General features: G+C 41.6%; 1 protein-coding gene across 1 annotated transcript; it reads right to left on the bottom strand.

The window, feature by feature from the left end:
• Nucleotides 1-38,280: 38,280 nt before the first annotated feature.
• Nucleotides 38,281-103,575, bottom strand: tmtopsa (teleost multiple tissue opsin a). The gene is made up of 4 exons (XM_070974362.1): nt 103,203-103,575; nt 94,655-94,983; nt 58,331-58,564; nt 38,281-40,336 (listed from the first exon to the last, which is right to left on the bottom strand). The coding sequence occupies exons 1-4, from the start codon at nt 103,573-103,575 to the stop codon at nt 40,052-40,054; spliced, it is 1,221 nt and encodes a 406-aa protein (XP_070830463.1). The 3' UTR covers nt 38,281-40,051.
• Between the last annotated feature and the right edge of the window lie 31,954 nt (nt 103,576-135,529).

Below are 135,529 nucleotides of genomic sequence, written 5' to 3'. Positions count from 1 at the left end.
TCAATATTGATTCATTTATAAATGCATTGAAATTACATTGATTCTACATTGCAACAATGTTATTAATTAAAGGACCATTACAGCACTTTTCAGCCTTCATCTGTAGGTTTTAAATATGCTTCATGCAAGGCAAATTGCATGAAGCATATGCGATTTGAAGCGTCATTTTGCCGGGCGACGCAATGGACGCGATGCGCAGCGCGATGGACGCGTTGGCCGCGAAAATTGCTCTCATCGCGTCGCCCCATCGCGTTATCGCTTCATCGCTCGAGTTGAAATAATTGAACTTTTGCGGCGGATTCACGTGAAGACACGCCGCGACAGCCTATCAGTGTTGAGATCGTCATCGACGTGCTGACGTACGGACGTAGTCGACGAGAGAATGAAATGGTGGAAGAAATGTTGTTGTTGGGCGGGCTTGTCGCGCAACGCGATAACGCTGCAAGGGGTTTTTGTACCAGCGTCAAAATTGGAGCGTCTGGCGCGACGCGATTTCATTTGGAGCGCGATTAAATAATTTTCATCGCATTTGGTGGGAACGTAGCGTTAGCCTGGCAGGGGGCAAGTAAAGCCTGGTGGCCTGCCAGGCTTATAATACACTGGGGGAAACCCTGAACCCTCAGCGTAGCCTCTGCACACGGACACACTAGCGTTAGCTAGCGTTATCTAGAATGCTAGCGCTAGCTAATGCTAACGACGCTAATAAGCTACAACCTCACGGTAATAATTCACAAAGTTGACATGCTGGTGAAAATACATTGTGTTCTCATTAGGACTTACCAGTTTGTCTTCTTTTGTCACTCGAAGATAATAAAAGCTGCTAAAAGCTGCCAACCGCTGCCAACTGTTGACTGGTTTGAACTGGTTTGGTCTCAGGAGAGAGCAAGTCTCGTGGGCGGGGGCACAGGTGCACAGCCACAGCATGCCATACATTGAAACCATGTCTATTTAATGTTGACATTTCAACATTGAAAACCCAGCATCTATACAATGCTGATTCAACAACATTTTTTCAAATGTTGAAATGGTAGCTCTAATTAAATATTGAATAAACATAGATTTTTCAACTTCAACCAAAAATAACCAATTTCACCAAAATTCAACGTTGAATCACTGTATTTTGCTATCTGGGAAATTATTGTGGGAGGAAGTAACATGTACTTACTTTCTCTACAGCTGATAGGAAGACATTGGTGTTACTGCCACCACCCACTTGCACACTGTCCCATACAGAGGTAACAGGGAAAGCAAGCTGTCGCATACAGTGACCTCTCACCTGCGGTTGCTGAGCATGGATTAAATAGACCATTTACATGTCTTCTTTTCTCATGTGGAGGCCATAGATGATGAGATGGTGTCTGCATGCTCAGACAGAGTTTTGGGGATATGCTTTAGTCCTTTTTTAACCAATTTTATGCAGTGAACGTGAAGTGAACACTTTGCTGTAATTGATTTAGATTTAATTACTTGCTAATGGTGGTGGTCTGCACATGGGGCTAATAACTGCTTCAGTGCTCGCTGTCCCACAATGAATCAATTTCTTCTGTTGCTGTGATGTTCATTTTGCAGGGAGAAGGAAACCTCCCAGCTGATTCTGTGGCTTCCACCTTCGGGCCAAGACTCTCACAAGCTGAGATTTTAACAGGATGTCAGTGTGACATTTACACCTTTCTTCAGTTGAGCCTTGCAAATGACAAAGCCTACATGTTAAAGCAGCTGTATTATATGTTTTATTTGTTTTAGGTTGAAGCAGTCAATGTGTGGTCTCTCTTCAAGAGGACATTAGCACTTGATATTGAGTATAAGAATTTGATATCGAAAATAAAAAACATTTAATCAAAAAAGTGAAGGCATGGGAAACAGTTTGACAAATATGTATTTTCCTTTGCTCCCAGGAATGGGATTACAAAAGATAAGCGAGAGAAAAAAGGCATGTTCTTTGTGTGTGTTATTTAGGCACAAAATTGTGGGTAGGATGGTCTCTTGGTTGATCGGATCCACAACATCGGGAGATGGGGCCCCCTTTTGTATGGTGGCCATATGGTGGCCAACAGCACACGCTGAGGTGATTCTGCAAAGCCGGTCTGGGGCTCTGATGTCATGTACGCAGGTGAAGCTGTCATTCCTATTCGACCCTAGCTTGATAAGGACCACTTTGAATCTTTTTGGTGGCCCTGCATCAGGGTCAGGATACAGGGTCATTGCAAAGGGCTGGCAGGTATCTCCCCTGTCACCAGCGGCACTCCACTGAAGATAAAAAGGGAATATTGCCATGATCGTTATCACAAAATGCAGTTTAAAGAACACAACAAAAATTAATATGCAGTGTCCAGCTGCCATGTACTGCTCATCCTCACTCCTTGAAGATCCAGGAGTCATGGACTGACCCAGTGCAGGCGAACATGCAGTGATGGTCACAAGTCTTTGCTTGTGCTTGACTGAGCCTTTCCAAGATGCCCCTTTCATACCCAATCATGATACTATCACCTGTTACCAATCAACCTGTTTACCTGTGGAATGATCCAAACAGGTGTTTTTGGAACATTCTACCACTTTCCCAGTCCGCAGTTGCTTCTGTCCCAACATGGTTGAGATGTGTTGCTGCATCAAGTTCAGTATAAGCAAATGTTTACAAAAATCAATTAAGTTGATGAGGTACAACGTTAAATATGTTGTCTTTGTGCTGTTTTCAATTGAGTTTGTGTCAGAAGCAAATGATCACATTCCGTGTTATTTATGTTTTACCAGCGTCCCAACTTCTTTGAAATCGGGCTTGTAGATAGATAGTGTACTTTATATTCCCACTGTGTTACAGTGGCTGTCATGTGTATCACATGCATCTTACAAAAAAACACACAATGAGGTATGTGTGTGTGTGTGTGTGTGTGTGTGTGTGTGTGTGTGTGTGTGTGTGTGTGAATGACCGATATATGAACTATACTAAATGAAAATTAGCATTAATAAAAAATTCAAACTCAAGGCAAGATATTTCTGTCAAGAAGAAGAATTCTTTCTTTAATACCCCTCAGGTGAAATTCATCTTTACACTCTGATTGGTGCTGCACATGCAGGTATACAGAGAAACGTATACATGCAATTAAAATGTGAATTAAATGTAAAATTGGATTGTGAATCACCTGAACACTGAGGCTGTAGAATCAGCTTCATTGTGACCAAGACGTATGAAGATGTGAATGTGAGTGCAATCTATGTCACCAATGACTCTGGGAATCCCTATGAAAGGAGTAAACTGTATACATCATAGGGTCTACATTATTTATAGATCAAGTAGTCACACAGGTTAATGTCTCCCTGCTATCTCATCAAAGCCCTCATTTACGGAACGTGAGGCCGAGCGGCCAGGGACCATGACAAAGGCATCCAGAAACTCTGTTCGCGCTTGTGCCACCTTGTGACCTGCATTGCTGATTGGGTTTTTGCTCAGGTTCTCTGCATCACCCACAGCATCCATAAAAGAACTTGTACCCAAGTAATTTATGCAGTCTGTGGGACTGTGAGTGTCCGACACACATTGGCACATTGGCAACATGTGGCTCAAGGAATTGACACAGATAAGACATTTGGTTGAATGACAATTTATTTTTCTCGTCTTGCCCCCCTAAGGAGCACCGTGCTCCACGGGATCCTCTACGGAAGGTGATGCCATTTTGCAAGATAATTAATTGGTCAGAAGACAGTGCTTTTTTATGTATTGATCTGTCATCTCAAATATAACCTCCTGTCCAGCTGATGAGTCGTGCACCATAAGTTACCATGGTGCTGTGCACTTGTAAGACGTGAACCACTGTAACCCTGAAACCCAGGGTTAAACCTGAAGTGACCTCACTAACCACAACCCTGCTCCATAGTACAGATTCCAGACCTCCCTGGAAAGCAGTAATCAATACTGAGTATATATTGAGTGGTTTATCCTGATGAAACTAACAGAGTTAAAATTGAATTGCAGAGTCCTGGGGTCAATCATGGACAGGCAAGCGCCTTCACATACTAATCATGGTGTGATAACAGCCTCTAAATTATGACATCTTCGGAGTAAAGACAGGGTTCAACTTGGGGGCCCTCCATCAGTTTCCCTGAGCCTTTGGGGCCTCGCACTGAGGACTTGCCCAGATGTGTTTTGTCCTGCAAGAGCAGAAGAGACAGGCTATTGTTTAATTATTATTGTACCTTGATAATAATCATTTTCTTACCTTATCAAGCTGCTTCATTTGCATTGCCATGTGAAATTTGATGCAGATCAATAATCCATCACAGCTTGATCAATAGTTTGCTCAAGCGTAGCATGACAAATGGTCAGGATGGTCAGGACTCAGGAAATAACATGTGAAGAGATGCATGCAGTGAGCTAGTTAGACTGTAAAGTTAAAGTTAAAAGGTTTGCTGTTACAAAGTTCAAGATCCAGCACAATTTGGCCTTAAAAGCACAGTATCAGCTCTAATTTCAGGTTGTCGCTGACAGGTTCTCTTTGTGCCACAGCAGAAATGAAGGCCATGTACCAAATTCAAGCTGTGAAAATGTTTGAGCCCTGATTATAAGATGATACATGCTAGTATTGCTGGCTGTATTTGAAAGGCGGGGGACTCTAAGAAATCTGTAGGTACAGTCTATCCGCAGAAAAAGCTCTGAAGACTGAAAATGAAAATACTTTGTGAGAATATTGGAAGCTTAAATCCGAGGAATGAATATCAGAAAGGAGTTGCCAGCCAGTGCTGTCATTCAGTACAGTGGGAGGTGGAGTGACGCTCTTAACTGCCCAACTGCAAGTACTAAAACATGAAACCATTACATCTGTATCCATATGAAAGTCATTTCTTCGTAGAAAAATAGACAAACACAGCACACCAAAGGCTAAAATGACTGATGTTGCAGTATGTTTTTAAAGTATCATTTAAATGAAACTGGATTCTTGAACTGACCTGAGAACGGAGTTGGAGATTGACACCAAAAATCAAGCTAATTGGTTGAGCTTGAAAGAACAAAATCTTGGCTCTTGCTAAAAATAGCTCCTAACCAAAAACAAGGAGAAACAAGAGGACCAAGTATACTGACAGAGGGAAAGGGCGATCACAGCTATACATCAACATGTGGACACAAAGTTGGTCAGTTGATATCATCTGCTGGTCTATTTCATCTCTGCCAGCGCTCTCTCATAGTTTTCCTGAAGCTGGTTGTGTAAGATTTACAATGTAATAATAACTGAGAATGTAAGACAAAAGAAGCGAAACTCACAGGTTTCTACTATAATGAAACAAAAACAATTGTAGCAATGAAATCACTGTATGAATGCAGGCGGAAATTATTCTCAATCTGTTCAAAATAACAGAGACAGAAGTGTGCAGTGTTTGGTTTGACTGGTGAAAGATCCTCTTGTGTGTTGGTGGCTTAGTGATTACTTCCTTGGATTGTTGCATATTTAATCCCAAATATTTAATGTTATGAGCAGTATTTAAAATATGAAAATTTCTTTCACTTTCCTCCCCTCGGCTGGTGTAAGCTACATCACGGAGCGTACTGGCAGGTGCCTTTTGAGCATGCAAGGTGGGCTCTGATTCGCACTGACAGCCCTGTTTGCTGCACAATTGGAAAACTGACACATAAATGAAGTGCATTTATGTAGTGCTTTAATCAAAAGCACTCTCTAATGTGTCTCTGTTTCCCTCATTCACACACACACACACACGCTCGCACGCACGCACGCACGCACGCACGCACACACACACACACACACACACACACACACACACACACACACAGATGTCAGCTAGCCAACATGCCTGTTCTTTGACTTTTAGAAACTAAGCTGTAGATGTCTATATGTTTTACCAGAGTTAATTAACAAGTAAAACTTTCTAACAAAATATTTCAATTTTCATTTAATACTTTAGAGATTACTAACCTTTCTCTGTTATGCTGTTATGTATTTTTCATTATAAGGTGTAGAAGGTTATACCAGAAAAAAGTAAGTTCACATTTAATGATAACATTAACAAAAGTCTCCTGCAAGTCTTAATCTCACTCCGAGACTGTTTTAATAACTCTGCTGCAAGAATAGATGACTACAGGACCAGCTGGGGAGTGGCGGCCATCTTTCTTTCAGTGGGCTAAGTGAGTAATCTCTTCACTGAGACTTCAAAAGTAGCAGTGGTGACACAAGTGCTGATAAGATACAGTTAACTTTGCATATCTGTACAATGCTTATTATGGGAAGCTTCAATTTTATTCCATTCTTTGTAATATCTATACAAGTTAAACAATATAACTGCCAACAATGCAAAGGTTGTATGTCCACAATTTGTTGAGTTGTTTTCTGTTTCATAGGGCAGTCAGACTGTTTTTGGCATTCAAAGTTCAGCATTGCTTTATGCTGAACTTTGAAGTCCCAGGCCCTGACCCTCCATCCCGACCCTCAACACCACCCTCTTCAGCCACCAGGGTGAGGATGAAGAGGAAAGGGAGCCAGGCCTGTTCCCTGTGGATCCCCTGTGCTGCAGACAGCCATGTCAGACTCACAGCCCTGTATCCTCACATAATGTGGGCAAACTTGTCCCTCAGAAGCGTTGGCTGTATGGTATTGTGCTCGCAGCCTTTTCCAGACGACGGAGGGATCTATGCAGGAGGTAGATGATAACATCATCCACCTCTATTGCCACGTTGATGGGTGAACTGTCGCTATTCTATTGATGATCTCACCTGGAGGTGAAGATGGACAAGGTCTAGCCTCTCCTGGGTCTTCATCAGGTGTGATGTCAGAACCACCAGCCTGTAGCTGGTGAGGCTGAGGTACTTGGGATGCCAAGTCTTTGACACTGGTACTGGTACAGTACCATGCAGGATGTTGCATAAGGGGGAATATACACAATGCAAGAATTCTCTTCATACATAATATGGCCTCATGGTTATGGTTAACAGCTCACTGTCCTTACTACAGAGTTGTTCTTTAATCATGATGTGCTCAGAGTTACAGTGCACCATCTTTCCTCTCTCCTTTGTCCTGTTCACCTGCATCATTAGTGAGAGTGGTTAGCCATGTCTCAGTCATGTCAGTGAACAGCATAATGCTAGTATTTCCTCTGGTGCAGAGCCAAACTTTGAATTGGCAAATTTATAATACGTATTATTATAATACTCAGATTCTAAAGTAATCCTTATTTATAATATGCACTGTTGTATTTTTTGCCTACACTCACCACACCATTATTTGACTGCTTTAGTGTTTAAGGTTTACAGTAGTTCTCAGTTGTTAGACACAATGCACGGTGGGTGCTCTTAATTATGCCAAGGTGTGCGTTATTTCCTGTAACCCTATTTTACAGATGTTCCCCAAACGCCTCGCAAACAGGCCATTGGCGGGCACTTCCGGTCCTACTGCACATAGGGAAGCCTGTAAGTCCCTCCCTTCACCCACCGTGCCGCGCGGCTGCTAGACGACGCGAAACCCAGACAGGTGGGCGATGCAGCAGCTTGGCTACGTTGACAAAGTTGAATAACACATATCTAAGATTTCCCTCGAATTTTAATGGAGTGGAGCTGGGGTTTTGGCAGAGATAACACCTTCTAAACTGTAGAGGGACTGTGAGGAAGAAGTTATGGTCGGTACGAACTCCGTCGAGCGTTTTCTGCAATTAAGCGGATCATTCTGGTGAGTTAGCTACCAAGAGTTCGCTGGTTAGCATTATGACGTCATTACAATAGAGTTGAAATATGTTATTTTACTTTTGTTACTTTACTTTGAGAGCCACAGTAATGCAAAACCAGTGAAGATATGACATTTTGTGTGATATGTAGTGAGTATGGTTATTATGGGCTGTTTAGCCACCTGTGTCTGTATTAATTGTATTGGTGTGTTAATTGCAGCCTAGAAGTAAGTGCTGAACTAAGTAACTGGCTGATCCAGCTCGAGTAAAGCACATCAGGGAACTTGTGTGTGCGTTTGAATTGCTGCTGCAGTGAATGTGTGTGTTCTGTGAATGTGTAAACAGCCACATGGTTATTATTTCTAACCTGAGTGAACAAAGAGACAATTTTTTTAAAAAATGTAAAAAGTTGGTTGTGTTAATTCTAATTTGACAGACAACGAAACAGGAAATTTAGATCATATGATAACTAGTTTGCACATTTTATTTTAGGAGGATCCCTTCAGTCGAAAGGGAGTCAGGATCATCATTTCGGCTCATCGATGCTTTCACCTCGCCTGGGCACTGATGTCTGGATGCTGCGTCATACCCAAAGAGCGGTAGGGACCAATCCAAAGCAAATGTACCTTGTTTTCCCTGAGATCTCAGATCAAACTGAGTGAAAGTGGTATTTCAAAGGCAACCTTAGAGGAACCTTCAATTCTCAGAGTTAGACAAGGGGTATGATTAGGCATCTTAACAGCATTTATTAGGCAGAAAACCCAAAGTATATTATATAAGTGCAACAGTCAATGTATCACAGGCCGCATCTATCAAGTTCATTTTCATACGGCAGCACATAACGATGCGACGATGACGCAGCAGACGGGGCTTTGCTGCAACAGCAAAACCAGCTGAGCTTGTGTTGCAGTATGAAGTGTGGAGATAATATTAGGTCTGGCTAACAAGCTGACCAGCAAAATAAACAGTAAAACTCAGAGGTTCTAAGTTTGAAGTTGGTATTGATCCATCCTCAAAACCTCAAAACCCTCAATGCTTCAAAACAGTCCAAAGCAAAATGATTGATACACATATAACCTAAGAATTTCCATTTCCATCAAGTTAATCCACTGAGTCTTCACTTCCTTGGATGGCAGGAGTAGGTGACGACTTTTGTGTTGGTTCTTGCAGCCAACAACAGAGAAGTTGGTGTGTTTCTTGTCATGTTACCTTCCACATCCTTGTTTCATTGGAGTCTGTGGTAAGGGAGGAAAATCATAATTACGGATGTATGTCCTATGACTGTGTGTAGCGCTCTACTTACATGTTATTGCAGCAACAGCAAAGCTCATATTTTATATGCTAAAACATTTGTCAAGGTGATAATGATATTGCAAAATCCATGTTGTATCAGAGCATGACACCTGTGATGAAACCGACGTACCACCCACCAGCAAGACAGAGCAAGACAAAGAGTCACTAACTTTCAAACACCTAAAGGCCGTTTGAAGAGACACCTCACAGTCATTCAGAGCTTCATTCATTCTGTCTCACCCTCTGCTTTGCTTGATGGATTTAGTATATTTTTAGTCAACCCAAAGGAAGCCTGGCCAGACACGGCACCATTTACCATTTTTACACCATGACAAAATGGTGACATAGTTTGACACATCAACTCAGTCTCTTTGTCCATGTTAAGGTATGTGTGTGAACATTATACACACTCTTCAATCAAACCTCAGTTGTGTAACACCCACAGTGTCCTTTAAGTCCTTTTCCCACTGGCATGATGTGCAGTGTGCAGATATTATCTGCACACTTTAGCTGTGGCGAGAGAAGGTTAGAAACAGGGAGTCCAACATGGAGGTGTTGTGTTAACTGTATAAACTTATTCAGTCTGTGAGCTAACTAGCTAGCTGTGAAAATTCACCTCCTTCACCTGAATGTTCAAACTAGCCCCACAAAAGTTTCACCACGTTTTTTCCCTTTTGGTCAAGTTCATTGTTACAGTAAGTTTTCAGTTTTTGTTCTTAAATGCAGTGTCTCACAATATTTGCAGTTTTAGCATCACTGTACACAATGATGTGCTTCATATACTGAGAGCTGCTCCTACTCTAATCATAATAAGAAGGCTGTATAACAAAAAGTATGTCAGCATGTAGTCGGCTAGTGATGTAACTTACTTTACCATACAGGAATTGTTGTGTCATTGCACTGATCATTATGCCAGAACCAGACTTGTGGAGTTTCTGTTAACCATAAATTCAGCTAATAAAAATATTGTCTGCCATTGTCAGCATCCTGCATCTGAGGTGGACGTATTGTTGTGTTTAGGGACTGCATGCAGCTTCACGGAGGTGAGTTGCTTACAGTAATGAAAAACAACCCCCCAAAGTTGTTTTTACTGGACCGAATCAGGAATCAGAATTGGACGTGTACTGCGGAACAGCGTAATATCAGAAGAAAAGAAGGGACTAGGTTGACAAGAAGTACCTCACTAAAATATCAACTCTGTGTGTGTGTGTGTGTGTGTGTGTGTGTGTGTGTGTGTGTGTGTGTGTGTGTGTGTGTGTGTGTGTGTGTGTGTGTGTGTGTGTGTGTGTGTGTGTGTGTGTGTGTGTGTGTGTGTGTGTGTGTGTTTTGTGATATATTGCTCTAATGTGCCCTCTTTGCCTGAACTAAGCTGTTTGTGTAATTTAAGTAACTTGTGTGGTTTTAACAAATAAGCACTTTGCTCCATGGACAGAGCCCACCAGGACAGAGAAGTCTGTAATTTCCTAAATATTTCATTGTTAGTTGTCAGCTAATAAGTAACAATAAGTAAGAGTTTTCTGCGTGTTTGTTTGTAGCCTTTGTAAAAAAATGTCTGCTTGTTGCTTCTTGGATGTCAGAGTTTTCTGAATAATGAGAACTTGAATATAGAAAAGACTATGAAGAATATTTTTGTGTCCTATAAATGAAGGATCATGTATTTGATAGATACGTTTGAGGAAATGCCAGCTGTAATCTTTTTGTCGCACTTCCATACATGTTGCCATAAGTCTGTCCGACACTCAAATACCTAATTGGCTTTGCTGTGTGTGTTAGGATGAGACATTATGCAGTTTAAAAAGAGAATATTGAGAATAATTATATCTGGTTTGTTGTATTCCAGTACTGTGAAAAACAAATAGGCTAGCCTTTTTATACCAGCAGAGGTATGTATCACACTCATTTTTTTCTTTTTGGAAAATATGTCTTAATTGGTTTCATCGCCAGCTTTCTGACACCATGCCACTGTTAACAGAGCCTCCTTTTGTTTGCACCCACGGCAAGACAAAAGTGAGAGTTAAAAACAGTAGGGAATGTAGTACAAGAACAACTGAGTATTTCACATTTGGAGAGGAAAAAAAGAATAAATATACAACTAAGACAATAATAAAAAGTAACTCTCTCATCACACTCAAAGAGGTCATTACAGCTGAGTAAACCTCTGAAAGTGAGCTTTGATGAGGTATTGAGGTAACCAGGGTGTATGTATTAGCATGGTGAAGTTTTAATTTGCCAGTCAGGTGCCAGTCAGGCACAGTTTGTGCACACGAACACAGTCCAGAGAAGAGATGCAGTTTAGGATAATTAAAGTCATCTGTGTAGGTTCATCCAGACTGTGCACAGCCTTAAACACTGTGTATACGCCATACCTTTAAATGTACTATTAGGGAATGTAATTGTACTTAGAAATGCATAAACTATGAGGGTGTGGTGCCATAGTGCACCTGTATAGTGTCAGCAACCCTTCACAAATGCAGTTTCTAGACTTCAGGTAAGACCCAGAGCAGGACACTGGGCAAAAGAGCAGGAAAAAGTGAACAGTGTCTCAGTTTTCTGTGTGTAGAATGTTGAATGATGATTTTTGATGTCCTGTTCTGCTCTGACATGCTGCCCTACCACGCAGTTATTCAAGGTTAGGACACTCCCAATACTCCCACTAGCATCATACCTTTTCTGTGATTCATCTGTCCTAAAAAAGATCTTTGCTGAGCTTTCTTCCTTCGTATATAAGCACTGTGTAGATTACAGAGGCAGGTGAGACCCTGATCTTTTCAAAACAGTCCTACCATTGTTTCATATGATGGAAGAGGAGGAGGAGGAGGAAGAGGAGGAGGAGGGGGAGAATGAATGGAATGGAATGCTCCCCTTCCATCTTCCCACTCATATTGCACATCTTACTCAATCTCCAGTATTTCATTAATGCTGTACCAGCTGGTGTCATCCCCACATGCTTTTTCACTGACCTCCATTCTTACATGCAGGAAACACCCAATAATGTTGCTTCTGATGCATAGAGACATGTTGCATATTCAGCAAATGCTCCTCGATAACGAACGTAATAAATGAGATGCCACATATCTGCCGCCTTTTCATGCTTTCGCTGAGCTGACATTCTACCGCCTTAAGGTGAGAGCTGGTGAAAAGCATCTCCTCCATGCTGCTCTCTACACCTCCATTTATCCCTTTATCTTGAGTCCAGTCCCTCCGCACACTGGATGAAAAATGTGAAAGAGTGCATCGGCTGCAGAGGAGGCGAGGGGTGTCCTCCCTCAGTCTGTCACTAATGCTTCATTAGATACTTGGCGGGGCCATTCATCGCCGTTATCGCCTGGCCACAGCATGCCCCTCGGCCACCTACTCCTCACACACACACGCACTCATACATGCATAGATTTTTACACCCTCACGTAGCTGACACGGTCATGTACTGTACACCACACGAACACAGATTGTGCTTTTGTTTCATTATTGGCCATTCAGCACTGCTAATAACTCAACCTGCACCGTGAAGTGTTGCTTCCTCCAAGTCACATTTCTGATTTTCAACAGCCTCTGCAATTCTTCATAAGAGTAATTGTTCAACCTGCAAGCGTGTGGGCTAGTAGGCAGTGAAGCATATGGATACTCACACTATATCATGTAGCTAGGCAGCTCCACCACCCATACACACAAACACTGTGCTATCATGGACTCATTGGACCTCAGTGTTGATTAATCCCTGTGCTGGTTGCACTGTGGAGGACTGTTTCATTACCTGATTTCAGTGGTTCGATACATCGATTAAGCCATTACTCTCATCAGAAGATGAATTAAGCACACTTAAGGTGCCCAGCTCAGCTCCCTTCCAGGCACCGGCTTGTGCTATAAACCATCAGCTCAGCATGCTAAACTTGAAAATATGTTTCATTATGTGTGTGACGCATGACCCTAACCTGTAGCTTGTCGTTGACCACTGCTGCTGCCCTCTGCCTGGTTGTTGCTTAAAAATTTAAACCTGTAAAAAAAAAAAAAAATCACATTTTGTCTCGTGCAGTCAGCCAGCCAAGGTTTAGCTGCTAAATCAGAATAACTGAATTAATTTATTTTTAGAAAAAGCCATGCAAACTCTCAGGCTTAAATAATACCTTTGGAAACAATCTAGCTTCAATATCTGATATTTTTTACCATTTAATTTGGTATTTTACTTAACTGAGGATTTGTATTTGGCTGGCAATGCTGTATATGCCCCTTAACTGGCTAAATTTAAGCATGTAAGTATACACATCTTAAATGAACTACAAGCCTGTGAAAAATTAAGCAGCATTTTGGGAATTGCGCTTATTTATTTCCACCCAAGTTTATGAGATGTTAAATGAGCGATATGCCGGACTTTTCCTTTGCTTGGCGCAGTAAGTTCCTGGAGCTCTGCTGGTTGCCTTGCGTTCTCCTGGAGACAACGAGACTCCAGGAAGTAGAGAAGAAAGACAATAGTCTGGCTCATGAATCCCATACAACCATGTGCCTTTTTTGCTTTTTTCCAGATGAAACAAACAAGGTCTAACATGTGGATTGGTTAGCTTTAGAGGTGCTGGTTGCTGTTTTGCAAGCAAGCTGTCTCTCTCAGTTTCCAGCCTTCATACTAAGCTAACTGGCTGCTGCCTGTAGTTTCATATAAAATGTACAGTACACATGTGAGAGTGGTATTGATCTCCTCAGCTAATCCTCGGCGCAAAAGTGAAGAAGCGTATTTCCCAAAATGTCAAACAATTCCTTTAAAATGAACATGAAAATTACCATCAAAAGGAATACATGATACCAAAATTAAAACACAAGCAATCTACAGCATTTCATCTTCAGTCTTGCATGTGTTTTGTTCTTTTGGTCCCAATTTACAATATTACTGCTTCATTCTGCATAATTAATTTTAGGACAATTCAAGTGCAGTTGTGAAAATATCTCATTACCTCTATCCAGATATTTTTAGGCATTTGCCACCTTGTGTCTGAGTATCAGCGCACAGTGAAGTTTGAGAACAGGGGAAAGTTGAATATGAGGACATATAGTCACAGTGCATAATTGACAGGTTCAACTTAAGGTTTATTCGCTTCTCAAGCGAATAAGTTCACTTCTCAATTAAAAAGTGTGGGTACTCAGACTTCTTTTCTTGGGTCTCCTGTCGATGGAGTTTCTGCACTGTTGGTCCTGCCTGTGTTCAACCATGGGGGCTGTTTATTCCAGAAAATGATCAAGATGCTGTTTAATTCAGGGATAGGGGTGCAGGGATAGAAGCACAGAGATATTAGGCAAAAGACAGTCTAAAGCAATATAGCCACATCTCCACCACACTCCCTGGCTGGGTCACAGTGTCCTCTGTCTGCTGCTTTGTGCCTTTCCCTGACAGCTCCATATTTCAGCTCCACGGGCATCCAACCTCCACTGCAGGGTTACAGAACAGAGGTATAGCATGCACACAGCTTTTATTTACTTCCAATTTCTCAGTCCATTCATAACACTCACAGTGCCAGTCATTCAGCCTCCTGGAGGAGAATGAGGCAGCGCTCCATAAAGGTAGATTAGATAGCTAAAACAATTAACCTACTTCTGCAACACGGATTAAAAAGTCAAGTCAAACAAAATGCAAGACTTAATCATGTCCCTAAACATGCTAGTGATCCATTATAATAAACATTTCAGAATATGTAAAACACGTTTTATAGCACTTTTTACAGTGTGTGTGAGTGTGTAGCAGAGGAGTGCTGTGCACTAACAAGATTATACCGCCTTTCTGTGGCAGCATAATGATGGGGGGATTGATTTACAGTGCTGTGGAAGGGAGAAATATGGCCATGCTTATTGCTGTACTTTGATCTATATGTAGATGTATTATTGATCCACATCCACACAGCATGGCTGAATTTTACAGTAGGTGTTCCCTTCAGACTGCTACATACTCAATTAGCACACTTGCCTTCAGTGTCTAATCAAAAAGAATTAGTGGACAGCAGCTTCAATTTCGTCATTATGTGCAACACAATGGGATGTCTAGTGAAGTGAGGCTGATGTTTGTTCAATGCAAGGTGCACGTGTAAGCTACATATTTCCAATTCATGACAGATTAAAGGCAGAATGAGTAGGATTTGTCAGTTGTGGTTTGTAAACTCGACATTCAAAGTTGGTCCGTTGAGAGGAATGCTGACAGCTGGTTAACTCATAACTGAGGAAGGTTCAGATGACCTGGATGTCTTGCAGAGAAGCGTTTATTGAAGTTCAATGGAGGAGAATAGAGATGAGCTGTACAAGACAATCTGTGCAATGCCCCCCAGTTGTAAAGGTACTACCTGGTGGGGATTATTTAACTCTTGGCCGACCCACAAGATTTGCTACATGTGCACATAAGTTTAAACAGGAGACTATACCCACCTTAGCCATGTTGTGTGGTGCGCTCACATTGCAGGCAATACATTGTGAGGGGAGACAGTCAGTCAGTCTGTCAGTCTGTTGAGCTGAGTACAGCCTGTCTGCTGCAATAGGAGACAGAGAGGTTGTCATATTGCCTTTTAGGCCTAAAGAGTTGGGCCTAATGTGCTTACGATCTGCCACTTGGCCCATGCTCACATCCTGCATGCTGTTATTGGCTATTGGTTGACGCCTGAACACAGCAAAATAAGAAAACACAGGCAGGGGACAGGGTCTGTGCAGATGAAAACTGCACTGGCAGTGGGTCCTAAGTGATGATTGAAAGGGATTTCCTTTGTATGAGTCTGCATTGTTTTTTAAGGAAAATCTTACTCATTCTGCCTTCAAAGTTTCACACTCTTTTAGGGGAAAGGCATGAAAAATAATATATTTAAAAATGTAATTAACTAAACAAATTGAGTAAATTAGGATTGATTGTTTTAGGCTATCCTTTATTTAAGCAGAAGGCGTCATAGATTAAATGGCCAGTTCACCTAAAAACATTTTCTCATTTGTCTTTTTGCCGTTTATAAAAGATCAACAGAGGTGGTCCAGAGTAAATATCTGACAGCTGGTCGATGGTGAGCATTAAGTGTAATGTCACAGTTTTAAGCACATCTTGTTGTTTTAAGCTATAGAAGCTAATCTCAAAACCTTGTGAGATGAAATGGGAATTCTCTATTGAAAACCTGCTATTTTTGCTATTAAGCTGACCTTTTTTTGACGAGGAGAAGGAAAAATGTTGCAATGAATTGACCGCACAGCAACGCACCCCTGCCCTGTCCTGCAGGTTTTGGTCATCTAACACAGATGAGAAGCATCATACAAACCTCGCCAGGGCACTTGTTCACTGCCATTCATCCCATTCCTCCCTCACTGCTGCCCTTCCTCTAAATTCTGCAACCTTCAGCCTTAGGGACCTGGGAAATCAATTAAATGTCTGAAAAATGACAAGATCTCTTTCTCCCACTTGCAACAGCCACATCCCCCTTTTTCCCAGGACCTCAGGGACAGCACATTGATTTCCCCACCGTCTAATTCTCTCAAGCCATGTCTTCCTTGATTTTTTTTTTTTTTTTTTTTTGTGAACAGACAGAAAAAAATGGAAAAAATGAATGATATGGCAGGGCACTAGGGGGTGCAGAAACACCAGTGGTGATGCTGTGAGTTAGTGATGCATGGATCAGGGTTTTCAACACCTGCACTGACCTGACACGTTATGAGAGTCAGTCCGCACACTGCCCAACCAGCAGAGAATATGTTAGTCAGCCACCCTAAACTGACCCGACCCGCAAACTGCATTATAAGACTGAGTGCTGCGGTGCTCTCCAAGGTGCTGATCCTGCTGCTGGGAGCTGCAAGGGAACTGTCCAGAGTGCTTTATTTCTCTGCCGCCTATAGCAGTGGGAAGATTTAGGCTAAATAAACAGATAGTGTTCTTTATTTTTGAATAGCAGCGGAAGAAGTAATCCTTCAAGACATGAACTCTCTCTCTCTCTCTCTCTCTCTCTCTCTCTCTCTCTCTCTCTCTCTCTCTCTCTCACACACATGCACATGCACAAACACAAACACACACACACATGCGCATGCACAAACACAAACACAAACACACACACACACACACACACACACACACACACACACACACACACTCACACACTCACAGTCATCATTCTTAGGGACATTACAAAGGCTTACATTCATTTCCTGGAGAGCTACCTTCACCATAACCCAAGTCTTCACCCTAAAATGTAATCATTTACATCATGGGAAATCATGCGTTTTGTCCCCATAAGGAAGGCAAGTCCACACAATCTGACTGTGTTAACACATTTGTGTCCCCATAACATGAGTAATACATGGCCACACACAAACCACGCATCCTTCACATTTTAATGGAGGTGAAAGCAGGTTGTAAGTCATAGCTGAAGCATCAGGAATGTAAAACACATGCAATGACTAAAAAAACCACAATCCAAATTGATGCTAAAGCTGCGTGTGTGTGTGTTTGAGAGAGAAACGGAGAGAGGACAAGGGTCGGCAGAGGATGGACTGTTGCATACTGTGTCTGTAAGTCATTAATAATTTATTGGAAATGCTGCTTTGTCACTTTTTAACCCGCCTGCCCAAACCTGTGATGTTTTCCAATGAGCTTACCTGCACCGCACGACTCATCACTGCTGTATCACTACTGTGGGTGCATTCGCGTGGATGTGTTGTGCATCTGTTAGCAGCCACAGGCATGACTGTGCATCCATCCATTTGCAGTTTGTGCATGTGTCCACTTCTACAAACAGTCCCTGTCAGTTGTGAAGGCTGTTCATTAACTTTCTGCTCTATTCCCTCGGTGTCCCCTCCCCTTCCTGTTCTGGGGTTTGTTGGATGTGTCCATTTCAGAGAGGAAGGTCACGCAGTGGAGGGAAGCATCCTACAGAGACCTCATTAGCATACCATCATGATGTGTTGACTAGTTTGGCTGTCATTCTCTGGAACCATGCTTGTATCGAACACTAGATGTGGCAAATTATATTAATAGCCAACAGCCAGAAATAAATAAATTAGTGAGGCAATATATTTATAAGAAATCAAGTGATTAAATTAATTTAATTCACAGAAATTAAATTACTTCATCCTGATAAATCTCATCAACATTTCTCAACAGCAGAGAGCATGTAGTGCCTTTGACCTTGGTTACAGAGTAACTTAACACCAGGCTGAATAACAGTGTTTTGCTGCCTGGTCTCTGGTCTCACATCTGACCACAGCCGGCACCACTACTGCTGGATTTGAAGTTACTCTTTAATGAGAGAAATCATATTTACTTCTTAAGGGCAACACACAGCAGTGTTGTATTTTGCATGTATTTTTGCACACGCGCTGACACATGTCAAGTTGTTGGGATAAGCAGCTATCCCATTTCCCATTCCAGAAAAGCTTTATCACATTTACTCTGGCACGACTGTCAAGTACAAATATCTTGATGCTGGTTGGATCCAAAAGGAATGTTTAAACTTCACATTGACAGCAAGCTTTGATGAAGAACTGGATCTGGAGTGAATTTTCCTCAGCACACAAGGAAGCAGATAATTGAGGCCATGTTCTTGTCTGTTTTGGATTCTGGTGATGTTATCGATAGACACGCCTCTGCCTCCACTCTTAAACCCCAAGATTCAGCTCATCAGTCTGCCCTAAGATTCATTACTGGTAACGGTTATTTTACTCATCATTGCATCTTATGTGAAAAGGTTGGGTGGGCATCTCTAACAGTTAGACGTGACAGGCATTAGTTTCTGTTTATTTATAAAGCCCCAAATGGCAACATGGTGTTATACATCACTTCCTTGTTAAACTGGCCATTTAGTCGTTATTTGACGCATTGTCATGACCCAAGTGATTGGCTGGTAGTGTGATACACTACAATGCAATATACAGTCATCCAGTATGAAGGTAAATCTTGGGGGGAGACTGATGACTGTAACATTTCACTTCTTAAGTAATGTGGGATTGTCAAGCAGATCATTTTGTGTAATGTTGTTGCCGACCTTCTACCAAATGCAATAACAAAGGGAACTTTATGAAGTTTGAACATCCAATCCTGCTACAGTTAATGCTGCGATACAGATCAGAGAGAAAAGGAAAGATAGCTCAGTCACTCAACAAGCTGTCTTTCTTTTCTGACAGAAATCCCACTAACAGCGTGGGCAGTAGGTTTGGTTCCCTCAGCAGACAGGACAAAATTATAACTCTCCACCCATTCACATCAACAGCTGATGCCTAGTTTCTCTCTGTAAATGGCCTTGACTGGAGTGCCTGTAATCACAGCACTGAATACTTAGCAGGTCTGTCTCAGCTGAAGAAGATTTCAACTGGCAGACAGTTGCAGGCTGTGGTTATATGGACAGAATTCACGATGGAGCTTTAAAGACATGTTGATTGAATGGATTTAGGGGCAAAAGTTATTTCAAAGCAGTTGTTTCCAGACTTCAGAAGCATGTAATCTTTTTAAATCTGTGTTTCACAGCTCAAAAATATGCCACATTCCCTTCAAGAATCCGTCTAGTGGGCCAAACTGTTATCTAATGGTCTGACACATACATTTGATTGGACAGACAGACAGATGAGCAGGAACAGTCAGGCGTTGCGATGTAGGAGCATCCAAGTATTACTCTGAGTAATCACGCTAGCGCGCACACACACACACACACACACACACACACACACACACACACACACACACACACACACACACACACACACACACACACACACACACACACACACACACACACACACACACACACACACACGCGCGCTCAACCTTGCCCAGCACCAAGCTCACATGTACCAAAGGTTTACATTTCCAGGGCACCTTTCTGAGCAACAGCTAGTGGAGACAAATTGAATTTAGGCTCTGAGAAAATAAGTCAGAATCCAAAACATTGCTAGACGTGAGGTTTGTACTGGATTTATTTCTCCATCGGTCATTTCGTTGATTGAAAGAAAGTAAATTGTTAGCAGTTTTTTCATTGAAACTGTTTAAGGGTGAAAGCTAAACATTTGAAGGCATCACCTCGGGCCCTTGGGGGATTTTTCTCTGTGTCCTGACATCTATCAAGTAAACTTTTAACTGATGAATATAAAAAGACTATACATGAAAATGCCAGCTGCATCTCTCTATAAAATTCACATGCATGCACAGACTCTTTCCAGTTTAAATCAGTTTAATTACATTGAAATTAATTTGCCATTTTGTGCTGTTTTGAGCTTTTCACGCTGAAATCAAAATGGCACGTTCATCAGAAACATTTTAAACAACTCACTGAAGCCCTTTATCAACACATCCCCATTCCCGTGGTAAACAGACCATATAATTAACCATTTGTTTTCTTAATTAACTCACAGTGACCCCAGAAAGACCTTGGAATAATGGCACATCGCGTGCTTCTGTCATCCAATATCAGGTTGTAGAGAACATGTCAGTGGGCAATTCATACACTAGGGGATCATTACGAAATCTGTGACCCCATGTTCTGAGCTCCACGCTTCCCCCTCCTCTGCCGAGTGGCTTTTGGAGCTTGATGAAACCTTTTCTGTCAAGTGACACAAGAACAGACATGAATATAATCGGTAGCTCGTCACAAGTGCATGTCAGATCAAAGAAAAAGCAGACGATGTAAGAAATGGAAATTTGGCCATGTAAAATGAACGATCAAATATATTAATATAGTAGATAACATGAAAATAGCTTTTGTTGTTTTGGCTTCACTTTCTGAGAACTGTCACATTGTCCATCTTTATATACTGTCAATGGTGAATATATGTTTTTGGGGAGATTTTTTTGTTTTTCCAGACCTCTCTGCGGTGGCCAGTCCAGAGGTGCAGTCGTCTGTTTGATCACGGCCTTACTCATAGTTTCTCTCCACCTGCGCCTAATGACATCGTGTTCATTATGCTGTTGCTCTGATTGGCTCTAGAGCTGGACTCCCACTCTACTTCAAGTCAAGCTTTCATTCCACTAGCCTCTGTTCAGCAGTATGATTTTTGCCACCTTTTTCCTCAACATCAACTGTCAACATCAGCAACAACACAACTATGACCACCACTAACTACACCTGGGTGATGCAGTTTCCTGGGTCTCTTCAAGAGTAATGATCTCTGGATGATGAAGGAGCTCAGGTTCAAGGGTCTCCCCAAAGCCCTGTCTTAATCCATCAAACAGCTGGCACATGTGTATGCTGGAGGTCTTTGCATCTTTGTTACAGACGAGGGTCAAAAGTGGAGATAGCACAGGGGGGAAGAGAGTGTGCTCCATGTGTCAAAGTTAGAATGATAATCTGGAGCAGTTTAGCAGAAAAGTGCTGGTTTTCAAAAGTCAGCACTGGTGTTTTCAAAAGTCCAAAAGCACTCACACACTCTTCTGTCCAACATCAACTTCATGAATGACATTAAAATATGAAAATCTGCAGCATGTTTTTATGTACTCTATAGGTAAAGAAGTGTGCATTTTGCCACATGATCTTTGATAGACCCCATCCAGGATTGCCATTTCCTGTAACTCCGACATGTCAGTCACTGAGTGGTCCTTAAAATTTATTACAGTCAGAAACCCTCACCTGAAGCTGTGCACTTTTTTTTAGCAACTTCAAAGGAGGGTTACCATTTACCATTTACTTCATCCAAGAAAATGATTTTCCACTTAGTCAATACAAACCATGTACAGTAAAATCAAAGAGGGTTCTTAGCAGCGAAACTGTAAACTGTCACATGACGGTCATCAAATATGTCTTTCATACAGATAATACAGTAGTTGCTCCACCTTTGCATGGTATATTAAAACATTTACATTTGTAGAAAAAACATGCATATTTACTTTATTTGATTATACACAATTCACTTCACTGCCGTCAACTGCAGAATGAAACAGTAAAAAATTAGAGTTCAGACAATTGCTCATCAATTTTACATTTTGTTTTGACCTTAGTTTTTGTTTAATGGCCTCACACCTACTAAATTGTCATATCCTGTACAGCTATGCATCCAGTGGTCAGCAGGGGCGAGGTGACCCTTAAGATTTTTCTTCTAATGAGAAATTTGTGACAGCATTTGATAGTTGATGGGTGGTAACACCAGCAAATAGGTAACACACTAATTGTCTTATGATCTCAGTGCCCAAAGAGCTGCATATTACTGGAGATAGTAGGAAATATAATGCCAGTTGTAATTGACTGGTGCCACTTTGGGGAAAAAATCTTAAGGAGCTCAGGTGGGGGCAAGGTGTTGTTGTTGAAGGTAAAGACAAGCAATGACAAAGTGGGTGTGGGAGGGGACAAAGAAAATGGAGAGATGTGGGATTGAGATGGGGAAAGGTACAACTGATGAAGACAGAGGAAGGTGTATAAAAGAAAAAGAGGAGAATAAAGGAGGGGGGAGGCTGATGGAGACCGAATCAGGGTCCCTGCCTTTGCAATTTAGTCTGGCTGTCATCCTGGCTGGTGATTAATGAAGAGTGGAATTCCATCTGTTATCCTTGGGAATTTCTCCTCTCCGGGCTCAGAGATTGCCCTTTCTGAACTTCCACTGAATCTGTGTTTCCAGGCAGCTACAGTAATTTGGGATGGTCCAATTCATAGCTGATTGCAGAGCATGTGGTGGTTAATGAGAACCTGGAGACAGTTAACAGAGCAGAAAAAGGGTTGGAGGAGTGGAGAAGATATTAAGGTATAGGGACAGTTGATGAAATGTTGTCACACAAGGTTGAGGAGCACGAGTCACGAGGGAGATGCTGGAAAGATTGGTATCTGTTGTAAACATTACTGCCATCACCATCCAGAGGGATTACTGAGGCAGTGAACTGTAATGAACAATATGAAAACAGTTTTTTTTTTTTCCCACAATCAAGGCCATTTGGGGAATTTATCTTGTGGTTTAGAAAGCAAAATGATTTTGGTTCTTTCTGTTTTTCTTTTTCTTTTAGGGAAGATAACTACAAAAGAAACATAGTATTTACATCAAGGGATATGAAAATGGAAAAAAGCTACTATTAAATTAAGAGACCATATTACGCCTTCCAAGTCATTAAACTGACAATGTTGGTTTAATTCTTTTCACAGTAACTACATCCATTACAGGGCATGTACAGATTTGTACCCTGGGCTTCACATAACCTTTTTAGTCGGGTACTCGGGTGAGTGCCCGTGTGTCTTTGGTACTCACCCCACACATAGCGTGGTCTTAACAAACACAGTCTTCCTCCCTGTCCTCTGCTTCATCTTCCTGCACGGTTGATGATAAGAATGCACCTCCCAGTCCCTGGTTGAGATTCCAGTTAGCTGCCTCCATTGACAGGTCAACAACTGGCTTTGGGTCAAAAGTCTCCGATTATCTTTGACCAGTGAATGCCAAATGCTTTCCTGCTTGCTTTAAGCACATCCATTTTCTCTCAGTGGCCTCATATTTCTGAAGAATGGCGCACATTGTTGTGTTGCCACAACAGGGGAGATCTTGCATTTCCTGAGGCCAAGCTGAAGTATCAAATTTTTAAAAAAATTGATCATATCGCTTGAGGGAGTCAAATCAGATTTCAAACTCTTCATTTAAACCACTTGGTAATTTGTCTTGTCCCTGTCAGCATCAGCATGATGCTGCGTTCAAGCATGTTGGCCAGAAAACACTGAAAATGCCCAGTGCAGATATGCTGCAGGTCAATATCCATGTTTTGTTTTGAAATAGCGCATTCGAAAAGCTGGATAGAAACAGAAAAATTCTAAAAACTTCCTCAACTCCACAAAAAAGTCACTTTGCTCACTTGAGGTGGTTTTTGCCTTTTTTGAAGTGCTAATGTGCTAAATAGGAGGTGGAAACACCTTTGCTGAAGAAGCTCTGACATAGCAAACGTAACTCATGTGACTGATCAGCTGTTTCAGCTACAAAACCCGAAGAAGAAGAAGAAGCTGTTTCTGCTGTTGTCGTCTTGCCAGATATTCCGTAATGCTCTTTGTCTTTGTCTTCATTATCTTTGTCTCTGGACAGCATGAAACATAGCCAATATAAGCTGACATGAGAGAACAATTACAACTTGCCAAAACAAAGCCAAATGTCTTCAGTTCCAAGAGTGAGTGACTTGCACTTTCATAATTAAGGCAACAGGGATAAATATTCATGTACGTCATTCTTGTGCACCATTGGAGTGTTTGTTTTGCACCTGGCTTTTCCTCAGACCTCTGACTGGACTAATGTTTATTATTATGAAGCTCTTGTAGCTCTGGGTTACTGGAGATACGTCAGAGAGTGTAAAGGTCCTTATTTTTTAGATTATTTCCATGCATACCCATCTCCCGCTTTCCTACAGCATGACTACGTTTTCAAAACACAATATCCACTTGAGAGCATTAGTTGTGATATAACGTGCTGAGGGCGGCCCTGCGAGTGTGTTCTTTCTTTTTCAAAAACCAAATACTTACCTTTTTCTCGTGAAGATATGTGTAATTTCACAGTATTTAGCGGCACTTTCCTCCCAGCCTTTCCAACTTTTCGTATGCTCCCTCTCAGCTCTTTTCATTTCTCTCACTTCTTTTTCTTCTGTGCCGTTCTTTTTTTTTCCCCCACACTGCACTCCATGAATGCTGTGTTGATGTTTGTGTGTGTGTGTGTGTGTGTGTGTGCGTGCGTGTGCGCGCGCGCGCGCGCATGTGATGACCATCAGGATAAAAGCAGCTGGTGGGAGGGAGGCTGATGGTCTGCTGTCCTGAGGGACTGTACATAGCTGTCTTGTGTTGCTTTCTCATTGATTTACCCATTTCATTTAGCATTTTTAACACTGGCCTGACACTCCTGGCCAATCATCTAACCAGGCCAATGGGAATTCTCCCTGTGCTGCTTGTTGCCAGTGCGGGCCAGGACCAATGAATTATATTTAGTCCTTTATGATTCAGCATAGCTACAGAGCCTATGCGTGCAGCCACTGAAGACATGTTACAAGTTGAAAAAGGCTCAGTAAACTTCTTCAGTAATATGCATCTAGCAAAGCCATTTCCTCTGCAAGCCTCTTGCTCACCAAAGTCACATCTATCACATTTAATGAAAGAACATAAATATGGCAGTTTGACAAAATAGTTACTAAACCAAACTACCTTGACCACCTACATGGCTATTGCAAGATTTCCTTCACCCCTTGGGCCAATTATTGCTGCAGAACATGATAATTGCGGGACAAATTACGTAAAATATTAATGCATCCTGGGCATTTCCCATGAAAAGGTAATTGCTGTGTACAGTGTTTCTAGCCTTGACCCTTCTTTCACTTCATGCGGAGCCACCTTGTATTGATTTGCACAGACAATGTGTCAGTGGTGTCTGACGCATGTAGTTGGGGGAGCATGCACACCTGCCAGCTTCACTGATTTTTTTGTGAAGCATCGTGAAGGGGACCTATTATGCTCAATTCCATCTCCGTATTTTTATTCTGGAACTCCATTAGAGTAGCTTTGCATGATTCACAGCTAAAAAAAAAAAATCCTTATTAATCTTATAGAGTACTTGATTGATCTCACACCAGGGAAATTAGGTCGTTAAAGCCAGCAAGTAATAAAAAAGCAAAACCAGTGTCACAGAAGGGTCAGAATAAAGACCATACAGGATACAGAATAAGAAAATCGTCTATGTATATGTACATTATGTACAGATCATAAAAATACTAAATACCATAAAAATACCCATAAAAACTCTATTCCCAATATTTTTGAGAAAACTACCAATTTCATATGTTCAAAAATCAATAAATATCGCGTTATTAATGCGTTAACGCAAATCAATTTTAACAGCGTCATTTTTTTATCACAAGATTAACGCTCTTAGTGACCTAGTGAACTTGTAGTTTTTTATAAGCTGTGGCCACTGCTAGTAACTTTTGATGGAGGCATATGGATGCTTTTTCAAAGGAAAGTTTAAGCCATGGTTTAACTGCACTATAGGCTCAGTCCTAGTTTACAATGATGTGCACTTTGTAACTTTATTTTGGATCACCCTGTTTTGATCCCATAGTAAGGGTGGTTGAAGGGGCTTTTTTGTAACCAAGTATGTATGTTTTTGTCATCTGTTTATTGACAGTGTTAAATTGTGTGAGATTTGATTCATTCAAATGTAAATGACTGCTCAAAATGGGAATGTTAATGTGAAATAAAACGCTACACGTTGTTTAAAAAGAAAAAAAACATTTGCACAAAGCAAGCCTATCCACTTTTCCATGATGATAACAGTATTAAAATGATAATTAAAGGGACATTTAGAATAGATAAAAATGTGTGATTAATTTGCGATTAATCGCGGTTAAGTATTTTAATCAATTGACAGCACTAGTTCAAATTAAACTTGAGAAATACTGTTGCATTAAAAGAACATTGAATTGCAAGGTTCTATGTGAATGTACAATATGTACAGTTTCTGAGAATACTGTTGCCAATATGAATGACAGTGTTATTGCACAATTGAAAAAAAATAAAACAAATTAATCAAAAATTGCGCAAGATGTAATGTATGTACTCGATGGCATTGCAATATTAGGTGCTGAATTTGATGAGGCTGCACTGATTACTACACAAAAACGAATTCTGTCATTATTCAGTTTCATCAGCCAATGAAACACCATTAACTGAATTTGATAAAACTGCATCATATTTTATGGACGAAATAACTTGATTTAATGAGCTTCTTGATGGACAGGTAGCTTTATTTGTTGCTTTGCTAGTTAGCTCAGTTAGCAGTGTAGCTAGTTAGCCATCCTGTTAACTGTGCTTGGAGTGGGAGCTCGGAGCAGCAGGGGATTGTTGATGTTTACACCTCTAGCGCAGGAGCTTGGGATTGCCAGGAGGAAGAAGTTTTCCTGCCTGGGGTGAGTGGAGAGTCAGGTATTAGGACCACTAACTGCACGGCTAACTGAGCTAATTAGCTAATGACAGGTAACTTTCCTCAGAAGCAGTTAGTGGTGACACTCGCACAGTTCAGGCAGAGCAGCTGGAGCAAATCAGAGAGAAAACCAGAAAATATCTTTTACACAAATCCTGAGTCCTGCTCAGAGTGGCTATAAATCACCTCGGTATGATTAAATAGACTGAGTGCATATGGGTGTGTCCCTGTGCTTGATGGCGTGCTGTGCCTGGAGCAGATGACCAATAAATGAGCTGAAGATAAGTCGACGATAGTTTGTCCCAAAAGTAGAAAAAGGGAATGTTGTAAATCTAGTACTCGGAGCAGTCTGAAGCCTCTCACAGGGATTACTTTCACATACATTTGGCTCATTATGCCGTTGAATAATTCGTTGTAACATTACATTGTAACTTTTTCGAACACCTTGACATTATTTTAGAGGGTATGAAAGAAGAGCAGCTTTCCTTTATTTTGATAGTCCCTGGTTTACTGCAGGGATAGCTCTTAGATATAATCAAAGTCCTACACCACAGGGACACAGAACCTGTCTCCTTTAAATTGAACACTGGTTCATGTAAGTGACATGCAATTTGACCATGTATGACAGCGAGAATTTTATAAACTAGTTCAATTTGTGCCCTAAAGTCAGGTACATTAGATGTTTGGTATAGAGTGAAAGACCTCATTTCATTTAAAGTTGAAAGAGATGACTTTTCAACCCCTCTAGGGTTTCCAAGTGGTATTACTGTCGCTGTTTTTCAGTTTGCCTCATAGGATATCATGATGTCACAGTGTGGGCACATAATGTGGACCACTTCTGCTGGACTATTCCATGAAGTTAGGCTCTCTGATGTCTTGTTAGAATTACTACAGGAAATGGAGAACGCTACTGCTCGCTCTCACATTGGACGAGCACGTGCACTGAACTAAATGCACTTTCAGTTCATCCTTCCTGTAGAAACTCTGCAAAAGTTGTTACTGCCTCCCTTCCGTTTTCTTTTGTTTCTGCAAAACAATGAATGGTAAAACTTTTACAGCGAGAACAGTGTACAGGAGAGAAGAAACAGAAACGCACTGTCAAAGTGACGTGCTGTTTGTGCACTTTGCAAACCAAGCGAGTGGTGAGCTGGAAGACATCAATGTCCGGGACAAATGGGAGAAATTCCAGTCCCTTATCTGATTATGTTCTCATGTGTTTATGTCCAAGTGACTTTTTGAAGATTTTCCAGTATGTAGCAAGAGCACTGCAGCCGGCACCCACGTAACTGGCTGCAATGTACCTCTGTGTTTGTTTTTGTCACAGACAGACTCCGATTGCTGTAATAAGTGTCCAGCAACATTATGGAAAGGATCCATTTCCATTTTTTGAAGAGTAAGATCCTTTTTGTTTAACCAGAAATGGCTGCCAAAGCCACAGGACATTTACAGAAACAGCGATTTTATTAACACCAGACACACTCAGAAACAGAAAAAAAAAAAACTCAACAAGTTTCTTCGTTGGTCTTTCCACTGGTCCAACAGTCACCGGCAACTCTGGTTTGGTTGAAATAGACTCTTAATTCACTGAATCGGGAGAGGAGCGAGAGACAGGGCGGATGTCAGAGAAGCAGCAAAAGCAGCGCGTAGAGCTGTTTATTTTCACCTTTCGTTACCAGAGATATTTAAATATGTCTGACTTCAACAGATTTTCCCAGTAAAAAAAAAACCCAGTAATTACACATTAATTTTCATAATCAAACGTGTGGATTTTTTTTACAATTCAAATTTAGAGGCAACACAATTAAGAAAAGGCAGGGCAACTTTTTACATAGCTCATTCCATGCACAAGGGGAAACTCAGCTGCTTCTAATTTGTTGGCAGCTTGATAGATCAACTTGTGCTGCATTTCATTGCATTGTTGTGAATCCCTGGCTTTGAGGAAATCTGACTTTTGTGAAAAGTTTTGACCTTGAATTGGCAGCTCTTACCTGCTTCAGAGTTAAAACAGACCAGAAAACATCAGGCCTGCTCTGTTGCACCTGGTGTGTAGTTTGTCATGAAGCTCTCACAGTGGAGCTGAGCATACATGCATGAAAAACAATAGGTGGGTTACCTTTATAAGCGGGAGCTGTATCACTGTGAGAGAGACTGCCCGCAGTAGATATTAAAGCTCTGGAGAGGGGCGCTCCCTTGGTGCTGGACAATCATTTCTGCTTAATAAGCGTGTAAAATTAATTCAAGGCAGTTGCGTCAGGGAATTAGCTGTGTAATGCTGTGCAGTGTGTAGCTTATACTGTACCACTGGGCAGCTACTATGTCCTATCCTCTAATTTTTAGTGAAAGCAGCTGTTGTGGTGAATAGCAAATGATGGCATTGGTTAGGACTGGGCAAAGTCACCTAAAGTCGATATGATTAGTTGTGTGCGCACAGGGTGTGCACTGATGCCTTCAAGGTACCGTTGTCATGGGGAGTCCCATCTGTTACAGTGTAATACGCAGTTACTGTACGTTCAGGAAAGATGTCCAAGATGTAAAGATGTACCATTTAACTAAAGATGTCCAGCCCTAGCATGGGTGCACACATATTTCAAAGTGAAGTTTGTGAGTTTCATGAGCTGATTGTTGAAGTTCGTCATTGTGTTGTTCGAATCTGAACTTTCATTTTAAAAGTTATTGATCATAAATACACACACCCATAAAGCTGTGCTGAGTTTTCAAATGTAAGAGCCACCAAGACTTATTGAACAATCCCTTCAACGAGAGTTTCTGTGCAATGCAAGCTGATATTATACAGAACAACAACAAATTTGAGTATGAGCTATGAGCACCGGGAAACATGAATTCATAAATCGCAGAACTGCTGTGATGAAGTTTCACTTTTAGCTGGAGTTTATTTGGTGTTGAGAGCGTCTGTGTGGACGGGGAAAGACGCATCACCTTTTCTCGGTGGGTGACGAATCATCTTTTGTGCTGTTCCATTTTCACTCTGTTCACCCTCTTTCATTTCATTTCTTAGGCTGCTTCTGTGACAGAGAACTCTTAACACCTTATTTGAATTTCAGGAGCATCAAGATCTCCCCATTTACCACATCCATCCATCCATCTGCTTACCTTTTTGCCATTTTTTTGATCTGTCATCCATCCATCCACTTTATCAGGGGAAAGATGAAGAGTTTGAGAGAGAAGTCATATTTCCCCTTAGGTTTATTCGGGGTTCAATTTCTGTCCTTAGTCTTGCATTTACCCATGGGTTTCCAGATGGGACAATGACCATGGCCAGATGTAATAACCTTCCATTTTTGTCACTTTTCCTCAGTTAATCCCTATCAGCCGCTGTCTGAGTAATTAATTCTGTAACGGAGCTTGGCCCGTGCTTGTGGATGATTACAGAGACAGTGCAACCTCAACATAAATCACTGTGACATGCACACAAAGGAAGCTGACTCAGTTATTTTCCTTTTACATTTTAAATGGATTTTGTTTCTAATGTTTCCTCTGTCTTCAAATGGCAGACCTATTCTTGTGTCCAACAAGCTGTGAAAAATGTCACAAATGGAAAAATATCTTAATGTCAATTGGTGTGCCAGTATTTATTCTGTCATGCATATGTTCATTTGAACTGAGAGAAAGTGTCTGGTTTTCATTAGTTTTGGTAGAGGGCATTTTTTATTTATTTGTGTCATTATTTTTTTTACTGTAAATGATGATAAACAGAGAAGATATGAAGACATGAGTGATTCAAAGAGCTTGCTGTCAGAGCAGAGACCTCAGTGTGGGATCTATTTGCAGATAGTCCTTCTTTACTTCACAGGAAAGGTGACCTGATACTGTCCACTTGGCCTCCTTACTGAATCCCATAGCTCCAATTAAAGTCTTATGATTGGGCTTAAGTGTGCCACTAGTGTGTCAAAGCAACTACAGCACATGGTTGCACTCTAATGACGGACGATTTGTCAGAAGTTAGGTGTGGGCTAGACAGTACAGAATGGACTCAGCAGCTTGCACTTCAAGAGTCAGGCAGTTATGGCTCTATGTTGTCATCAATGGATGATAAAGCTTTGATATAAAAGAGACTTTTCTCTGTTCTTTTATACTGAAAGTTCACTTCAGAGAATGTTCAGGATTTACACAGGACTCATACATTGTCCAGTATATTAGATAACAGCAACAGTTAGTTATAACCCTCAAGATTTCAGTTTCCTGATTCATTTGGTGACATGACACTTTGTTTGATATTACAGGTGCAACAATTCTGGAGGCAGCACTAGTGTGTCTGTTCACAATACAGCCAAACCAACTCAAATTGTTTTTATCAATAAATCAGTCAAAATTGGCCTTTTTCCCCTCATGCCATGAGCAACAGCAAGCTATTTGCTCACTACTGCCTGAAATACATAAAACTGATGTTAGCTGCTGTCAAAAAATGGCAGCTCGTCCCATAAATATGTGATTTTTGTCTGATGAAATCAGTGTCCCTTTACTTAAAAACACCACTTGCACTTGCAGAATTCAACAAATGCAAACTGGTGATGCTTGCTCATGGCCTCCAAGAATGTGCCTTAATACAAAACAGAGAGGCACCAAAAATCTGAAATGTTCTCTGAATAAAGCTTTTGGCAGCAAGGGAAAGTTCATGCGACAGTTTGAAAAGGCATCTCCAGAGAGGGAATAGGCTCTTATCATTGGTAGCAGTAACCAAAACTGACTCAGGTTATGCCCATGAGCTATGAAAAGACATGAGAAAAATTATCCCTTCTGTGAGAAATGTGGTGGAAAAGGTCTCAAAGATAAATGAAAGAGCAACAGAGTTGGGCATTACCACAAGAGCACTTTAGAAGATAAGGGGAGAGCAGAGAGAGGGAGAGATCTGCTCGTGTGGCTTGCAGAATCTCATTGGTGGCACATTTACATTTTGTAAAGAAGTGTTTTTCAGTGCACACCGCAGCAGTGATGCCAATGTTTAAACCATGATTGACCTGACTGCAGCTTCCAATCACCCAAAGCAACAAAGACTCTTGTATTAAATCTAGCGGTCCAGGACCTTCCAGCATTTCCTGCAGCAAATTATCACAAGCTGTGCTGCAGTTATGGGCCACCTTGGCAGAGAAACTCCCACTCAGTTAATCTTTTATTGTATTAATGAATCTCATTTGGACCAAACTGTTACCCGAGTTTCAAAGTTAGATGCAGTAATTAACCTTGACAATGGCAGGTCAAAAAAGTGTCACCAAGTAGAGTGAAGCATTCAGGGACTGGTGGAACATCGGATGACACGTCGATCATCTTTAGAAAACTGAATGTCATATCAGAGCATTGGTATTTTAGACCACATGACCAAAGGTTTGCAGTGTCTTTGGATTTGTACATGTAGTCTAACAGAACAACCTATGAAGTATCAGTGTCAATCAGTGACAGGGGGTATTAGTTATTAGAGGGTAGTGATTTAAACTGAGAGTAGAAAAGTATTTTTTTTTTCCACCTGAATATATTGAATCGTTAAGAAATAAATCAAAGGTGAGTTGCTTGATAGAATGAGTGCAGGGAACCTTCACTGATTAGCTTAAAATCAGTTGAACAAAACTCACTAAATCAACTGGGCTAGTGACACAAATTAATTTTTAACCTTTGACAAAGGGAAGATTTAGAGTGGCACTTAGCTGGAGAGGAACTTTGGAATAGGTGTAATGTGATTATTTATAGAAAGAGAGTTTTCTGCTCTCACCTCTCACTCAGTGGCTTGATGAAGACTTGTCTTGTGTACAAAAGCAGCATGGCTCGATGATATCCTCTTGGAATACAAAGTGGTGTCCCGAGGATGTCATACTCAGTGACGAATGTAGCAACAGGTTGGAGTAGTTACTGTATGTGCTGTAAATGTTCTGGTTTTTTGTTAGAGAATTCTGTGCACGTTGCTGTTGTACGTTGGCATGAAAAAGTTTGGGCACCCCTGGTCAAAATGTCTGTCACTGTGAATAGTTAAGTGAGTGGGACTGATCTCCAAAAGGCTTAAAGTTAAAGATTAGACAGTCTTTTCAATATTTCAAACAAGATTTAGCAAGATTATTTAGTAAAATTTTAGAGTGAAAAAAGGTAAGAAGCACCAAGCATGAGGTCTCATCCAAGGTCTCTGACCTTCATCAGCTTGAACTAGCATCAACCTGCATTTTTCCGGAGGAGTAGATGAACCCCCCCCCCCCCCCCCCCCCAAAAAAAAAGGAAGTGAAAGGCTCTCAGCTGCTACAAAAGGCCTTTACAAGCTGAGATACTCGCCAAAAAACTGAGCATGCAGGGTGCCCAAACATTTGCTTCATGCCATTTCAAAACTGTGCAACTGTGGAAAAAAAATGACCTTGTTTAATACATTAAAGAAATAGGTCATCTTGAACTTGTTGTTGTTGTTGTTGTTGTTGGTGTTAACTTTATTTGTATAGTACCTTTCATACATTACATGCTGCCGAAAGTTGTTTACAAGACTAAAAGTGCTTCGCATAAAAAAGACGTAGAATGAAGATAAAAACAATGATTGAAAATAAGATGGGGGAATAAAACCCTCTGATGATAATAGTGACAATAACAGAATAACAATGAAAATAAAGAAAATGCATAACAAAAGACGGAGAATAAAACCACTGTGAACAGCGAACAAGGGATTTCACTTTCTAGCTTGGTCCTCATCCATTAAGGGCTTTGTTCACAAGGAGAAGGACCATAAAATCAATTCTGAATGTCACAGGAATCCAGTGCAGAGCAGCTGAAACTGGACTGTTGTGCTCTCTACTCTTGGTTCTGGTTAATGGTTGAGCTGCAGACTTTCGAATGAGCTGAAGTCCGTCTGTATTGTTACTACTTTTTTCTTGAAGCCAATAAAGAGTGTGTTACACCAGTTGAGCTGACTTGAAATAAAGGTATGAGTCTATATTCAGAATGTTTTTGATTCATTAATGGTTGCCCTTTAGCTTTCTTTATAAGGTGGGAAAAGGCAATTTTCATCACATTGTTGATGTGGGACTTGAGCTTAGATCTGAGTCTAGGACAACACTTGTAACCTCAGATTTAAGCCAGGGAGTATGTTGTTGTGGACTGTAGCTTTTGAAGCTGTTCAGGTTAGTTTCTGTATTTTGAACCTTTATAAACACGCAGTAAGACTGCTGAGTTTGAATATGGGCCAATGTTACTCTCACTATCAATTCATCTGTTGAATTTAGTTAAAGAAATGTCAGAAAATAGTGAAAAATGGCAACATCCCAAAATCCGAGTCTGCATATTCAAGAGGCTGACACCTCTTGATATAGAACTAGTTTGGATGCTCATTTCCCACAAACCCTGACTCATTTTCACTCTCCTCCCTCTAAAACAGATAATCCCTTGCCAGACGTGCTTTGCTTCTGTTGCATATGCTTGATTTCCTTCCAGATAATCTACTTATTTCTCCATTACAAACATCACAGAGCAACAATGGCAGTTGTTTGGCCAAGCAAATAGGACTTCAAGAGTACCCCAAAAAATTTTATTTCTACATGTCAAACACAAGGTGCATGAAGCGCTTGTGATCATCTGATCCCTGATCGATTCAGCCATTGAATGATCTGTGTGGGTGAGGGAATAGCTGGACCAACGTAAGGTCAGAATTTTTCCTTGTACCCAAGAGATGTCAAAATCAATCACAATCATGAAATTAACCAAGGACCTTCATTATTCCTTCCTGATAAATGCTTTCCAGTTTGGAAAATCAAAACATTTTGGAAAATCATGGTCATCTATTGGCAAATGAAAAGTTAAATCTACAATTTTTTTAAATGTTATTGAGGTGGCGGTGGGGTTTATTAATCAGTTAAGTGTGGAATCCCCTGCGATGTCTGCACTCATTTACAATGTGTTTTATCATCATAGTGCTGGTAGGCCCCACCGGTCACAGGCAGCCTGCCAGATATTACAATTGCTTTAGTCTGGCTTGTTTGGCAGCAGTCAAAGACAAACACTCTACCACTTGTGCTGCAGGAAGCATGGCTATTAGTATCAAAGAAACAGATTTCTTTAGTGCTTCACTGCTTAGAGATCACTCAGTAAAATGTTTGTGTGACCATGGGTGCATTGCCAAGTGTTCCTTCATGTAGCTTTTTCTATCATCTTTTTCCTGGTTGGAAGTAGCTCATCTCTTGAGTGAACATAGAAAGGCAGATTCTAATCCTGGTTTGCCTATGACTACAGATTTTCTAGTTGAAATGAGAGAGCTGGCATACATTATCTTGTAGTGTGAAGGCAGCAGCATAATTGTGTATCTGCAGCATAATAGAACTTAAAAAAAACCAAAACAGTAGTCAATGTGGACAGTTGACATAATCAGTTGATGCACAGTGGTCTCACAGCTGCCAGGTAAAACATACCCATGCCTTGTGTGCCCTGCCTGTCCCTGACTTTCTCAGGCGAGGACTTCCACTGTCTGACAAAAGCTTAAAGTTGTAACCCATCTGTAGGCAGAAGATTAGAGGTCCCGAATACACAGCTGCTAAAAAGTCCTTGTCGATTTTATAGATGCTAACTGTGAATTCTGTCAAACTGACGTTGTAGCAACACTAAGCTGCAGCTGTGAAAGAGGAGTCGGTTCCTTATGCAGTGGCACGTAGTCTGAGAACCTGCTCAGAATAAACTCTGTGAATGGACATCTCCTCCTGAAGGACTGTGCTGCATGCCGACATGCCATTATTGCAGTCCAGTCTTCTATGAGCAGTATTGCTTTTTATTTATCATCTGAATAAATCTTTCACATCGCTGCTGTTTTTATGTAACAAACAAGTGATTTAATGACATCATGCGGAGCTACTGGATAATGATTTTAGATCAATCAAGACAATAATTGTCAGACTAATCCATCATAAAAACAACTGTCAGTTGCAGCCATATTGCAGTCTTTTTGATGGCCAAAGTCCAACACTGCTTTATTTTCAGGCAAACATTAGGCTGCTGCACCACAAGCTAATGCCACAATTAATGATGAGAACAAGAGGCAACGACATGTTATAGCTGTTCCTAAGCAGGCGGTAGTGCTGTTAGTAATGCAATCACAGGCTCCAGTGTAAGTGAGAAAGGCGACAGAATAAAAGGTGTTTTCCTGTGTACCCCTGCCAGTGCTGCTACTGGCACGGGGCACACAGGAAATGTGCTTACCTGTTTGAATCAAAAGAACATGAATAGTTCAAAAGTTTAAATCAACAGATTAGTGGATGTTTGGAGAACATGTTTCTGAAGTGCCTCTTACATGGGGACTCAAAAGAGACAGTTATTGGAAAGAACGCCCCTGTCCCTCTCATCTCTTAGAGTAAAAATCATTTGATGCAAAAATGAGAGAGAGAGAGAGAGAGAGAGAGAGAGAGAGAGAGAGAGAGAGAGAGAGAGAGAGAGAGAGAGAGAGAGAGAGAGAGAGAGAGAGAGAGAGAGAGAGAGAGAGAGAGAGAGAGAGAGAGAGAGAGAGGTGTTGGAAATCAATTTTGGTGCAGGCCCTTAGCGGGCAACTATTTTATAAAGACAACCGACTGGTTCTAATTTGGGATAAAAGCTGAAAGGGTTGGCAACAAAAGGTCATTTGGATTCTACTCATCCCAGCTTTAGTCCAGTCTTCTGGCTATTCAGCTGGTTAATCAGACATTACGCCCGGAGCCTCTGGTAATGGAGTCTGTCACCACAATAGTGTCTCGCAACTGTGTTGATTATTGGGGCGTTTCTCTTATCTCTACTCACCAGGGGCTTTATAGTAAACAGTGGACACGAAGGACCAAGCATTACACAAAAACAATTAGCAGAACATCACTAAAGGTGCACTGAAGCCTGAAAGAGATTTAAAATCAGTGCTGAGAACGGATTTGTTCAACCTGAAGTCCCACTACCAATTTAAGTTCAGTCTCCGGTGGATAGGCTTATGGGTTAGTCTGTGCAGTTCTTGTAAATCTTTTGTTTTTTATCTACAGAAAATGCCACGGTCACATGAAGGCAACTTCTCTTATACTCCATAATGTAACCTCTACTTCTCATGATATTTAGCCATGATTTTACAGATGCAATAAGTCAATCGATTGATAATTTGATTTTTATTGTTCACAACCATAACCCCTGTCCAGTGTTAAGATTGTTAACTTCATGTCATAACCATTTTAGTAATAATTACTTCGCTGTAATTACGATTATATCATTACTTCCAGTGTTTTGAGCACATGAAGATTCAGTTTTGAGTGTCCATCATACGTGATTCAATAGCCAGTTGCCCTTTTGTCCCAGAGGAATTACTTCTTTGGTGTAATGTGCAATCGTTTCTCTCTCTGGCTGTAGGCAGATGAAGTTGATGTGTTTTTAGAACCTATATTAAATGATTCAGGAATAAAAGTCTCAACTCTGGGAAATTAGCACAATTGTCTTGGACAATGTCAGCAATTAGGTATACACAGGACTCTTTTATTCTGTTTCTGAATTTAAGACTTGGGTAGGCTAAGTGTTCCAGCCTAACCGAGGATCTACAATGAAAAAAAAAAAAAAGTATCTTGTGACCAGGTCAGACGTAGCCTGAAATTAAATATTGCCCTTGGCAAGTCGATGTTGATTATGTTATAGGTAGCAACTTTATAAGCCTTTATGTAACCTTTATGTAAAGTAGGTTTGTAGATCTTCTTGCCCATGGGATTTTTCACTACTTGCTTTTTTTTTAATGTTCAATTGTGCTCTGAATAGTGATGTTCTGAATACCATTTGCTACACCCTGCTGTTTTTTCGCCTGTCAAACTTTCTCTGTCAAGCTTTCTCACACAGCGCATAATGCCAGCACATATAATGGTGGCAGATTTACCACTCAAGTCTTGGTAATTTTATGAACAATGGATTCCTGATTTCACATAGATTGACAAAAGCAGGCTGAAAAGACAGGGCTGTCACTTGCAGACTTCAGCCGTAGCTAGCTGGCTAATAATGTTAATTTTGCGAGTTTGTTGAAAATATCCTCTTTGGTTGACTTTTTAAGGTTTCAAGGTGCCTCATTTTAAAAGGGAGAACCATGTAAAAGGTTCTTAAATGTACAGCTGATGGCTACATATTTGCTGTGAGTCTGAGTTTGAAGCTGCATGAGATTCCGTGTAGAAGACACCGAAATAAAGAAATTGCATTGATCTTCTATTGCAGTGTAGATGTCACTGTCTGGTAAGTCCTTAGTATTATAAGTATGATAAGGAAAAGTCTAAAAGCAGACTTGTGTTTCATTGTAACATAGTCAGCCAGACATGCTAACATTTGCAGCTAAAGTTTGAGCAAATAAACACAATCCATTCATCAGCTTTTTTTTTGTTTTATCTATCAAAAACAGTATTGACCGACCATAATATAGCAGATGGTCAATTTCGAATGACTATGATGTTACTTCTGTATACTGTATATCACACTTTAACTTTCCTTAATTTTGGCTACCAACTGTCTAAAGAGGACTTCGTTAGAAATACAAAAAACCCCACTGCGCCTTGAGTTCGCTAAAAAAAAAAAAAAACTTTATTGAACAGTAACCCTCAAAAATATTAAAATTTCTTTAGCTTTGGTATCAACTGATGTACATTAATGTATACAAGAGCTTGACAGCACATAGAAAACAGTTAGTGTGCTAAAAGTGAGTTACAAAAAACTGCACACTGTAATCCTATGCAGTAGCAAAAAGTACCACACCACTTATAGCTTAGACATTCACTGACAACACAGCATCGATGCACTGCTTTCAGAAACGGTGCAGTTATCTTTGTATTGCAAGAGGGAAAAAGTGTCAAATCAGTTATCAAAAAATTGAACAAGATGCAGACAAGTACATGGCAAACAATATATACAGAGTAAACTTATTCCATCTAAAAGATATTTGTTGCCTCAAGTAAACTCTTGTCATGTTCTGGGAAACACTGGGAAATCATTTTCTGTTTGTTTGGGTTTTCTCTGATGTCAGTTATTCAAAGCAGAATGACTTGTGGAAGCAAATTGTTTGAAAATTGTAGAAATTATGAATAGAGGTGGAATGCTTCCCACATGCATGGCTGACTACGTGCCAATTAACAAGGCACTGGACTGCCAATAATTTCATAAGAATGTTTAAAGATTACTCTTTTACATTAAGTGACCAGTGACCACAATCATTTTTGAGTACACAGGACACTCTGTACTTAAGATTTGACCAAATCCAGTACAGCTCAAAAAACAAATAAACTAAGAAAAAAAAAACCCCAAAATACGATTTCATGGAAAAGTACAAGTGGAAATGCCCAATTAAAATCTGTGAAAAAATTAGCCCAGAGAGGCAAATGTTTGCAGGATTTTTTGCTTATATCAGGTATCTGCATCAGTAATAGCAATTGAACATTACCAGATACTGTATTTCTCCAACCTCATTTGCATATTTTGCTGCAGAAGTGCACATGCACAGTCATTATTGAAAGAAATATACAGTAACTCTCCGACATGCACCTACTTCTTTGACCTTAAAGTCACTCATTCCTGAAAATTTTTAATGCCGCTAGCATGCTAGCAATGCTACACGTCTAATGAACCACTTATTAAATCACTTAATTGAAAACCACAACGTATTTCAAAGTGACGAGTGATGAATTAAATGAAAATTACTGGCAGGGACTAATAACTAAAAAAAACTCACACTTTTCAGACATTGCCAGTATGTTCTCATTACTCTTCCTAGTCTATTTTGTCTCTTTAATCTTGTCTACTCCAGGAAAGACTTCAAAATGTTTGGGGTAATAATGTGTCTTACTTTACCTCACTTTGTAACCACAGACAGTAAGCAGCCAATACAGAAATACATCTTATCCCTCTTCCTGCACTATGAACACATTTCTGTCATCACATTTTATCAGAGTGAAGACCAAACATTAGATAATGCACAAAATAAATGATCCCTACAGTTCCTGTTGTTACCATAACATTCTGACTGCTTTCTCCAAAAATTGTGGTAACGTCCTTCAAATGCTGATTCTTAGCAAGACAGAGAGATACTTTTTCTCTGCAGAGAAACAAAGACTCCCTGCTTCTGCAAGTTTACCACCTCTGATATCTGTTCATATTGTCTAGAGGCAGTCCAAGATTTGCCTTTACAGGTCCATCATCTATACTAACCGGGGCAGAGCTGATGCAACAGCTGCGTTAAATCCACCTGGACTTGCTGGCTGCTCCTCTCCAAGCCTCAGCAAAACCACCTCTCTCAATATTAATGACTTCCTGGCTGGCTTTTCATGGTTATAGCCAATCATCAGCCATCAAAGTGGGCCACTAGTGATACTACAACAGGTTTGTTGATGTCTGAAGAAGGGGCTCTGGTGACATCGTTGGTGGCTTCAAAGGAAGGGCCTAGTTGGGGCATGGTGGCGGCTGGTTGGCCCAGGGAGGCTACCATAAATAGGAAGTCGTTGGTACGGCGGGGACCAGTGACTGCTACACCTCTCATGGCCTTGGTGGCGACCTTGGAAGAGCTCTTCAAGCTGGAACCTCGTCGAGGAGCCTCACAACGCAGCAGGGCTTGAAAACATCTGTAAAACTGGGGCAAGCATACAAGACAAACACGTGATTAAAAATGTACTGTATTACAAAATTAGATGAGACTAGAGGATGAAATTGTGGAGACTTGCAAAGAAGAGTATTGAGTATCTCTCTCTCTCTCTCTCTCTCTCTCTCTCTCTCTCTCTCTCTCACTGATAAGAGAGATATCTACTGAACCTTAAGGCAAATTACAAATAATTATGACTGATCAAATCCTTCTCTTCTCTCCTTGCCTCCCTCTTTACCCACAGTAGCTACTACTTTGTATTTTGGGGATTATTCTGTCTCCTGTCTTTTCATGCAGAATAATATGCCAAGGGACACACATTATTTGTAAAGTTTCTAAAGTAAATTATAAATTCAACTAATTACATTCTCAATCATGAGTGGGAACAATTACTGCATTTTCAATGGGATAAGTGCTTTTGTTAATGTGTGCTTAGAAAGTGTGGAAAGCTGAGGGTGAGCAGAAAAATAGAGAATGGGAGACAGCCAATTTCACCCAATCTGGTATTTTCTCTTGCGTGAACTAACCACCCAAGATTTCCATTTTGTGCATAATAATTTTCATAGTGCAATTTTATGTGTCAAAAGGGTCTTTTGTGAGGCAAGTTAACACGTAAGAGTTTGGAAAGAAAAGCTGACACCTTAAGCAGTATAATGCATACTGGTAGTTGAAAAATGAGGGAAAAAAAATCTCATAATATGGTTATTTCAAATGTAATATTTTAAATATTTCTAAAATATTTCTTTCTATAAATTTCCCCTGTTAAGACTTCCATGTATATGTGCAAGACAGCAATTCACATTGCACAACAAAGTGTGTCACTCAAAACAGGAAGTACACTGCTTGCCCAAGTTGAAGCTACTAAGTGGCAGATAGTGAAAACATTGAAAAAACAACTTACACTTACAAAAGTTGTGCAACTTTACTAAAATGTGAAAGTGTCAAAAGCAAAGCAAGAAAAAAAAAGTGAAAACAAAGATTTGGGGAAGTAGGATTCACTCACGGGTACAACTGCATATTCAGATCTCTATCTCATCAGACTTCAGAAAGAAGTCGAAAAACCAAGCCTTGGAAAGCACTAGCTAGCCTTTACTTGGCTAAACACCATGTAAACAGACAAGGGTTTTTTTTTTTTGGACAAACAGCTGTTCTTTCTTTCTTTCTTTCTTTCTTTCTTTCTTTCTTTCTTTCTTTCTTTCTTTCTTTCTTTCTTTCTTTCTTTCTTTCTTTCACCCTTAATTCAACCAGGAAAGTCTTGCTGAGAGCAATCCGGTTCAGGTTCACACTCACACATTTTCTGCTTAGTACTCACACAGAAGCTGCTCAGTACGAACGGTCTGCTCTCTCTGCCCCTGTGCCACTTCACTGGAGCAATTTGCGGGTTAAGGGCCTTGCTCAAGGTGGTAGTTATCAGGCAGGTGCTGCTTTTTCACTTCCACTACTCTACCAACTTCATCTTGGTGGTTCAAGAATTAAACCGGTGACCATCCAGCCACAAGACAGCTTCTCTGATTTTTATACCACCACTGCCAGAGCATTGTGCTTTACCCTTAGTAACGTGTGACAGACTATGTCATCTGGCCTGCTCTACAGTTGATCAGTATTTCGTGTGGAAGACTGAAGTATGATTTACATTACCAGCAGTGATCCTTTGTTTCAACCATACAATTTAAACTGCATGGTATAGTGGCTCTTCTGTGGCATCTTCACACTTCTGCGAGGCAACTATGGCTAGACATAACAACCCTTTCTTGGCTGTTATGTCTTTATATTTCTGCCATGAGAAAATCTCCAAGACTCCAAGAATTAACTTCTAAATAAGATGCTGCATCAAATGCATGAGAATGAGCAATTCATTGACTCCAGAGCAGCCTCTGTACAAGGTGCTGAAAGTGGACAGACTTTTATACACAGGATTGCTTCTGCTATAGACCATCCTGGCACAGGTTTGACTGACACACTGCCCTGGATGTATCCTAACACCACGGGATCAACTGTTGAGGCTTACATACCTTTTACTTGTACAGCACTGGTGCTAGACCTAGAGCATCCACTCCAGCCAGGACTTGGGCTGATGTCATTTGCCGCAAAGTCAAATCCAGTGAGAAATAAAATAAGAGTGCACCACAGTCACTCAATCACCCAATTTCTCATGGCAGAACAGATATGACCCTCTTACTTGAATGATGAAAGGTGTGACAATACTAACCATGTTGAGGCCAAGGAAATTAATTACAACACTAGCATTAAGGCTCGCAAAAACCCCATAAATAGCCCAAAAACCTCTGATAAGCCGAGGGCCAGGGGTAATTTTGGTTAACCTGCACCTAACAGGATGAGGGCAAGAAGAAATACTGGTAATCTCACATCTGATAAGCCAGATGCCATTCTGATAGGAGACTCTATAACGAAGTATGTATGAATGCCAAAGAATGTAAATCTAACTAGGGATGATACATCTGTCAGGAATTTAATAGGGCTGTTGCCAGTTGTCCTCTCTACACAGCCAAGTGACAGGAAGATCATTATTCACATTGGATCCTGTGACATTCTGCAGAGGAAAACTGCCTCGGAGGTCCTGACTGAAAAAGACTTGCCTGCTAGTAGAGAAACTGATTGACTATCGGTCACATGCATTCATATCACCATTCCAACCTTGGGGCAAGGAATAAAATCTGTCAGCAGAGTCTTGGTCACAAATACATGGCTGACAGTGGCATGCCTCACCCATGGGATAAAGTTCATTGAAAATGTCAATATCGTTTGGAACTGTAATGCAGCTTTAAACTTAATAGGATACATCCAAACATGACTGATTGCAGACCACTCTGCGCCAACCTGAGCAGTGCTCTTGGCATGTTTTACCAAAACAAGAAAGCATAGGTAAGTGTCAAGGGCAGTCTGTATCTATCACTCCACTTCATCAGATCCTCTGCTTCACATTACTCAAGGCATTCAGAGGATCACTCCCAGTCACACATCTAAAGCCCCTCTTCCCCCTCTTCATCACATTTTTCAGGAACCCAACATTCCCCCTCCCCACCTCCATCGCAATCACCAATCAAGGAGTAAGTTAAAGCTGCCACAGTGCCGCTCAGTGAAATGTGGTGGACTACGTATTAAACAACAATAACCACGGACACTATGACTCAGGTGTTTGTCAGAAATGAGACAGACACCATGCTGCTCATGCTTAAACATACTTAAGCAGCTGGTGGCATGGTCAAACATGTCGTAGTAATCTGTCTGTCTGTCTGTCTGCCAGTCTGGGTAATCTTAAATTTTATTAGCTACAATCAGTCTCCTGTTCTGTCATGGAATTTCCAAGGTAGATTTATCAGTACTTATCAACTCAACTCAACTCAAACTTTATTTATAGAGCACATTTAAAACAACCAGGGTTGACCAAAGTGCTGTACAGAGTAAAAGGATAAATTATAAAATGACCCAAACAATGCAGCAATTACAATAAATAAAACAAATCATTATTATCATTATCATTATGTTGTATCAGCCACCAAGATATTCATCAGTGCTTATGCAGGGATTCTCAGAGCTGATCACACTTGGTGTCACTTCTTATGATAAATTAATGTTAAATGGAGACCTGAATATTCATATCAACAAAAAGAATGACTCCAAAGCTATGGAGCTTGTGAATTTACTTGACAGCTTTGAACTCACCCAACATGTAAATGAAGCCACTCATCATAATCAATCAAAGGTTGGTTTGGGCCTGAGATCTGCACTGTGAATCAACAAGAGGATGTACTCCCTCACTGTCTAAAGCTGCAGACAAAACAGCGATTTTAGGGCTAGGCAGATGTTCACGTTCTACCAGGAGTGCAAAACACTGGCCCACTACTGAACAAATTTTCTCTGCAAGTCAACATTACAATCAACAATCAACACTTGCTTTATGAATCAACAAAGCTTTCACTGTCCCCTGAGACACTTGCTCTCTGTCTTGAGTAGACAAGTTGGCAAAAAAAGAGCCCTCAAAAAAGCTTTGCCTGGTATCTCCGCGCTTGCTGCCATTTTGGTAGCTTGCTGGAGATGGGGCAACCTCTACCAGCCAACTACTCCTAGTCAGCACAGTCAGTCAGAGAAGAATGCAATGATTGATACAGATGTCTTATTCCAGTCAGCCACTGATGATGTGAGACCTCAGGGACTGTCTGCTGAACCTAAGGTTGTGAGCTGTAGTAAATGCCTTTCAGAGCATGTGTGCTCAGTCCACCTTGCAAGCTACTTTGGCTTCCAGCAGTGGTGTGAAGGAGTTTAAACCCACTGACCTGCTCTTTAGAGTCACTGCTCCCTTACCACCATCTCCTATTAGGGCCTGTCACCTTGTTGTAACCTGTATGCATTAGCATTTTCTCCCCTCCAGTGCACTTCTGTGAGAGAAATCATGACATTCAGAGCTATCTCTTGATGAAATGTTTTTTAAAAGGTGGGAGGCAAAGGTGGTCAGCACTTTGCCCCCCAATGTTCACGCTGTTCTCATTGCCCTCCTTTAAGAGTCATTCAAGTATGTCGACTAGAAGCATAAGTTGCTGTCTTTCTGTACAGCCCTGGTACCTGCTGTGAGTGCAACTGGAAGAGAATTATGTGCCCAGTGTGTTGTTCATGCAGAGGTGAGTGGTGAAGCCCATTACATGGAGCCAGATCAGTCTCAATATTATTGAATAGGGTTTGTATATAAATAACTCTCCCCACATAAATATTTTTCAGTGCACACGAAAATAGTTATCATATAGAAATATCAAATAAGTCTGCATATGAAAAATAAGGTTCAGAAATGTGTTTCTGATGCACACAAAAATATTTCTTATTTCAATAAATGTAGTAGAAATCCACAAATATATGTATTTAGAAGTATTTTATCAAGAACATATTTGAATGTTGTTACATTTGTATACAAACCGTTGAACATGCATTTACAAACTGCTTGTCATGTATGACACAAGATGTAATTCTAATCACATAGAAATCTTTTTCAAATCAGCTCTAAGTTATAGTATAAAAACACTGGGGTCTCTTGCTGTACCCACTCAGGCGAGCATCACTTGTTTGATGAGGATGTACGATATACACATGCAGCATGCCTCTCAAATGCTATTTTCAATAACCAGATGTATTCTTTTTAAATTCACCAGATAACAAGAGATATTACCTTAAAGACATTTCCTCAAACTGATAGCATTGTCAGTGATTTCACATAAACTGTTGGAGGGCTACACCTCCACAAATACTGTATTCTAACCACCAGCAAGAACAGGAACACATCAAAGTGTTTTGTGGAAAGAAAGGACAGACTGTCTCCAAGGTACAGAGGAAAGGTATTACAATGTATACACGATCTGTCAGCATATAATAAATAGTGAATTGACCCATGGATATATTTTTCCATCCAAGAAACAGATCTGGAAGTCTCAGGATTGTGATTTCATGCAGATCTTCCTGTTTTACACCAGCCTGTACACATAACAGAGCTCCTGTGTTGCCCAGCTCACAGTCCGGGTATCCGCTGATGGACAGATAGGAAGATCCTGAATAATTGAGGACCCCAGTCGCAGGTTGAAAGCATAACAATGCATTGAGGGTATTTGGCTATACTTTAAATTCTAGGCATTTCCAACCACATCCAAGATATATTCACAACACAGGCAGGCATTGGACCACAATTGAGACCATTTTCAAGTGTTCTCAGCTCCCGTTAATGTGGTCCATGAAGATGCCCCTCTTAAGTAAACGTAGTATACTTAGTATACTTTGAGTTTCATGTATACTTATAGTCTACTACATTTTCTCACGAGTGCAAACCATGATGAAACTCTTTCACAGCATCTGGTTAGAGTGGGGATACTACAAAATTACAAATTATATTACATACAATATTATGTGTAGGGATGAATTAGTAAGAGAGAGAAAATGGCAAACTAGAGTGTTGGTGGATACATAGATGAACCGAAACACATTTCTAAAAAATGATTGATGAAAGTAATGGGAAGTTTCCCAGCAAACCTTGGACCAAAAATGAGATGTAACGTCAGTGTGGCCTTGCACAGGTGCTGAAAAGGAGTATCTTTATGCAACAGCTCCTACAAACATCCTTTTGTTAAAGGAAAAGGGCGTTAGTGTCGTCAAATTCCATGAAAAGACTAGAACCAACAACGTATTGACGACAAGACAAGTATTGCGTGTCGGTGTATACCTCCCGGTTTTAAAGATTTACATCTTAAGTAAAATAACAATAAACTTGGGACTGAGAGCCATAGCCAGGCTAGGGATCCTGTAAAGTATTGATAGATGGACAAACATAGTTTTGCTATTGATCCTTTCATTGGATTTGTTAACAGTGAAAAAAATATAAAATAATATTATCCTTTAAATTATAGCCTTGGTACTCTTAATTTCAAAACCTGTCTTAAACATGATTTTGGCTTTTTTCTAACCACACCATGAACTGATGAGAATTTTGTGGTCATTTGACTTGACATTGATCTTCTCCTACACATCACTGTCTGTCTGTCAAATGTGTACTGTGGAGAGAGAGACAGAGACAGAGACAGAGAGAGCCTCAGGACAAAAGCATAAATTTTTCTCATGGTGTATCTGTGTGCCATGCATTCGTCCCCTTTGTCAGTCTGTCCATAACCTATAGGTCATCTAAGAGTGAAGGCAAGCAAGAAGATGTAAAGAAATGAGACAATCACCACCTGTCTGTGGTGCTGATGCAGACTCCCTCCTCCCCTCAACTGTCCAAACAACACACTGAAGAGTGTTAGAAAGACAAATAGTAGAGGATGAAGTTACTTAAGACACAGAGGCATCAAGGCTAAGGTCAAGAGAAAGGTGAAGGCAATGACAGACTAATAGATAAAGCATGACAGGGAGATGGGAGAGTATTTTGGAAAGAGGGTTGGAGATGACTCAGGAAGGGTCATCTCAGACTGCTCACATCAGGTTTGGGTGATGCTTTCTGTGATCTGGGCTGATGCTGTGTGGGTAGAGGATGACAACAAGAGGGTCAAATGTCAGGCATCATCTCAGACAATAAGGCCTTTATCTATTTTTTAAAGCATGGGATGTCTGCACGGATGCAGTATCTACGTGACTGTACACAAAGACACTTTCATTAGCAGTTCAAACACGTTGGCCTTGCAGGACGATACACCAGTTTTGTTTGTTTTATAAAAGTCCAACATGATCCAAAAATATGCATGAGGTAGGCCATTGTTCATATGATCTATTCTTTTTGCACCCAATAGAGCTTGATGTAGAAAAGAATAGATCCTGCTCTTTTAATTGAAGTCTTTGCAGCACTATTATCTAACGCTGCAGTGTTGTCACCACAGTGTGAGAAGAGTTCAGTTGCAGACACATTATTACATTATACATAATGCAATTTAATGGATCTAAATAAATTGAGTCAATGGCAGGAAGCATTAATTTTCTTTTATAAGCATTAGCAGATAACCCACTACTTCATTTTACAATTGTGTCACTTAATTTGAGCCAGTAAACTCTCCAGTGTTGTGAAGTATCCTACAGACCACAGGAATTCTTCTAAAAATGGAAAGATTGGAGTGCTGTAGCTGGGAAAAATAATGAGTGCCACACAGGAACATGTGAGCAGAATGACAATCATCTGATATCCTCCTGGGATTTCCTGGCACATTCTCAATTCAGCAAAGGGCTGCAGTGTCTTTATATTGTGTGTATCAATCATTTTCTCACATTACAGTCAGTGGCTGGAACTTTCAAATCTCATAGTCAAGATTTCCTACAACGTCTCATTTCTGTGATGGGGAGAGCCATTGACTTAATAACTCCTAACAGACCAGTCCCTTGCCTCAAACATGGTTCTTCAGCTAGAAAAGTCTTCCCAAGTTCCTGTTTGAAGTGGTTGGAGGAGTGAGATGATTCTGATGTGGTTAAATAAGCGTCTCCCCAGAAACCAAACAAAGATCAAAACATTGCAGTAATGCTTCACTAGTGTTCATGGTTACTTTTTCAGGGGTACTGTGCTTATTTATTTATTTATTGTCCCATTATTCACCAATAATTTGCATACACATATAGACATTATGGACATACCAATACAGAAACATGACAGCAACAGTGATTGCACAGCAGTAAATAATAGTTTCATTTCGGGCTAAAAGAGTGTGTCGATTAAATTATTCAAAATCAGCTATAAAAGTAGTTGGCAACAATTTTTTAAGTTGGGTAGATGTTATGATGCATGGCAGGTGGCAGTACACCTTGTGGAGCTCGTGCTGAATTACAGGAAATGATGCTGTCTGCTCTGTCCCTAAGGTAAGCATTTAACAGTGGAGGCAGAGATAAACAGTAACCTAAGTGAATAAGGGGTGAAGGAGAAAGCGTAGCTATAGGTTGTTTGCACATGACATCACATCACTCTTTTGTTGTGACAAGAACTGCAGATGGAAGGCTGGAAGTGATTTTCTGCATTGGAATTCTATGTTTGGCATCATTTACGGTTGCTCAAATCGATCAAACCAAGAAACCATGAGGATCTTTTATTGAGTACCAAATGTTGTTCGTAAGGGTGAAAAGTGCAAGAGTCCAATAATGGTGGAAATGGATTAACATCAGCTATTGTTTTAAATCTATGGTGATAGATTTAAAATAACAGCTACAAGCAACATGAGTAACACTTGTTAAATCAGCCTTAACAGTTTCACATAAGACAGCTGAACGTAAATATCGTACCCTGTCTTGTTTCGAGACGTGGATCATCTTTGCGAGTGGTTAACTGAGCAAACAACCGTAACATAAACGCCAACATTCAGCACTGCAGCTAACCCTCTTTCTCATAATTTCATCTAAACTAGCCCAGTAAGAACTTTCCTTCATCTTGTCCATTGCAGTTTTCGCTTCGGGCCCTACATCTGAATTTAACATCACATGACTGCAAACAACCAATTGGGAGCATGACTGGGAGGACTTGCGTCAGATAATGTGCCAAACAAAGAGATATCAGAATCAGAATCAGAAATCCTTTATTAATCCCAGAGGGAAAATTGTTTAAATAAATAAATAAATAAATAAATAAGATATATTTGTTGAAACAATGAAGCACTGAAGGTTTAATTGACACGGGGATGGAGTCAACAACAACACTGGGAAGACACACAGAGAGATTTTATATTTTCCAAAAATCTTCAGTCATTCAGACTGTGGTATGTGACGAATAATCACTTTTTGGCTTTTTTAATGGAAACAGTCCTGCGATTAAGCTCCTCATGTCAGCCCAAAGATGATTCCTCCTATTTAAGAGGCCTGCAACCATGCAGCTTCATTAGTCAGTTACGTATAAGCTACAGCAGTTAACCAAGTGAGATTTTATTGTTCAGATAGAGTCCAAAAAAAAAAAAAAAAAAAAAAAATCTTAACTCTGATTTCTGCTTGCCAAAGCCTTGCAGCACTGTTGAGTGCTCCCTTTGAAATTTCCATTACATCAGAAAAAGTACATTTCAAGTTGATATTGGGTTTTGGTCTTGGTTTTAATACCTCTGTACCCGATGAATAGCCAATTTGGGCTTGAAACATTTCTCACATAATAAAATGGAAATTTTAAGGGAGTTCTTAGGGGGCAGAAATGAGGCAATAAGTCCGTAATATTTTTCAAGATATTGCTGCTATTCGTTGTTAACACAGTCATCCATATAGTTTCTGGCTGCAGAGGCAGGCTTCAGAACTTAATGATGAGTTATCATTTGTTTAATAGGTATGAACAGACTATGCTGGATTGGCTGAAACACTACATGGGAAAAATTGTACTTAAGGTGCAGACACACTGTATCCATTGATGGATGTCGAGTAGGCAGACCCTATTCATTTTCCATGTAGAGCAGGAGGTCTGGCCACACGCTGCATGATGGATATGGCATGAGAAGCTGACGGACCAGTAGCCATATGCAAATTAGCATAATCCCGACTCAAATTTATGCAAATGAGTCTGTCCAGCATGACACACCAGAGAAAATCAGCTCACATTGTCAAACTAGGCAGAGCTGATAAAACATGAATCAAACTTCTATTTTGTGTTTCCAGGAACACATTTCAGTCTACTGTTTAGCTTTAATATGCACAAATTTTTGGCCTGGCTGCCATGTTGAACAATGGACCAGCCAAAATCAAGCACAGCCCAACTTGCAGTATGTCGCCCTCCAGCCAGATCTTTCAGTGGTCCGGTGCATTCAGAGGTGTCCTCAGTTTCTGTGTGTCTTCACTTTTACAGCCACAAAATTCCAGTTCTACCAATTTTCAATTCAATTCAGTTCAATTCAATTTTATTTATTTGTATAGTGCCAAATCACAACAGAAGTTGTCTCAGGACACTTTCCATATAGAGCTGGTACAGACCAAGCTCTTTTATCTACAAAAAAAACCAACAATTCCCCCATGAGCAAGCACTTGGCGACAGTGGCGAGGAAAAACTTCCTTTTAACAGGCAGAAACCTCGAGCAGAACCAGACTCTGGGTGGGCGGCCATCTGCCTCGACCGGTTGGATGAGAGAGGAAGAGCAAGAGAGGGAGAGTGAGACAGACAGACAGACAGACAGACAGACAGACAGACAGACAGACAGACAGACAGACAGACATGCAGTCAGAGAGAGAGAGAGAGAGAGAGAGAGAGAGAGAGAGAGAGAGAGACATGCAATCAAATGCATACCAGTTGGTTCAGTTGGAGTCCACTTATTTAACTCATTGTTTCTTTTTAATTGACTGAAAAATGCCTCTCGTCTGAGAAATCACCACAAGTAGGATATGAAAGTGCTGTACGGACAACAGTGGATACACAGTGTTATGTGTAATGCCAGAGGGGTAAATTAAAATATGCTTCTATTTCAACTTTCCAATTAAAAAGATGATTATATGAAGATAATATGAGGCATGACAGCTATCAGCCTAAAGGCTTCTAAGGGAAATACTGCATAGATGTACGTGAGCAGAAACCTCTTCTATCACTTTAGCCTAAAGGCTCATAAAATCATGTCACAAATACATTTCTTATTTAGGTCAAATGATGATTGGAGTTCTGAAAACTAGCTGCCGTCAAATATGCCCCGACTGCACCATCATGAGTTTAGCATGAAAACAAACTTAATCATTGTTACCATGAACTGAAAAATGCAGAAGATCTGACATGCTTGACTGCTGGTTGAGGATACCTGCATCTGATACTTACTTCTCTTTAAAATTTCAAAGCCATGAGTGGAGCAGGCCTGTAGACGGGGCAGAGCTTTGTTTGCGGGCCCTCTTCCCCAGTCACTCAATAATATAAGTTATAGTTATCCTGATTGTCTCAGGATAGCTGGGAAGAGGTTGGCCTATATGTGCTGGAAAGAGTCAGCAGAATATTCAGTAAACACCCACATCAGGATCAGCACATCCACCCAGGTGTTACTGTTGCTTGTAGTTTAGTCTAGAAACTAGAGGCCATGCAAGGCAGGAACCCACACAGTAATCTGTCAGATATCACATCAGTACGCCAGGGTGCACGCCACAAATCTTTATCATTGACTTTATCGTTAAACAAGATTTTACACTGTTTATCCTACATGTCAAGAATTTAATTACAGTATGAATAAAATCAGCAATATTACCATCTTGTCCCTTACACTAAGATTAGCAGACAAGTTTAAAGCCCTAAATCCACTTTAATAAATTTCTGTATGGCTCCGTTCTGTCACTCTTGCGAACACTGAGAAGCTCTGTGTTTCTCAGAGACGCCTGGTTTAACTCCAAGTTAATTATTCAGTTAACCACTAAGTAAATACAAGCTAACGTCCAGTTGTTCATCATTCTCTTTCTTATTTGCAAACCCATCAATGAATTCAACAGAAGAACACACAATAAAATTCTTAACAAAGAAAAAAAAAAAAAATGGCCATCACACATCTGTGCACCAGATCTTTTCCCCCCATTGTACAGTACCCCAAAACTCCAGTTAACCAATTGTGGAATGAACCTGAATGAAGAAAGTATGTCAGAAATAAACAAGAGTGCACTTTCACCAACCCAGTGATTTAAGGAGTGATGGAGTAGATCACTCAGAAAATCACAGGGCCTGTCAGACTGTCAGTCATAATGAAGCAATTCACTGCAATAAAATGGGAAGATGTCGAATTTATATTGTGGAATGATGCACCTGCAATTTGTGCACAGATTATTTTGGAGCTCTGCTGCTTTGCCTCATTGTCTTAAAAAGTTCCACAGCTAAAAATGACTGTTTGCTGCTACCTGACCCAATTTAAGCCCCTTTTGCCATAGTGTTTGTAATTATGATTATGTTAATGAAGTCGTTTTGGAAAAATATGCTTGATTTGAGTTATATGACAGGATTGGTACTACTTTCATGCCTGTCTGCCAAATATGAAGCTAGAGCCACTTAGCTAAGCAGGAAAGACAAGGGTAAAGGCAACAAGGGGGAAACAGCTAGCCTGACTCTAAAGTTAATAAAATACAGGAAGTCACTGCGCTGGCCATGAAATCATCTGACACGAAACCCTCTGTAAAACCACAAGTAGTCGTTTTTGCTTTTAAGTGGTCAAACGCACAGATATAACTTGATAATTAGTGAGCTTTAGACGTGCTGGTTGGTGGATTTTGATACCTTAGCACAGAGCCAGGCTAACCATTTCCCTCTGTTTCCAGTCTATGCTAAGCTAAGCAGCTTCTGACAGTAGCTTCGTACTCTATGTTGTATAATGTTGAACTATGCCTTTTAGGTTGGCCTTTTCCATTTCTATTATTTTGTGTAATCCCTCTGCGTACAATATGTCACCGCTGTGTGCAATTCTGCTTCATTAACTTCAACATTCATGTTGGGCAGTATTCACCAACCGTGTGCGTGCGTGCGTGCATGCGCGTGTGCGTGTGTGTGTGTGTAACTGGACTCACAGTTTATGGGGCAGCGGTATGCCTTTAAGTTTGCACCTTTGCAACGGCTTTTGCAGCAAAGCTCTCGTACTCTTGTTGTACATTCGGGACAAACCGGCAAATATTCACATGAGGCAGAAAGATATTTCACTGTAAACTTACCCATAATTCCAGGGTGTTCCTGACATCCACCACAGGCGTCTCAGCTGTGAGCGCTGTTGATCGTTGATGGGACAAACACACACCAGCTGCTACTTGTATCTGTACAGCATTTTTAGTCTTCAACTCGCCTCAACTCACAGTTTCCATAGTAACGGGCTGGGAGGAATTGAAGACTGAAAAAGACATACAGGACATTTGGTGTCCCTCTCTCCCAGTTTGGCTCTCACTCTCGTGGTCATGAGGTAGATGACTGTGGCCTGAAATGCTCCTGTAGTATCAGTTAGCTGTGTTGGAGGCTTGAGTAGGAAGGGAGTGTGAGAAGAAACAGACGCTGTCTGCACCTCAAGATGTCAGAACATCTGGAACAGGCTGCAATTCTGTCTTCTGTCTAATAACTTCACAATAAAATAACTCTTGACAGGAACTTTGTGAGGAAAGTTTCAACTTCAAAGCAAAGTATTACACTTGAATGATTTTGGAGACTGATAAGATTTGTTCTCCAATATACAGTACTTCTTACAATTCTCTGTATAGTACATGAAATCCTTCAGTCTGAGTCTGAAGGGAATATATTCTAAAATCTTACACAGCATTTTGTGTTTCACGTAATAGAACAGAATGAGATGATAAAGATTACATTGAGGAAAAAGAAGTTTTATCAGTCTGCCCCAGAGGGAGTGGAGGACAATCTTGGTTATCTTCTGTTGCTTTTTCTCACCACGATGAACTGGTTTTCACAAAGGAACAAAACATCTTAAATCTTATGTGTAAATGCATTGTCTTGTGCAAAGAGTTTTACTTGATAGAGGAACCTCTGACGTATAAAGTAAGAAGCAGAATTTGAGTTCAGTTCCAGACCACCAACCATCCAAAATATAAATGCTAAATCGAAGTTGGAAGCATTAGATGCAATCAGCGATAAGGAGTTCAGTCCATGAAAGAAATGTTTTCATCTGTCAGCCAAGGACAAACAATACCTGCAGGTACCTTTAGCTTTGACTAATCATCCCATAATATGGGAGTTCTTCAAATCTAGTGTCACTTTGAAGTCGTGTGTCAGCTGAAAATTTTAATGAACCAGGCAGAAACACAACAAATAGCTAATGTGTGAGTGAAAGCAATTGTAAGCTTATGTACTTCTTTCATAAATTGAATGTTAAAAGTCCTGGAATGCCATGAAACACAGATGGTTGAAGGAACACAAAGAAAAGTCTAACTGGCCATATTCAACCAGGCCCTTATTTTCCTGCTGTGTCCCTGATGTGGATGGATTCTGCTCAGTGCTGCTCTCTAAAACACCCAGACAGCGAGGACAGTCTCCAGCACCCAAACCCAAAATCCAGATTGTGATTACCCTTTTGCGTGTGCTGCAGCATAAGGTAGCTGACATGTACTGATGGCAGTTTAAGAATGCTGATGCTGCGTTCATGTCGCGTGCAGTTGGATGTGTCTGTAAATACAATCTGTCGACAAGGAAAAGTGTTTGTGTCAACTTCCTGGTGGGACTTAACAAGTAGGATCTGTGGACAGCTGCTGTCACCACACGCCGAATGGCTGTGTGTGCATATCGTCTGCCTGTTGCAGAGAATTTGTTTGGTTTAATATTAAGAAACTGCTGTAGATATCGGTGTTCCAGTGATTCATGCATACCTCAGACCTTTAAAACTGAAGAAAAACAAGCAAAGAATATGAGGAAGTGTGTTAACAAAGCAGCTGGATTAACCCACAAGGGGCCACCAAGGTAAAAATGAGCTGTTGGCTCCTATTGGCATCTCCACCCTCTGTGCATTGTGTAGGCTTTAATTATTAATAAGTCATTAGTCCACACAAATTTTCAGGAATATGCACCATGTAAGCACAGTACAAACTGAAACAACAAAGGCCTGGGAAGTAGATTTTAGTTCCGAAACCCTGAGGCCTCAAAATGAGGTAATAATACGGGTGTCAAACTAAGGCCATGGTTTTGCACGGATGGTGCCCAGGCTGTTACCAAACAAATTTAGAGTTCATCAGAATATCACAAACTGCCACTTAGTTTGCGAGCCCATTTAAATGAAGAACGTGTACTTGCAACTGCTCATCACAGGTTATAGCCTCAGCTCAGATTTGAGTTGACAGCAATCAAACCAAAGAGTGATTTTTTTTTCCCTCAGTGGATTGTTACATTGGAATGATTTTTAGAGGCCCGAAGAGGCGAAAGTATCAATAATTTCACATGAAAACAAAGAACAAAAGAAGTGGGGTTTTTTTTCAATCAGCCAGTGTCCCATAAGATTTATCTCAACCCACACGTTGCCAAACACAAGTAAGAGTCTGGAGCCCCGAGGTAGTGTCCCGCTGTGCCCAGTTGGTAATGCAGCCTTGGTAAACATGCAAAAAAATAAATAAATAAATAAATAGGTGATTAAATGCAGCATGTTGCAGTCAACAATCAACGTGTTTGGAAAGATGTTTGAGTCACTTTTAGGACTCTGCAGTTGTAGCTGCTCTGGTTATGAACTGTCAGTGTTTAAAGCTCTATAAGGAAGCAGGTGATTTAAATGCAATCAGTCATTATATATTATGGCCTCGTTAAAACTAACAGTATCTGTCCTCTCATCCAAAAGTGCATCAGCACTCCTCCTCCTACTGCCAATGTGTCTCATTAAATTGGATTTCAGTTCGCCAAAGACCAGAATAACCTCATCTAATTTTCAGGAAAGAGAATCTCAGATCCATTTCAAGCATTGTTCTTTCCGTCTTGGCCGAACCTGAAACTGCTAAATACAAAGGCTCCAACTGAATGAATCAACAGTCAGCCATCAGCCTGTGGATTTAATTAAATAATACAAACAGCCGAGAGTTGCATGATAAATGTGACACTACTTTTAAGGTCTGCTGTGATTAATTATTTGAGGCTTTGTGTCCCCTAGTCCTTAATTAATAATTTAGTATGTATGTACAGCTAGTTTATAATCAGATATGGTTCTCCACATGTTGGCCACTAGTGGCATAACACGAGGAATGACTGATGAAACACGTCTGATGTTGGAGTTCACTTCCCAACCCTGACTGCCTTTTGGCTTTCATCCTGTCTCCTGTCTCTCTGGCCCTCAAGCCAAAAAAGCATGAGCGGGGCCCTCACTGTCCAGGCAGAGCCCGCTCTCTCTTCTCCTTTCAACTTGTGACAGATGAACAGTCGTGTTTGCAGCATTTCTTCCACTGCTGTGTTGAACTTTGAGACACATGTGACCACAAATGTAAAGGCTCTGAAAACGTATTTTCTTAATGAGCATCTTGCTATACTGAGAATAAATTGATATTGCATATTTGCGTGCACGAGTCAGATTTAACACCATCTGAATGTGAAATCTGATCAAACCACGCTGACTTGGATGCAGCAAGATAACTGAGTTTTGGAGTTTTAAATAATAATAAACCCCAAAATAGGTCTCTTTTATTACTTTGATTGTTGCTTATTTAGTCACAAGTATCTAAGAAATAGTTTGATGTGCTTATTTGCTTTCTGGTGAATACTATCTTAGCTTAGCGTAAAAGGGGAAACAGCTAGTCCGGCTTTGAAGGTAACACGATCCACCGACAAGATTCTCTCAATCTTATTGATGAATGTGATATACCTCATTTGTTTATTCAATAAGATGAAATGTGAAAATTACAATTGGTAGTTTTACATGGGATTATGTGGTGGGGGCAGTAACTGCCTTGAGTCTCGGCTTGTTGCTAAGCTACACTAACCAGCTGCTGACTGTAGACCTGTATTTACCACATCTAACTAACTTATCTAATTATCCACCAGAAAGCAAAGAACTCCCCAAATCTCAAACAATTCCTTCAAATATTTGTTATAATAATAATAATAATAATAATAATAATAATAATAATAATAATAATAATAATAAATCAGTTATCAATTAACTTGCATTTTCCAAAATTTAAAATGTTCTTTTAATGTTACAGACAAATACTTGAAATGCTTGATTTGAAGCTTTCAAATGTTAATATTACTCAAACCTCACATATTGGGGGAATGCACAAATTGAAAAAAGTTCATTGTAGTGATAAACCTAATGTGAAATGACGTGAGCCATGGTGCCATGTGATGTGGACCCGTGTCACTTTTTATTTACCTCCTCACAGGCAACTTAAATGTAATAAAGTAGCAGAATGAGCAAATAACACAATCATAGTCACAGGCCACAACAACAAACTCAAAATAGGAGCTCCCACTTAAAGATAATGACTCCCAAAGTGATTTATCATGTTGTCTAAAGTGGACACGAGCAAAGTCAGGACCTACTGTTAGTTTAATGCTCAAATTGCCTTCATGATATTGCAAATACCCCCGCTAGTTTGACAAGCAGTGAGTAAGTACCAGCAGTTGTTGAGGATCACATGAAAGGCTTGGGTTGTTAAATGTAGCAAGAGATACATCAAAATGCAAACTTGGACAAGATGGAGTAGAGGAGGATCCAGACAGTGACTCCCCTCTCTTCTTATTGAATTGTTGTCATTTGATAGCTCATTACCTCATTGTGACGCTTCTCGATGCACTAACTATAGCACATTAACAGAGGTAGAAATCCATCACACACATGTCGAAATGTAACGTATTATTTCTTCAGTGTGACAGCGCACAATGGGACTTGGGCATTTCTCCTCGAATCAGTTACAAATAGCTAGATACAATGTGACAAAACCACCGTCTTATTCATCACCCGCACACAAGAACATCATTTAGATTAGTCAGTGTCAAGAAGGCACCGTAATGACATCAGAATATAAAACAGTGACTCATTTCCATTATATCAAACCACCGTGACAACAGTGTGAGGCCAGGTGGCCAATTCGTGACACTGGATGATAAAAGGCACTGACCTCAGCCCCAGCCCTCCCTCCCACTCTCACCTGTTTATTCATGAAGACATAGATGACTGGGTTGATGACCGTGCTTGTCTTAGCCAGGACTGAGGGGATGATGCTTGCCTCTGGCGTGACCAAGCCCGGTGGCCCGAAGGTTGCCAGCAGGGCCATGATGCCGTAAGGCAGCCAGCACAACAGGTAGCAGATCACCATAATCACCACCATGAAAAGCACGCGCTGCTCACGTTTCCTGCTCATCGACGCATTGATCCCGCTGACCTGGAGACAGTGAGGGAAGAGAGGGAGAAAATAAGGGGAGGATGGGAAATAAGACTTTGTTGAGCGAGCAATCTCCTGCGATGACACAATGTGTTCAGACATAAAGGTTTTTGACTTTTGCTGCCACAAGGCATCCGAATGTTCCCCTATGGGAGGGAGCTGTTAGAAGAGGACTCCAGCAGCAAAATGCAGGAGCGACAGAATGGAGCGCAGGTCAGACAGGGTGAAGGGAGGGATTGAAAGGCGTACAGAGAGGCGATGAGAGGAGGGGGCAGGGAAACTCATCTCAACATCTGCAGACAGACAGACTCTAATCATCGAGGAGACAGAGGCAGGGGAAGAACAAAACGACTGCTTTGTTGTCGCTGATCATTGGATTCACTGCAAGTCTTGAGCTCAAACACAGATATTAAGTGGCGCAAATACGTTAAGTGATTGCACATCGTTTTCTGACAAAATTACATGGCCACACACACAGTGTAGTTCTGAAATTAAAAGATAATTACAACTCAGCTTTTTGTTTTTTTGTGATTTTGTGATTTTGGGCATCATTCCCATCACGAATAAGATAATGCTCAGATAGAGTCGCAATTAGATCCCAGATCCCTGCCAAGGCTAATAGTCCACTCTTCTGTGATATGCAAATCTGCAAGCACAGCAACAACATACTGTACGACTGGACATACTATTTTTATATTTGTTTGTGAAATATTAGTAGCCAGTTGAAGCTTAGCTTAGCTTAGCACAGAGACTTTAATCTTTTTTGGCACAGTAACTTCCTGGAGTTGCTGCTGGTTGCCTGGCAAACAAAGGAGATATACATTTTTAATTAGTGAGTGTTAGAGTTGCTTTCAGGCAAATTTATTTCTCTTTGGACAGAGACAAGCCAACAACTTCTTCATGTTTCCAGTTGTTATGATAAGCTAAGCTTTGCTGCCTCCGGCTACATGTTTACCATACAGTAAAGAGATGAGATTGGTATCAATCTATTATCGAACTCTCTGCAAGAAAGCAAATATATATTTCCCCAAATGTCAAACTATTTCATCAGCTGCTAAGATCTGGAAACGCTGCAACATTGTCAAACAAAGTCTGACAGGGCAAGAAACACAGGCACTCAGAACATTATAGAGGTACAGCTACTAGTCATTTGGAAGAGAAAACAAAAGTAAATGGTAAAATTACTACTCAAACAGTCATGCCTGCAGTCTAGACTTCATGTTTGACTTTAATCTACTGTACACGTTTTGCACACTCAGTTTTTCCTGTGAAATGAAAAGTGACATGATCTGGCCAAACCGTCAGCTTGTTTACAACCAGTATGATTGTCTGACCACTCGTGTTTCTTACCCCAGACCGTAGCTGAGCAATGGGGCAGGCGGAGCAAATCATCCTCATCCTTCAGTTGAGGGAGCAAAGTATTGGTTTTGCCACCCCACTTTTTGTCTCCTATTAAAAATAAACTTATCAGGTGATTATATATTTAAGCAGCCTATATCTATGGTCATTTTACTCACCTTTTTTTGAGTTTACCTTTACATAATATCGGACAATTTAGCCAGAAGACATTTACAGTTTACCGCCTTTTATTTTATTCCTACACCCCTCAGTGATTTTGTCCAGTTAGGCTAATTTGCTGTCTGATGCAGCCATATTCTGTTACACACATGAACATGGAGGCCAACACACACTCACACACACACTCACCTTCACATGGACAAACTTGCAAACTTAAAAACACCCTCACTCTCCACAAACTTTCACAGTCTCCATTTGTATCTCTGCCTGATGGCTGCATGTCGGCGGCTGTCACTCACCGCCGTTTCACCGCCATGGAAACACACACACACACGCACACACACACACACTGACAGACAGTGGCAGGTTTTCTTTTTTCTTTTTTTTTTGAGGGGGCGGAGGTGAAGTAAGATGGTGGTATTCTAAGAAGGTAGGTACTGATCACATAGTTGTACGCATAGTTTCACGCATACAAGTAAGTCACTCAAAGCAGACAAACAGTGTGACTTAATCAGAACAAAAAACTCCAATAATGAGTCCAATGGTCAGTCGTCATTCTCTTGACAGCTAATTCTCACTCTCTGCTCACCCCTGCATGAAACCTCCATATTTAAGTCTATATATAGATATTTTCATTTGAGCACATGCTGCATGCATGATGAATACATGTTTATGCATGGGTCTGTAAGTTATGATAAGGTATGTTTAGGTGCACCTCTCCACATTGTTCTGTTCACATTATACTGACCGTTCTGTAAACTGCATTCATTTAGACCCCCGTGCTGCCACTCACACTGCAGCATTTGCATGAATATACACATTAATATGGCACTCAGCTTTCACCAGACAGGCAGAGTGTTTGCCTTGCTGCCATAATATGACACAGAGCAAATAAGCGTTGTGGCAGATTAATCAAGCCATGCCAGTGATTGACAGACTCCTTACATTCGTCTTTTACCCCCACCTGAGACTTCCACTAGTCTGCCAATGGGAATTCAGTGTGTTCATGCAAAACATGTATAGACTATTGTATTCAAACTGTGAAGTGTTTACACTCTTACTTTAGCTCCTTTCAGGCAAACTGTGTCATGGTTTGTCAGGAGCTACCAGCTTAGTAATTCTTTTGACAATGGGTTGTGATTTCAGACGGAGGCAGACAAAAGCAGGCTTCTCATTTCTAATGAACAAGCATACATTTTGCCGGCTGAAATGACAACTGTCTCGAGGAGAGTGTACCTGCTGTAGATGGCTAATTAAGCTAACATTAGCTCCAAGAGTTGGTGTCTGTGGTGGCTTTCAAGCTGACTTCTGTAAATGGGAGTCATTAATATGCACTTGATGGCTGTATTGTAATGTGCTTCGTGCAGGCTTTCTGCTGTTCCAGGCAAAAAATCAGTACCCTCACAAGTTGATGACCCGAGTGTAGCACTAGTTTGTCGTAATATTTCAAGTATGATATGGGAAATTAAACAATTTCATCCTAACATAGCCCCGTTTGGCCTCTTAGTTTTCTTGAACAAGACAGATGTGTGGTGGTTATGAGATTTATGCTTTCTTATTGATATTTTCCAACCGTATGTTCACTTTTGACATTACGAAAGCAAAGTGTGTAGGACAGGGACCTCTGATAACAAGTTTGACGAGGGTGCTGGAGTGTAAATTTACTAAAATCGAATAAAGAGCAGGACAGACATAATGCTAACATTAGCCTACTTTCTAATATAGTAGTATAGTACCCAGGAACTTCCACACAGTGGGCAAATGATACACAATGGAGGACATGCTAATGTTTGTAGCATATGTCAGAGCAGTAAATACACTTTTGGTTTTGGAAAAAAAAACAAAACCTTTTGATACTCTTTACCAAGTGTTGCTGTCACCCGAATGCATGGTGCTTAAATATGAGTAAAAGTCCAAAACTTGACAGACCTGCCATGCCTAGTTATACTTCCTAAACTATGATTGGACAGGGGTGTAGTGAACAGTCAATTTCACAGCCTATCACAATGAAGCCACTGGGACAAAATGAATTTGTTTTGAGTCCCTCTCCCATCAAATCTCTAAGTTGGCAGGACAACAGCAGGACAAAAAGTCCAATAATCAAGCTCCTGAGGAGACAGTTTGATTTTTGTCTGGTTTACTAGAAAGAGGCCAGTATGAACTCAAACAAACCAAGTACAAAAATACTTTTAACTTGCAACAACAGCCAATATGTCCATAAAGTGCTAGGTATCCTGCCAGGAGCTGGGTGACAGTTCAGTGCCATCTGTATATTGGATAAGCTGCATGACACATTGGATAAGCTGCCTACGGCTACACACATTTTTGTCTTTTTACCGCCTTCTCGTGTTTTGAAAGTTGTTAGAATCCATCCTTGTTCAGCTGAAAAGGTCGTCTGTCATTTCAGCTCAGAAAAGTTTCAGTTTTACTGCCAGTTTGGCTCCGTTCCCACCCTGTACACTTTCTCACTTTGTCAGCTCTGGAGAATAGGTGGCTAAAAGCTTCAATCTTGGCTCTGATGAAATAAATGAAATGGCAGAGATCACAGACAAATTGAGGAAATGGAGAGTAAGTGGTGAATGATTGCAATCAAAGGCTGGGAGGCTGGTGAAAGGAGCTAGCTTACTAATTGACTGGCCTCACAGAGAAACTGTTTCATATGCTAAACAGCAATCCCCAAAGCCGTATTATTAATATTTATGTGTTGCATCCATGTGACGGCACAAATCTGTTGCAGCCTTTTGTCAAAATGTTGACGACTACAAGCTTGGTAATGAGCATCAAAATAAACAGTAAGTTTTTGATGATGGACGACATGATGTTGCACTAAGGAGGCAGTGAACTGAGAACAGCAGCCCCTTTCTTTTTAGCTCCGCGTCGTGACAGTTTGAAATAGAGTTGTAGATTACGGGCAGCGGCCCAGCGCAGCACTGATGCTCACAGAGTGTGGATAGACGGGTGGAAAAGAATTTGTCAAGGACGGTTTGATGGGAAATCTTTGTCAAGAGAGAATATCTTCACAGCGTTCACTGACTAAATTAAATATCCGGTGGCTAATTTTCCTTTGCGACGACAGAAGGAGCATTGTCTCCTCTTGAGTCCCTAGCGAGCTGTCGGTTTTTCGACAGATCATTTGGCCGATGTGCTGCAATGTTAAAATTAGTTTTGAATCAAACTAAAAGGAACAGTAGATTAAATGTTGAGGTAAATTAAATGGCTTTGAGCTTTAATTATGTGTGTCTGTGAGTGCTTCGACTCTCAGCGTGTCCATGTTTGTACCTTGTCTTTTTTCCTGTGTCACACACCAGCACATAATCAAATTGCAAATGTTCAGTGTGTATGTGTGTGTTATTAAAGATGGCTCTGTTCTAGTCAAGTGACCCAGGAGGCCGTGACAGTGAGCCAGCACGCACGATACCAGGAACCTGCCACCGAAGCAGCTAAATGGAATCCAGCCATCAATAATTTCATTAATTGAACTTCCTTTTCCTACTCTGACTTGTCAAAATCTCCTCAGAGGAAAAAGGCCTATGTAAGCTAGTGTCATATTTATCAAACATTGGATGAAGTACCGAGACGCAGCAGCCAACTCTCTCATGAAAGCTGCTCAGTCAGCGTGTGAAGTTCCCATCAGCTCCTACTTGTATTCTCTGCCAGCCTGCATGATTGACATGAAACTAATACCTTCTACTGGACCTAATGGGTCAGACTATGATGATTTAATTATTGATGATGAAGAAGAAGTTTTTCAGTGTGTGTGTTGAAGCAGCTGTGCAGCTGTTTTCCTTGTATTGGTGCCCAGTGCCTTATGTGACTTGCAGTTTAGACCTTGGCCACTACATTGATTGAGTCTGTTCTCATGGAATTGTTATGAGTACTTTGATCAGAAAAGACATTCATCCCTGTTTAAAAAGTACTGGCACAGCTGAAAGAAACTCAACAATTCATGGCTGCAAGATGGGCTGAATGTTGACACATGGAGGACAGACGATCAAGAAAACCACTTAACTGCCAGGCCTGAAGGAGTGTGACGTGTAGTACATGTGGAAATCAGGATCAAAAATCTGCAAATGAATTTTGCTTGATTAACATTTCTGCTTAAAAGCACAAAAATCTCCTTAAATATCAGATTGAGGGGGCAAAAAGCAATGTCATCTGCCAACCCCTCATGTTTACTGCATACTGCTGCATGGATAAGGCTATGTGAATGTGCCTGTCTGAATAGGAGAGACGTGTATGACAGTGATTGTGTGTTTTGTGGGTTTTCCTTCTTGTTGCCTGTCTAAATGCTTGCATCAGTGCGCTTTGTGCCATGCAGACATTTGCTCCTCCAGATGACACTGAGGCTGACATTAAGAGCGCGCTTTCAATATGTGTCAGCCATGTCGTCCCTCAGTGGGACAAGACAAGTCACTCTATGGTCTTGTGCTGTCACACTGGCGCTGAGTGTAGAAATTTCCTATCTGTAGGCAAAGCCATCTATTCTAATCACAGCATGTCACATGTAAGAGGCTGAATAATGGTGTGTGAAGTGAGAGAGATGGATAAACTGGATTGTGTCATTTGAGAAATGTGACAGTTACATTTTACTGTCAGCATTTAACTGTTCACACTTCATGTTCAGAGGAGGGTTTTACAAGAAGTGAATGGTGAAATCAGTTCCTGTACATGCCTTTAACAATAAGCACTGGACAGATATGAAGTGAGCTCTCTGTAAGGCACCCACTGGTCTTCTTGAAGAGACTGCAGAAAATAAGAAGGCATTTCTCTCTGCTGAGCGGAGACGGAAGGTTATTCCACCCCAGACAGGCAGAGAGAAATGCAGCCGAAAACAGTGATGACCTGGTCTTCTCACAGAGGGGGACGTTGCAGGTAGCGGCAGAATTTAGAGCGCCATTGGTTCAGGCCGCAGCTCCATTATGATTAGCATCATTCAAGGATGTGAAGAGTTGAAGGACATGCAAGAATTGAGGGAATTGTGGATGAGTTTCTGTTTAAAAGAATATTTCAGCAGCCTGACTGCAGTTGGTCTTGCAGCGGTCGAGGCGAGGATGATTTAAGTTTTGGGAAAGAGTCGAACAGAGTCCTGGGTGGGGAACGATCAGATTTGATGGATTTTTTTGGAAGATGTAGCCCCCATACTTCAGTTGTGGTTGCATTGTGGAGTTTGTATGTCAGTTCCTTGTCTAGAATCAAGTGAGGGCTCCAGCTGGCTTTAGGCACTAGTCGTTATAGTCTTGTCAGTGGTGATGGAAAGGTCTAGTAGGCGGCGGAAAGTGCTGCAGAGTCCAAACATCCATCCTGTTTATTTTTCAAGGAGAGCAGTTCACAGTCCATATTTGGCATATTCTGTAGCCTATACTGTATATATTGAATTATACACCAGGGCAGCTGGAAAAGAGAAATTAAATGCTTTGAGTACTTTACAAGCCAAAATTTAAAAGACGGTTCTTGCTTCATCCAGCAGTCTCTGAATGGTTTGGTACGTTTATCTGAATTTAAACAACATTTGCATTTCATGAGTTCAAGCAGAGACACAGAAAGAGAAATACTAAAGTGAACATTTTTATTGGTTCTAATTTGCAATACGAGCTAAATCAATAGCAGAAAACCAGCAAGAGGGAATATGTTGACTCAACGTTTGCGACTGCCTGCCTTGCGCTCCTTCCAGTGGTCTGTCGAATTGGCCATAAAATTGTGGTTTATGGGGACTGGGCACGGGGACAGACTCGGCCAATGGAAAAGATATTTTTATTGGAAAACATTGGCACTAAAGCTGGCCAGAGGCTTGATATATATGTATAGAAATAGATATAATCTCTACATACAATCTAGAGAAAACAATACGGTATAATTTACTAAGAATTCTTCATTAAGAAACTCAAATTCAAAGTTGTCGCTACCTTGTATTTACTACGTTGTATCAGTTCGGCTACAATTGCTTTCATTTTCTACTCTTCAGCTGCCATCTTTCTCCAGTTATGTGAAAGTATATTCAGTGTACACTTGAACTGGTATTAATTTCTCTCTGGACTCCCACTTCAACGGACTCTTTTAGCACAAATGACCATTTTCACTTCGACCGACACTTCACCACTTTCAGCAATTTCCCTTCAACATATACTTCAGTCCGGGCTTACGTTTAAGTTGACACTTCAGCTTAATGCAGTGCTGAACTACACTTCATCTGAAGTGTTCTTTCAGTCCCTCCATTTTAACTGCCGCTTCATCTTCTTTGACTTCCACTTCAACTAAAATTTCAACTTTTTTCAATATTTTAACAATTTCAAATGTTTCAACTGCAAAATTTCAGCAGCAAGCACATGTTACACTCATCTTCTTCCAAATAAAATGCGTCAAAAAAACTGCGTTAGATTAGTTTGGAACATATCCTATCCATACTACACCGAATTAACTTCCAGAATTGTATTTCTGTCTTCTGCTTTGTTTCAAAAATACATTTTTCAGGTTTGAGCACCAGATAATCCTTATTTGGAGGCAGGCAGTGAAAGGGAAAACAACAGCAGGTTATTTCAAAACATGCATGAAATGCTCAAATTACCGGCTTGGATGCAATAAGCCGTGTGAAACCTCAGGTTCAGCATGCATTTGTCTTCGTGTGGTCGTCCTCTCTGAAGCCTCATGACACACTGGAGGGATCAGCTTCTTTTTTTATCAGTGTAATCAGATAATAGAGTGAATAGAGCTGTGAGCAGCTCTTTTGAGGGTAAAGTCTCTGTCTGCCGAGATGGATTTCACAGTTTTTCTCAGTCGCTTTGGTACATTTCTCAGATCAGAATTGAAATTCTCAAAACTACTTGTTCAATCTTCACATCATTGTGTCACATGTGCACATCAAAAAAGCAGTTTCTCATTTCTTTGAACAAGTCCTAAATGCTTGGTTACATCCATGCAAATGATTGTGTACAATTCTCTGCTGTTTCCTGCATTATCAATTGCTTATGTCATGTTGATCAAAATGTATTATAATGGGTCTCTGTTGAATAGTCTCACCCCCCACAACATTTAGGCATTAGTTCATCGCAGTCTTTACATGCAAAATGGTTGAACAAGTTGTCATAATATGTCAAGCATATTTCTATACATTTCCACTAGACTTTTTTTCTAAATCTGTCCTGAATTGGTAAATTGCTCGCAGGTGACTTTCTCTAATGAAGGGAAATTTGTGGAACTTTACGAAGGTAAAGGAAGACCACACTGTAATTCCTATAGCACTGCATGTACAGTTTTTGGAGATTGTCCTATGTTCACATTTCTACGTTTGTTTTATTATTTTTTTTCTTTGTGCTGTGCAGTGCTTTCTTTTCCTTTCTGTATTGCAATGACATGGTCTGTCAACAAATGACAGTACAAACAGTAAAAGCGTGAATGTGAATCTTGTCCAGTCTCTTGCAATCAATCTCCCACATACACTAAGGTGTAACTCACAATTTACAATAATTGTCATTAAAACTTTAGCCATAGTTTACATCAGAACATCCCTCCAGAGTACACTGTTATACTGACAACATGACTAAGCAATCTGACTGTCTTATCTGTACACATTGACACAAGGACTTGTCATTCTGATGGCACTGACATGTTCATGGACACAGATATTTACTTTTGAGAGATAAACTAATGATTTTGAGCAAGTAACTGCCTTTTGCAGGTAATCAATGGTGTTTTGCTATTTGTACGAATTGTTTTGAGAAATGCACTTACTGTTTTGCAAATGTCGAGGATGATTCGTGAAATGTACCAAAGCCACTGAGAAAAACTGTAAGATTGCAATTATATCGTATTATGCTATTACAACCACATATTTTTTTCATTCTCATTTGCTCATGATATAATTTATGATTTAGATCCTTAAATCCGAGTCACAAAGGAAACATTCATGTCAGTCTGTCAGACACTAAAGACATGATAACCTTGGCTTAGGGTATCTTTTCATCTTTCTGTGCTGAAGCTGAGTGTTGTGGTGTTTTTTGGAGGAGCATCAGGACAGAGTGTGAGTCTGTGTTTGATATCCGGCCAGCAGGCACGTGTGAGGTCCCCAGTGTGGAGGATATGTCACCTCCAGCAAACACACATAGAACTGGTAAATCAACACACAACTCAGACTGTTTCCATTTTAACAACTGCTCTGACAAGAACTGTTGAGTCATTACGTACCAAAGCTTGCTTCCACACACCCTACAGTACTCACTCTGTGTTTCTGCTTTGTTATCAGCTCTCCACTCTTTCAGTTTCATCCTCACAGTTTCATTTACCCAATTCCAGATGTTCCTCGTCTCTTTTCTTTCTCTCGCTTTATCGAAAGATTTTCTGACAATTACCTCCTCCTGTCTCTTATGCCTGCATTAGCTCTGGTACAAATGTGGCTGTGTTTACTTGCTGATATCTATAATTGTATCATGAAAAGCAGATTGAATGAAACAATGAGAGCATTCAACACAAGAGCACTTTATAGCCTGCGAGCCTCACAGGGAAAAGACTTGGTCACTGCCGGTAACCACAGAGTGATCACACCAGATGCCCCCAACTCCTCCACACATCCAACACCCACACACACAACCACATTAGTGCACTCTAAATGTTATTAATTAATCCACATAATCAGTTAATGGAGTCTTCAGGTCGGCTAACTGGATTACATGGATGTAGCTGGTGGCTGCCAGACCGGCTGCTAAAAATCACCTCAGCCCTGGGAGGATGGTGGCAGTCAGTACCTCCTGTGCCTTCCCCAGCTGCTGCCTGCCCTCCCTCCCACCCACAACAGCACCAGACACTGGCTATTAGACTGTGAGATTGGTGGTGGCGGCGATGCGACAGAAAGCAGGCGGTATGGGCCAGACATGGAGGTGAGAACAGGCAGAGGAAGATGGAGGGGGAGTGGGAAGAGTGAGACGTAATGGAGAGAGGTTGTTTTTTTGTTTTTTTGAGAGGTACAGTAAAAGCATACAGGAGGAAGGAGTTGGGATCAGTGCAGCAGAGAGAAACAAGAGAGGTGAGGAGGGAGAGTGAACATACCAAAGGGGGAGAAATGGAGTCACGTAAGGAGGAGCTATTTAGAACTGTTTCTAGTCTAATTGTTAATGGCAAATCAGTGGAGAGACTAAAGTGCCGTTCACTCTCTCCTGCTTTTTGTCTCTCTATCCTAATTTTGGGAAGTTGTTGTGGGAGTTTGCCCCCATGCTGTAACCAGCAGGTGAGGCTTCCAGCTTGGCCAGCGCTCACTGGCTCGAGAAATGTGCAGCAGCTGCAGCCATGTTTGCCTTGCCAGTTAGACAAACACGCACACACAACTTTAAAAGAGAAGGCTGCCATGTGAGTGCTGTCAGTGAAGCAAGCTGAAACAAATAACCCTCTCTGACTGTCTTCTTTAAGCGTATATACCCTTGGAGACTCTAGAGAAAATGGAGACCCAAGACGAATCATTTGAAGCAATTAACATCTACCACGTAAGGAGAATTTCTTTGCGAGCATGCGCTATCAACCCGTGTGAAACTCCCGGGGGAGGTGAGCTGGAGTAGTTTTGGAACACTGCACTGCCTCGACCAGGAAAGAAAGATTAGAAGGCATTTTCTGAGTGCCTTTACGGTAAACTCTGACTCCCTATCTTCTTCAGTTTTTTACAAGAAGCGTTTTCCCATTTTCAAGTCTATAAATCAGCTGCATCTAACTCTGAAAAAGAGAGCCAACAACTCATCTTGGGATTGTTGAAAGTGACTGAAGTGATGTGGAGAGGAACAAAATAGGAGATGTGTGATCATTGCAGGCAACTCTGTCTTAAAGTTCATTTAACGAGGAGGAAACTTCTGAACTTCTAATGCCACAGGTCTTAACTTAGGCAACTCACCCCCATAAAAACTGTTCATAACGGATAGCTAGAGTTTCTTTTTCTAAACATTTAACACGAGTGTATGGTGTGGTTTCAAAACACCCCCCGACTTCTGGCTTCTGACTGAAAGCCAGGGCTTTACAAGAACTACAGTGCAGAGATTGTAAGCATAATAAAAGTGGCTCATTTTGTTTCAGGCGTCGCTGTAATAGCTGATTATTCACAAGTTAAAAAGTGAAACCTTGTCGGTGTTCCTTTGGAAAAATCCTCTGTACTGTGTGATTTCTCTCCCGTTGGCAGGCCTGTGACAGCTTAAACTGCACCACGATATCAAAGCTAAGTCGAATCCTGGCATCAGAACATGAACGCCTCAGAAAGCGACATCCCCACCAATCTCATTGCACTTTTCGCCCTTCCATCATCTTCCCCCTCGCTCTGCCAGCGGAGGGAAAAACGCAGTCACTAAGACAAGACGTTCAACTAATGCTGAGAGTCACATTAAAACATGTTGGCGATTGCGCGAGTGACAGCTCTCCTCTGAAATTACTCACTTGAAGTGGGAGAGAGAGAGAAGGGAATGGCTCTTGAAGCCAATCCTGACAGTACTGTTGGGGCACACACACACACTCACTGTACAGAAATATACACTCAGATGTATACATCCACTCTGCATGCAAATATAGGCGCAAGAACTTCCTTATTAAAATAGACACCCAGATATATAAAAACACAAACATAAGGCACTCAACTCAAATTTAAACACACACCTGGGCGCCCAGACAGTCAGTCAGCACACACACACACACACACACACACACACACACACACACACACACACACACACACACACACACACACACACACACACACACACAGATACATTAGGGGAAAAGACATAGCCACAGCACTTTCGCCTAGCTTGTTTTGCCTCAGCATTGTGAGACTTCTGAGTCGGCCTGGATGTTCTGCCAGCGCAGTTGTTGGCTGCTAAACATGATTGATCGCAGATTTTGTGTCTGCTGCATTAGTCCTGTACACCACCAGCCTCCTGTGGCCTGCCAAACACTATGCCTGCCTGTCGCCCATCAAAGGGCCTCTCTCAGCAAGAATCCTCAACGCTCCACTGAGTCGCTTTACAAACACTCACTGTCCCCCTCCTCCTCCTCCTCCTCCCTGCCTTTCCATATCCCCGCGTTCCTTCCCTCCACCTGCTCTGTCTCTTCTCCCCTCGCCGCCGCATCGAGGTGTCTGCAAGGTCGTGCAAAAAAAGGAGCATGATTGTAACTTTTATTGAATGAGGGGAGAGTCAAGTAAATCTGTGCAGCCCTGGGGAATAAGCATCACCAGCTGCTTTCCACAGACAAACAACTTGTAAGGGAGGGAATCAGGAATCAAATTGAGGGTGAGGCCGTCGGGCTGCTGGGAGAATTCAGGGTAGGATGCAGTGAATGCAAGGTTGGTGCAGGTGAATGTGTGTGTGTGGGGGTATGCTGAGATGGAGTGCCGGTACATTCATTTTCATTTGGAATAACAACACTCTGAGGACCTAAGGGAGAGGAGGGCACTGTACAGGCAATGTAGAATTGACTTGTTGAATTGTGGACCTAAAGGGCTTTTTTCACACTTAGATTGCTTTTGGTAACATCTGGAGGTCCTGCTTCTTGTCCTTGCCTCCTGCAGCTCTGAAGTGACTCTAGATTGAGAGGTGCAGAAAAAAATCAAGGGACCGAACTTTTCATCCGACGTCAAAAGTTCTTGATAGAGTTCACCAAATGGAGAGAACAAAATGAATCTTATCCGCTGGATGTGAGCAAGGTGTCAAAGATGAGTTCATAGCAGCCCTGACACATGCCTGCGGTTGGTAAACATAACTGACGTCTCTGACATCAAGAATGCTTCACATCCTGATCCTAAACCATTCAGTATGAACTTCTACCTGCATTAAACTGAAGAAAAGAGCCCCACCAGAAGATAAATTTGATGTAAGGTGGAAGCCTGGGGGAAAATTGTCACTTCACTGAACTAAACTGGGCTCTTATAGGTTTTTATCTGTATGACTGGGTTGAAAGAGTATTTAATTCCAACTCTTTTGGTGGGTTTGTCCAAATTGAGACCCAATAGCTGGCTGGCTCAATCAAATTTACTGACACAAATAGCGACACACACGTATGAATTCACACAAAGACGAGGAAAGATTTGAATTTGGTCATGGACGCACTCATTCAGAGAGTGAGTGAGTGTGAATAAACTGGAGAAATTGCTTGACCGTTAGTACTTCCCTCTATGCAACTTGAACAGTGGTGTGGAATGTGAAAATGAGAAAATTGGCATCCAATGAGTCCGGATGTCTGGAAAGTTCAAGCATTTTCTGACATTGCAGATAATTTGTTAGAACTATTTTCACAAACTGTCAAAGATACGCGACAGAGGAGTTTGGCAGCACCTTGCATATAGAGGAGACCTAATGACCTCAGTGAGTTTTAAAGCTGGAGCTTTCAAAGAGTCCAGTTCAATAGTCACGCCCCTTAGAACCCAATTACCACTGTTTCCAGTGTCAGGACAGCCAAACCCAAAAAACAGAAGGGCAGGATTCTACTTGATACTACTTCTATTCTACTTCCCGTGCATGTGTGGGTTCTCTCCGGGTACTCCGGCTTCCTCCCACAGACCAAAAACAGGTTCATTAGGTTAATTCGTGACTCTAAAATTGCCCCTAGGTGTGAGTGTGAGTGTGAATGGTTGTTTGTCTTGTATGTTGCCCTGCGATCGACTGGCGACCGGTTCAGGGTGTACCTCGCCTCTCGCCCATTGACAGCTGGGATAGGCTCCAGCCCCCCCGCAACCCCGAAAGGGATAGGCGGTATAGAAAATGGATGGATGGATGGATGGATGGATGGATGGATGGATGGATGGATGGATGGATGGATGGATGGATGGATGGATGGATAAAATTAAAGCAGCAGTGTCCCATGATACCCTGACCTTTTGTCTGTAGTATGGGTCAAGCTCAGAAAACCGTGGACACCTACAATTCCAACAATGCAACTCTGCAGGATGTTTGGTTAGACCCTGATGACATCATCAGTTATTTTCTGACTCTCCCTTCAGAGCCGCAGAAGACATTATACAAAGTGCAGAGATTATTTACATGATTCGTAATCTCATGATGAACAAACTGAACTTCATTAACTCGTGGAATGTCCCTATAACCTTTAAGACCCTTTGGGGTAGGAGTGAAAAGACTCTCTGGACCATGTGCTCTCAGTTCATTTTTCTTTCCAAATATGGTGAACCCAAAGGATACCTGCCACCTGACCACGCCCACCTTACCTGCTGGGTAAGGGGGTGGAGACTATAAATTGTTTGCTCACCCTGCCAGTCATCCTTTGCACTCCCTGCCAGCACTCCAGTATATCCACATATCCTGATGTGTGTGTGTCTTCAATGTTAACATGAGTGGTCATTCATCATTTTGATTGTTTATTTGTATGCCTTTTGTGGTGGCTTTGCTGACATGTGCTCTGCTGCCCTAATCTCTTTGTTCCCAGACATGTGCCAGGAGCCATGTAAGAAGATTGTTTGTTGCTTGACCGTTTGTGTAAATGTATCCATAATGGATACAGTTTGTTGATATGGTTCATTGATGCCTGGTGGATATGCAGTTTGTATATATGGTTGTTTACATTTCATGTTAGTAATTGGAGACATGATTGTAGTTTCATGTTGTTTTATTGAGTGACACATGATTTGATTTATTTGTGATTATTCCTATGATCGCATCTGCGAGCTTGTTCTAGCGCTGTTTTCGAGGAGACGTGGTTTCCTTCTCTTTGCGGGTCACGTTCTACCCCCGTCCTCTTGACAGTGATGGATGGGCTGTCATATGGCTCGCGGTCTTTTTGGATCACGTTAGGAGTTCGAACTCGTCAAGCAGAGGACAACGAAGGGACCATCCTTCGAGTCTCATGGACAGTTCCCTCTTTGTGGCATGCAGCCAATGAGGTATCTTATTATTTGTTTGTATACTGTTTCGTCCTGTTAGCTACATGCAATGCATATTGTGTGGTTTGATGATGTGGTCAGTAGCTAATTTGCTAAATGTATTGTTCTGCACAGTTTTCAAAGTGTTGATGAAGATTTGGAGGCTTCATGAAACCAGTTCAAGAAAACTGCTTGTGTTCGTTGTGCCTGGGGGGAATTACAGTTTGACTGTTTAGTTGTGAATTGTATATTTACACATAGACTTATTTGTTGTTTCTTGTTTGATTGACCACCTGCTCTTTAATTGTGATTGTATTGTCTCTTGACATTAAGAAATCACAACCATCAAAGACCAAATCAAAGATTAATAAAAGCCACTGGTGTTGCCTCGAAACCTGCCTTCTCCCTTGCCTAATTTCATCACTCCACTCCTCGCCATTGACGTCTTGAGACTCTGTTTGCCCACCACACACTCACTCTCCCTGAACCACATCACCCCTACAGTTTCTTCAAGGAGGAAATAGGCTTATATCGGTTAAACAAGACCGGTGGTGAACCTGTGTCTGTTGGGAAATTGGGAGGCTCTGTTATGCTTGTTACTTCAGAAGGCTAGGTGCCGATTGGCAGAGTGTGCACAAGAGGCGAAATACTTGCTCTAGCCCTCGCCTATTAAGTCTCAAGTTGCTGACAGCCACTGTATTAAAGGCATAAGAAGAGTGTGGACAACAAGTTTCTGTTTTCATCCTTAGTGTTATCTTATTTTTACTTGTTTTTATGCTCATTCTACACATTTCTATGTGCAGTTTGTTGTAAAGTATTTTGAGCTACAATTTTAGTATGAAAAGTGCTTTATAAATATATATTATCATTATTAATAATAACAGTAAAATGTACAGTGAAACTCTTACAGACTTCCACTGAGCTCATTGCTCAGTGTGTCCTGCCTAAAACACCAGCACACACACAAGGTGTATGTGTGTGACGATTCCCCTCTGTGTGGTTTTAAACACATTTGGTATGAATATTATTGATTGTCCCAGTATGGCTCCAATTTAATACATCAGGGGTACATTAAATTCCAACAGCGAATTAATTATCTACATGAATATTTAATCTGATGTAGAGGAAGAAAAAGCAATTAGCCAAGTGCAACACTATAGATGTGAAGATTTACATTTTCTGCAATAACAGGGTCACACGGGATTTTTAGTCTTGGTACTTCCCATTGTTGTATATTAACTGTATGCCCTTGTAAATGCAAAAGCGACCCTACTTGTGCCATTGTTGCATTGTTCCTGCACCACTATCATGAGTCAGGCGATAAAATTTACAAAGATTGACTGAAATGTGGACAATATTTTTGTTGAGTTATTTATAGACCTGCTGTCAGGAAGACAATCCCATCACAATAAGGTGGTATTGAAAATCAGTGGCTGTATTCAAAAACTATCTTGTCTTGGCCCATGAGTCCACCTAAGTAGTGCTAAAAGTTCATCTAAAGACGTATTCACAAGGCTTCTGGGGGCAATTTTTTACTAATTGAACTGAGAGAACTCCAAAGCTCAGAAATAGACCTTGCTGTTGTGAGTGACATAATGTTTCAAGATTCAATAAACATGCAGTGATTGATGTAAAGGTGACCTGGCTGTCAGTGAATGTGAAATAAAATATTCATTACACAGGAGAGCATTATAAGTTTTTCTTCTTTTGTATCTGTATTTTTTTTGGCCGGTGCTACATGAAGCATATTAGTGACCTGGGAGTCCTTTGAACACCCTCTAACTTCTTTCAGGAGCTTTTAGCACTAAAATGACTTGTGAACTCCTCTAATAAACAAAGGAGTTTTATTTTTAGCATTAGGCCGCTTTGAGAATACCACAGCCCCAGATACAACAAATCAGCTAACCTAACTGAATTTTGTGTATAACTTTGAATAAGCAAAGAAATGTAGAAAAGGGGGGGCAAAAAGTAAGGAAACTAAAATGTATTCATACACAGTAGCATCTTACTAGATCAGATTTCACAAAGTACTTCCCAATAAAATACATCACAAAGACATAAAGTGGAGACACAATATGGAAATAATGTATAAAACAGAGATTAAAATGGAACAAGGAACAACCAATAACCCTTGATGATGACATTAGAAACTGACCGGTGAGCTAAAACTACAGTAGATTTCTAATGCAGGCAGGTGCCTGACCATGCAGGGCTCAAAAATAATGATGACAATGTAATTGGTTTCGGTTTGATGTTTCTTTCTTCTCTCTAGAGCAGGCTTTTCATACCGCAGAACATGGAATTGCACAAAATGAACAGTATAAACTGACTGGTTACAGATTATGTTTTTTTAATAAGACGTTAAGTTTGATGAAAAAGAGAAGATGTACTGTGAGGAGCCAACAGAAATCAAATGAGAGCACAGATGATGCAGGTCACTGTGCTGAAATCCCACCCTGAGGCTAAAGGCAAAGTTTTTAGAGCTGCTCCTCAGCCACATTTGGGACCTTTCTCCTGCCCAGCATTCAAATGGGAAACTTTAAAGGGAACCAGCTGTACCAAATCTCTGAACCAAATCTCGGACGACCAACTTGGAAGTAAGTTTAGAGAGTTGAAGAGAAATAGACATGTTACAAATAGCAGATTACAGGAAACTACGAAAGCAGAGGGCAAATGACGGAGCATCCAATTACAGACCTTTTGATTTCAAAAAGAAATATCATTTGTAGGGAACGGGAAATCTCCAGCAGAAGTCAACATAAGCGTACAGCTTTTTTTAGCTAGGGCCAGGGTACAAGAGACCACATGAAAATAGGTCAGGAAGAGCCCAATCAAAGCAATAATATATCTGTGGCCGATGCCCCATTTCCAATCTAGAATTCTCAAGAGGTATGCTAGATTTATATCCTGAGGAGAAACACAGACGGGGCGGAGCTGGGGCAAGCACACACTGTCTTAACAGCAGGGAGCCATCCTCAATAAACCTGTGGCCTGTAAAATATGGCAAAGAACAACTGCTATATTTCAAGGAAGGCCTCGCTGTTCATCACTGCTTTAATGAACGAATCAGTCTGAGTGTATCTGTCTCAGCCAACAGTGAAATGCTCCTACATCCTACAGACAGATGGCTGCAGAGGCTGGTCGTGCCAGACAAGAGGCTGCCTCACATTCAAATAGTCCAATTAGGCCATGGCTTACTGGGTCAGGACAGGCGGAAAGCCCAGTATATGAGCAAAGAGCAAAACAGTGGCCACCATACAAACAGAACAGTCCCTTTTTCACAACCACATAGAAAAACATACTGTAGTTAGATTACAGATTGTTATTTTTAGCCAGCCATTGGCAACAGTTTGGTCAGATGATTACCATCTGGGTTTTGTCATCTACACTAAATTGAGTCCTTGAGTTGGCCAAATTACATTGCCAGTGTCCGTACACAACACTTCATGTTAAGAAGACAAAAGGTTGACTGTCTGTTTTCGGACAGACCAAAGAGCGCTGAGCCTTGGCTGGGGGCTGCTCAAGAATATGACAAATGACATTTTGATTTAATCGGACCACATTCATTTTCTGGCATGCCTTCAATAAGACGGCCTTCAGCCATGTCCCAGCTCAGGGCTTCCTTCTTCAAAATCCACATTTCATGATAGGGATACATTGTAATGGGTTGGCAAGGCTGTCCCATCTCTAAGGTCCTTCCAAATGCAGAGATCTGTTGCCAACACACTCTGTATATTCCATCCTTATCATCCTCATCACCACAGAGGAATGTTGATATTGGATTCATCTGCAGAACTGGATTATGTTCAACATTCGATGCAACTTCTTAAATTCTTTCTGCCCTGAAACATCTGCACATGGCAATGGTGGTTGTCAGGGAAAGATTGTGTTTATGGTAAAAAAGAACACAAATAATTTCAATACTAACAAAAAGCTTTATTTGAACATCAATCAAAGGCGGATTACTGGTAGCAAACTCTGGTCTTGTCTTTTAACCTCTTAGGACCTGGTGTCCACATATGTGGACATCACATTTTGGGTTGTCTAGACCACAATACTAAATTTTGCTCTACAAGGGCCTGGTGTCCACATACAAGGACATTTACTCCACCCTCCATATCCTTAGTTGTCATCTTGCAATACAAATGGCAAATTACTTCCTTAACTCCTTAATTTCTGTGTGTTGTACCTGTAAGCATTTTGAGGCTGCTGCTGTCGCCATTGTTGTTGTGTACAGTTACAGCTTGACAGTCTTAATTTGCTTAGTAGACTACATGGGGCATTGTGGTGTATTGATAAAGAGTAACCTTTGATCTCCATGTGAGCAGATGTTCACACAGTGGTGGGCAACTTGGCTAGACAGATTAGGAAATATTGCCGGTTTAAATATTCCACGAAGCTAACACTGATGGTTGGCATAAGACAGGCCATAAAGTGTCTGGCATCTCTTTCCTGCATTGGCTCAGAATGTTGCCAGCAGACAAATTATATATCCAATAACATTTTACCCAAGAAGACTGGGCTGCCACTGTATAATGTAGGGCACAACCCAAGTTTATTGTGGAAATTGAAGTTCTTCAGAGCTCTGTGTAAATGATCCAGCCAAACTTTGCATTGATTCTGTGACAACCAGCTATGTTGCATCGACTTTGGCATCAAAACAAAAGCACTGCCGTTCCAGTGATACAACCAGAGAGTGCATATTCTGGCCCTGTGGTTTACAGTTTTTCAGTAACTTTGATGCCTGCACTTTGATTTCCCCTTGAGATGCCAACATGAAAAACTGGGGTTGATATTTTCAGATCATTCTGTCCCAGTTTTCATTGGAGGCAAATGCAATGCCAGTCAGAAGATTTATATTTAAGATCTACTGTACAGTATATGGTATTTTGATGACATCCATCAAAACTTTATCTCCTTACAGAGGTGTAAGGCTCAAATATCAATAATTAACAGTGATAATGAATAATTTAATCACTTTTGCTCATTTGGTAGATGTGGTTTGCGTTATTGGGTCAATAAGATGAGTTTGTACTTTGTTGCAGCTGAATAATACAGACATTTGTAATTTGGATCACAAGGAACTCTCTTGATGTCAAAGCTCTCATCATGTAGGCAATGGGGCAGTCACGACTCCAGCATTTTAGTAGTCATCAGCTACTCCCAAAAAGTAGTGAACTAGTTGATTGAGATAAGATAAAACTTTGTTAATCCCATATATCAAACGAGATAAAGATGGTGCAGAATAAAAATCAACTATATATATGTACAGTATATACAAGAATATAACAATACTATTGCCATAAGAGATCCAGATACCATCAATAAAGAGTTATTTATCTTAGCACTGTGAACGATTAGTCTATTGATCGTCAACTAGTCGACTATTCTGTGAAAGCTGTGGTAGGTGAGTTACTGATAGCCCTTACATTATATCCAAGCTAATATACAAATATGTTGATGTAACTAAAACTATGTCTTACACTTGTCCTGTACTGTCAGCATAAAACACAGGTGAAAATCAGTATAAATTATTCAAAACCCTTGTAACACTGGAAACTGTTTCATAATGCAGTGTTCACAAGACTGTGGGTTTCCCAAGAGGATCAGTTAAAGTGATGGCCCATTCCTCTGAAGGGCCAGTGCTCTGAAAATACACATTGTTCATTGCTTGGTTAGCATTAGATGGTTGACTAGATGTTTAGAAGGGTTAGAAAAAATCTAAGGCTCAGACCCAATCAGAGGAAGAGAAGGGGGCGGGTGGAGAAAAAAAATTATTGTGAAAAGAGTGTGTATTTTCGGAGCAATGGGCGTTTGTTTTCGGGATAACGGCCTGTCAGACAAATGGACTTTCAGTCCAATGGGACATTTCTCTGACTATTTGGGTTTCAGAACAGTGGGCCGCCTGAACAATGGCATGGCACCCAGTATATCATTAATCTGACAGCCATTAAAAACATTAGCCCTTTCAACTCTGTTATAATCAGTTTTAATAACTGGAGTAAAATAAATGGCTCTGGGGCTGCCATCATTGAGCACATCTTTATTATAAATTAAACTAATGATACATCCTCCTACTTACTCTGAAAGGGGTCTTGCAACTCTGAAAGAGCTACACAGTGTCTGTTTTAAAGAGTTGTTCACAAAAAGGCAGCACATGCTTCAGTGTAAATTACTTGAGTGCACCACACACTCATCTAAGTAGGGAACGCAACGGAAACATGCAGATTTGAAAGTGATGACCGTTTGAGTCATCAGTCATTAGTCAGCTGTTGCAGAATGTAAAGTAAAACTGTAGTCGGGCATGCAAACACTTAAAAACATGCTGTCATGTAAATTGTTAACAATTTTCTTTGCATGTTGGTGAGGTTCCTTTAATTGAACTGTATAGAAAGCAATTAGATTTGCACAAATGTGACATTTTTAATTGAGAAACACCCCTCTGTTGTTAAAACAACTCCTCTAAACAACAAAAACTGAACATTACAACATTCATGAAGGCAGGAATTATTGCAGGACTGTTAGACTTCATTAGTTTTAGCTAATAAACTGGCAATGCTACATATGCTCATAGACTTCATAAAAACATGACCACACTGCTGCTTGTGCATGACCACAAAACTGAAATCATATTAGTAACAGTTGTTAGGTAGAATACAGCGATGGACTAATAACGGATGAAATTGTCATTTTATTCCCCAGAAACCATGGCTGCTGGACTTGTCAGAATGTCACAGAAATGAGAGATTATGGTCTCTGAAAGAAGTATATGTACACTGCTGCTGAGGGGATACTCTGATCATTCAAAGTGTCCCCTAACTAAGCTGGAATCACTAGTGTGAGATCTTTATCCCATCCATCAGTTCCTTTTTCACAAAGAAATGCATACACCTGAAACGACAACATCTGTCGGCAAAAGGCAGAGAATGAAAGGTACTTCATTGAATTAAAGTGTTGTCAACAACACATAGTAATCAATACACATTATGTGTTATTATTGACTGAAAATTGCTGCAAATGTAGTCGCTGCTGCTGTCTGTCCCACTTGAAACCATTCAAACAGGTTGACAGCATGGATTGGTTTGGTACTATTGAGATCTACATGAACCACATGGCCGCGTGGCGATGAGATCAAAGAGTTTCGCAACTCTCTTTTTTAATGGCGCAGCTACGGACTAACTGACCCTTTGATCCATATGAGGGCTACTACTACTGAACGTCAATCAGCATCTGCTGATGCACGCGGAGGTCTCTGTGTTTTACTGCCACATACATGGTGACCACACTGAACTGCTTTAAACATAATACAGTACTACAACTGCTGATGAGTACATTGTCAATTTTACATGTCTGAAAGATTCCACCTCCCACCCACCGCATTCAATCTTTCTCTCAGGTTTCCAAATGGATTTTGAAGGTCGGCAGCACTTTTGACCATAATTTAGAGGAAGTGTTCCTCAGTGAGGTTATCAATTAGTATCATAAAGTATCATCAGGGTCTAGTTAATGGCATCTCACAGCTTGAGTCTAAGTGCAGGCTGCATGTGCTCTCAACATGTCCACAGATTGGTAGTGAGGGGTTGGCAGATGGCTTGAATGGTGCTGCTCTGGAGCAGTTATTGGCAGTCGCCATATCTGACTACGTAATGCAACCTGCACTCATTTGGTGCAGATGAGTGTGAGCTTCAATGCAAGTTGCAGAAACTTGTATTTTGTAACAAATAGATGTTGGTTAATATATATAGTTTTATATAGATGTGCGATGTGTGATGTGATAGAGTGCCAATCTTGATCTGTAAGAGATTGATGGACTTAATTGACTGAAAACAGGCACCACCCTGAAGAAGGCAAGAAGAAACCATTTGGTGAATAAGCATGATGTCATAAAATATTGAAATGTATGTGCCTAGCAGGCCAGTCATGGTCAAGAGCTTAAGTCAGTGTAGATAAGATCAAACGTGTAGTAACTCTAATGGCTACAAGAGGCTAGCTTCAAAGTAGCTGTCTTAAAGTTTTGAAAGCCTATGTTTTTACACATTCATGTCCCTCTAAGCATGAATTATAGTAACTTTTTCTTCAACTTCTCTATCATCAGGTCAAAACATACCTGCTGAGCATTACCATGTTAGCATTGACATTGTGACCATGTTAATATGCTAACATTAGAATTTAGCTCAAAGCAATGCTGTGCATAAGGAAAGCTCAACAGAGCTGCTAGCAAATAGAACATATATTTAATGATATTTTTTTTTTAACAGGGTGGTCAAAAATACTACTTTTGTGATTCTGCTCTCTGTGAAAATTCAATTTAACCCAAAAAGTCAGCGTACCTCCTTTAAGCTCTATTTTCAGAATTTGAGATACGGGTCATTCTTCCATAGAAACAAACCTCTTCATGAGATGTTTAAGGCTTCTCGTCAGCAGGTCACAGAGCCTCTGGGCAAGAAGAACGATATGTTCATGATCAGGTTCATTCCATAAATACAAAAAAAGAATCCCCAAATAATCGACCACTCACTTCTGGTTTGTTCTCTTTGCTCCAAAAGCCTGGTAGAAAAGTTAACTGTAGTGGACTTTCTTTTTTCTTCTTCTCAGAGTGTGTATAAGGTGGGTACAGATGACCAAACAGGGATTTGAGCATATGCACATCATTCAAAACAAAGGCTTCCTGCCTCATTTTGTTTTGCTTGCTTTGTATGCACAAGTAACTGCTTGCTATCGGATGTCATCATCTATCTCATTGTTAAACAAAACCCGCACATTTCTGCTTGCTTCTGGAGAGGCGATGAGGGGTGGAGATGGGATGGAAGTGATAATGGCAACCGAGACAACCAAGGTGAAAAAGATGGATGATAATGGGACAGCGAAAGGCAAAGAATATGTGAAGAGGGCACACACAGGGCTGGGAGATGGAGAAAGGCAATGAGAGAAAGAGAGCTTGGAAAAGAGTGAAAAAGAAAGTGAGAAAGCAGGGATTGGAGCAGTCACTGCAGAAAATGAAATGAACCATTGTATTGGGTGTGTGCACACAGATTTGGATAAGTAAGCCACTGACTGGGAGTGTGAACACATATGCAAGATAAGCAGTCCAAAGACAAAACCATGAACTATATAGAAGAAGTGGACTAGCCTCCAAAAAATGTGAAGCCAATGTGGAAGTAAGGGAAATCTGCAATCTTTCTTATGGCCAGCTAGCAGCGACTGGTTGCAAAAATAAGTCTGATTCCATAGAAGTCTATGAGAAAATAACACTACTTCTGACTTGATATATTACCTCAGTTAATATTTTCCTAAAGATTTTATGGTCTGAATCACTAGTTTCAAGTCTTCTTTAATACAGCACAATATCCATTATGTAAATTTGGCCCCATTTAGAGTAAAACAGATGACAAAGAATGGTAGTTCTGAATAGTCGAGGCTGCGTTCATGTGCTTTCGTGATTCCTTAGCTAATGATCCAGGCTGGGAGATATTGTGGTCCTACTATCAAGTGTTCTGATGAGGCAGTCCAGACAAAAGCACCTTACAGAGTTAGCAGCTCAGCACTAGCTTGCTTTGTTGTTCCGGTTACTTGTGAAGTTAGCCAGCAGACTTTGTGTTGCCACTGGTGGTGCTAACCAACACTCAGTTAGCATTGTGCACTTAGCTAACCAGGAATCTTAGACAGGCTCTTGTGTCACTACTGTAGAAAAGAGTTATGTGTGTCTGCTGTGATCAGAGAACCATCCAAGAGCAAAGAGAGAAAGAAGGGAGCTTTGTTGACCTGATGAGGTTGTAGGTTGTAGGCCACACTCAACCAATGGTAGCTAAAATCTCGGGACATGGGTGGAGTGCATACATAGGTGTAACTAGCTGTAGGATTGTGGGAAACGTGAAGGAGACTGGGAGGCTGAGGTCAATGGCTTATGTTTCATAAAGTTCCAGTCAAACAATGAACAAATTTATCAGTACAGTTCCCATGGCACCAACACCTGTGATTGCAAAGCTGCTGCCACGATGACTTTTCAGTCAGGACAGAGGCAGAGTAATGTGTATCCATGGCATTGTATACATAAATTGCAGTGTGTTTCTTAGTTCATGAAAGTTAATTATAAAATTTTTGTCAGTGTTTTGTTCTTAAAGTCAGCTTTTCACTTTTTTCTGTAACGTACACTTTACACCAAAATTAGCATCCCAATTAATATCATAGCTAATGTGAATTATGGATGCACCTTGCTAAACAAGCTAGCTAGTGCTAGTGTTAGCTGATAACTTCTATTCTAACACAGGGCTGGTAACCAATGTTATTTATATACTGACTGTTTTAACCCATGCATTAAGGTAACAGTTGCTATATTCCTCCCCCTCTAACCAAATATGGTCATGTCTGACTTCCCCCCCAAAAAAACAAGAAAAAAATGCCAAATTTGAGACTTCAGAACAATAAGCAGGGTGGCATAATGGTGGCTCTTTCAATTTCTTTTACGGCCTATGGTCAAAAGAGGGAAACAGTTGGTTACAGACACAGAAGGCAAAGGGATCAAAGAGAAGAGTAAAAGACCCATCACCACACAGCTCTAGGCAGGAAAAAGAGGGAGAGAATTCACCAGTAGTTACCAAAAATATTTTTTTACTAAATGGAAATCAAGATAAAGACAAACTTAAAACATCAAGATCAAACAGGGCAAAAGCCTGGGGGAGAGAGCAGCTTGGCTGACTCCCACCAGCTTGTATATCTTGTTACCAGACCAGGTGAGCTGCATCCCCCTGCCCACCCTACTCCACCTGCCAGGCTCCTGCAGGGCGAGGCCTGCTCAGAGGGTCGTCACACCCAGCAAGACAATGAGCAGAGGCAGGGGACTTGCAGCACAATACAAATGGAACAAGAGCTTCAGCTGGAGCCAATCTGACAGAGAACTCATTTGTGTGTGGGGCGTGCAGCCTCCTCTGTAGTGCAGCACTCGTGCCCTCCAGCATCTCGCCACTTCCCCACCAAGCTCGTATCGCACAGAAGTGCTGGCAATTTTCATTCCAAGGCCTCGCAAGAACAGCTTTCACAGCTGTGTCTCCTCCTCTCTACCTCTCTGTCCCTGCTATGTGTGTGCGTGTTGAATGTGTGTGTGATGAGTTTTTAGTCACTCTAGTTTTTGTGGCGAGGCCCGAATGTGAACAAAGAAATAAACATAAACTCAGTGTGTTGTAGCAGCAGCAGCAGAACAGTTGGACATAACAAGCAGATTTTTTTCTGTAATATTTCACCAGACACAGAAATTGTCGTAGAAAATGTTCAGGGTACTTGTACTTATCTTTTAGTGTTTCCATTTTATGCTCTTTTTAATTCTATAAAGTTGCTTTTCAGATTCCAGTTTTTCCTACCCTTCCTGTCCGATGTAAACCACACATCTCCAAGCACATTGATGTTTACCGTGAATGTTCTAAGACTGCTGAGTATGCAACTGCTCCGCTTTTCAGCCGCCTTCTCTGCCGCCACGCAGCAAATGTTGCTGGCTTTTCTCGTGGCTTTCAATCGACTGTTTCCAATAATTATCGGTGAGGCATCGAATGTGGTATGTGTTTTCCATTTACCGCTCATCATTCTCAAGCAGTCACGTGCTTCTGTCCATGATGCAGTCGGTCTTCTTTTGTGTTTCAACTCGTACGTTGCATTAGGAAGTAAACGAGCCTGCCTGGGTGGGGGCTCTACTCGTGCATGTGAGGACAGACACAGTCATCCTTCTTATGAAGATAATTTCAAAAAAGTTATTTCAGGGAATTTTTAGTTTTAGCTTTTTTAATAGTTTTTTTTAGCAGTTTTAACAAAAAAGTGAACAGTATCACCTTCATGGAGGTCAGATTAATTTCAGGACTGTAGTATTAAACTGCATTGGTTTTAGTTAGATGTACCTATTAAAATGGCAACTACTAACCGTACACTCACTTTTACTGTAATGATTTGTTTGCATGCGCTAGATTCATGTGTTAATTTGGGGGGGTTGTGCACATACTCAGAAATTTAATACTCTGGTGGCATTCAGTAAAAATAAGTACGTTAACAGTGCTGCTTGCACTGCAGCCATTTGTCCATGAGGATGTGTTTTTGGAACTAAGAGCATAAGAACTCAAAGAATCACTACTGCAGCAACAAACACATGATCCCTCACCAGCTTCCCAACAATGCGCTTTGCACACAGTGTCCAATCGACTGTTATCTCTTCGCATATTAAGTACAGTAGGCAGAGAAACTTTATAACTGTACTGTTAGGGATGCCAGCAAAGTAGTTGGAGGCACAAGAGTAATATCTTAATCCAAACTGCATCACCTAATTTGCATTGAAATTCCCCTCTGGTGCACTCCCTGCCTATTTTTGTGTAATATGATTGCAGGTCACGAAGTTACCAAATAGGCAAAGGCAGGAATGAAAAAATCTGCTCGTGGCCATTGAAATTATCTCACGACCAGTGCAAGGTCACTACATCTGATGTGGGCCAGCACAAAATTAGGACCCCAGCAGTCACAGTCTGTCACTCTGCCCCTCCTTTTCTTCCTTTCATCTCTCTGCCTCCTTCACTTCCTCCTGATATGTTCATCTCTCTCCAGCTCTACCTCTGTGCCACATAGCCTGCAGCGTGTTGGAGAATTACTGGAGCACTTGAGAGTATCGCTAGATATCTACAGGGACATATGAGTCACATAATGAATTCAGACCAAGGGTAAAGATGTTGAGACAAGGGAGGGAGCTGCTGATTATCTAACCAAAGACTGCTTGATGTGTGTGTCTGTGTGCGTGTGTTATTGTGCATATTCCGTCCTCTTTTTTTTGTTTTCACCCAAATTACTTCAAGTGTCGTGGATATAGTTTATCCACATCTCTCTGCTGAAGTGGTAACACAAGATGCTGCTTTCGACTGTTATTTTGGCATCTTTGTTGCTGAGGCTAATTAAAGGAAAGATATTGTACAGATGGTCTTTGGCTGTGGAAATCTTATACATTTGATGAGCAAGGTTTGGTTAAATTATAATACGTATCATACACATCACTCTACAAAACTCTGTCCTTTTTCTCAAGGTTTACATAAGGGACCTGTTTTCACGGCAGTACACAGCTCATGACGTGCCTTTGTGGCATTTTCCTGGTGTCCCATGATGTTTTTTGCCCCATATTTGCCTGTGAGCTATTTTGGTGACTTGCAATCCTAAAATGGAAAGAAAGGCACAGTGTGCAGTTCAGTTCACTGCACTGTATTTTTGTTGAAAAAATAATAACAATGCCCTACAAGGACCTGTTCAGTAATCCACAGTGCAAGATGCACCCATGTTTTGCACAATTAGCGTCAATTCAAATGGTGATGTTGCACCTTAATAGGCTTCTCTAAGATCACACTAAAACCTAGAACATACAATACGTGGTGCTTACTGTACCGCTCAGGGATGACCAGTCAGGATGGAGAGATGTTCTTTCAGAAAGCCTCTTAGGAATGACATATGTACAGTACGTGGAGATGTTTACACTGCCTTGTGCAGCACAGTAGCTCTGGTGGAGACCTTTCTAATCACTGTAAAAATGCATAATAATGGGTACTGTGAAACAGGCGAGCATGACATGGGGTCCATTTGGATGCACTGCCAGCAACCGGAGCGAAAAAGAGCACAAAACAAAATGCTGTCAGTGCTGCTGTCACCCTGGCAAACCAGAACGAGAGGGACCTGGTCCAGGTGCAGAGAGCTCGCTTTTTAAAGGGACTCAGTCACCGTACCCTGCAATTTGTGCAGTTCCAGAGTACTGGACACAAAGCATTCAAGGTTTAGCCAGTTTTATAGATCCTGAACTACCAGAGATAGCACAACTGTTGTGTAATTAATTCGTGGTTAATTAACCAGATAGCCCATAGCAGCACTGGACTGCACAGTCCCCAGCACTGCTACATTTTATTGTGGTTGTGGCTGTTAAGGGTGAAAATGCCGTTCCATCAGACACTGTTAGTGAGTCCAGTTTTCTTGCTGCGTTTGCATACATTTGCAGTTTAAGTCAAATAGAGAAATTGGGGATTTCAACAAAAGGGGATTATGTGTTTCTATTTAGACCTCCAAAATCAGCCTGTGCAGCTTTAATCTAATGACATTCTCATTTGTAAATGAAAATTGAACAAGAGCCTTACATTTTTGAATGCGCATGTTTTTGTTGTAATACTAGGAAACATTTAAAACATCATTTCACACCCTCCATGAGCAGTTTTGTTTCATGATTGATGATGATGATGGGTTTTTTTGTTTTTGTTTTTTCTCCTGAGGCTGTAGGTGACTTCACAGTATCAGTAAAGATGGCTCTCAGGTCATGGGAGGAACATGTTTGAGGGTGAGTGGGCCGATTACTGCCTGCAAGAGCAATAAAACTGAGGCCACATGGCAATGGCAATAGATGGTACACAGTAATATATTATGTGAGATGTGAGTGAGATTTAGATAATTTGTCTGTTTTACATTCTTTTTCCTTCATTTTCATTATTCTGTGTGCACAACGTGCCGTCAAGATAAAAAAAAAAAAAACATCAAATCAAGCAAATTGTGCGGATTTCTGTTGAAATTCTCTGATCACTCAGTGTCCCATGAGACTTCCACCATTGGTGAGACAGAGACGGGCCAGAGCTAAAGAGTTCATTTACCTCTGTCCAGCGTTTTCACATGTCCCCTGACTGAAGTGGCTGTGACAGGACGAACTCACCTCTCTCACAGCTCCTGTCCCCTTCACTGATAAAGACCTCAATTTCCCATCACAGAGCAGGAGCAGTAAAAAGAGACAACGCTGACAGACACTTACAAGCAAGAGATGAGCTCTGTCTGTCTGTCTGTCTGTCTGTCTGTCTGTCTGTCTGTCTGTCTGTCTGTCTGTCTGTCTTCTCTTTTTACTAAAACCCTGCCACCAAGTGTTTGATAGACAGGATGACATGTTGTTTAACTGAACAAGGAGCAGCTTTTCACATCGTGGACAACTCAGCAGTTTTGAACACTAAGGCTAATAGTTTCATACATAATGTAGAGATCCACATCCTAAACCGTGACATGAGAGACCGTAAGGTGTGCTGTGGGAAATTACCCAATTACACTTAATTGGTCCAAAAGTCGATTATTTAATTACTGGAAATAATTTGCCATTGTTGAGCACTCGTGCCTGCGATGTCGTGACTGGCAGAGTAATGAAAATACTCCTCCACATCAATGGATGGCAGTAGGTATTGCAATAATGACCTTGTTAATTCAGGACAATATAATTCATGATGTGCATGACAGGTAGCTGTGACAGAAGATTGTGGTTTAAGCTAAGCTTTGCTGATCTTCCATTGGACAGTTGTTCGTTGACTGCTGCCAAGGAGTTCCCATTATGGCAAACAGAGCTATTTCAACATGGCTCCCATTTTCCACAACATATCTGCGTGAGCTGAGCTTTTCAAGCATGACTGCTATAAAAACTAAAAACAGAGAGAGACTGAGAGCGTTGAACAAGAGCTTTATGTGTGCCTTTCTTCAGTTCCTGCCAGGATATCGGTTCATCCAACCAGGTTTCACACTGAGTGAGTGTAAACAAACTGGGAGATTACATTTTCATTATATATGCTGTGTTAGACTACAGTGTGTCATTTGGTAAAACTTTTGGCTGGTGGTGTGTTGTGGGGTTCTTTTAAAGTAAATAATGTGCCATGCCTCAAAAAAGTTTGAAAACACTGGTATAGTGAATGAGGATGAGGCACTGAGTGTACACAGATATGGACTAAACCCAAACTTGATTTAGTCTCCTGATAATCACACTATTGGATCAGATAATCAACTTTCTTTCAGCTTTTACCGGACAAGCTGCTCTCTACTTTTATCTGTCCCAACTAGTGTTACGAGACAAAGCCTTTGCATAACACTGTCAGTGGGAGAAGAACAACCCTAAACAGTGCGGCAAGCCATTAAAACAAGCACAGATAATGTAGTCCTGCTCAAGGAAGGGACAAAGGCTGAGAAGACGAGACAAAGGAGCTGAAGCTGACATATAATAGATGTATAAGAGAAAGAGTTTGGGAGGAGAGAACGAGAGGGAGGGAAAGTCTGACAAAGACAGAGAGAAAGAGCTAAACACTATTACTTTCTCCCACCATCTTCGTCATCCATACACAGATCTATGTGTGTTGTCTGATGAGGAAAGACAGCAAATAGATAAAGTGTGAAAAGGGACAAAAGAGGACGTGCAAAGAGAAAGAAAGTGATGCAGAGCTACAGGGAGAGGAGGAAGAGAGGAGGACCGCATCGTTGTAATTAGATTAATTGTTGCTCATGTTTTCTCACAGTTGTGTCGGTGCCACACACAAGTCTGCTGAGCAGTTAACAAGAGAGGACAGAGCACATGCATGCTTATGCAAACGCACACTGTATGTGTGTCTCTGTGTGTGTGTGTGTGTGTGTGTGTGTGTGTGTGACAGAGAGAGAGGGGCGGCTCTGGAGAGAAGGGGCATGCTGCCTTCCACACTGTCTCTCCTCAGTGTTCCAGTCAGTCAGTGTTGGACAGTGTGTAAAAAGCCAAACATTGCTTACCTCGTGCCACACTTCACAGCAGTGGTGGAGGGAAGAGGCCAATCCCACAACAAATACCCAGATGATCAGTTGTCCTCTTCACCTCACTGCAGACATCTACTGCCAAATATTTAATGACAATAATCTGGGCCTGTATTTATTACACAGCTCGGTGAAAGTGTACCGAGGATTAAAACCACTCGTACCTCAGAGTAGGACTTGAGAGTGATTTATGGAGCTTTCTACGCTCACTTTCAGCTTTCTCTCCAAGGACACAGTGTGACGTTGCTGTTTATATTATACTAATGGTTGTTCTCATAGCTGCGGTTTGAAATATTACACAGAAAATTTCACCACCTCTTTATGTGTAGGCGCCATGCTTGGTTTTCTAGGATATATTTGTGGAAATTAACAAAATATCTTAAATCATGCAATGACATCTGCCAGTAATAGGCTGTACATAAACATTGGCAGCGTGTGTGTGAGCCCTGTCCAGCCACATTGTTTTACACTGCATTTATTAGCACCACGTCCTGCATGTTGACTGTGGCCATTTGAAATTTATATTCTCTTCTGTCCATTCAAACATCAGCTACATCTCCTGTTCACTTATGTGTCCAAAATATTATGTCATAGATAGGAATGATTTCCTACATCAAGAAAGCCGATAAACAGCTTTTAATCCTCGCACTAAAACTAGGACCGCACACACTGCCTGGCCAGAAAAAAGTCAGCACCAAAAAAAAAAAAAAAGTCACACTCTAATATTTCGTTGGACCGCCTTTAGCTTTGATTATGGCAAGCATTCGCTGTGGCATTGTGTCGATAAGCTTCTGCGATGTCACAAGATTTATTTCCATCTAGTGTTGCATTAATTTTTCACCAAGATCTTGTATTGATGATGGGAGGGTCGGACCACTGCGCAAAGCCTTCTCCAGCACATCCCAAAGATTCTCAATGTGGTTAAGGTCTGGACTCTGTGGTGATCAATCCATGTGCGACAATGATGTCTCGTGCTCCCTGAACCACTCTTTCACAATGTGAGCCCGATGAATCCTGGCATCGTCATCTTGGAATACGGCCGTGCCATCAGGGAAGAAAAAAATCCATTGATGGAATAACCTGCTCATTCAGTATATTCAGGTAGTCAGCTGACCTCAGTCTTTGGGCACATAATGTTGTTGAACCTGACCTGACCGACTGCAGCAACCCCAGGTCATAGCACTGTCCCCACAGTACAGTGGGCACTAGGCATGATGGGTGCATCACTTCATCTGCCTCTCTTCTTACCCTGATGCACCCATCACTGTGGAACATGATAAATCTGGACTCATCAGACCACATGACCTTCTTCCATTGCTCCAGAGTCCAGTCTTTACGCTCCCTATCAAATTGACGCCCTTTTTTCCGATTAGCCTCTCTGAGTTTTCTTAAGGCTACACAGCTGTTCAGTCCCAATCCCCTGAGCTCCCTTCACATTCTGCGTGTGGAAATGCTCTTACTTTCACTATTAAACATAGCCCTGACTTCTGCTGTTGTTTTTCTACGATTTGATTTTACCAAACGTTTAAGTGATCGCCGATCACGATCAGGCAGGATTTTTTTTTACCACATTTCTTCCTCGAAGAAGATGATTCCCCACTCTCCTTCCAGTTTTTAATAATGCGTTGGACAGTTCTTAACCAAATTTTAGTAGTTTCCGCAATCTCCTTAGATGTTTTCTCTGCTTGATGCATGCCAATGATTTGACCCTTCTCAAACAAACATCTTTTCGAAGACCACGGGATGTGTCTTTCAACATGGTTGTTTAAGCAGTAAGAAGCTACTCATTGCATCAGTTGGGGTTAAGTAACCTGTTGCCAGCTGAAAGATAATCGCCCATGCAGTAATTATCCAATGGGAGGCTCTTACCTATTTGCTTAGTTAAATCCAGCTGGCAACTTTTTTTTTGGCCAAGCATTGTATTTTGAGACTGATTTCCCACATTGAGATGTTGATGAATACAGGCTCTAATAACTCATTCTGAATGTGAGACCAGTGTCTTCAACACATGAATCCAGTCGTTGTGTTTTTTAAGGTGATTTAGATAGAAGTCTGAACTAAATGGCATGTGTGGTGGGATCAAAATGCAGCTCCGCCAACAAAGACCCACACACTGACTTCATGGAGGTAAAATCACAGCCCTGATGGTGTGATGTGTCATAGCCACAGTTCATGATTCATAATCGTAATTAGCTCTACCATAAAACAGCTATTTGAATGCAAGGTCGTAAAAACAAAACAAAACATCTCAAATGAAAGCGGCTGCAGGTTTGGGTTAACTGGTTCAAAGCTTTTGTTTGAGCAGCGTCAGCAGAATAGCAGAGTAGCCAAAGCACTTTAAGTTGGTATAGATTTAATTAACAACAAAAGAGAGTGTTGATGTGCACGTATTCACTTCTGGAAGTGATGCTGAACCTGTGAGCTGTAAATCACAACAAGACTGATACAACAGCAGATCTCTGTGAATGTTGTTAGAACACAATCATGATGCATCATGTCTCCACCACCTGCACAGTATCCTTTGTATTATTTTACTGCAGAACTTCATTGCTTGTGGCTTATTTGGACACAACTGTTACTGCATGTTGTGCCATTAAAACTTTACTTTTCTTGTAAGAACCTGCTTGAATTAAATGAAAATGTTTCATAATCCAAGACGCACTTTCTGCACTGTACAAGCAAACATTGTTTAGGAGGCAGTCTGAACGTCTTGTCCCAATAAAGATAAGAACATTGTCTCTTGTGATGCTTAAATTGCACAAGTCAATATTGTAGATTTGACCATTATTCTGGTTATTTTATTGATATTTGTTTGCAGCATCCAGAGGCTGTGGTAGAATTGAGTTTTATTTCCACTGTTGCTCTCTGTTCTTAAGTGGGGGTGTGTTGGGCTGCAGTTAGTATTGTAACGTTACCACAGTGGGATTCTCAGACCTGCTCAGTCAGCTGACAGTGACGCCATCCTTCATGTATGGGCTTCATATTTTATCAAAGCATTATTGTTAGAAAATGTTTGTGGGTAACTGATGTTATTAAACCTTCATTAACTGTTGTGGGGTTGCAGAAACAGGCTGTAAACACAACACTGTCAACTGACTACATTTTAAGTTGATATTGCAAGCCTGATATTGCCAGATGCCTATTTACATCCAGCTCATTCCGAGTTGTTTCTCTGGCCCCGCAATCAATTTTGTCTAATTTTCACTCTCCGTTTTAGCTCTGTTTTGGTCTCTTCCAACTCCTGAGGGAACTATCTGGCTCTTCAGTTGCTAAATGGTCCACTATGTTTAGCAGCCTGTTGTTAACGTTGTCTTTCTGCACTTTGGTGCACAACAAGTAAAACAGCTGCCTGCTGCTGCAGGAAACAAGATTCATGAGAGCAGCGAGAGTGAACCAAAACAATGAGCTGAAAGATGCTTAAACACTCCACTGAGGTGAGGGGATGAATGTGTGTGTGGGGTCATCAGTATGAGCAACACCCTTCACACACACACACACACACACACACACACACACACACACACACACACACACACACACACACACACACACACACACACACACACACACACAGAGTCATTTGCTAAAAATCTAAATCAGTCTCCATAAAGACACTGATTAGAGCAGCTTAAAAAAATTCTACCAGTTTGTGAAATGAAAGTTCAACATGTCACATTCAATAAATCACAAATTTTGAGCCCTTTAAGACGCTGTCATCACTATAAACAGTGAGACTGTTTGTGTTATATTCAGGTGCGCTGTATTGTGGCGAGGGCTCGGGAGGTGGCATTAATGTGTAAGGCGTGTAATGTGCTTTAGATAAAAGTGCTTTCAACGCAGCCATTGATTTACCTTTTGTTTGACAAATTGTGAGTTTCTTTATGGCAAAAATGGAGACATTTTGTCAGAAGGGAGACTGTAATGAGACAGTAAATGAAAAAAGAGGAAATGTGTATTTCATTTCATGGCTCTGTCGGCTTACCTTGTCAGAATACATATGAGCTGTTGCAAGTACTTACTCCTTACTTATCAGAGCTCTGTGGGATATGTGGTGTTAGTTTTGAGAATCCCATCACAGGTGACCCTTCACACTGTAGCCAGTGTTGAAGGTGCACCTTGTGTGTGCATGTACTGCAGGTTTAGTGGAAGCCCTCCCCATCCCCATATTTCCTCACCTGTCTGATGGCGCACAGCAGCTTCCCATAGCAGAACACAATCACCAGGAATGGCACGATGAGGCAGAAGACAAACAGGCAGATGATGTACGAGATGTTGTTCGCCGTCTTGGCCGTCCAGTCAACGGAGCAGGTGGTCCCTGGACCCTCTGGACCGTAGCTGCTCCAGCCAAAGAGTGGTGGCATGGTCCAGATGAGGGAGTAGACCCAGGACAGGGCGATGCCCAGGGAGACCTTGCAGTAGTTGGAAGAGTCAGCCTCAGTGGGCGTCATCATGGTGCTATAGCGCTCGAAGGAGAGGACAGCCAGGGAGATCAGGGACACGATGCCTACAGGGTAGACAGAGCACACACATAGGTAGGCACTGCATGCAGTTTAGGAACAGGAGCGCAGCATGGAGAAACATCACATAAACAGTTAACAGCACGCAAACAAACTGCAGAGCATGTGCAGGTGTGTTCTTCCTCTTTACACCCTGACTCCTGTGCTTCATGTCTAATGGGTCCATCAGATAGAGCCAAAAATGCACCGCCTGTCCCAATGTTCATCTGCTCTGGTGAGAGAAACATGCACTGTGACTGAGATATAAAGCTTCGTTAAAATGAGCTTTATGGTTTCCAGCTTGAAAGAGAGGGCGTCTTGTGATTTTCAAAAATTTTGCCAGAGTTGAAAAGTGCAGCGTAATAAAACTGTAGTCAACGTGGTTTTGGAATCATCTAATGTTTCAGTTCTCGCGCCGGGGGCCTGCAGCAAATAAACGCTGCAGCGGCACTGCCTGTAGGGTCTCTGCTTGACAGAAGCGATGCAGTGAAACACGCCACCGAAGATTTCTAGAAGTTTTCTTATCTTTCTGTAGCCACTTCATGAGCGCACACACACGCTGTATGTCAATATCTCTACGCCTTTCTTTCTCAGGCAGAGCAGCAGGAGTCGGCGTTCACGCTGACCCCTCAGCTCTTTTATCCTGTTTGCTATTTGTTTTGAAGCCCTGCGAGCCAAGAGGCCATCCTTCATGCCCATTGATTTTAGCGGCGGTGGAAGCGGACCTGAACTGGACGCTCCTTTAAGAAGGCGGTCCTTGCCAACACCAGGGCTGCTGATGGCACCGTGAATGAATGAAGGTAAAAAGTGAGGAGGGGGAAAAAGTTTGAGCCAGTACAACAAGATGGAAAGGAATTGTCGCTGTGTGATTAACGATGATGGTTTCACAGAATGTTTTTATGTGCCGATACATTGACCGCTCTGCATGTACCCCTGCTGCACACTCTCTTTGGCACAGCATGCTTTGCTGGTCTGTTGCCCGCAGATATTGTGCTCATGCTGCTTTTCCTGCATAGACTGCTTAGCACTAGGTTTTTATTAGCTCTGTTACTTACAAAGTAAACACAGTTTTACAACAACCCACTTGTGTTTCTGTTTGATCTGAGCTCACAGACTCATAGCAACCGAACACATTTCACATTCCCGGCTCATTGCCACCCTATCACATGTAGTCTGTGATTTATCCCTCTGTTGTTCTCAGTCTGCACTCTGCAGACAGAGAACAACAACAGTGCATCTCAGAAAACTGTCTTCTCACCACGGGCGGACTGGCTGATCTCATCTTCAAGCTAAAATCGTTATGATAGTGTTTGCAGACAGGTGTCATCGGTGAACACTGCTATAGTTCAATAGCAGCATCACAAACTGATAGAAGTGGCCTTTATTTCAGTATGTTTTAGAGCAGACAGTAAATGCAGGCAGAATATATTTTGTATGAGCTCTGATTGATTAATGAGTTGTTACAGTTTATATCAAGGCCACAGAAAACACTCTTCTCTGATTGGCTGGGAGGTTGTGCATCAGTTTGTACATGTATTAAGCTGCAGGAAATCAAAGCTATGCTACAGTGGTTACTAATTGCAAACAGTTTAGGAAACGTCCATGTTGGCTAAAACTAACTTGTCCTAAAGGTGCTCAGAATAATAGAAACTTTTGATGTCTACACTTTCAGCAAAGCAAACTCTGTCTGCAGACACCGTGTGGTGTGACCAGAAGCTCTGAAACAAGTATTAAAGTGGTCCTTGAGTAGAGACTGTTTTGTCAAGCTAATGAAATACTGAAACTAATGTTTTCTAACTTTAAAATGTAGTTTTGTGTCTAAAGCTTACAAAACTTTAAGCATAGAGATGGCAGATGAGCAAAACGTTATAAGAAAGCTTTTTGAAGGTCTTGCAAAGGTTGTTCTTTTGCTAATAGTGTTGTGAACATATGTTGGAGGCAATGACTCTGCCTGTATTAAGGGGCCAGCATATGTAGGGATGCATCAGTCCAGTGTTTTCTCTCCTGATACCATTACCAATACTGCAGCTTGTCTGCTGATGAAGAAGAACTGCTCTGAAAACAAATCTGTATACCTCCCTGTGTGGAGCTCATTGGCATTGTTGTCCTGTGAGGCAACACCAGGGATTGCACCTTTACCCAGAGTCTGCAGCCTGACGTGACTGTGGGCATGTAACCACAAAAAACAATGAATTTGAAAATGACATTCACAAAGAAAGCTGTATTTAATCTGGCCAGTACCTGAACCATTTAATAAGGTCAGCACTAGATCCACTGATCCAGTGTATTGGATATCTGATGATATGAGCAAGATAATACACTCATAGATATCCTGACATATAAAAGAACTGACAGGAAAAGCAAGAGGCACAGAATGTGACAGCAGTAAGAAGCGATGAGATGACAGACTGATAACATCTATTGCAAACGTCTCCATTGTCCATTAACCAGATCTGAGCGAGGAACCAAATCAAATCACACTTTATCAAAATTGCAAAACCTAATCAGCAACTCTCCACTGTGGCTCACACACAGAGGTATCAAAACATAATGCTGGCAGCCACCTCCAGCCCTGAAGCTCTACAAAAGTGTTGTAAGACAAGATTAGATAATAGGACAAGAGAGCCCGTTATTAATCCCACAGCGGGAGATTCACAGCAGCAAAGGGGACAGTGCAGTAATAAGAAGCATCAGTGTAAAAAGCACGATACATAAACAAAATAATGAGTAAAACAAGGCAATGCATGAGATGATTATGATTTATCACTTTTAATATGCAAAATATTAAAATCTATATATAAAGCTATTATATCTGCTGATCCCAGCACATGTCCACCCTCTTGATGATAGCAGCTCTTCCTCTCATTTAAACAGTACACGAGTGACAAGGAAATCTAATTTATTCGAGATAATGTGATGACATGGTGAAAGACGCCCGCCCAACTTCACAGCGTCTGAACTCAAACTTCACCCTGCATCCATCCTCGAGTCTTCTGGCTGGATCAAAGGCAGCAGCTGAATCTGATATCTCAAAATGCAACATCTTATGATGTGATGATGTCTGAAAGACAACAAAGGAGCATCGCTGTTCTGCATTTGTCTGTTAGGAAGCATCTGTTCCGCCATCGCTCGCCTGATACTGTGTATCCAGGAAAAGGCAGTTTGAATGAAAATCACAGGATTGAATAAAGCTGTGTTTGCTCTATAAATCCAATCCCAGCATCTCATCTCAGCCATCGCAGGTGCACAGAACTACTGACACCACCAACAGGTAAAAAACAAAGGAAAAGCTTTCATCAGATGACAAATGTCTGGCTAACATGAAGGATGACTGCTTTGGCAAGTCGCTCTCTGTGTTTGAAGATAATTATTCACACTAATGCCTGACTGAAAACCAGACAGCCTTCACACACAATGCATATTTTTGCCTCTGCTTTAGGAGTCCCTAATTCACGATTTATTACACAGCCTCATTAGCCGGCTCCCTCACTCTGACCTTTATGGTGGAGCTCCATTGTTCTGCTTCCTTTCTCCCTGCTGAGACGACTTCTTACCGTCGTTGCAAATTACAATCGCTCAGGGCAGATGTTGCCTGTGCCAGGGTGATGCACATGTACATCAATCAGCCACAACATTAAAACCACCTGCTTAATCTCGTGTAGGTCCCCCTTGTGCAGCCAAAACAGCCATGGAGGCATGGAGACAGGAGCTCTGAAGGTGTCCTGTGGTATCTGGCAAGACATAAGCAGCAGGTCCTGTAAGTTGCACATCCCCCACATGCTCCATCAGGTTGAGATCTGGGGAATTTGGAGGATTAGTCCACACTTTGAACTCTATGAATATTACATTACTAAACAATTTCTGCAGTTTTGCAGTGCACATTGTCCTGATGAAAGAGGGCACGGCCACGAATGGGGTGTGCTTGGTCTGCAACAATGTTCAGGTAGGTGGTACATGTCAAAGTAACATCCACATGAATGCCAGAATCCAGGGTTTCCCAGCAGAACATTGCATTATAGTGAAATGATCAACTTATTCACTTCACCTGTCAGTGGTTTTAGTGTTGGGGCTGATTGATATATATGCATTTCCTCTCCTCTATACATGTTCATCTACTTCTGTGGCTGTATCTGTGCTGGTTTGTGTGTGTGCAGGAGGCCTTCAGTATGCAGGGAGTGGGCATACTAGTGCAAGGTTAATCTAGTGACTGTGTGCAGAGTCCACTTGAGGCAGAAGCAGGCAGCCAACAGTATGCAGGAACACGCACACCTGGTGTCAAATAAAGAGAGAAAAAAGATCCTCTCCTGTTCCTCCTCAGTATGATGGAAGACAATATAAGTTCAGTGCGACAGAGAGGGAAATGCAAAGAGGTGGACAGGAGAGGTGAAGCAGCTAAATGTGTGCCAGGAGGCGGATGGCAAAACAAAAAGTAGTAGGTGAGTGTGTATTTGCACACACGTCTCCACAAATTGTCTTCAGTTTGCGCTCTTGGCATAAAGTCAAAGCAGTGGATCTTCAATTGTTCAGTCACTTCAAAATATTAGATTTTATAGGCTAAAAGCGAGTGAGCAAAAAGTAGAAATCGATGTGAAGAGGGAGCAGGAATGCAATGTTCCAACACCAAGCTAACAATGCCTTTTGTCATTGACAGTGATGCCCTCTAATTTGATGGAACATCGATCATTCAGAAAAGCTTTATAGATATTTGGTGAAGACAGGCACAGTCACTTTGTCAAAGGTGCACCCAACATTATTCATCTGAAAAATCTATTCCACTTTTCCTTTCGCTGACCCTCCTTCACTCTTTCTTTCACTCTGTTTTTATGAGCCCATTGAGGAATTACTCATCCATAACCAATGAAGGCTCTAATGATGTCTGCGAGCCATATCTCTCTCTCCCTCTCTCCCTGTCTGTCTTCCTGCTCTGTTGTAGCTTGTAGAAGCTCTGTCCTGTCAGACAGATTTTAATAAATTGGCTCCTTGTGGATGTCAGGGTTACACGTCTTTAGATGGTGCTTAATCTCGTCATAACACCAGGGTTAGCTAGACAGTTGATACAATCAGAGTACATCCTGAGAAATGGCTCGCTTTATTCTCCCCGATTTGACTCAAATGAAGTAATCCTGTTTTGGAAAGTGCCAACTTATCCCAGAGGAAGGAAGTAGCGCTGAGGAGTCTGTTTTCAATTTAAAAGTTTGACAGATTCAAGAGGCTCTTGAGCAAAGGAAAATTCAATTTAGTTAACTGTACTGTGTGAACATTTTTGCAGTAGATCTGGGAAAGTAACAGGGCAGCTCAGTGACAAAAGCCAGGAACGGAAGAGTCTGCTGGACCCCCACACTCTGCTGAAATGCGACCCACAAAGTCAAATGTGTGTAAATCTTGACCTCCTTCCTCTGCTGCTCAGATGAATTAATTAACTGGCTTATCAGGCATACGCCCAGGAGCCCAGGGGGTCAGGAAGCTCCTAGACTTCACCTGCAAAATGTCACTCATGACACAAATCAATCAGTATGGGATGCAAAAAGCTAATTACCAACAAATAAGGAGACGCAGAGTGACCACAAAGAAAGCCAGAGCGATGATAAAGAGACACAAAATGACCCTATGTTGAGGGCTTGCTCAGAGGCCACTGACCCACAGTCCACCCAAGCTCAGTAGTTAACATGGAAATACAGTTGCACGAGTCACCGAGGTGCCGACAACTGCCAACCACAAAATCTGCTTCTTTTTCACCTCACCTCTTTCTCCAGTTGCTTAATATCAGTCAGACTCTTAAGCAGGTGGCTAAGCAGCTCTTCTAGATAAGGACAAATGCTGGAAATCTTTAGTTACAGCAGGAATCAGAAGCCGTGACATTTGGCTGGTGTATTGCTGAGATTGTGGGTGACTACCATAGCTGCCGCCCTTAAAGAAAGGCTCTAACCATCAGGATATTAGATGCACTGAAGTGAGTGAGAGGAAGCCCCGTTTGTGCAAGATTTATGAGCCCTTTATCCAAACTTCATCAGACTAAAGCTACAGCCGCTGACTGTGGACGGCCGGCGGGAAATGTGCAGTCGATGTACAGTTGTAAAGGGAGGTGGTGGTCTCTATTTCGGAGGAGCTCTAAATATTTTATCAAGCGAAAAGCCATTCACAAAGTCGGCATGTTTTTTTTTCCAATATTCAATGAACTTTAGGAATTCATTTGTAAAAGAAGATGACCATGAATATAAGTGGCTATGATTAATTTATGGGGGCTGTATTGCCAGAAAAACGCAGCAAAGTAATGAAAACATGATAAATTATTAAATGGAAGTTGTGATTCCTGTAGTCTGACAGATTATTCACTTTTAATGCTGTGGATTTTGCATGATATGCACATAGACTGACGTTTCTGACATCTGATCTGAGCCAGATTCTGTCAATGGCGATGTTCAGTAAGAACATGAAGTCTGAGGGCTTGGGAGTCCAAGCAAGCACGAAAATACAGAATTTTGAGTTTGAAAATAATGTATAATGTTTTTTGTTTGTTTGTTTTTTCAAAATTGTGCAACATTTAGTTCAAGGGGAAGGTTTCAAATCATAAAGTGCCCAATATTCCTTGAACTGTGCCCTTTGACTGGACAGCAAGCGATAATAATAAAATAACATACAGTACAGCAGTGCAAATGCTGTAGCACTGTGTTTACATCAGAGAAATGAGCGTTTTAGTGCTGCCTGGTCTTCAAAGGTTGTTTAGATGACTTGGGGAGTTTTTAAAGCAATTAGTGGAACTGATAGCGAGAAAGTCTGTTCATCAGAGATATTTAAATCAGGCGTGAGAGACTCCTGATGATCGCAGAGCGTTTTGGTTTCAAACATTCATTCTGCAAATGAGGAGGAGAAACATGATTCTGTCTTTTATGTTAGACCAACACAAAACTCCTTATTTGCAGCTTTTCTATAGCACCCCTGGCCCGTCCAAAAATAAACACTAAGCTTTTTTTTTTTAAATCTGGCTCAGCATCCCAGCCTGGCCCGGCTCCAGGTGAGTGGGGAAGTGTCTTCTTCTCACCTGCATCACTGCGCCCTTTGCATCCGTATCAGCACTCCTGAGCAAAGGTAGACCAGCGTCACCTTTCACATTACAGATTTCCCCGGGGTGACTTTACTCTGCTACAAATGCTGCTGATGCCTCTGCCGAAGTCTGCTCCATGGACCGAGACCGCGTCCCCACAGCCCCGCAGACCTGCACGGGCAGCTAAATGAACAGTGATGAGGCTTTCTCGCCTCAAGCACAGACGCTCTCCTATATAGTAACAAGCATTTAACGACCATTTAATAGCAGGTTTCACACTGTTTTAAACGTGCTGCTCCCAAGAAACTCGCTGACAGTGTGACGGGGCTTCAGAGTTTGTAACGACATTGAACAAATGGCTAAGCTGTGAGTGAGCCAATCACCGAGTATGCCTCTCTAAATACCCCGGGCGATCTTATTCTATGGACGTGCAGCTTTGGAAGTGATTCAACAGTTTGTCATGCAGCCCCTTCCAGAGATAATGCCCAGGACTGCTTTTTACAAGTCACCACCTGGACCGCAGCTGCGCATCTGCATGTGCAGGCATCATAAGTGACTGTGATAGTGGATGGAAGTCAGTGATCCGCAACATCGGTCTTCTTGCCCTGCTGAATTCTCCTACAGCCTGTGGTTTCCCCCAAACAACAACAGATAATAGGACAATCTGCTCCTTTACCTTAACGATCTCTGTGATGACATACTGCAGGATGATCACACCCAAAATTAAAGAAAAGAGAAAAAAGCTTGATCGACGGAAGGGGTATCCAGAGAAATGCAAACCTAATCTGTTGGCCGAATTATAGGTTTGATGTTGGCGAATTTGGCGCATAAGCCACGACCATTTCCCCATTATTCAAGTCATGCGGGCTACGCGGATTTTCAGGCTTTCCTCTGAAAGTTTCATACGGCCAAAAAGACGCACCGCGCACATCACAGCGGGCGGTGCCAGCAAAGATCCTCAAATATGTGTCTAATTTTTCCAAAATCCTCTATTTCGACTCCAGATATGAGGCTGAACAGCATCTAATCTACCAAAAGCAGTGCTCTGGGAAGGATCCGCGCTCACAGTCTACCATCCCTCACGACCTCATCTGAAATTAAAATATACAGCAGTCTACAGATGTAACAGAAAGACGCAAATAAAACGCACATATGTGCAAACATTCATCGTCTGTTTCTACTCACCAAAGAGGGAGTTGGCGAAGCCGTACCACACGCATCCCCTCTCTCCTATGAGCCACCTTCCCTGCGTGCTGGCCGCGAAGCTGAACGGAGTCCCCAGTACGCACACCAGCAGGTCGCTGATGGAAATGTTAATCAGGAGCAGGTTGATGGGCGACCGCAGCATCTTGTAGCGGCAGAAGAGCACGAGGACCAGGAGGTTGTTCATAAGTCCGAAAGTGCCGATGAAGCCCAGGCACACAGCCACGATCAGGTTCCCTGTCGGGGTGAGGGTGGTCCGGTATGAGCCTCCCCCCAGGTGCCCTTCCGCGGCTCCGGCGCACAGAGCGCTGTTGACCCCTGCGCAGCCGCTCAGGCTCACGTTGGACACGATCATCGCAGCCCAGTGTCACACGGCGGTGGCACACTGGGCGGCCACGGTGCACTGAACGGCAGCTAATATGTCGTTGGCATATTTTCTTTAAAACTGTGTGGGGAAACTAATACTTAGACAAGCTGTCGCTCGTAGCCACTTGTTGCTGTAAAAGAAATGTCAAGTGAAAAAAAAAGTCGAGCCAAACAGAAATGAGGGGTACTGAAAAGTTTGCTTTGTTGGGGATGTCAAAACTTTGTGTCTCAGCTCGGAGGGGAGGGGAGGGTGTTCGAAAATTTGAAGAACCCCAAAAGTTTGAATAGTCTTTGCTCCACCGTGTGGCAGTCTATAATGCACACTCTCACTCTTTCCAGAGACGCTCCAGTCTCTCATACGGACCCTCTCTGTCCGTATTTAAATCACTCTTGCCCGCTCCCCAGCAGCTGACGTCTGGGCGGAGGAGGGGGGGCGGGGGGCGGAGCGGAGCACGCTGGTGGTTCGGTGGGGAAGACAGCAGCATGGACACCGATCGGACCGTCATCATGTGGCTCAGACGCAGCACTGAGCTGAAGCCACCCCGCTGCGCTCCGAGCTCAAATCCACTAAGTCCGCCTTCAACTTTCCGGAGCTGTCCTCTGTCTCCCGGAGCTGCGCGACGTGCGCGGAGCGCGGATTGATGCGCGGCGCTGTCCGTGGTGCTGATCACCGGCAGCGGCGGCTCCACTGATCAACTGCTTACTCTAGTCTGTCGTGCATTTTAATTCCAGGTTTGATGCAAATAAACATGATTTAAGAGCCCAGAGCGACGAGGATTAATTTGTTTGATCAGGTCATAAATACAACATTAAAAGATGAACTCGGGATCATTTACAACACAGATGCCAGCAAGGTCTAATTTATTAAATGCATTTGCTGAGTTAATGACGCTCACAGGTCAAACTGTATTAAGAGTTTTGAGTTATAGCGTCCACAGCCGTCTTGAGTTTATTTTAAGATGAAGCACTTTGTTCATAATTTGGAACAGAGGGAAGTCTTGGCACAAGGAAATGAGGCGTTGACTCATCCAGATTTAGCCACACACAGCACGACAGCACGCACGCACACACACACACACACACACATGCGTGTGCCTCTCCTCCAAAACTGGGGGTGGAGAGCGAGAGAGGTTACAGGACACAGCAGGCTGAATCACTTCCATGTCAAAGATGAGATTTCCAGTCTGCTCCGTTTGGTGGACTGAGACCAGAAGATGGTGATGAGGTCACTCCAGAGCACTGTGCAACATCCTGGTACAGCAGAAGTAAACTCTGCAGGACTCCAGGCTGTCACAGATATCCAGATGTTGGGATATTTAGCATGCTTTTTGTCCACAGAGGAAATAAATTTAACTAGATTTTCCACTGTCCGATGGCTCTTTTCCTTTTCTGTTTTGGTTGATTCAATCTGTGAAATGTAATCAGCATTTTTCCATCTGTCAGCACTGAAAACATACACCCCAGAGATGACAGTCTCAGACTGGAATAATGAGGAGCAGTGAAATGCTAAAACATGTTGAGTGTCAGGCCTCCACCTCTCATGGTGTCCATATATTCCACCACAGGTGGAGAGAAGCAGCAGTCCTTGTTTGCAGATAGATGCACGCTCTGTGTTACCAAACCTCGGCTCTCTTCCAAGTCTGAAAAGCACAGTCTGGACCAACTAGCAGGTCCACTGCAATGCTGAAGTAACCCCTTATCTGTTACCTACTTTACATGGCTGACAGATAAAGTGCTACCAACTGACTTTTTTATTTGGGGAAAAGAACGGCATGCCCTAATTTTAATAAGGTAGTTTCATACTAAGAATGTTGTGTTCAGTTTCTTAAGTAAAGTGCGAGTAAGCAAATACAAAGGTGCTCTAATAACTTCCTAAGAGAACAGTTTGCATCTGGCAGCAGGTAGCACGGAAATTCACGGAAGTCCTGTGTGTGTGTGTGTGTGTGTGTGTGTGTGTGTGTGTGTGTGTGTGTGTGTGTGTGTGTGTGTGTGTGTGTGTGAGTGTGAGTGTGAGTGTGAGTGTGAGTGTGAGTGTGTGTGTGTGTGTGTGAGTGTGAGTGTGTGAGAGAGGGAGAGAGAGAGAGAGAGAGAGAGAGAGAGAGACCAGGTATTTATCACGTTGTGGGGACAAAAATCTGTTTACACAGTCACATTGTGGGGACTCACCTGCCTTATGGGGACAAAATGCAGGTCCCCTTAATGTAAATCATTAAATTTTAGGGTGCAGACTGAGGATAGGGTTACAGGTTAGGTAAGGTTAGATTAGGTACAGGGTTAGGAATAGACAAATAGTGGTTATGGTTAGGGTAAGGGTCCAGGAAACGAATGTAAGTCTATGTAATGTCCCCACAATAAAACACAACGTGTGTGTGTGTGTGTGTGTGTGTGTGTGTGTGTGTGTGTGTGTGTGTGTGTGTGTGTGTGTGTGTGTGTGTGTGTGTGTGTGTGTGTGTGTGTGTGTGTGTGTGTGTGTGTGTGTGTGTGTGTGTGTGTGTGTGTGTGTGTGCGCCATACTTGTACAGTGCAACACAGATGCCCACAATATGATGCCAAAAAGAAAAAAGAAAGTGGAGCAGGGGTTCAAAATGTCAGCAATTAAATGGTAATTAAAAGCAAATCCTCATGGTCAAGTGCTGGCATTTGGTGTTAAAGCAATGCTCCTAATTACATGGGTAAAAATGTGCCCTCCGCAACACTTGACTTTGCACGCCGATGGAAAGTTACAGGATCAGATGGCAAAGTTACTCTTCCCCTTCATGGTCTTTTCTAATCCCTCCTCACCAAATAGCCCCCCTGTCACACTGGAGCAAGGTAATTACCCATGAAAACTGTAGCATGACATTTACTCTGACATCTTCCACATATACGGTCCTACCTGTAATTGGGTTGAATTAAGACTCTTGGGTTCTGTTGTGAATACCACCCCCATTAAATCATCTCGGTGGGACTGGGCAGCTGGTATTTAGTTGGATTTCGAGGTCAGCTTGGTGGCTGCACTCTTGGGAGATGTTCAAGAAGATAAAGTACAAATGGGGTTAGAAGGTCAACCCAGAGAAAGCTGTTTTATGGTTATTATCCCATGTATTTGATTTGTTATGGAGTGTTATTATCATATTAACGCAGTCTTGTGTTTGATATTGTTCTGAAGAGCCACCCTCTCTTGTCTCTTACCCCATAGTGAGATGGATGAACTGGTACATTTATTAATAACTAGCATGACTATTAAATGAAAGGGCTTTGTTCCCCTCCAGGGCTGCATGACTAAAGGCACCTGATGTCAGTCTTTTCCATAAGACATGATTCATTCTACTAAAGACTCACATGTCCTGCCTCCATGAGAGATCCCATCTGGACCAACTTACTGTTACAAGAGTTAACATTTAAACAGTAATGAAATAAACTGGCACGCTGGCTGCTGTGTGTCATTAAAGTGCATTATGTTTCTGCATGTATTAACTCATTTATTGTGATTATGTCGTCCCCTGTGCTTTCCTGCAGCCAAATCTAAAACTGCAGATCAAGATCTGAGCCCAAAATTAAGGTTAGAGGACAGCCACAGATTCGGCCAATTTAATTATAAAGCCCCCAAACGTCCAATTGTAGGTCATTGTTTCTCTGTTGAGGATATCAAGTTATCCTGTTGCTCCACACTTTGCCTCGTCTCACAGATTTATGTGTCACAGCAGATCACTGCGGCATGTTTTTATCCTTCTGTGCCTTTTGTCAGCCTGAAGAACATTATACCAAGACTAAGATTCGACAGCCACGCAGGCTAGGTATCCTCTTCACAAAGCATCCAGAGGGGCCGTGAATGTGTACCTAAGCTCTTGGCAATCCAACTGATTGTTGTCGAGACATTTCAAAGCCACAAATGTCAACCTCGAGGTGGCGCTGGAAGAACTTTCAATGTCTGTACAAAACTTTTTGCCAGTCCATCCACAGATATCGAAATATTTTGTGGCACTGGAGGGAAGTCTCTCAGAGCAGAGGACATAGTTTTGTTCTTTTGTGTCTTTCATCAGACTTAATCACACGGTATTTACTGTTGGTAGCTGAACATGTGCAAGTGGTGGCACCGCTCCCTCCTCCTACAGAATCTACATCTCCGTTATGGTTGTCAGGATACGAGCGCCATTGTAAAACAATGGGGAGTCACTGGAAGAGTTGCGTCCTCAGGAGGCTCGACACAGAAATGAACATACCAGAATTACAATCAGAATTGACTTTATTGGCCAAGTATGTGTGCACATACAAGGAATCAGACTCCGGTTTAAACATTGAACTTGATGTACTTGCATCGGACAACAGAATTAAATAGTGTAAAAATATAAAATAAACAATATATACAGTGAAAATTACAGTGTGTGTTGACAGTGACAGTGAGTGGTGTGCAAAAACTGTGCATTAATGGATTATAAATGGCCAGTCAATGGTTGCTTTGGTATCAGAGGGTTTGTGACACTGTGCCTCGCTGCCTGTTCATCAGAGTCACAGCTTGTATCTGATTGTATTAGCATTAAGTAATCTGCAGCGCCTAGTTCAGTATAACTCAGAGGTATACATATCCACTAAAGCTATGTAAAGAAGCATTGTTTTTAGAGTAATATGCATTAACAACATGCTGCTGGCATGTTAGCCATTAAAGTCAGCATACGTCAACTGTGCATGACCCTGACCAGCTGGATAGAGCAGGATGACGACGCTTTAGCGCTCAGGAACATTTGAACAATGAACAGCTTTCCTTGAGATAAAATGTACACACATCCATTGTTCACATACAAATGGTAAAGTACAGTTATTATCATACAGTATTCCTCAGTACTGTTGGCTGTGTAAGTGAGGATGAATAGGCTGAGGATGGTAAGTCAGAAGCAAGGCTGCAAGTTCCGTCTGCTTTCATACCAAACTTGTTCACAGGTAACTTGAGTTCATGGTTGACGCTCTTACGAACAGGATTATCCATCAACAAATTCTGATGTCACATGATGTTTTGTTTCCCTGTTATATTTTGTGGAAATTGACTCTTTAACTTGGTTTCATATCTTTGGATATAGTGTCTGTATTTCCTCTTCCAGACTGTCTCAATATCAGGCCTGGAATCAGTACATTTGATTTGTTTGTCCTGCCTCACATAAAAGATTATGGGGGCCTCGGTGCTTTGTTTGGGTCGTCATTATGCTGGCCCCAAAGGATGTGCAACTCAAGGTAAAAGTGTCACCAGGTATCACTGCCCTGCATTCAAATAATCCACAAGTAGAGCATATACAGTAGCTCTTTGTATGCAAGTCGTCCAGCCACTGCCATATTGTCAGAGACAGAAAACATGATGACATCTCACAGAGTCAAGGAGAGGAAAAAGATAAGAAGAAAATGAGTAGCAGAGAGGGCGGATGTAGGGAGAGGAACAAAAGGTCATCAAACATGAGGGGTTTGCTGCTGTGTCAAAGAGCAATACAGCTGCTACACAAATGTTTTTGTTACACGACATTTCTCTCCAGTGAAAGTGTGTTTTAAACCCCCATCACACTGGCATTTTGTTCCACCTTTCTCCCTCTCCTCCGCTCATGCCCTCGAACTCCCTCTATCGCCCCCCACTCCTCCTCCATCGCCGCTGCCCTCCCCTCTTACGTTGACCTTGGGAGAGTGGCCGCTGCTGCTCTGCAACTTAATATGCCTGAGGCTTTAAGGGAAGCTCAGATGAGGTGCGGTGCGATGGATCATATAGATTTATTGTCCACAGGTCTAATACACGGGTCCACCACAGCCCCCAGTTTATCTGGACACAAGTGTCACTCGAGCCCCATGCTTTAAATGCTTGACACACAGCCTGTCATGGCATGATACAGGAGAGGAAAATATATCTTGGATGATGGGTGAGGAGGGGTGGAGAGGAGAAACTGTCTGAGAATACATTGTGAGAGGCCGGTGAGAGGCAATTCATGATACAACACGGCATCCTGTGACAGACTGACAGGTGTCAGATCAAGTGCATGTGCCTGTCCCCAACTTCAGGTTTAGAACATCCGACTGTTCAGAACCACCAGACAACAGGAATGAGTCATCATGAACACTGTGGTGTGTTTTTGACCACTATATCACCGCAGAGTGATGCTGATTAATAGCTGAGTGTGAAAGTAAAAACACATCTTTTTTGGTAACTGAACAAATTCCATCCATGCATTTGAAAGCTCCACGAAATGCTAGTTAGTGGACCTTGATATATAATCCTTGAATACAATTTTGATAGTTTTGTTTTCCTCTTGTGACCTACCAGCATTCGCTCATGTAGAGGGCGATGATATACAGTATATTCAGCATTCTGTTAAAGATGCAAAGTTCTGTCAAATTTGTATTAATCTAGATTTATATAGCCTTTTCATAGCTAAATCCATTTTGATCATAAATATATTCACCAAATAATTAATGCACGATGTTGTGTTTTTGGTCACCTAATAAATGTAAGTCCAGTACGGACTCTCCTTTTAGCTCTGCTTTTGGTCTCCACCAACTCCTTATGGAAATGTCTGACTCTTCAGCTGCTAAATGCTCCTTTTTGTTCACCCGCTAGTCACTAACGTTGTCAGTTTGCAGGAAGTTCATTAGACCTTTTCAGCTTAAAGCAGCTGTCTGCTTTGAGAGCAGTGAGAGTGAACCACAACAGTAACGACGCGGCCTGGAAAACCAAATAATGAGCTGAGAGATGCAGATGCATCGGTGGTTTCTGTCAATGTGAGCCCCTGAACACATGTAGTTATCATTCGATCCACTGTCAGAATAAAAATATTGGGTCATACAGCTGTAAGGATAAACACAAATTGTTTGTTTTCAAGCAAACTCTTGGTGTAGTTTTCCGCTTTGCGTCTGTGCAGGCTCATTGATATTTGTACAAATCAAAGGCAATTATTGCCCCTTGTTTCTTTACAACCTCACATGGCTCACGATTGTACGAGGGAAGGTATGGACATACAGTCGGTATATAAGCTTCCACTTTATTGGCTTTCTTTGTGGATTCATAGATTTTCCAACACAGTTCGTTGATCCACTCCACAGAGAGCTAGGAGAGGCACACAGGAACATATGACATATAAATATGGGAAAAATAGAGGTTAAACAGAATGTTGACCCTTTGCTCCTGCTGTTAAAGTGCATCTCGCTCCCTGATGTGAAACCTGTCCAGACATGGTCACACCTGCCAGAGGTGTAAACCCCTGAGGTGCAGCCTACAAGCTGATATTCAGACAGTGCAAACAAGTGGCTCTGACTCTGTGCACTCTGAGTGAAAACATCCCAAATTTTATGTCAACACTTGCTGCAAAAGCCTGTATCATTTGTACAAAGACTACTCTGGGGAGGTGGAGTGTGCCTTATGTATTATAGCTCTGCTCCTGTGTCCGTTTCCGTCTCTTTTGAGGAGGTTAAAGTGAACATGGTTGGACTGTGAATTGCTCATAACTTGTTTTATGTCTGTGTTTCACCAACACAGAATCCTGCAAGAGTAAAACCTCACAAGGCTGGAAGCTGCTGCTGCTATGTGGGTTGAAACTTTGACATATATAGTGTTAAAAGACAAAACACCAGCTGTGGTGCCACTGACTGAGATGTGCTCAGTGCAGCATGCTTGAACGTTTCAACCTAAAGAGCCACACGTGGAAAGGAACATGGTGATATTTTATCCTTGTTATGTTTTAAAGGTTATTTTAAGGTGAACATGTTTAACATGCACAGGTGGTTCATTATCATAATTCCTCAGATAATATAAGACATGCTTGATTACATTAGCTAGGTGGCTTTTAGATTGTTCTCATGATAAGAGATCTTAAAGGGTCATGGAGGATCACCATATGTCTCCTTCCCAATGTTTGTCCTCTGTGTGCTGTACTGCTGTCTGCTGTTGACCTCAGCGGTCAGCATGTAAACACCCGTCAGGACTTCAGGGGTGAAGAGGTACCTCCACACGTGCACATCAGTGGAAGAATTGATCCGATCCTCCAGCTATAAATACCTCGATGTGTTTATTGATGCAGCAGGTTCAGGTGGAGTGGGATGTCCACTGATCACAGGGCTGGCGGACCCCTCCTGTCCTCACATCCTTGGGCACTGAGATTAGTGAACTGAGAAATGAAGAAGAAGAATCGGAGGGACGATCCCCTTTATTAGTCACACAAATTGGTGAAATTTGTCCTCCGCCTTTTACCCATGCTGGTCGCCTTCCTCCGCGGCAGACCAGGAGCAGTGGGCTTCCTTCCAACCGACGCCCAGGGACCCAATCTCTTCCATCACCATTGGTCAGGTGGTGATCTTCTTGCATGTCTTTAGTGGGACTTTTTTAAGGAGGAAACCCCAGGTGAACACGGGGAGAACATGCAAACTCCACACAGAAAGGCCCTTTTCCCCGAGCAGCAGGCACCGAAGGCATGGTGGAGGACACGCCCCCGGCGCCCACAGCAAGAATCGAACCTGGGACCTTCTAGCTGTGAGGCGACAGTGTTGCCACCGTGCCACCGGAACACAAGCTAATTCAGTCAGACACTTTTATTAAAGAATAGAAAATTTATTGCGTATGGTTTTATATTTGAAATTGGTGGAAAAGGCTCGGCTCTTTGATGGAGCTCTCGTTAATGAATCCCCTGTTAACAGAACAGGAGATACTGTAGCTGTGAAGATGAACATTACCTCTTGGCAAGTCAAGATACTGATATATTACCTGCCTAGAGCACAGTTATAAATAAAGTGTCTGTATGTTACCAGTTAGCTGGTTGTGCAACAGATGACACATCAGTTAACGAAACAGCTGATGTGGATCAAATGATGTGAGCACGACATGAGTTTCTCAGACTGAGCGAACTCTGTGGTCTATGAATTCCACAGCTTAACAAGTGCAGGGAGTTTATCATTCTTTATTTTATTCAGGTACTTTTGTTTTGTTTTGTTTTGTTTTGTTTTACCCAGCCAAGTTAAACCAAGGGATCAAATTGATCAATTCAAAATGGCTTTTCTCCCCAGTGTGAATTAGATCACTTCAGTCTTAGACTTGTTGATCATGAGCAGAATGACTGACTTCCCTCCTAATTTCTTGTTTTACAGAGGAGAGTAAGCTGTGGGAGAGACATTTGATTCCTCAAATATATCCCACAAACCCAGCATTTAATTCAGAATCAGTGTTTTAGTGGCTGAGAAGTGGGATCTGGGAATGGATGCTGTCCCACCAAAGAGAAAAACTCTTTTAGAGTAAGTGGTGATGTTAAGTAGCTCTTTATGTAATTACCTCTTAAGCTCATTCACTGATTCATTGTCTGTACCTGCTAATTCCCAGTCAAGGAAATGCTCTGGATACGTTGAAGGTGTAGAGGGACCTTTCTAATCATACACATTTCTATGAACATTTAAACAGTGTCTTTTTGGCTGGGCTGCAGCAAAGCAGGAACCGGCACTATAAACATGAAAGTCGGTGTCTGACTGTATGAGGGCGGGAAGCAACACAAATGGATAAAAATGGAGGTGATGAAAATGCATGTGAATTGAAAAATAGAGAGGTAAAAATGGATGTGAAGTAAAAGGGATAAAATGTCAAGTGATTTGATTAAAGTCAATATGATTAAACCAGTCATGAGTCAGAGCCATGTTTCATCATTTCTCCTGTCTTTCATCCATCATTGTTATTTATCATTGAAGGAAAGTGGCCTGAAAGATGGGAGTAACAAAAACGACAAAAAAAATAAATAAAATTAAGAGTGGGAGTGATAAAACATATGTGAATTGAAAAGTGATAAGTTGTCAATTGATTCGATAAACTTGACTGACATTTTACTTGAAACGGTGTTGCTCTGGTAATCAGCTGGGCTTTGTGACCGTCAACCATTCATCATTCTCAGAACACAGCACACATTTATCGTTTACAACCAGCAACGTCCAAAAACAAACCACAGCGACTGACTAACTGATCGAGTGAAAACAGTGAGCGCCTTTTGAGCGCAGTGTCCAGGGTGAACGACAGTGTACAGCAGGCTTTGAGGTACATTTTCTCTTCTTTGGTTCTTGCTTCTCTTTTCTCATTTTTCATGTCTCATCCATTTTTACGCCTCTGTTTTTCTAATGACATACATTGTCATCACCTTCTTTTTATCAATTTTTGTTCCTACCTCCCTCATGTGACTGACAGAGTGAGGGATGAAGTTGTACAACTGGTTGGTTGGGGGTTAGAGTTCCCTCATTGGCCGTTGCTCTCTCCTCAGCTCTTTAAAAGAACCTCTGGGGCCCAGAGCTCAGAGGGCTCCGTCTGTACTCATAGAATATACATGACCGGCGCTCAGTTTCACACAGGTTTCATCCTCCAAGGCTATTGTTAGTGGGATAAGGGTGAAGCAGGATGTGGTCCATGCCCCGCAGGGACTGTCCAGTACCCACAAGCGTGCACACACACACACACACACACACACACACACACACACACACACACACACACACACACACACACACACACACACACACACACACACTTCATGAGAAATCAATAACCAGTCCATACTCTGTCAGTGCATCACAGCATAATGGTGCATCACAGTACATCGTAGACAGTACAATACCTGATATTCACCATGAGGGAATGACACTGGAAAACAACATACAGTAAGACCTACTGCTGTGAGAAGCAGAGACAATGGTTACACTCTGGAACAGTTCAGCACAGAGCAGAGTTGGAGAAAAAACAGCTCAAATGACAAAACACTCAGTACAGAGCGAGCCATAGAAAACTGAGACATCCAGCAGATGGAAACAAATGAAATGAAGCATTAATAGATGATTAGAAAAGGTCCGATTATAATTAGAACAAGTTCTCTTTCAATTCAAACACCTTAAGATGTGAGTGAAATGTAGCTTCAGCGTGTCATGTGATATGCTACCTTACAACACCTTGAGAACAAATGAAATGAAGACATTTCTAAGATGAATGAAGCAACACCGGTTTTATTGATATTCTTTTGACTGCACAAATTAATAGTAAAAACTACTTTTGACATACTATATTACTGGCTCCATGACCACAGATGGTCAAGCCATACAGGTTCCAACCTAGTCTTGTTGACTGTGAAGTCCACACATTTGCATCCGATTGTTGTGAGGCGACCACTGAATCATGCTGCTGACTTCTGTCAGTGTAATAATGTGATCAAACGTCCCATGATCCATTACATTATTTCACTTGATTTAATTCCTCAACTGCTCAAAAGACATTTTATCACTTTTAGACAAGTTATTAGACTATTTCTGAATTGCAACATTATCAGTGGCTGCAGTGCAGTGGGGCATTACGCCAGTACCACTCCAGTGGATTCAGGACTGAGCCGAGGGTAAATGGCTCTTGGCAAAACAAACCATGCTATAGGCAGTTTCTTATTGAAAAACGAGAGAGCTCTTTCTACGTTAAATAAGCTTGACTGAAGGAAAAGGGAAAGCAGAATGTGAAAGTCTTTATGACTAATGAAACTGGGGCTTCAGGGACAGAGAAGATTCAAAGGCTTTACAAAAGCCTCCTCAGTATATGAAAGCAGGCACTTTGATTGTTATTTTCACCATCCGACAGATGTAAGGACACAAACACGAGGAAGCGGGGCCAGAGTGGCTTTAGAGATTAAAGTCCAACTGTAACTCGGTCTAGGAACAGACTTGGTAGGTTAATCAGCCAGATCATTAAAAGGTATGCTAATGAGTGGCTTTATTATTGGCCATAAAGAGCATCACCCAGTGCTGGGATAAAAGTGCTAGTGTAAACTGTTTGTGAAGTCACGCACTATCGATTGTTCTTGCATGTTTGCCTCTCTCACAAAGAGGTCAGGGTGTCTGGAAAGCAGAAACCTTGAGGGTGGTTTGGCGGTACCACAGGGAGACATTGTTTGGACAGGCTCTAGTGACTATACCAACTAAAAAACACTTGATTTTCCCTGAATTACAACCCAAGTCCAACTGAAGCTCAAATGCCTTGAAGGACATTTTTTTAGAAAGGACACCATTCATTATTGTTATTCCAAAGTACTTCTGAAGTACTTGGAGAACTCCAGACTGTGGAAATGGGTTTTGAGCTTTTAAACATCACACATTATGCCTTCCAACCGTCAAATACACGGAAATGAAGAGTGTTTGGTTTTCTTTCACTTGCAGAAGTCTGTGCTTTTTGCTGTCTTAATTACAGCCCATCACCTTTTACCCCAGGAGGCAGCACATTATGTTTTCTGTCAGTCCACTCATCATTAAAACCTTTTTTAGAGATCACCCTTACGAAGTGTCTCATAAATCTTTGTCAGCTGAACCCGCTTTCAGGTCAGCAATAACCAAATGAAGAAAAGCTGTAAGTACAGTCTGAGAGGGGCCGGGTGCTAAAAGCACCAAGCAATGGGAAGTGCCTCTTTGGGTGGTAATTGTAGAGAAACTTCTTTTCATGCTACGTCAAAAATATATATATATTTTTATATATTTTTTTTTTTTTGTCAGCACATTTTCAAGAGCTACCATCACATTACGATATGGCACCGTGACAAAACCAAACACTTCTGGATGTATGTGTGGCTGCTAGTTAGATGAGAGTAACATTTGGGGCTCAGTGGGGCCACAATTTGTTCTAAAGACACATTTAGAGACTGCTGCACTTTTAGTTTTCACATAAACATGGTCGGTGCATCCATGCATCCATCTACGGTAGACTGGATGTACAAATAACTGCTCAGACTCAAAATCATCCTGTCACATGAAGAGCCCTTAATGGTGTATTGTGGGATAATTGCAGTGCTATTTATCACCAGGGAACAATGGCAACAAACTTTTAGTTTTGAACAGCACCACTGAGCACTGCAGAGAAAAGAAAAGCTATCCCCTTCACACACTATTGGCCAATTCTAACGTCCTGTGTTTGGTTAGCGGTTGAGCTTCAATTTCTGCTGTTTCCTGTTGTCTAACCTGAACAAAAGAGCAGCTTTGTGGTGTCAAATCATTTGTAATCCTTCAAATGAATGGATGACCACAAGCCAGCTCGTCAATGCTGTGAACTTGCATGAAAGTGAGATAATTAAACTTCTGAGTTATGGAATAATGCTGAAGTACTGTTGAGCCTTCTAGATAAATGCTTAACTCTTTTTGGGGTCCAAGGTGCTACCCCTAAACGCTGATGTGACTCATCAGCCAAGAAGCACCTGAGTCAAATCCCATTTTATCAGTTAAATCACCCTTTTATCTGTGGGGCTGTACATACAGAAACACAGGATCACACAGCATGGCAGGTTTTCAAACAGAGCCTTGTTTCAAAACTACCTCACGGGAAAAAGAGGCTAGCTAAATGCTAAACCACTATTTAGCATTTCAGCACAATGCTAAGCTTGTAACACATTTGAGAAGTCGTACAGTCAGCAGAGTGACTTAGTAATCTATGTTATTGTGCATTATTTACCTACATTGGCCATTATAAGCAGCAGCAAAACTCACTTACTGACTTACTGACTTAAGCAATGGTGCATTTTATTGCTAATGAATTTACCTTTTTGCTTGTAAGAAGAAGATTGTGTCTTCTCTCAGAAACTACATCGGTCTGCTTTACAGTCAAAGAAAAAATAGGACACAGGTTTTCTGGCTAAAATGTGAGGCTAAATGACAGCAAATCCTGTGGAAGGGTCCTCAAATAGATGGAGGACATGTTTTGTCCGGATATTCATAGAAAGCTGAGTAGTGTTCCGCAAGCATCCTCTTCTCCTCTCTTGTGTCTGTATGCAAATTGGTGAGGGTCTAGCAAAAGTTCTGTTTTTCGTCTAATCAGTGTGTTTTCAAAGCATCTGTGCAGTGGCTGTGTCAATAGTTCCACACTGAGAATGCAGGGTGTTTTTACACCAGCAGCAGCAGATGAACAGACCAACCTCGCACCACCAAGGCCAGCTGGGACCAGGTTAGAGCATCTCACCACATTTCAGTCAAGTGTGGAATACATGCGTAATGTAGCATGTGTTTGAATAAGGCTCATCTGACATACTATTGAAAGACTGATTAAGATCTGGGCACTGTCTCAGTCAAACTCAAACGCCTCCTCCTTCCCCTCTCTGCGTTGTTTTAGGTGTGTTTGTTTCTCCACCTATCAGTTGTTGAACTCTCTAATTTAATGGGAAGGAGCTGGACGTTTGATCTCTCCATGGCTTCAGAAGCTGCCGCCTGTATCGGATTCTTTTGCCACACTCAGGAGTAAAACAAAGCATGCAGGGTCTTAAATAAGAGCAACTTACTCTGATGGATTTCTTGCCACCTGCAGTTCTTTTAAAATCCCGACCAGCACCTCCATGACGTCTTTCTTTTAATTGTTCATTTCATGAATTGTCCTCATAAATGTCATTCATAATCCAACACTGAGTCACGGTGAGCTCATGGGAAGTCAGTTCATGACTCAGTATTATTCAGGCTAACTTTCTGAAAAGAATCCTATTGTTTCCAACGTATTAACCAGAATAGAGGAGCTGCCGTTCCCATCACTAACACACAGTATTTCTATGTGAAAGCAGCCTAAGATGTTGAAATAGAGGTGCTTTGAGAATCATCATCTTTGGTATTTCAACTATTTTTTATCAATCAGTTTTTTCCACTTTTCATGAAACAGCTGCATAATTTCTGTACAATATATTATAGACATTGCTGTTAATGCACTTTAGGTTTTATTATTTTTTCAACCTCTAGGAAAATGGATGGGTTCATCTTGAAAATTGTGTAAGACTGGAGCTGCTATTTCTCTCTCTAGTGCCACTATTAATTGTTGGTGAGACAGTTATTAGAATGATAAATAACTAAGGGCCAATGAGGATTCAATGTTTCCAATTCAGATGATCCGTCTTGTTCTGTAGGCTGACGCAGCACCAATTAACAGCGTATCAGTGAGGAACAGTGGCAGTGGATACCAGACAGCAGGGAAAGAAAGCAATGCCCAATCTATGGATAAGATAGATAGTTCTTTAGTGTGTGAGGGAAAGCTAGATGACAGTGGCCAAATAATATGAATGCACCCTTATTTGTGTACTTATCTGTCATTTTTTAAAGTATGAAAAATGCTTTAAAGAAGAGAATAACATATAAGCAAAAAACATACGGCAAACGTGCCAGCCCCAGTGGCACTGTTTAGAAACTACACAGAGGGATGGTTAAATGATAAGCAGACAGAGAGACATAAACATTACAGTTCACTTCTTCACAATAAAGCTCGCTAATTACAGCAGAGATGTGAACACATAAACATCTGAGAGGTGATTTATCATCCACCTAAGTGCTCTAACTATGTAAAATAATATTGCTTCGTCATTTGCTTTTACTGCTCGAGGACAAAAGGCCTTGTGATCCTGTTTGCTCCCCAGTGGCTCTGTCCATTGTTGAGAAGCGGAAACTGTTCAGAGAAATGAACGCAATTAGAAAGCAGGTGATGGAGGGAGAACGGGCAGCAATGTATGTTTCACACAGGCGGCAATATGTGAAGTGATCAATTCACAGGCACATTCACAGTTTAAAATTAACAGGCAGCTGACACAGACAAGTTAAAAGCGGAGTAATGTGATGGCAGGATGCACGTTTTCTCTCCATAAATAACCTGGCTGCAGCAGCAGCAGGGCCTGCACGCCTGTGCTAAGTCAGCACTACACATCACAACTGCATGAGACAATCTTACTTTCCATTAAAATTAAATGTTACTATTATGAACCCATTGAATCGATGAAAATGTTGCACAGCTTTCAGTGTCTCATCAGGGATATGAGTGTGTGTTTGTGTGTGTGTGTGTGCGCGTGGGGGGGCCTGCACAAGCCAGGCTTCTGGCACGCAGGAGCACATGTTTCAGTTCCATCCTCACGGGAGCAGTGTCCCTCCTACCATCATCGTTTCAGCTGACAGTCATTACTCTTTGTCACTGGCAATATGAGAAGCGAAGCAAGTGAAAGAATAACGGCGCGGTGAGGGCTCTGTCTCAATGTGTGCCCACAAACATCACAGATCAACAGCAGCTTTCAAAGTGACAAGCTTAGGAAGCACAAATCAGTTTTGTATTACTGGTATGCAGTTGTTCATCATTTTACCTGAGGGAGCTCCTTTGCCATTTAATAAACAGATATTGGGGAGTGTGAAATCACAGAGAGCTGCTGTGTTATTTGCCAGTGAAGGAATGAAGTTATTTGTCAGGGGAGAATGGTGTGAATCCAGCTGGGTGCTGAGATTCATAGTCATATGATAACGGAGTAATATGTGACGCTTTGTTGTTAAAGGACGGAAACAAAGGAGCCTTTTTAAAGAAGCAACAGTGAGCAGCACAGTGTGAAGTGTCCCTACTTGAATTATATGCATATGTCCTTCTTTCATGACCACTGAAAACAAGCTCAGACTTATTTGACTTATTTTGGTTTTGATACCACGTGAATCCCTTTGTCGCTGTTTTGGGGTCAGCTGTTTCGGTTTTCAGCTTGTTGCCTTTTTATCACTTAGTGATACAGGAGGCAGACAGGAAGCTGCCATGTAACAAGGGTCAACATCCAGATTGGAACCAGGATGTCACAGTTACATGGTGTGTCTGTCTGGGCCACCCAATTGGCCAAACCACTCCTCTGAACAGCATGTCCAATCATAGCTTCGCACCTGTAAGGAGGCACAGCAGGTGTGTCAAAGTCTGGATTTCACCACAAGCTGAAGCGGCCTGCATGGGGCTCTGATAAGAGTTACACTGGACAAAAAACGGTTTGCAGGATGGTTGCTTTTTTAAAACCGAAAGCTCAAGAGCAAAATTCTGAGGAATGAATTAAACACAAGTTTGAAAATCCCAACAGTGAAACATAAGTCTAACCTCTGTCTTGCTTTTGCAAAGCTAAGCAGCTAATCAGGGTAAAATGATAAAATAAATAACCTTTCTTTATATTAGGAGTACCTGGCTCTACTCAGCAAACCGACAACAATGCAGTTTCCTCATTTCCATGTCTTCAACACGGACCTTCAACTCTAAAGAATGTGAACTTTTTCCCAGGACATGTAGCGTTAGCTTTAGCCTTTTAGCACAAGGAGTTATCCATCCATCTTCTATGCCGCTTATCCCTTTCGGGGTCGCGGGGGGGCCGGAGCCTATCAACGGGTGGGAGGCGGGGTACACCCTGGACCGGTCGCCAGCCGATCATACACACACACAACCATTCACACTCACACCTAGGGGCAATTTAGAGTCACCAATCAACCTAATGAGCATGTTTTTGGTCTGTGGGAGGAAGCCGGAGTACCCGGAGAAAACCCACGCATGCACGGGAAGAACATGCAAGCTTCACACAGAAAGGCCCGACCCGGGAATCGAACCTGCGACCTTCTTGCTGTGAAGCACGTGCACTACCTGCTGCGCCACCGTGCTGCCCCACAAGGAGTTAGCACATGTATATTTAAGTCCTTTAAAAGAGTACTCCCTTTAAAAACAAGTCTTCCCTGAGTGTCTCAGCAGGAGCAGCTGCTGGGAGACAGCCTCTGTGACCGCCTCCTCATTTTCCGTGACCACATTTTCCCAATCAATCAGGGAATCTTCCGACCGCCTACATTTTGCTTTTTAAATGGCTTTTGGACATATGAATAAATAAATATAAAATCAAATGGAGGACAACTTTCCATTCATCACCACATCAATAATAAAAGAGGGATATTACAACACATCTATTGGCTGAAATACCTCCAGTATATTTTCTAGTGTGTGTGTTCTCAATACAAGCTGCACAAAAACAGAATTAATGCTTTTCTTGCTCAACCAGATGGCAATAAAAGCAGCTGTTTATCATGTCTGAATTCATTATATGCTATTGGGGCCAGCTCGCTGTTTTTCAGCTCATGAAATATGTGGATGGAGCACATGCTTATGCTGCAGAAACTCCTTGAGGGTAAAGCTAAAGGAATATTCTGCACAAAATCTATAGCTAATTATTTTTGAGCAATGTACTCGTCCCCTAGAGACTGTGTTCGACTGTGGTTAGACTGAATTCATACAGTTGCAATGGATTCCAATGGTGACCAGTTTGCATGAAGGAGGGAAAAAATCAGCGGCAACCTCTGGGATGACCTAGAAAAAAACTTTGTTTGCGTTTGGGGTTTTTTTTGTTGCAATACTGCTCTTATATAATCAGTTAACAAATATTGCACAAGTTATATGCAGTTCATTTTAACTGTAAATAAAACCAAGTTTACAGATGCACATATCACATCTGGGCAATCCTGCAAAATTAAGGCTTAGTCTCCTCTACTGATGATGCTGCGGCAACATGATGATTTTGACCGGTCTGAACTCGCAGGTTATAGGTCTGATTGATTTGAAATGTTACGCTATGTATCCTTACACAAACCCCCAACACTCCCCAGCAGGATCTGCTCTGCACTAATCATCAAAAATCATTGTCTCCTGCCATGTCTATTTTAATGAAGACTGGATCCAGATGTTGCAGACAGTTTAAAAAAAAAAAGAAACATTTTTCTTTTTAAATAACGAATTTAGCAGATTGTGCAGCCTTGGCAATGGTATGCAGGTTCTGAGAGCTTTCTGCTCAGTAATATTTATCCTTCTTTGTCTTCTTCTTTCATTTATCATCTCCTTTTCCCCATCTTCTCTCTTTTTTTCCTTTTAGATTCTTCTTTCTCTGTCAGTGGCTCCACATCAATTTATCAACATCTCCTTCGTCTTTGTCACCACATGACTTTCCTCCACTCTAACATCTCTGGTCCTTTCCATTTCCACATTTCTCCAGTACTCCCACTTGACTGTACACCTCCCCATACATCGGCCTTGTGTTCCTTCTCGCTTTGTTCCGGCTTCTCATCTATCTCCCCTCCCTCCTCCTTGCTCATCTCGCCTTTTCCTTCAGACCCGGGCAGCTCTGTGGAGTAATTTAGCAGCTAGTGAGTCCTGGACCAAATCTGTCACAATAGACATACCAGCAGCAACACGAGTGATTTCCCACCTGGACCACCAACACTTCTAATCACATCCTCAGGGACAGAAGGAGACAGAGGGATAGGGTGAAGAATAACAGACAGGTTGTGAAAAAAAAAAGAAGAAGAAGCCCATTAGGTAAACAAGCAGGGGACACAACCCCTAATAGAGTTAGATACCACTCTGGTGAATTAATTAGGCTCTTAAGTCGGCCAAGCAGGAAGTGTGATAAACTCACAAGTGGGACTTCCACAGTGTTGACATTTGATGGGTGGAAAGCTTCTCTTCTTTACTAATTTTAGCACTGTCACACACGCGAAATATATAACGGCTGCATGTGGGGTCACACTTACGAATGTGTTGAAACTTGGTTAAAAACTAGGACAATCTAATTGTCTGTATGAATATCCCATCACACCACATTATACAGTCCAGTAAGGACCACACGGTTGCAAGGTATGAGCTGAAAGCATGAGAGCAAGCATCAGAATCACCTCGGCACATTCCCACTGAGACCTGTAGGCAGTAAGTTTCTCTATCTGACGGGCAGAGGAGTGGAAAGCCCCAGCTGCCAAATGTCTTATTTCATTAAGATATATAAGGAAATAGACTAGATCAGTTTTAATTAACTTCCCCAAAACAGCTGTGCCAGCACAGATGACACAGACGCATGAGAATTTAGATATGTGTCCTTGCATGTCTGGACATTTACATGAATATAAGCTGCTCTAGAGGAGGCTGGTGGTGGAGGCTCACATGTGTGTCCACACACGCATGAAAGCATGTGCTTCATATGTGTCGACTTCCTTTGATTGAAGGGAAAGGCGACCTCCCCTGTCAACCTGCATGGCGCACTTAGAAAAAGACTTATGTCCACATCACACCCCCACAGGTTCCTTCCTGATTAAGAGACGTCGCACGGAGAGCTGGACGCAGCGGTGACAGGGCGGACCCCGCGTTCATTATGTATCTGGATGTGGCGCTGACAGCTCAGATGACTGACGGGAAGAGACTGAGGGGAGGCGAGAAGCTGGGTAAACTTTGTGACCGCGGGACCTTTTTTCATGCCGCCCGCGTAAATATTGTGCTCATTCACAAGATTGAAAGAATTGTTAAGCTATCAGACGCACCTGAAAAAAGCATTTAGCCCTTTTTCCTCAAGCAACATATCTGCAACTAGCAGTGTGCATGTAGGAAATGTTGGCTGAACAGTCAAAACTGTAGATGCCAATAAAAATGATAGAATAATGATAATAAAATGGACCGTATCAGTGATTTGGCATGTTTTAGCCCATTAACTTCAAATTGGATTTAGTCTACATTACTGCTGACCGTTTTCCAAAGCATACCATAAATGTTTTGGTTGATTTCCTACCTTTCTTCCTGGCGGCCACTGGCTTATTTCTGGGTATGAAGTTGCATTATCGTCACATGGGACTGATGTCATTACCCAACTGCTGTATTTAAATGAGATATTTGCTCCTTTGTGAGTATGCCGCTTTAAAAAAGAGATATCAACACTGAAAGAAGCAAACTCAAAGGAAAGCAAAGGCAAAGCTCGACAAATTGGAGTGCCTGAACTTTGACACTCCAGCCTGTATGACAACATATGAAATGTACCCTTGCAGTGTGGCACTGTATTTAAGCTTTCCATCCTCTGCTCACTTTACCATGCCAGGTGCTGTTCTGCTTACCTGAAAACACCTGCTGCTACAGCTTCAAGACTTGTGCCTGTGGGACCCACTGCTTCCCCAGTTGGAGCACTCCTTCACTTCACCAAGGTAAGACGAAGCTGCTGTGCTGTAAACGTGTACATATATGATGTGGCTCTGTAAAGTCAGTGCCATAGATACTTATATTATATAAGTATCTATGGCACTGACTTTACAGTTTTGATGATAGTATAATTTGATTTGATTATTGTTATGGCATCCATGGCCTATAAATTGTAGACTGTTCTAAACAGTGATTTCATGGGCAAACTAGTAGATGACTGTATCTGATGATGGCCACGGTGGAAGTGTTTTATTGTGGAAGCTAATTTATTTGAGAAATTTAACTTGATATAGCTGTACAAAAATACTATACAGTATGTACAATTCATGCCTGGTGTTGCCATCTTTTGGTTGAACAGGAAAACCAAATTAAACAATACAATGTAACAGTGTAAAGTTAGCTATCTGACTTTTATTTAATATTATTTTGCTCATTTGAATGGGTCATCTTAGCCATCATCGCAACAGTTGCCCCCCCTGAGAAATTTGTCAGGAGCCGCCACTGCTTATATATAACAAACGGCTTGTGGGATGAGTCTCTGCTGTCGTCATCATGCAGCAGAGTTCTGGCCCATTCAGTTGAAACAGTTGAAGTTGCCTTGTACTACTTTTGGATGTTCTAATGAAAGAAATTCTAAAACCAAGGAATAACATTTTACAGGTGACGAGCTGTTTTACAATATTTTACAAATGTGTTGAATTTGATGTAGCAAGTTATCCATAGTCTGAGCAACCATAAAGCAAAGTGACTGTGCAATCAATTAAACTAACTGATGTCAAGTGAACATTTTTTCATGTAATAGATCAATAAGGAAAATGATATTCCTCACCATCAATCATTTCGTACATTTAGAAGAGATTCGAGTTAAATTTGTGTTGCTCATCTCTCCTGTGTAAAAAAGCCATGGTGCAACATGTAAATTATCAAAATGTGAATTTCACTTTACGTTTCACATTTCACTTAAATGTATTTAAAAACATTATTGTGAAGCCTGCCAGCTTAAGCGTTTGTTGTAATAACATCTTTTTTATTAATTAAGTCTTCATTTATTTCCAGAATAAAACAAAATTACACCATGGCAACAATTTCCCCATGCAGCAATAAAGAAAAACTAAACTAATTATGTCGACTAAGTTCATCTTGAATATTAAGTTGTTGAAATATTACTGTTACTATCTACACAAAATAAGGTATGAAAATGTATGAAAACCTGCATTTTTAATTTAATCAAGTATTCTGTTTCATATATACATTTCAAAATACATGTTAAAAAATTCTGAGTTATGATGATTTAATTGTGGAAAGACCTCCCGCCTCAATGGACTTACATGCATGAGGAGGTGCAGCTTCCCTGTAACAGAAGGATGACTGTGGTGACGCATCACTCCAATGACCACTGTGGTATCTACGTGTATATTCCTATGAGTCAGTGTCGGAAAAGATGAGGCTGTGAATGCTGCTGACGGCCATGCATCAGCAGTTACTGAATGCCAGAATCTGCTGTTGTGCTGCTGCTATCTGTGCAGCTATATGCAGTGTTTGCATTGGTATGAAGCTATGAGTTGTTACAGTGGCTCATTTTCTTGTGGTGGTGGTTTAGCAAATGTGCCATGATGCTGATTTATGTTTTAGTAATACATAAATAGTAGTTGCACTTGCTTTTGGGGCTTCTGTTGGCTCATTGCAAAGTCAGATAGAGGGTAACCTTGTTTACTGGCTTTAGGGATGTAAACATGACTGTTGTTTTTGCACACAGCTCATTCACACACCTGCGGACATTTACCTGTAGCGTTGCCTTCATTGGGAACTCAACATGGCTTCTGTCACACACAAGATATGAAAGAGGTCACAATTGCATTTACTCCCCACATTCAGCTCAGAAAGTAGCTTGTTTTACTATTCAAATATCAGAGGCCCCTAAACTGCTGAGCTCTTGTGTGGTTTATGCCGCTGTACCTATTACCAAGATAAGCTCATATCCATGCCCTAATGGTTATGCTGCATAACATTTCATAGGTGGACATTGTCTGCTTTAATCTATGAATGTGTCATTTAAATATCTGTAAATCAATAGTTATCTTTTGAGTCAGTGATGTGTCTTAGCCTGCAGCTACATATCACAGACTATCCAGCCCGGGAGGGTCAGACAGCGGCTTGCGCCTGTCCCACATATGCAGTGAATTCAACATAACGACCAGCATCTAGCGCTCTATGTAATACTGTAATTATCATCACTGCCCAATCTCTGCTGTGTGAGCTTGGTGGATGTCTACACGGTGTGACAGGACCAGAGCCCAGATGCAAACTATCATGTACAAACTTCCATTCACATAATAATTTCTTGGCTGATTGAAATGTGATTCTGAATAAATCTAAATTAAGTTTGTTTACTTTATTCCATGTTCGGACTACAAAATATCAACCCAGTTATAGCCCAATCTAGCAGATGTAGGTTGTCAGGCACAACAAGCGTGCCATCGTAGACAACAACCAGTGCCGCATCTGGGACACCCGACAAAAAGACAAGCATATGTGCCTCCAAACATTGACCAATAGGAGCAGAGAAAGTTAGGCACGAGGGGGTGAAAGATGGCAATGATGATTGGTTAGAGAGCAGCGTGCAGTCTGTCATGTCTCTCGGCCAAGACACAGCAACAATGTTTGACTCTGTGATGGCCTAATCTGACGCAGAGACCATCATAACAGACAGAAAGATCTTGTCGTCTGAACCTGGCATCAGACCAAAACACAGACAGCGATTTCCTCTCAAAATTAAATTGCTGCTGCACTAGATCTGCATCAGCACCAATAGACGCCCCACTCTATTGGACCCAGTGCAGGCAGGCTCATTTTAGACTACAAAACTAGCAGGTGCAAGCAGACAAAACACTGACATGCAGACGATGAAACTGGAAATCCACCAGTTTAATCACAAGAAGATAAAAAAGAGAGTCTGTTTTTGATTTATAAGCTCACATTATTAGGCAGCTGCTTTACTCTCCTTCACCCCTGAGAAAATAAAGTTGGTACTCTTCAAGGTTTTGTCAGTCTGAAAGAAATTTTGCATCACCAAATGAAAGACCATTACACTAAGCACCTCCACAGGTCTTGGAGGTTGCCATAGTGACTGCCTTGTTCACCTCCTCAGGAGTGCTGCTGGTCAGTAATTACTGCAGACGAGATTTAAGTCCATTATGTAAAAAAGGACCTGACTCTAGATGAGAAAATTACATTCTCAGGCTACAATAAAAAAATAAATAAACTCTGCGGCTGAAAACAACATCTAACAACAACGATAACCTTGGACAACTCTTCCCTCGAGTTCTTCTAAAAATATTCAAATGAAGTTACATTATATCATTCTGCCAACAGCTGATTAATGCACTGCAACTACGAAGTGGGGTTACAGTATATACTCCAATGTTTGTTGTCAGTATTTTGTCAGTAGTGTAGTGTGTGTCTGTCTGTGTCTGTATGTGCCCGAGCAATTGTGTGTGTATGTCAGCCAGGTGGGACCATGTTCAGCATGTGTAATGAGGTACGAGTGTGTGGAATGGGGATTAGGGTAGTTGAGAATCTCCTGAAGGCCAGAGGTTAGACTGGAAACCAGTACAAGGGGGCCCTCATTACAATGATGTGGTGTGCCTGTAGCAGAGGGGCAGTATAAACAGCATGAATACTGACCTCCGTATTCTCCAATCACTCCTGCCTGAACCCACAGGCCTTTCATGATATGTGCACATCTTAAGATGAAACAGTGCCTTGGGCTGCGTTAAGCAATTTCTGACCACTAGGGGGATGTTAGCTTCACCAGTGCTCACCGCTAACATGTTGTGCGATATAGAGATATAGAAAACAAAATATAACATGCTAATGAGTGAAGTTTAAGGATTTGGGTTGTCATATTTGGAATTCTCTCCATTTCCAGTCTTCTTGCTGAGCTATGACATTGGCATTCATTGGCTTCTCCTCTCAGTAAAGAAAGTTAATGATTTACCAACACACTGAACAGTCCTTTTAAATCAATCCAAAGAGTGCAGGACCATGGCCTGCAAGCAGGATAATGTTGGATGTCAACACTATGGCTATACCTTGACTTAAACCTGCATTAATTGACTTTTGCAGTCACTTGGGGCAGCACCGATGCTATGGACGCAGTTCTGACTGTATACTCTGGAGGACCACATCCTGTCCTAAGAGAAGAAAGGAGTCCAGTAAATTAAATGTCGACTTGCTGAAAAATGATGATGACTAAAAAACATTAGTTTTATTAGTTTTTATTATTATTGTTAACAATGGAACTATGGAGGATTATGATATGTATTTATTGAGAGCATGCAACTTTCAATGTATGGTTAATGGCTAAACTGTCCCCAGTAAAGAAAAGAAAAGAAAAGAAAAGAAAAGAAAAGAAAAGAAAAGAAAAGAAAAGAAAAGAAAAGAAAAGAAAAGAAAAGAGAGCAGGAAAAGCCAGAGAAGTTAACCTGACGCTGAAGCTCTCTACCTTCACCCACTGAAAAAGCTAGCGAAAAGACAGTGTGCTACTCTCATGAGCCAGTGGGGAACAGTTTCCTTGTGAAAGATGTTACCTGAAAACAGCCAAGTAGCTGAGCCTTCATGAAGATACACCAGTCACATCCATCCATCCATCCATCCATCCATCCATCCATCCATCCATCCATCCATCCATCCATCCATCCATCCATCCATCCACTGAGAGTAGGGAGATAACATTTGTGACTGGGCACCCTAGGACACCCTGAGGAGCCCCTGGACTGGACAGATAGAGAAAAGTGGAGGAAGATTGTGTCTTCCAATCCAAACAACATCAGCAGATCTGGTGAGGACCTCTCCTAATTGCCTATCACTGCATGCTAACTGAAGCAAGAGGCAGTATTGATAATAGTAACAGTAACTCACAAAGAAGTCACCTTGACTCACTTGACCATCAGTGGAAATGATCAGTGTAATGTGATAACGCTAAGTGGGCTAATCTTAAGAAGGCTACAGAGTTTACATTGCTATGGACGCAGATCCAAGCGTTGCATGTAATGGACTGTGTCTTAAGAAGAAGCAATGAAATCATTTTTAAATCAATATTTGCATCAAAGTATTTATTCCTTCATGAGATCATTACATGTAATGAGTGGGTATTAAAAGTAATTGAAAAGCCCTCCACTTCACATTGAGGTCCTGTATCACCATGTCAGGGTTTATTGCACAATAATGATGTGCTTGCTGCTCATTGTCCCTTACATTGTGAATTTGGATAGGAGACTGGGCACTTTAGTTGTTAAATGCTGCTCCATGTTTGTCACGAGGTAGATGTTAACTGTGCCTACCGTTTTGTTTTTGGCAGGGAGGGCACAGAGGGTTTACTAACCCAAACCCTGAATGTGGCTAATTGGCCCTCCACTCAGTGTCTGTTAGGGCTCTCCAGAGACAGCTGGGTTGATTTTTTTCTACTTACATTTTAGTTTGTGGTTAGCTTTTGTGCTTTACTACTTGCAAATCTTACCATTTTTTGTAGGAGGCTCTAATTTCTTCTTCTGGTTGCTTTCCTTCTCTTTGTCTTTTGTTGTAGACAGTTCAGTAATACGTGAATAAAGTAACATTTTGCATCATTTTCACAGGCTTGTATGGCCAAGGAATCACAATTTCCAGTTTCCCTGATGACTGCAAACAGGTGCACATCTGCACCTGTTTGCACCAACTCTCATCCTCACCTGGTAGTTCTAGACTGAAAAGACTTGGAGACGCTACAGTTAAATCTTCCCATGTCTACATTTCCTCACTATGTGTGGAAGAAATTCTCCCAGGCTGGCAAAGATTCTAGACATGAATACCAGCAACGTTGTTATACATGTTGGCACCACTGACATGACATGAAACAAAGTGAGATTACATGTGACCTCATTAAAAAGACCATTCGGCATCAATGTGTCTCTGGCCATAAGGGCTAATGAGGTTCATAGCAGGTTGTCTTTGAACTCCAGGCAGGTGAGTTGTTTGACAAGCAGAGTTTTCTTGCCCTCCATTTGGATCTGACCTGGCCTGCTTAAAGTGGACGGCCTTTACCCAGCTGGAAACACTATCTTGTCTTGGAATATAGATTAGTTGTTCATACAAAAGGCATCTAATCACACATTCTCCACACTGATGGTGTAAAATCTTCTCCTGCCTCACCAAGTCGTTTGCCATTTTAATCGTTAGCTGCATCTCAAAATTTGTTCTTTCTGCTGCATTAAGATTTGCTGTATCTTTAATTGTGTGACCTAGATGAAATTGTATGAACTTAAAGTGCTTGCAATGTAGGGTTGATTGTTATCAATGCCAACAGAAAGCCTTGTGCTGCAGGAAATGCTCAGTTCACAGTAACTTAACACAGAAAATACAGCTCTGATATGGCTGTAGGAGAGAGATCAGTGAACAGTGAGGCTCAACTGTTGTTTGGAAGCAGCAACATGTGCGGAGGAGTGACACTAAACTCCAACCACAGAGACTCAGTTACAAGCTGCAAAAGTGCTGAGAGCTAAACGCAGAAAGACTTTTAAAACAGGGCTGTCTCTCACATCGCCTGCACAAGGACACATGTTGTGCCAATCAGTTTAGCACAAGGCTTGTCAGGGTTAAAAAAGAAAGCCGAGGGATCAAGGGTCAGCCTTGACTCGCCCGGATCAGCCAAAACAATGAGGGTCAGCAGTGTCCTCGGCTGTCAGGTGGCAGTTGAAAAGGGTGTGATCGTGGCTCAGATCACCTCATGCACACATACATTTGGCCATCTCACTTTCTAAGCATTGATCATGCTTTTGGCAGCAGAGGCTGCAGCGTCACTCAGGTTTAGTTCAGTCGTCTGTCACTATGAAACTGTGCCTTGTAGTCAATTAAGCCTCCATTATATCTGCATTTCACCTTGTCAAATGTATATTGTCGTGGGATATTGTCATTAATGATTGATTGATTCGGAATTTCCCCTCGAGGGACGAATAAAGGAATATTGAATTGAATTGAATTTAAAATTGCTGGTGTGATACAATCACATGCTGCAGTGACATCAGCTCAGGAAAACAATAAGCAGTTGGTAACATGTGTCACAGTTTTGCGCTTTTACAACAAAAATGATGTTTTGACTTCATCGCCAGTGTTTCATAATGATCGTGACTGGCGATCCTGCAGATTTTCAAATGTGATCTGATGTTTGATACCAAGTTAAACTTCAAAATGAATAGGAAGTTTAAATGAATGTTCTTTCTTAGAAGACATATATTTCATAGAGTAACTAATATTTGTGCAGCCTGCAGCAGATGACAGGCGATTGCAACAGTTCCTCACACACCCTGTGTGCAGCCGACCCACAGACCATTCATTCCATCACTGTGAAATTTGTTTGGGTCTCACTGGGGCACCTTCATGCTCTTTCCTCTGTTCTTGCAGATCTGTATCCTGTTTCTGCCTTCTAACTCTGATATGTTGAGCACAGTTGGCGACATTTTCATTGCAAGCAAGGAAAAAAATGACCAAATTATCCTGCAGTGTCACTCAGATATTATCTGGGCTGTGGGCTGGGGTCTGGCAACAGGTAAAACTGAGCTTGATGGGAAGGCATAAAATCCATAAAGCATCTAATCTCTTTGCTGTTATGGTAGCAGCTTAGCAGAAAATGGAAAACGCCTACTAATAATTTTTTTATGGCAACAAAGAGGGAGAATGCCTTCCATATATTTAATTAACATCAAGCTTACTCCAATTAAAATGCTTGCTTTGTGAAAAGAAGGATGTGTTGCAGCATCTCCTGTTACAGGCCGTTAGAGGGGGCATGATGATTCAGGAACAGGTGGAGATTCAGGTGCCAGAATTATTTTGGACCATTTCCCATGGGTGCTTGAGAGCTTGGGCAACCACAGGAATCTGTTAGCAACCATAGAGAAATCATACTGATGCGTGACCACATCGGAAGAATGGCAACGTTGTCCAGTGAAGGTCTAAAGTGGAAAAGACATGATGTCAAAGCTGAGTTTTACCTGTGAGCTAAACCTGTGTCCATTCTTTTAACTCTCTTGACGCGGTGGTACACATTGCAGTGTAGTTGCTTTGTTTCTCCAGAATAAATGATATTGCTGTCTTTTTTATGCTTTTTGTTTTTTTTGTTTTGGTGGTGTATTTTGAAAATGTCAAATCAGCATCAGTAGCAGCTCTGCAATCATATTTGGGTGAATCAAATCATCATATTTGAATCAGTGACTGTGACTTTCTTTTCCAAATGGCTTCTATGTACAGTAATAGTACAAATGGTTTCACATGATAAAGGCAGGCGACTGGTGAATGATCTTCTTTTATTTCAGCTGAGGACACTTTAATTGAGCTCAGAGAGAGGAGGATAAGGCCAGACATGTCAGCTAACTGATGTGTTCTTAATATAATAGAGACAGTGTAGGAGGCATTCACATTTCCCTAGTTCATCAAAGAAGCCTGCAGCCATTCATCAAACTCCTTCTCTTTTAGCATATCATGGAAATTCACCTGGAGAGAGAGGGGGGGTGTGGGAGTGACAGAGGAAGAAAATTGGGGGATGGAGGAGGAGCTGTACTGTAAGATTTGCTGTTTTTACATAATGCTTTAACAGGCTGTTCAGATTTATGGAGGTGGTTTGGTGACAGGAAGGATAACAATGGCAGGCGCTTCACAATCATCTATCATTATGCTGAATACAAAAGAGCAGACACAAACTGCTTGGCCAGAGGTCAAAGAGGTGATGTTTCATCTGTGCTCCTTATCCACATCTGTCCCTTCCTCTCACTTTGATTTGGTTTGGAAATCAATATCAAATTTTTTCATGTTTCACTGATTAGATGCTTTTGTTTTTGCTTCTTTTTATCTGTGACATGTTTGCTATCATTGATTAGGCTGTGGTGAGGATGGGGTGGTCTGTATGTGATGCATTCTGCAGCAATCATTCAGCTGGTCAGCACACATTAGCTGTGACTTGTTTTTAGCACGCCTGTCAAAGCAAGAGCCAAAATTACTTTGCTAATGGTGGAATTACATGCGGGCAGAACCAAAGGAATCAATAGCGCCGCTCGAAAGCGTGGTGCAAAATTGGCCGACTTGTTGAAAAGCATTATCAACCCGGAGTAAGGGCCTCAAAGATGATTTTTCAAAGATGTGCCACCACGTGAGCCATGATGCTGAGAAACAGAATGGGAAGGTAATTGCACTTTATTTTCCTGTCATCTGTGTGGCCCCATCTTTTGGTGTGCTGCCATTCTTCAAAAGTGATTCAAATCAGACTTTATTTGTTTTATGTTATGCCAATTGCTTTAACAAACCCGATTCCAAAAAAAAGTTGGGATGCTGTGTAAAAGTGTGTGTGTGTGTGTGTGTGTGTGTGTGTGTGTGTGTGTGTGTGTGTGTGTGTGTGTGTGTGTGTGTAATGTGTGTGTTTACAGTCTAGGCTACATCATAATATTCTATTACTGTTAATCCCATGTGAATATTAAAATACGCCGAACCATTTGTCCTGTATCATATCTACTTGTATGACATATTCAGAGAGTTGCGATGGATTAAATGCGCTGACACTTCTTTGCGCCTGCCAAACAGCACTGAGTGGAGCGGGTGACCAGTCCAAGACAACGGCCCCACGGCTCGTCAGCGCCGATAGGCAGTAGCGGTCGATGCGGCGTCTACTCTTTATATGTCTATGGTCTGGTCCTACAGGACTGGTCCATCCCTCAGGTCGAGTCCCCCTAGTGGCCTGGCGCACTTCCGTTTTGTGGAGTGAATTTGCAGCGTTTCTCTCTTGCAGTTGTTTTGGGGTTGTGTGTGTTTTGATATTTGCAGCATTTTTCTTTCGCATTTGTTTTGTGTGTTTATAAGTTTTTGCTTCTGCTTCGTTTCTGTGATTGCAGCATTTTTCTCTTGCAGCGTTTTTTTGTTGCATTTGTTTTATGTGTTTGTGTGTTTTTGGCTTTGCATCATTCCTGTGTTTGCAGCATTTTGCTGTTTGCGGCGCGTTTGCCCTTGTTGGCCACCGTAGTATTTACTGTGGCACACAGGTTACACTGTACTCTATGTCTCAGTGTGTATGGATGATAGTTGATTGACACCAACTATAAAGACCTGTACTGTGTACAGTAGACTGGAACCATGATTCAGGCCTCGTTGCACTCTGTCTGGTTCTCCTCTATGTGCTGGGAGGGAGTGTGTGGTCCACTGGGCCATGACTTAATTCTCAGATATGATTGTGGCAAAAGGCCATTCCACCAGTAACCAAAGAAGACAGAGAAAAAAGAGAAAGAGGGGATGGAAAAACAAGGGGAAAAAGTGTAACCTGCAGAGAGATAGACTTTACAGTTTACTTTTCCTCACATCCTACAGGGCTGCCTACACAGCGGGTTTACTACACACAAATGCGTGATTCCTCTCAGAATACCACTCATTCCATTCATAAGCACACATAGGGCAGGATAAATCACCAGCCCTCAGCCCTTTAAACCGTTCCCCTCACCACGCTACAGGCTGAGACAGCAGAGAAAATGAAATAGGTAATTACTGTTTAGAAGCATGTGTCCTTTAATGCCTAGACTGGATCTGGATAGCATATCATCCTGGAAGGTGGGTTATACTCTGTGTGTGTGTGTGTGTGTGTGTGTGGGTGGGTGGGTGAGTGAGTGAGTGAAAGAGAGAGGGGAAACAGTAAATAGTCTAATTTGCACATACAGCGCAGCCCATGGTTCGGTCTAACGTGCCTGGCATTTCTCACACCAAACACAAGTGTGACAAGTGTATTTTCAGTGTTGAGGGAATGGCTCTTTTTGATTACAATTGCAATTAGCCCAAAGTGACATACATGATTTCACACACCGATGGCGTGTTTTGGGGTTAGGTATCTTGCCCAAGGATACTTCAGCGTGTGGACTGCTGAGGCCAGGGATTGAACCACCAACATCCTGATCGGTGGATGATTACTATGACCGCTCTACCTCCTGAGCTACGGCCGCCCACAATCGACCACGATGTGTTCGATCACAGTGATTGGACTGTCAGGGACTTCAAACCATGCTGTATTTCAATTTCAGTGCAAATTTAATCAATCGTTTTCAAATGACTTTTTAAAAAGTGTCAATATATTGATTGTTAATACTTTAACACTGAAAAGGTATATTTTAATTCTCTAGCCACAACATTACGACATCTTGTTCTGTGCTGCATTGCTTTTGACCAT

The sequence above is a fragment of the Chaetodon trifascialis genome, chromosome 11 (genome assembly GCF_039877785.1).
Source record: "Chaetodon trifascialis isolate fChaTrf1 chromosome 11, fChaTrf1.hap1, whole genome shotgun sequence".
NCBI lineage: Eukaryota > Metazoa > Chordata > Actinopteri > Chaetodontiformes > Chaetodontidae > Chaetodon > Chaetodon trifascialis.
Note: the sequence above shows the minus strand (reverse complement) of the source record. Positions and strands in the feature narration are given on the sequence as shown.

What these genes read in the sequence shown, in the direction of transcription:
- tmtopsa (XM_070974362.1), bottom strand. Translation starts at nt 103,575, where the DNA reads ATGATCGTGTCCAACGTGAGCCTGAGCGGCTGCGCAGGGGTCAACAGC. An exon ending in TGCTGTGCGCCATCAGACAG is followed by an intron (nt 58,565 to 94,654) that starts GTGAGGAAATAT and finishes CACTGTCTCCAG; the next exon opens with GTCAGCGGGATCAATGCGTC. An exon ending in ATGTCTTCATGAATAAACAG is followed by an intron (nt 40,337 to 58,330) that starts GTGAGAGTGGGA and finishes TGCTTGCCCCAG; the next exon opens with TTTTACAGATGTTTTCAAGC.